The sequence below is a fragment of the Tyto alba genome, unplaced genomic scaffold (genome assembly GCF_018691265.1).
Source record: "Tyto alba isolate M040663 unplaced genomic scaffold, T.alba_DEE_v4.0 Super-Scaffold_2, whole genome shotgun sequence".
Classification (NCBI taxonomy): Eukaryota; Metazoa; Chordata; class Aves; order Strigiformes; family Tytonidae; genus Tyto; species Tyto alba.
The window spans coordinates 85,651,603-85,795,781 of NW_024881282.1; positions in this window are offsets into that span (position 1 = coordinate 85,651,603).

The following is a 144,179-nucleotide window of genomic DNA, read 5'->3' on the forward strand; positions in this document are numbered from 1 at the left end:
ACAGATGCAGCAAAGCTGGAATAGCCTCTTCTCCCTCCCTTCCCACTGATGGATTAGAGGACATTACTTGCTTCTGTAACAACCGGAGGACTCTCTCCTTATCTACACAAGGAAGAACCAGGGAAGGCTTTATTTGAGTGCCTAGGGAGATTAAGATTAAGCAGATCTACAGGACAAGATCCCATGAACCTACAGAGATCTAGGAGAAGCATGGGCAGCCCAGGCTTAAACAAGACCAGCCCCAACGTAGGATGTGAAGCAGCAGATGTTGTTAACCCATCAGCAAAGGGTGGCAGGTCCCCTTCTTGCTTCCTCCGGAAGTTTTGTATAAACATAAAATCATTTGTGGTCACTGAGTTTGAAACGATTATTCCCACAAGCAGACCAATAGAAAGCAGAAATAGACTGAGTGCGTATTTTTCAGTTTGTGGTCTCCCCTGGGTTTAAATACAAAGAGAGAGTTAACAAAATGAATGACAACATTACACCTGAAGACGATTAGGAAACAAGATAAGCCACCCCTGCATTTATCTTTGACAGCCATTACAACATAACATAGCCAATATATAGTTCAATCCGTTCTGATGACACTTTCTTTCTCTTTTTTTTTGATAAGAACCGTTAAGTTTAAATCCTGCTAAGTAAAACCAGCCTAGATATTTGTGGCAGTGATAAGAGTAGCTCTGCCTGTGGGCTAATAACTGTTGATACACCTATTGGTCATAAAGCATTTTGCAAATGTTAATGAATTTTATTATCATTTTCTTCTAATTTACAAAAAGATTTATTGAGGTATTCAGGCAACTAAATGTGCCACTAGGCACAAATGGATTTTTAAAAAGTCCTTTGGGCATTTAACTGCCACTGAAAGTCAAGAGAGCACTTGAACCCATATACAGATCCTGATAGGCAGCTACCACCTAAACACTGAGTGATTCATTTCTCACACACTACTGCAGCATCCAGATGAAGGTAGCAATATGCCTCCCACTATCCTAAAGCAGAAGGAGCTTTTAATCTGAGTACAAACAGGAGGTAAATGGGGAAGCTCGCAGGACGAATGAGCCAGCTTTGGTCAGCAAGAAACACGGTGCCTGCACAGAGCAGTTGTCAAGCTCTCTGCTGTCAATCCTGGTGCAATTAGTTCTATGTCACTTAGTGTGGAATTAATTTCATGTTGATTAGGCAGCTAAAACTGCTGCTCCTACATCAGGGGTTAAAGCCAAATTAACAAGTTCTTTCATCAGTGACTCATTTCCACTTTTGTCCCAACTTTTCAATTCACTCCAGAGCTGGGGAGAAAAACGGGAGTATTCCTTAATGAAGAGTGAATGAGATTTTAAAAGCAACAAATTACACTGCTGTCCTTAAGCCTGCATGATTTCAGGCTCCCCCATTCATCAGCTGCAGAAGGGCAGGCGAAAGGCTGGAACTGGGGGAGACAGGCTGTCTTTTGAGGTGCCCATTTCTTTTTGCAAGCTTTCCATGGTTGTGGTCAAGGATCTTAGACTAGATGCCCAACTTCCAGAGAGGTAAGAATAACCTTTATTCCTAGAGAACAAATCAGAGAAAATCTAACACAGCAGCTCACTCCTTCCACCAAATCAAATGCAGAAGGACTGATGGGGAAACTGTAATTTGGCTTGTGTAGTTATATTTACACCTCAGATAATCAGATAACCATAACCCTGTTCTAGTCCCTTAATGCATAATTTCAGGTTGCCAGGATGTTTGCTGGCTAGCTAAGACTAGGAAGGGGTATTATTTTTCCAAAGAACATCGAAAGAAGCTTATCTGTTCAGTTACTTTGAATTTGGAGGTAATTTGCTGTTCTCATTGCTATATATCAAGAGAAGAGGCAAATGCAGAAACTGTCATTTTTACCACCAGTGGAATTAAAAATTAATGTAGTCCAGAGCAGTAGTCAATGCCTTGTTCATAGTGATGGATTATGACTTAGCAAAACAATGTAAATTTTAATTGTCTGCAAATGTAATTTCCAAAAGTCTTCCATATACTATACAGTTAACATCTCTCTCTGAGCCCTCCTTAGGCAGATGTAGCTTTTAATCCAAAATCACAATTCCATGCCAATTTGACACCAGCAAGAAAGTGCTGCGCTGGCATACCTGGACACTCAGCAGCACTGCTCCTTCAGATCTTGTTTACAAGGAACGTGGCCATGGTCTTATGTATCCGGAGGAAGTGGAAACTGAGCTATTTGACAGCAGCAGAGGAAGGGAGGAACGCCCCCCGCGCTTCAAATGCATACAGCTTTGTGAACCTGTGCACAAAGAGCTTTGTGTAAGCACATAGACAGGCACTTGAATCCCACGGAGATGATAAGACAGATGTCAACAGCATATCCTTTCGTAGGACGCTTTTTAGTTGGCAAATCTCATCCAGTAAGGCCACACTCACCTACATTGAGGCAGCTCTAACTGACTCTCATGGTATGGAAATCCAGCACCAACCAAGACATTTCAGGTGGGTTTTCCCCTCAAACTAAATAAATGTACAAATATTTAGCCCTTTTATCTTATGAGATGAGCAGTGGATTTTTGCTTGAATCCATGGAAAAATAGCCCAAGAGCTTTTGCCAGATCATAAACCTGGTGGCAGTATTCCAGTTTTGTCCCAGATAAACTGAGAAGACTAATGATCCTAACTAGATAATATCATCTCCTTAGCAGACTTATCATGCTCAGGCACCAGTGCAGAGCAGGTCCATGGTTGGACTCAGTTATCTTAAAGGTCTTTTCCAACCTAAATGATTCTATGATTCTGTGATTCTATAGCTTCAAGAAATATGATTTAGCTTTACTTGCACTACTGAACAGAGGCAGGAAGATAAAAACTGTGGCTTACTGGCTGATTGACATTTCCAAAGGTACGGGCTCTGAACAAGGCTTCCAGCATGGTTTGGACATTAGTTACACATCTATCACAACATGTAAATTCCCTGGTATCTTATAATATTGAACTCATACTTATAGGGACAGTCTTGTGGGATCTTTCTCCCCTACCTGGTTGTTTATCTTCATGAGGCTGGTATAGGTATGCTAGTTCTGAAACACTTGGACAAACTTGGTTAAAGAAAGGCCGGTGCTGAGGAGAGAAGGAAAAAGGGGTACAGATGGGCACATAGGCAAAGTGAATGCCTTAACCTTTTTTTGTGCAAGAAAAAAATGGTAGTAAAGAGTAAAAAAGAGATTCTGAGAAAATTTGGGAGCACCTACAAGTCACAGGTCTTCAATTATATTTTTTTTATTGTATTTGAAGACAGGGTGGCAGACTAGCCTTTAAAAAAGAATTTGCAGACCTACTGTGAAAGCTGTATGAGATGTGGTAAAATGAGTTTACCAAGATGAGGTGCTGCTCATTCCACCTCTCTCTGAGCAGCCAACAACAAACGGATGATATCTGCACCCCAGTATTGGCTTCAGGTAGGTGTTAATCTCAGTACTCAGTAAATGCTATTTATGTATCAAAGTGTCACCGAGAAGGAACTTAGCTTTCCTTCTTTTGTGTGCCTTTAGTTCATTCTCTACCTCCATTTATGGATGGATATTTGCAATCCCAGAAAGTCTCCAAAATAAGGCACTCAGGTCACCTGCCTCATAGGCGACGGAATCTGACTTTTTTCTTTATATTCATGTGATCCTCATTCTTAAAGATGGAATGCCCCAGATGCTTCTGCCAGCAAAAATTGATATCCTCTTCCCTTCTGGGCTTAGACAGTGAAGAACAACACTGGAGTCTTGGAAACTGGTCATTCCCTCTGTGTTAGTACAGTTGGTCAAAGAAATAAAGTTCTTCTGATGTTTTCTTTCTTTTAGTATTTATATGGATCAACAACTAGACACCTTAAAATATTCTGTACTGGCCACATGCATGAGCAGACAAAGCCCTGAAAAAAAGAAAAACATTTTAAAAAGTAAAACATATAGAAGAGAGGAAAAAGAAAAATTTTTGTTCCATGTGGTAGAGTTGGTGAAGGCAACACAAAACCCCAGATTTATAAAATTAGCAAAGCCTCCAGTTGTTTAGTTCTGTAGGTACCACTGCATGGCTCCAGAAACCAGTTCAGGTACCAAGAACTGAACTCAGACCTTTCAGACATCTGTCCAGTGCTTTTCCCCCAAACCAGTATACCTCCTCAATATTACTCCTGAAGTACCTACCACAGAGCACATGATACATTCAGCAAATTAAAAGAAAAAATTTGGTCGTGAAAACCAGGTGATCACATTCTTAGGAACTGCAGCTATTTCTTCCTTCTGTCATTCACAGCACTGTGTGAGGAGCACAAAGATTTAAGCAAGCAGAAAGACTTTTGGAAGATACAGGATGATGAAAAAGACATCATTTCAAAAATTAAGGTAAGAAATAGCTGCTGTTAGATCAAGATTTCTACTCCCACTCTTGGAAGACTAAGATCCAGTCAATATCAATAGGTACAGTTAGGAGATCCCTTAACTACATATACTCCCCTCTCAGTTTCAAGATTTTATCCCAGGAGGCTTTATGGCACCATTCCTACATTAGATAAATGCAAGTCAGAGATAATTCAAGCCAAATGTTTCAATTGGGATTATCAACTTTATTATTCCAGAAAATAGTGATTTCATCTCATCAATATTTTCAAAAAAAAATTAATTGCAATAAAGTCTAAATATATTGTTAACGATGAAAATTTATTGTGTCAGGTATTGTTGCCATATTTAAAACAATTCTACTTTAGTCCAGGATTAGATTATAAATCAAAACAGACAAGTCAAATCAGTTATGTCAAAATTAAATTGTCAATTCCACTTATCCTATACATCATTTCATAATTTTGGCTGTGCAGGTGTTTTTTCATTTTCTTACCAATGAGATACAGAAAAAAAAAATCATGATTTGGAATCCCCCATGGTACAATAAACCTGACTTCCCATTCCTATTGCTCTACTCTTGCACAATTTTCAGCTCAGATTTCCATCCAGCTGAACTCTTGTCCTTACAGATAAGGAGAGTGACTTTCCTAACTTTACATCTATTTGAGATAGTTCTAGAAAACTAATTAGTCAAAATACTTTCAAATCCCTAATGCTACTTTCAGGCTTTTTACCAACCTTCAAGTTCCATCTCTGAATTCACATCTATCTCATTGTCTAGAGAAAACCTCCTTTGATAATGGATAGGAAGACAGTGAGGCAAGGTTGCTGATACAGCACAGTAAAGAATTGGTGCCCACAGCTAATCTGTGTTTATGAATTTTTTATCAGGTCCTTTACCCGTTCTGAGCAAAGAACATAAGTATGCATTAAAATGGAAGCAGATTAGCAGATTCACTGGACTCTGGGAGACTACACTTCTACTTAAGGTTGAATATGAGTCTAAAATTAAAGTTAATCGAATCCAGACAGATTTATAAAAGTTTTTAAATATCTAAAGATGCAAACAGTGTAACCTCTCAGCCCTTATTTTAAGTGCATCTTTTCTTCCACTAATTTCTACCATGAATGCAAAGAAGACTGACTCAGTCAAATCTCTGCATAGTTGCACATAGTACGCAGGTAGATCATAGAATCATAGGATGGTTTGGGTTAGAAGGGACCTTAAATATCATCTAGTTCCAACCCCCCTGATGTGGGCACGGACATTTCTCACTAGACCATATTGCTCAAAACCTTGTCTAAACACAGATAACACAACTGAATTAATTTCAGTGCCATAGTGGGGAGGTCTCACTCTGCCCTCCGTTCCTGCTCCTTCACTTCTACCCACATCCTTCCACCGTTGCCATCAGCTTCTGTGCCACCTCAGGTCCCTTTCTGAGCCAGATCAGCTCTCTCAACTCACAGAAAACTAACATGGCAATAAGACTGAGTTGTTTTCTGGCAGGTTACAGAACAACAGCACCTCAGCAGAGGATCGAGTGCATTTCAGCAAGTGAAGGGGCTGGATTATCTGATGGTGTCCAGGGATGGGAGGAGGGAAGCAAAAGGAGAGAAGAAAATAGGGAATACAACTACTGCTACCACTAGCACTGGGCTGTTAGATTAGCAAGCAGTATCACTACGCCACACAAAAAGCAATGTAATTGTTACTCACACCCTGGTTTCAGAGTAAAATTCAACCTAAGAAGCTTTGTCTTTTGACAAAAATAACCACAAAGTTCAAAAGGGTATCTTTTAATGTTTTTAGAAGATGTTGCTGAATAATAGATGTGGCTTCATGTTTGAATCTTTGCCTGTTTAAACATGATATGACCACAATCTTGTTTTTGCACTTGTAATTCAGTTAGAGAAAGCAACACCGAGAAAAATAAATCTAGAAATGTTCATTAATGGCTATGTAAACAACAAATGCTTGCTTCATGCAGCCATTTGTATGTCTCTTTTGCAAATATTCAGTATGACATGTAATACCAAGTGAGCTCTTACTGGAAGGCTCGGATATTTCTAGATGGTTATTTTATCAGCGCTCTCTGGGAATTTGCAACCAGGCTCAGCAAGCTATACTGCAACAATATGTCAACATTTGCATGTGATGCTTCATTCATTTTGGCAAACTCAATAATCTCTATAAACGGATGGAAAAATGAATATTTTCTTCCAACTAATTACTCAGCTATTATACTACTTAATACAGCACAGTATGCTACAGGTAAGTCATAATTTGATTTTGAAAGCTGTATAACAAAAGTTTTCTAACACTTTTCCTCATCCTCCAAAACGGTTTCAGAATTGCATAAAAGATCTTATTTTGTCGGTCCTCAGTGCATGCTGATGCAAGTTTTCACAAGATGAGAACCAAGAAACTTGTGAAATATTTTTCAGGCTTTCAAGGTTACTTTTTGCATTTACTTTTTATGTTTGCCACTTTTTACAGTTTTAAGGATGACTACCCAAGCCTGTTGAACTGTGCATCTTAATAGTTAGTAGACAGTGCAGCTTGTTGCAGCTCCTAGAGGCCTTGACAAGGTCATGATGGTAGTCATGAGACCAGGAACATCCCACCCCACTGCAACTGCAACTAGTCTTCTTTGGGTTTACATCAGTAGCTTTAAAAATCATTCAAAGGGACTTTAAAGAAAAATATGCAAGATCCTGAGCTGGTGTAACCCAGCAGTGCTTCAGTTAGTCTTGCAGCTTTCTTTATAACTCTAATGAATATGCCCTTTAAAAAATAAAATAAAATCCTACTCTATAGGCAGAAAAATTCCTTCTTTAGGATACAACAAAGATGGCCTTCATTTGTGTCTGACCTGAGCAGGGATTTTGATCTGCTTTCAGAAACCAAGTTTCACATGTAAAGTTTCCAGATGAAGCTGTGCCAAAGGGAAAGAGGAGCGGTTACGTTCTTCAGGCAGGGAAATTTACTTCTTAATGTTCAATCCATGTATAGTCCTTGAACAATGAGTTGACTTTTTTCCCCCCTCTGGCAATTGAATCATGTTGTACTGTAAATAATGTACTGCAGTGCAGCCCTCCCCCTTCCTAAGGAAAAAAGAAAAAGGAAAAATATAAACCTCTCCCATAGCTGGCTATGCTGATATTATTACTCATTGACTGCATCAGCACAGGTCTACATTAGACACTTGTCAAAATCCCTGCCAAGAGAAAGTTTTCATTTTCATCAATTTATTTTTAGTAGAGCAGCTGGGAAATCCAATGACTGACTGAGTGGAGTCCTGGAGTTTGGAATGGAAAACCACTTTTTCAAAATGCACTTCAGGTTCCCTCTGTCTACAAGTGAAACCTCTCCCTGGGATCTTATCTTGACTGGGATGGAGAAGAACAGCCTTTTTCTTCCCAGGATGCTGGGACTCTGTCCAGTTCTACACAAAAAAAGCCTGATTAACGCTGGTGGTTAATTTAGCTGTCACAGATACCATGGTGGCATAGATGAAGGAGGTAGACAGTTCAGGTCAGCTCCCACCAGGGTTTTTCGCAGTGTCATCGGGAGACCTAGGCATTGGTCTTGAATTAACCACTGTGTGGTTCCTCTCACTTGATACTTTCTAGGATAAGCTAGCAACACAGGATCCCTCTGTACTCGGTGGAAAACGTGGAACCTCTGAAAGGTTATTAAGCCTACCTCTCAGCCAGTTCATTTCGGATGGGATAGTCATCCTGGGGAGTACCCGTTCCTCCCCATCAATAATAGAGAGGATCTGGACATCTAGTATGATGTAAACTTCTACCTGGGCAGAGGGGTTCACTCTGAAGTATGACTTGATGTTGTTGTCCTTGTGATGGTGTCAAGCAATTGTGGCAAAACCATCATTTTGCTCTGCCTTAGTGAACGAAAACAAGTGCTTAAAAGTGATGCAAAAAGCACTGCTCTTCATGTGTTCTGGGCTAAGAATATTTCACTTTCTAGGCCAGTGAAATGTAAAAAACTTTAGCCTGGGTTCCTACTAATGTGAGTTCTCCAGTGTCTTAATATCATTGCTGAGTTTCAACCAATGCCTTTCTCTTTGGAGCAATGTCTCAGTGAGAGCACTGATTTGTCAAACTCTTTTCTCAGATTTTGTAGAAATATAGTATCTTTGAGCTAGTATTCCTCTTCCCTCCTCCTTTTCCCTAGTTTAATTTAAATTAGCAGTTAATAAATGACTGACTCACTGACAGTGAAATTGAATAATTTGTGTTTTTTTATGAAACTAGACTTTTTTTTTTTTTTAATTAAAAAAAAAAATACCAGTAACAGGGACAAATTAAAACATGAGAGAAACCCAGTTTGCTAAGTGAAATCCTTCAGACATGCTAACTTGATTTACACACTCCCAGGGTGCTTTGCAGTTCTCTGTCCTCTCTTCTCCCCTTCCCAGGACCCAAAACCCCAAATGCAGTTGCCCAGCTAGCAGCTAGCTGTGTATACTATTTAAGTCTCATGGCAGTCTTGTGCTGTCTGTGATAGGGAAAGAGATCCCATAGCAGGAACAATGACCCAAATCAATGACTCTCATATGCAGAAGGATGTCTTGACCTGTCAACATTTTCATCAATATTGATGGAAACTGTCAATAAGTATCATAGGACCTCCTAGGAGCATCCAGAGATCCAGCAGAAGAGTCCCATACCTCATCTATACATAGGTCTTTTCTACACAGAATAGCTGAAATTAGTTACATTTGATCAACTAAAATATATGGACTTCATAGCAGCCATGTAGCCCTTGCCAAGATATCCTAAATTGACCTGAGAACTAGTGTAGTTATATTTTCTGTGCCAGGTTGAGGAAAAAAATTTAAAACTTCTGTTTTCTAAGATGCTGAGCACTATTTGTGAAGTGCTTTAAATCTTCTGATCTTGTCGGGTTTTTCAGAAACACTCTCCATTTCATTCAGAAAAGTGGTCCATCAGAAAGTATATTTCAAAATACTTTTTTCTCCCAAACAAATCTGATCAATACAAGCTTCATCTAAAGTCCTAAGTGTTTATGTAGGACCTGACAACACTTGGTTTTATATGTGCTTAATTAGACTATTAAAAGTCTTGTGGGTAGACAACTTTAGTTTTTCAGAATCTTTGCAACAATGAATTATATCTTCAGTGCAAATGACTCCATGTGATGAAGTAATTTACAAAAAAAAAAAAAAAAAGAAAAAAAAAACTTATGATGAAATTACTGGGACAAGTATTTTTAATGCAAGTATTCATTCAGCACTGTAATAATAAAAGATTCAAATAAATCCCAGTGAAACATTAAGCAGAACTTCATGTATATGTAGGAGGGATGCCCCTGGGGAATGCACTGTGGTTATGCAGCTTTCAAATAGACAGGACGTTAAACACACACATACAAAAACACAAAGTTAAGATACTGTGAAGACCTTGCCATAAACCTGCCAGAAATCAGAGAAATTCAGAGTAATGATAATTCACTAGAGGTTTGATTCTACTCTCACTCATGCTGGCTACGCATCAGTATCATGCATTTGACATCCCTAGCTTTATTATCAATTCACACCAGTTTAGGAAGAACCAGGTTCTGCACTATTAACTGTTGATGTCCTGCTACTTAACTGTGACTTCAGGACCATAATTACCACTGAACGGGCATTTTCATTTCAAGACTTTGTTTTGATTAGATCAAGATTTGCAGAGAAAAAAGACCCCCTGTGTGCAATATTTCATGCTGTCCTCCAGTCCTTCAATTATTTTTATTATTAAAAATTGCCATGCAGTTTAAAACATTTTCCATGAGGACTCTGGGGATCTGCAAAGACCACATGGTTGGACACCAGGCCAAGTAAGAATATTTGATAAGATCACATGGCTGGGCTTCAATTTCTATGGTACTGAAGCCTTCAAACATGCACAGGGATTTTGAAACAACCATTCCACATCCTACCTTGAAATGCACGAACAAAGAATGTAGGTGAACACATTTCATATGGAAGGCCACATATCATTCTTCAGATCTATGCTTCAAGAGTGTGAAGCTCATTGAAATCTCCAGGGGCTTTGTACTGGATTATCATTCAGTGGAGACAAGGAAATAAACTTTGAGTGGTTGGATTTTGTGTGGTACAAATGGCATCATTATATGTGACGTGATGCAGAGCAGAGGCAGGCTGCCTTGATGACTGGTTAGTCTCCTACAGCCTGCTGCTATGAGCCATTTGGAGAGTAAATGGAAATAGAAAATAACTATAAAGCAAAATCTGCTGGATAAGGATCCCTAGAATGATGTTTTCTTCTAAGCACTAGCTGTATATTTTTAAGGAGGGAACAGCATAAGCACTTTTGACCATGGGCCTGATCCAACATTTAATATGTCAGCATAAATTCCTGATGGATTTGAGGCTAATTTTAATATGTTTCTTTCTCCTTGGAGGCCCCCTGAAGGCACCTGGACAGAGGTGCACAGGACAAGGAATCCCTGAGGGGAAGTTCTATAGCTACATGAAAATGATGTGTTGCCCAACCTAATATGTCTTGCTTCTTAGCATCAACCTTCAACAGATCTTATTAACTTGGGCAAAGCTCCATCCTAACATGATTTCTGGCTTCCAGTTCAGAGCTGGCCTATATCCAGCTAGCTTGAAGTGTAGGCAAAATGAGCTTCTTCCATTTGTGCCCATCTATGTCAGTGTGCCCTAAGTGAGAAGCTTTGAGCTCAGACATCCTAACTGTCAAAGATCTTTGGAAACAGCGAGGATTTTTTTCTCCCTGAGAAAAATCAAAATTCCTTCCATGTGTAAGAGTGACTTGTGGTTTGTGATGAAGAGGCTCTGTCAAAGTAATGGTCAAGCAGTGATTAAAAGCCACTTCCCGTTTACTGTACCAAGAGCTTTTTTATTTTGTTACAAATTTAAGAAGCTTTTTTCCTACTATTATGAAATGCTAAATTCTGGAAAAAAAAAAAAAAAAAAAAAGACCTCTATGGTTTATGTATTCCCAAAAGTAAAAAGTATTACTTGTAGGCATGAGACATTTATTATTAATTCTGGAGGGGCCCTTTGTGAACAAGTGCCTCTCATTCAGGAGCTCGAGTTCTACACCTGTTGTCAAGCGAGACTTTTGGAGAAATAAATGCTGAGAAGAAGAGATAAAAAGGGCGAGCTCCTTACTAAACATGCTGAGTGCTCCTAGAATCTGTTGTGCTCTTGCTGTTCTTAAGGTGGAATTTTTCAAAATAATTTTTGGTAGAACTCATCTTCCCTCAGTTTGGTCATCCAGAAGATAGAAAGGGGATTCATGTCCAGATGCAGACACCCAAATTTATGTGCCTGTGTGTAGATGTTTATATGTGAATGATGCGCTTAATTTAGTTGCTCACACATAGATGTCCACTATAATTTTAGAAGTTGTAGGCTACCCAAACATCCATACATCTGGTAAAAATGACAAAACCTATGAGAAGCCCATGCCTTTTCTGGAGTGGTGTTCAAAAACAAACAAAAATCCGACCATAGGGCACTGCAAAGAGTATTAGGCACCGATTTGGAGCAACTGAATTGAAGCACATGTAAATTCACTATAGTAAATGGAGATCAGGAATGTCATTCAATTGCCTAAACATAGACATCTGGTGTCATTTGAAATGATCTAATATATCCAGGATTTCCATATGGCAGGTATGACACAGTACCTGCACCCAGGGTATCTGTTGGAGGTGAGGCCAGATCCACTAGGACATCTGAGAGAGCAATAAACACCAACTAAAGTGCAAACATAGAGGTATGCAGCTGACTAAATTTGCCTACTGCAGAATAAAATGAAACATAGGCTCCGCAGACTGTCTTTACTATGTCTTCATTTCCTCTTAAGAGGCATAAAGCAGCTACCTCACATGTAGACTTCCAAAATTTCAGTCTCTAACTGAATCCTGTCCTAGACATCCCAAATAAATTATTTACTCTGTCTTCTATTAAAGTCATGAAGTTAGACAGTGGGTGATTGACCCCACATATCTTGGACTTCTGCCTTAGGAGGGGATGAATCAGTCTCCAGAGGTGCCTATATCTGCCCATGGAACAAAGAGTAAGCCTACCCAACCAGACTAAATGCAGTGCCTGTCTTTTAGATGACTGAAGAGCCCACCTTGTCCACTGAATTCTCTTGACTTTCACTGATATCAGCTTTTACTAACAGTGGAAAGACAGCCCAAGTCTGAGCATTTCTGGGAAGCTCACCTCTAATATCTTGGAGTTCACTAATGTAGTCTTCTTTTGCTCATCCAAGCAACTTGTGACTCAGAGAGTTCTTGAGCCAGAAATGTATTTTTGTAATCCACAGCCCCATATGATCTTTTCTTTCACAAATCTGTGCAATTCCTTATCTAATCTGTGTAAACTTCTTAGTATCCAGGTAATTCACAGCAGCAAGGAATTCCACTGCTCAGTTACACAGCAAAGAGGAATCTTTTCCTTTTGTATGCTTTGAGTTTGTCATCTACCGACTTCATAAGGATATCTATTAAAGACAGTTTGAAAACATAGCCCAGCTGTGTGCTAATTTAATACAAAATTGGTCTACTAACTTTAGCCAAAGTCTACTGGGTAACTTTGACAAAGTAGACGTTGTTCATATTGAAACTGAGCATTCAGGGCAGAGGGAGAACCAATTTCTCATTGTTTCTACTTTGGACCATCCTTGAGAAAATTATTCTCTTCACATACAAAGAAATCAAATGAAATATACCAGTGACTCATACCTGATGCACCAAAGTTGTAATGATTTACATTCTGAGATCAAGCTCTATGGCTTTACTCCATCTCAGAATCATATGATTTTTCTTTCATTCCACAAAATGTGGTCAGAAACCTCATATAAGCAAGTGCTGTTACGGTGCCTGAAAAGGGAGAAGCTGGTGAAGGAGAAACAAGAGAAAGAAAAACAAGGTTGTTTTATACAAAAAAAAAAAAATAAATCTCTCCAAGACTTACTGAATTTATATGATTTCTAATGAAACTTTCACCTTAGTATGCCTATGCTCCTTATAAGGCACTCTGCATATGTGCATGTGTACATAAAATCACTTCTCTCAGCTCTATCTTTATGCAGTGACAGGAAGGATGGTTTTGTGGTTGAGAGAGTGATGCGGGACTCAAGAGATGAGGGTATTATTCCTACACACTTCCTCTGTGATTTTGGGCAAGTCACGTAGGTCCCGATCCTGAAAACACCAATGCATCTACTTAACTCTGCTGTAATAAATGGTGTCAGTGAACAGGCCAGATTAGACATGTGGAAAAGCATAGGCAGCAGAGAAGCTTTGATCTTTCCATACTTTAGTTATCTTTCTGTGAAATGGGGTTGCAAATTAATCATCCTCTTGCTATCCTATTGATTCAACTTCTAAGCTTTTTCTAAAGCCCTGCCCCTTTACTGTGCATTTGCATCTCACCTGGGCCTTGTAGGACCATGTAGGATGGCCACCAGAGGCCCATGATATTTCTATTGCTCCTCTACCTTGTGTGTTCTGGTTCTCATGCATAATTTTATGTCCTCTATCTCATCCAACTTTTCTACTTTTTAGTGTTTCTCTCTACCAGGAGCAGGTATGACTCAGGATGTGCATAGTGCAAGGCAAATATTTCCTAGACATCCAACATGGAATTCTTCATACATTTTCTTTCAGTATTCAGAACTAAGTAGACAAAGTTATGTGTCTATTTGTTTTGGTTTTCTTTTTAATCATTATTTAAATGGTTTACATTTAGTTTAGAAAGTATATTACATCAGTGGTTGTTTTTCCAGTCTTGTGTTCTTCTAAATGTCCTTTTTGCCCTTTCCTTGTCTGCTCTTTTATAAGCAAGCTTGGAAAGAGGAAACGTTTGAGTTACATTACAAGCTGTTCAGTCTGGCTGGGAAGCAGAGCTATTGTCACTCAGCATGGTTTACTCACTTAGACTTCCTCTACAAACCAACAAAGATTTGGCAGTGACTCCAGAGCTGGGTTAATTGTTAATAATTCGTGGCCTCCCTATATATGTCATCTGAGTAATTATTGCAGTCTGCCAAGATGAAAAAACGGGCAACAGCTAACAGGCTAAGTCCAGAAAATAAAGTTCTTTTCAAAGGGAGGCCATATTTCAGCTACTGTGGTTTGTAATACTGGATACATACAATCAGGAAGCTCAGAAGCTCACCAATGGTCCCGTGAGGAGAGACCCTAGGGTGGCCATAGACACTGTGGAAGCAATTCCCACCATTCCCATAGACAAGGATGAAGGCAGGGCCAGCGGTCCCCAGTTGCTGTCAGCAACTAGTTCATCTCACACTCTACAGCTCTTCTACATGATGGGTGTGTGTAACTGCCCTTGGATCAGGCAGCACAAAACTCACTTCTCTCTCTGCTCCATCTTGTTGATATTTCAACTGCTCTGTCACCCTGCTTGGCTCCTCCACTGAGAGATTCCCAAACACAGGAATCCACAGTGCTGGATTTTAAAATGTGGCCACGTCTGGTGGCAACAAGACTGAGGGTGAAAGCCTACACCCAGTAACATCAAAGGCAAAATTCTCGTTAACTTCACTGGGAGGGGTATACCACCCACTTTCCCCAAAACTGCATTTTCTGTCTTACACAAACCAGTCAAGTCCATTCATAAGAGACAAGGCAACAGAATAAGAAGTCTCTAATAATTTCAGTGGAGCTGTTTTTAGCATAACCAAACAGATGATCTGTCCACATACTGATATTCAAGTCCATATACACTCCTTCTGTAAATAATATTTGCATAGCAATGTGGTATCAGTAGCAGATATGGTTACTGGCACTATCATTTGGTAGATTACTCAGTAAACATGAAATAATTGCAAACTGATTTCAGGTTTCATTGAGAGACACTCCCCTTGTGCCTTCTCCTCATTTGCTGTCCTATCACTCTTCCTGACAGACTCACAACAATCTCCCACAATGCTGACAAAATGTTTCCAGTGAATACACAATACAGCCACAAATTCTAATGTTAAGTCTAACTTTCTGGCTCTCTGGTTACATATTTTGCAGTAATATCAACAAAATACACTCACCTCTGAAGAAAAGAACATTAGTTTTTTTAAGAACACCAAACAACACTGCACAGCTCTGTTACTCACCCTGCTATATTCATTGCTGCATTTCCCACCATCTGGCATTTCTCAGTAAAGGAGATCAGGACATTAACTCTGATTGAAACATCAGGGAAAAAATACACAGGCAAAATGCTTGTATCTGAACTGGGATATAAACTAAGCCCCGAGAATAATAGACTCTCCAACTAATTGCAAGGTTTCTTGTACTTTTATAATGCAAGTTACACACAAAAAAAACCCCACTATTAAGTAAAAATAAGATACTTTGCAGCTCCCTAGCCTCCAGTAACCAAGGATCTCAAATCTCTTTATAAACATTATAAGCATGAATTAATTTAGACAACTAACAGCCCTGAAATGCAGGTACTATTAATCCTTCTTAATGTATAGGTAAAGTGAGGCATCAAGTGATGAAATGAGTTAGTCACTAAGTGAATCAGTAGCTGATCCAAAAATAAATATTTCTAAGTAGCTTTGCACTTGAAAATAAACAAGCTGGAAAATAGAAGGTATGGAATGGGAGGGAGTGGAAATCAGAGGACAAGGGAGAGTAAGAAATTATAGTAAATTATATTGTATGAATGTAGCACTTCTTAAAGCACTTAAATAACTAATACATCATTATTAAAAATTTCTTCCCCCAAGTTTAAGGGGTTTTTGGAGGTGGGGAAGATAGTTGAAACTGCATCTGCTATATCTGTTCTTATGTGAACATGTTTCTTCTAAGCTTTCAGTAGAGAGAATTTCAACAAGAAATGCAGAAGAAAATGAAAACTCTCCTTGAATATTTTAGAGGGAGAACCAAGGCAAAATGCATGAGAGAAGCTGAATGTGCTATCACCTCTTGTAGGCTGCCTTCATGTGAAGTCATCTAAGGAGAAGCTGTGTGAACTTTCGTGTCAGTTTAGCTAACCTCAAGGACTGCTCAAGTACGAGCTTTGGGGGAATTCAGTCAGGCTTCACCTCTTGCTGATACATGAAGTGTCCATCCTCCTCTTCTGCCTGTGGTGGGACAGAAGTAGTGTGCCTGACTTCCCAGCTATGCAACCACATCCACCGCTCATTGGAAATGTTCTGCCTCTATTTCAAAAACTAATTTTACCCTCTCCAGAAGGAAAAGTGAGGAGGGGACTAGTTCCAGCAGCTCAGTGACAGATTCATACATGCAGCCTGATTGGAGAAGGGGGCAGTAACTCTGGAACTGATTAAGAGACATCTATAGGTTTTGGAGGAAATCGCATCCATTTCAACAAGACCACACAAACGATGACCAGGAGAGGGGCATCTGACTCATGTTTAACTGGGTTTAGTAAAGGATCCCTTTACGAAGAGGTTTAGCCCCATCAGAACTACTGTTCATACCCATCTTTCAGGCCTCCCAAAAGATACTGTATTAGCAGACTTGATTCATTGTACTCCCTCCTCACCTTGGAATAAACAGCACAAACAGCATGGGTTTCAACCTCCCTGTTTGACCCATCCCAGCCATGCCACCCTGCAAACTGTCTTCTTCTTGAGCTGAGACAACAACGAGGTCTCCACATTGGTTTCATTCTCAGGTTAGCTGTTGCAATGAAGAACAAGAGGCATTTTCACACAGGCAGGTGCAGAGAAACCCGAGTTTCTCAGCCTAGGCTCAGAGTTGGCTCCAGTTCAGGCTATATATTTTGTTAGCTCATCCACAATATGGTGCTGACTGCATGACATAGACTCAGGCTTGGTGCTTGCCCCTCATCTTGGAGCAGGACAAGGTGAGCTTACATCTATCAGTGCCCAGTGGGGATCTGGGCTCCCTGATACTTATCCCACCAGAGGAGCAGGGAACGGTTCAGCCTGCAGATGCCACACTGCTCTCACTCCTCACAAAACAGCTTCTAGAGAAGAGGGAAGGTCTGAAACCACCTTTGGTCGTGCTTATCCAGCTCAGGGATAAACAGGAGACATCATACAAACTGGTGAGCAGAAAGGCTGAAGAAAAGAAAGGAAAGTTTTGAGCAACACATACTTGATGAACACTGCCTGTGCCCACTTCAGCAGAGGAATAAAGATGACATGGACCCTCCCGCCTTGACCGACTGGCTCCTGTGTACAGGATGTTTTGTTCTTTTCCTTTCCTGTTTTCTCTTCTCTGTGGGCCAGTGTTTTTGTTTTGTTTCTTTTCTCCTTTTGTCTTCCAAACCACAGCTCAGGCCAACATTTTTTTTTTTTTTTTTTAAACTCTGTTTCTAGGGCAAGTTACAGAGCATACTCTCTAGGAAAGAGAAAGATTTTTTGCTCTTCATTTCTTTGTCTTCTCCAATTATCATCTGAGTGGTGCTGAGTATGGTGCTGAATGTGATCCCACAGCAGAGATACAACATGGAAGATATTTTGGGCCAGACAAAGTATTTTGCAATCTGCACAGCTGATATAAAGCTACTTCTGTGTTGGGATGGAAGAGTAGGCTTGGTGATACCATCTCCATCACTACACTCTCCTTGGTCACATCACTGGCTGCAGATTTGGCACAAAGGCCCTGGCTATCCAGAAAGGCCCCAGATTGAAGCTGATGGTGACATCCTCCTCTACGTACACATCTTTCATCCCAACTGCCTTGGGCCCATATTAGGACATAAATCAGACTCAAAGCATCACTTTCACAGAGCCTTGAGTGGCCTGTTAGGGCCAGACCCATCCCACTCAACTTTTTTCACTTGTCTGAACACTTACCTCTGTCCTTCAAGCAAATCCTTCTTTTATGTACTTATGGTTAGACAGGTTGGCATTAGGTTTATAGTCCAGATGATGAGCAAGCAGTGACCATGATCTGAGAATGGGTTTTGACACAGCTCCACTAACCCATTTGACATATGTTGACGGTTTCCTCCATTCAAGACCAAGGCACTGCTGAAAAGCTGTGAAACACATAAAAACAGCATGCAGGTTATCAGTAAGACCTGGTTAGTTTGTCTAGGGTCCACAGGTCAGTACAAAGCAGGCAACTGGGACAACTGGTATCTTGCATGTTCATGTATTTTCTGACCTTCAGTAGAGTAAGGACCACAGAAATTACATCTGTGCCTCCACCAGGCACAGGTGGTTCCTTATGGCCACTCCAGGCACTAAGAAACATGTGAAACAGCCTCTCAATCTATACCCAAAACCAAGACAGCTAAAAAGACAGGCACCACCAGCCACCTAGAAGGGTAGAGAGCACAGTTTAAGCACAGAGACAGGAGCTTGTCCCTCCCTCCATATGTGCCAGCCACAGTTTCCTAATGAACTGTGGCATTTTAAGGTACCAGCTACGTTTCCCCTGAGAAACTAGTAGAAGTCCTCCCTTTATCTCTGCTTGCACTGGTTCAAATCCGAAACACAGCCACTCCCACCTGCCCTCCCAAAGGTGGCCAGAGAAGAAAAGAGACATCTTACCTCACCCCTTCCATCTCCTCACTCCCTATCTCGCGTGGCAATACTATACATCCTGTTCTCATCATCACAGTTCATATTAATGAATGAAATAATCTCCTAGAACAATGGGCCTCCATGATATCTTGACCACCTGGTGTTTTTTATTAGCTTCACAGCCAGTACCTTTTTTCCACCCCATAAAAGAATTAGTCAATCCAGGAGTGTGTATGTCTGGCTTTTCACCCTGCGATGGAAAGAGGGGGGGAAGGCAATTATTCACCAGCGAGTGTTTACAACCTGCTTTGCCCCAGATGCCGTCACAAATGCTGCCAGATGAACCCAATCCTACGCATCCCTTTCACCTTCAAAGCCTACCTCTGTGTTTCAGTGCACGGGTGACAAACGAGGCTTCTGCAAGGCACACATCGCACATAGGGATAAACTATATGCACGGCTCCAGATCATCAACACAAAAGTCGTTCTAAATGCTTCAAGCGTAACTGTGAGCACAAAAGCCCAGTCAAAGTGCAAAGATCAGCACTATTTTTCAGGCCTGTTTTGAAGGTGCTTTTGAGTCTTCCCATCACTACTCAGATGCTTCTGCCTATCCCCATGACCACAATATATTAGCTCCAGTAGCTTTTCAGCGACTCAGCTTTGCCACAGCTTCCTGCTTTTGAGCATACCCTCTGCACTCGGCTGGAGCTCTGCCAGCCCCAGCTTTTGCTCAGGCTTGGTTCAATCTAGTACAAGCTGGGGGGTGGAGGGAGGTGGCTTTTTGTATTGGAAAAAAAAAAAAAAAAAAAGTCCAAATGCTGCACCTGAAGACTATAGAAGAACTGCTGTTTCCGATGAAACCTCCTTGCTCCTGTTTTAGAGACATTTCACAGACCTCCATGCACAGTTAGCTCTAGAAAATGTGCTCCTAATTACTGACAGTTTGTTTCAGGAACTGCTACCTTCCCCTCTCCCATTGAGAGGCTAAAACCTCGCTCATTTACAGAAAGGATGTACTTAGTTTGAAAAGAGAAAAGATGGGTAGGCTCTGAAGGAATACCCACAATTATTTTTGTAATGCATTTAAATAATTGGCAGTGCTGATCTACCAAACACCCCAAGTGAAGGTGAGCACTTGAGCTCAGTCTACAGTTAGGGCTTGCCTTCTCTGATGAAAAAAGCTGGGTTTGTTTTTTTTTTTTTTCTTAACCTCAGAATGACTGAGGTGACTGGTTTATCCTGAGGTAAAACTATAATAAAGAGCAAGCATTTTATTTTGCCTAGGGTGAATTTGCAGAGGTCAGTCCTTCATCCCTGAACCCCACATCAACATGAGTTTGCCTTGAGGCAAAACTAAAGGATCTCTCTTCCCTGTAGTTTTGCCCTGATTAGTGAGCTGACGCAGCTTAGCTGTGCTTTAACATGTTTTACCTAACGCAAGTTTAAAATCCTGAGGACACCATGAAGTGCTTTACCTTAGGCTGAGAACCAACAGTTACGCAGTGCCTGATCTAAAACTTCATAACTATGCTAAAATAACAAATAGAAAAATGTGCCTAAAAACCTCAGGACTAGACATGTCTTCACCACGTCTCCCTCAGCAGCAGCATGAGCGTTTTTTCCAGCACTGGCCTGTTTTATGATCCTGGGCAATAGGTTCCCTATTATTTCCCCCTCTTACTGTCTTTGTCCATACAGCTAAATGCTCTCTGGGACAAGGACAATGTCTCATCGCAGGTAGGACCTTGAGCAAGACTTCTCATGCCACTGCAGAGGAGCAAATTACCCAAGAAGACAGTTGGGTAACTGAAGTACAGTGCAAATCAGTGCCCTCACATGTCACACCCACACCCACAGCGGTGGTTTGACATGCATTAGGGACTTAACTTGTTTGCCCCTGCTGACCTGTAGGTGAGTGCTAAGCCAAGTTTTTCACACTGACTTGGTCTTGGTACGTGAGCAAAGTGGGAGTGAGGAACATGTTCCACCTTCTTTACTCTGCAAAGGTCTTGCTGGTTTCCTCTGTAACAGAGGGTATTTTGACTGATGGGTTTTATGTAGGACCTACGTTTTTAAAGTAAGTTCTGGTTTGTTTGTTTTTTTTCCTAGAGGGGTATTTGCTCAAATTTTGTCACAAGGAAAGCAACACAATAAGGACAGAATTAAAAATGGCCAAGATTAAACAAAAATTTGCAAAGAAATGGTGCTTTTTCAGTTACTGCTTGAAAGGAAAGCATCTCAGAAGCATCTGTCATTACACATGATCTCTTCCCATCAACATCTATGAAAGTAGTTTATTGACAGAGAAAAAAGTATGCAAATTCAAGTGAATACTAAAGAATATTCACCAAAGAAAATACAATAATTTCTTAGTAGTGAAAGTATTAGTGGTAATGCTTGCACCAGGAGGCCAGGTCCTAATATGAGAAAAGAGTGTGCTAAATCAGTGCTCCCACTGAGACATTACCCCAAAGAGAAAGGCATTGGTCTAAACTCAGCAAGGAGTCACATAACATACATGTTTCTAAAAATAAAAGTAGAATGATATCAAAAGCATTTAGGTTGATCATCCCCAAGGAATATGCACTATTCCAGTCAAGGAACAGACAGTGCACTATGTGACCAATTTGTTCCATCAAAATGGGTTTACTATTGAACAAATGAAACAAAGAAATGTTAAATTGAAACAGAAGTTCAAATTAATTGCTTTGCCAGCAATTCCAGATGAAATAGAAGTAGGCAAAACTCACCGTTTAATATTATCACAGGTCTGTGCAAACAACTAATTTGTTGGTTCATTGAATTTTAAAAATGCAGAGTTTGGTAAAAGTTCAGTCCAGATCAACTTAGAATGAAAATGTTTTGAATTTTTGGGAAGTCAAGAGAGTTCAAAGATTAATTCCAAAAATATTGATTTCATTCAAAATTAATCCAGGTGTATCTTTTTTCTCGACCTTTTCATTGTTATCTTTTAAAACTGCACCAACATAAACTAAAAATCAAAACTGCCTTTTGAAGACAAATGTCAATATACTTCCCTTTAAAATGGGAAAATGGAGTTTTGCTGCTATTTAATAATTCACGTTTTTTTAATTCTGAGAAAGTTGTGTCCAAAACCAATACCAGCTCACAAAGTATTTCTGTCCACTTTCATTCTTTACATTTTATAAAATTAAAAAAAAAAAAAAATGGGGGAACAAAAAAGCCCTTAGCCTAAGTTAGTTTTTCCACCATTATTAGGCCAGTCTGGACCTAATACAGGATCTTGATATTCTGCTCCCAGCCCTATCATTTTTGAAGTGCCAAACCCACCTGTTCCACCCAAACAAAAAGAAAATTGATGTCTCCCAACTACTCATGTAGCAATTCACGGTTTGCACACAAGCGATCTGAAGGTGTCATGAAGTGAGGAACTGAGGAAAAAACAATGTCCTACACCAGCATAAGAGTCAGAAGAATGTCCAGCACTGGGACTGCAAAGGGCAGCTTTTGTGGAAGAAAGAGGTGGGTGGTGAGATGTTTACTCACTGAATATCTCAGCTTCAAACAGGAAAATATTTGAATAAATACCCTCAGGAAAGCAATGAGTAAAAGCTGAAAAAACAGATACTATGCAGCAACAGGATCACATCAGTACGAATATATCTAGTCGATCCTATTTTAGAAGAATCCATCAAAGAAAAAAGCAAGAGCAAAACTGCATTCATTCTATTATAGGCATAAGAAATCATCAGTGGGTTTGAATCATAACCTCAGATCTCAACTTTTTCACATTCTGACAGGTGTAACTACAAAGAAACAGAAATGTCCACACACCCCGAGGTGCCTGGATCATGAGTTCTTCACCTGGGGCTGGGAATCCAGGTTGGGAGACAGAGTCTGGACGTTGTGCTCAGAACAAGTGCTATTTCTATTTTTTGACCCGTGTCTGTAGGGGAAGAAGCGCGTCTCCAGGCACCGAGGCAGCGTCAGCTTGTTCCACTCCTCTCGTGCAGCGGTTGACTTCTTCACCTGCTTAAGAGGGTCTCAAAGGAAACAGCTAACTCATCACTTTTTGTTGTCAGTTAAAACTACAAAGAGACCCTAAGAGGTTTTATCTGCTCTTGTCAAACTTCAGTTGGGAGCAGCAGATAGAAGCTACAGTTCGTTTTTTCTATTTCACCACGAGGGTGCTATAAATAGAAGCCTGTGTGTGGCTTTCTGGCTCTCTGAATATATGCCTCACACCTTCTCCATTTTTTTTTTTAACACCCACATAAACATTTGCATGTCACCAGACCCACAGAGACACACATTTTCCACAACATGCCTATCAAGAAGAAAAAAAAAAAAAAAAATACAAGAGTTCTTTGTATGTGTTAGCCTGTGCATGTCTTCATGTGTGTGTTTGCATGCAGTAAGGTTTATGATCATGTAAATAGAACTTCAGCAGGCCTTGCGTTTTGGCCTCTGGGATGCTTATAAATTCACTTTTCTGTCCTGAATTTCACATCTTGCCTGATGTGGCGCTGCCATGTTTTTCTGTCACTATGACTTGGCATTATTAGTATCGCTGCTGTGCCTGGCAAGGATGTTCCTGTGCTCTTTCTGCTGTGCAATTTTTAAAGTCCCCAAAATGTATTAGAAGGGAGACTGGCCTAATGCTGAGCTGCTTTGCTGGCTGAGCTGGAAATCCACTCTAGGAGATGAGGAGGTTTAGCAGAAGCCATGACCATCTCTCTGGGCCAGCACTGGGGAGGCTGAGGCAGGAAAATCTGGAGCTGCGGAGGCTGCAGCAGAACGGACCCTCTGTAAGGTGGGTACTGGAGAAGGTGCGGGTGCCTCCTGCAAAGTGCTGAGTGCTGAAAACACTGAGAGCCTTCCAGCACTTCAAGAACTGGTTCCCTGCCTCACGTCAGGGCTGCTTCCTGTTAGAAGTTTCAAAAAGGTAAAACACAGTGCAGCTGCTCTGCTTTCCGCTTACTGTACCGAGGCATAGCTCTGATTGCTCTGCCCTACATCAGACTGCAGAACATCAATTTCTTGGCATTATTTCAGGCTTCAAATTATTTTCTTCCCTTTATTTTTTTCCTTCTTTTTTTCTTTTTTTAAATTTCTCTTTTTAATTTTTACATAGCCACTGCATCATATAGTGCTGGCACAGGACAAAAATCAGCCATTGAGAAACTTTTTAAATCACCCTGGAATTTTATTTTTATGCCAAAAGGTGTACTTTCCATAAACCATCTGCCAGTCTGGATTGCATAAGAAACACTTATGATACTCAAGCTGCCTGAAGACCTGTGTAAGGATATAGACAGTTGCAAAAAAGGAGAGAAAAAAATTGTGAGGTTCCCCTCACTCCCTCCCTCCATTTCTTATTTTTGCACAGGTGTTCAAATTGCAAAGATCCAAACAAACCTTCGACTTTGGTTTGAAAATGTGAGATTATAAAAATAAGAGGGAAGGATTCTACTTTAATTCTTTACTGGAAGTTGAAAACTTGGTGACATTTTTATAGACATTCTGAAGTTCAAGTACTGATACAGTTCATTTAGACCTGGTTTACCACTTTCCTCACTGATCCAACATTACATACCAGTATTTTATATCAGTTCGTGTTTTCAGATGGCAGCATCTTGTCATGCAACTCTGCTGTCATAGTCTGTTTTTAAGAAGCTATATAGATGCATGCAAGCTTACAAGAATTGCTTCCTTTATTGACTCATGTCCATGCTCTGTGGTTTAAGCATATATCATCTTAAAGGAAATGTGTACATTCATGAACAAGGCTATCACTGAAAAATTTGCAAAACATTGTCACTGGTAACCATGTTAACTTCCTTTAAAAGTTAGTTAAGTCTCTATAAAAGAAGGAAAAGAAAGTACTTGACAGAGCTGGGTTGTCATAAAGCCATTATAAGTCAGAAAAAAAAAAAAAAAAAAAAGTGTTGCATGTACCTTTTCAGAATGAAAAAATGATGAACATCATCTGCACGTCAGCCAAGTGGCCTGCCAAACCTAAGGCTGGGATGAGCCTTGCTTGGCAGAAAGTTTTTCATGATACATGGCTAACAAAGTTAGTCGAAGTGGTTCTCAGTCATAGCGAAATTGCTAACAGGGCGCTCGAAGGCGCATTGGCAGAAGAATCTGTAGCACCTGGAGATTCCGCAAGCGATGGGATGACGTTAGCAGTAGCGGCAGAAGCCTCGATAGAAACTACATGAAAAGGTTCTGTGTTCATCATGAAAAATGGGTTTTGGAAGTGAATTTCCCATGACACTAAATTGATTGCAAGGGAAGGATACAGAATCGCACCAGCCAATGCTCTGGTCTATCATTCAGTTAAGGAACTGAATGTATGAAATGTCTTGCTTTGTTGTTTTAACTAGGTTGGAGATGTGTTTAAAACATAAAATAAAAGGAAGCTGTTGTCTGGTTGCTTTAAAATGTCCATATTTTTGACCTTTGCAGGTGCCTTATGGGCTCTCAATAGCAACTGCTGCTATGTTGAAATAACCCTGGAATGAAAAATTAACTTAAATATAGAAATAAAAATAAATGCAAGTGAATTCTCTCAGCTTCAGCAAACATTACTCAGTCTTTTCTAATATGACCAACTTTCTACAGTGATAGTTGCCTCCAAATTCCTCCTGACAGCTGGACAGAAGATGTAGGAAGGTTGGTATTTCCAGCACCTGCCTGTAAATTCTGTTCTTGGTGTGTCCTGTCGAGAAGGTCCTTCACTGCTGACAAGTATAACCACATAGTGTGAAAATTTGTTCACCTGGACTTTTAAAACATTATTTGGAAGTGGGTATGGTTTTTTTTTTTTTAAATTCAGTCTCCTTATTATTCTCCTGAAGACAGTCAGGTCATCATGGCTGCGGAAGGGAAGGTGGCAGCTGGGACCACAACACAGATGTCCTTATACTCAGCCTCTGATCTCAGTGTGAACAGCACCAATGGTATTAAAAGGAGGATCCTGTCCATGCAGCACAGTGCAGGGCCAAGCTAAAGCTTCAACAGGGAATGTGAAATAAAAATTAAAAGATATTATCACTGTAGATGGTACTAGCAAGAGCTTTAACAGTGTGGATAAGTTTGAACTACCCCAGAAGAAGAAATAAGCCAAAGAAAGGCTCATAGTGGTCAGAGGAACAAGTGAAAAAGCTTTTTGAAAAGGTATTTTAGTGAAAGCTAAATCATCCAGAGATGTGATGGAAACCAGACAGGATAACTGCCTACAGGTCAAATTGGGAGATGGTTTTAAACAAGCAGTGGATACAATAGCTTAGATTTTGTCCCTCTAACTTAAGGTACATAAAATTAAAAATAAGATTATAGATTCAACTATTCAGGTTTTAGGCATCCAGTCTAAGATAATTGTCTGCTTTCCCTCTATCATCATAGCAAAGGGGCAGGGACATCTAGAAAGCAATGAGGGACAAGTATTTTAGGATAAACTAATATTCCTTTGAAATCACTCTGTGTTCACAAAACTGAGGAGTACATTCATGTTGGACTAATTCCCTAGTTTTCAGATGTCCTGAGTCTGGGGATATGCAGTGGGAAGGCTCCTTAGGTGTACATCCCAGCATAAATCCTCATTTCCAATAACAGCAATAAAACTTTCTGGATGATGTTAATATGTACAAGGGAATACTGTCATGAAGAAAAATATTTCTGAATAATGGTTAAATATTAATATCAAATAAAATAATTTGTTATTGTTTTCCCAGATCAGGATGTAAACATTTTAATTTTTTCTCTAGCAACTTTTCTTTTTGTATCTGGTCAATCTGAAGAAGCACCCAAAAACTAAGAAAAAAGAGATCCCTTCAGTTTTTTTATGGCATAATGGTAGTTTCCTATTATTATCAGCAGCAGTTTTCAGCTAAAATATGTCTGTGTAGTAAAAGTCCAAACGCTCCTTTGGAGCTGGAAGGTATTCAGCAGGCCTGACACTTTGCTCTGGATCCATGAAGCATTTTTCTTCACAAGGCAAATGACCTGTGACTATTCTCCTTTCCTCATTAACAAAGTATGAATTAAAATTAAATCTGTTTATATGGATTAGATATCAGCCTATAGCAAATAAAAGAAGGCTCTAACTATAAAACTTTATTACTTATTTTTCTCAGATTTAACCTATGAAAAGTGTGTACACTGAACTGCTTGCTAAAGAGATGACAAAGGCAAAAATTAATCATTTCTTACTTGCAACTTTCTGATTGTGTCTTGTACTCTTGAATTGTCAATGGACAATTCTGATGCAAGATTCAGAAAAGCTTTTGATTATTATTTTTCTGTACATTGTTCACTTCCAGAAGTTACAACATTCCTTCTTCCACACTGCCTTGATCCGTGACCTTCACTAGGGACAGATATTGAAACCCTCAGTTTGAAGTTTCTAACCACTAAAGACAGATGGTATTAGTGTTTTGTTTTCCGCTTCAAGCAATCCAGTTTCTGCCCACAGTCATGTGTGTGAATGACTTTTGTAGCATACTAGTTATACTTAAATAGGTTATAGGATATATTCCAGATTTATTACAGTGGTTTTGGACTGTATGAGTGTGTGGTTTTGCAGCTTCCAAATTTTTTACTAACATTTATCAATTAGTAAGTAAAAGCATCAGTGGAAGCAGCTAATAAAGCATGTTTATGAACCTGCAATAACACAAGTTTGGACTGACACTGTCTATTTTTTGATCCCGGTATACTTTGAATTTCCAAGCAACTAAGTGCAGGGTAGATAAGTGTGGGATGTCTCTTATCTTGACCCATCTGAGTTATGCATCTCATCTATGCTAGCCATCCAAACATCATCTGGGAGATAGGTACCTTCAGACAATGACTCATTTTAACTTTCTTAACAAGCCAGCTTTGTCAGAATTGTCCAGTCTGAGCAATGAGGTGCCTGGCTTCTGCCTAAAACGTGTAGAAACCTGAAAATGAACAGAACGAAGAGACAATCCCCTGAAGATGCTGATCCCCTAAATGTGTGAATCATGTTAGCAGTAGAGGATTCCTTATAAAATGCAGTCACATTGTTTTCTTTCTCAAAGTCAGCACCATCCATCCCTTAAAGAGAATTCTAAACTATAAATAGTGAACCAAAATCCTCTTTGGAGCCTATAAACATCTCCTCAGCCACCATCATCACTCAGCAGGTGTTTGCAATGCTTGTGTTATTAGCCCATCCCAGGACGAGACCTCTGGGAGCCTGGATTTGGAGATGGTCCAAGGCAAGCCAACAGAATACTTCTGTCATATATTTGGTTGGGATGTGATGTGTGGTCAGGCAGTCATCCCATGATCTTCTGGACTTGGCTGATTCTGAACAAAAGCTCAGTATGTGCAAGGCTTGTCTCCAAATCTTTCAAATGCAGGGCACTGAGGAGTCCTGAGAGAGCTACACATGGTTTTGTGGGATATGTGTTTAAAGACTCTGGATGCTATAGACAGGTAGTTTTCCAGATTTGGAGTCACCCAGAAAAGCACATTAAGAGATCCTGGAGGATGTTTTGAAGGCCAAGAGGCCCTAGATTCCCTCCATGACATGCAAGCAAAACTATATCCCATGGTGTCCCCAGGGTATACCAAGCCCAGACCAATGCAGAGTCAGAGTATTTGGCCTTGTGGGGCACATGGGAACACCATAAAAGGAAAGCGTGGATAAACCTTTCTAGAATAAAAATCTCATTAATATCTCTTTAATATCAATACTCCCCAAACTTCACTGGCCAAAGTCCACCACACTCAACAAGAATGTGCTGAGGGAAATGTTAAACGCTGTTCTTCCTCTCAACCTGAACTGAAGCAGCGATGGCTTTCTGAGGTGTACACTATGGGCCCCCCATCAAGCCATGAAGCACAGGTTGGCTCTTCTGTTTTCCTGAGTTCTCCAAGTCAGTATTTGAAATATGGTCAGATCAGATTCTCTCATAATTTAACATAAAACAACTTGCTTTTGTTACATTTTTCATGGCATAAAGTTCTGAGAGTTCATACTTCACCACTCCTCTGTTACACACTATCCAGTGGTAGGGTAGGAAGGAGGGTGGAAAGAGAAGGAAAGTTTGCATCACTTCAGAATTGAGTTTAATGAGGGACAGCATAACACCTAACACAAAACCAAAGCATCCATTGGATATATTACCTTTCCACCATACCAGTGCAATACATTTCATTCCCATTTCCAAATACCATTTAACATAAAACATTTATTTTTTCAACTTTTCCCACAAGCGTTCTAATGCAGCATTTGGACACCCTTCAGAAGAGTTTGTGATGTAATGCATTTGAGAGACATAACAATATATTTGGAGTTTGGAAAATCTTTTGCAACATGAATAAAAATAACTGCTCCTTTCGAAAGGCAAAATCTGACTTGCTGTCAAGGTTTGTGAAGAAGATGGGGAGAATGGGAATTGCCTTCATAATTAGTATTTCTAAGTTATCGTATACAACCAGATTTTCACAAAAGCACCAGGTATTTCTACAGAGCACAATACTAGTTTGGCTACTGAAAGGACCAGAACTACATGCACTTGCCTTCTTATTCAGTAAGAGAATACTGTTTCCAGGACCCAAGCAACTATCTATATTTTCATATATTTAAACACTGGGCTGTGTACATGTCTATCCAAAAATATGAATGATTTCAACAAATGAGACTCATCTGATCTAAATGGACATCTGACTCAGGGTGATTCATGTTGAGTGAGACATCTTTAGACATCTAAAATTGTAGCCCAGGGACACTGGGCTCAGCAGCCCCTGTCACCTTTCATCCTTCACATCTGAAGGTTCAGGTTACTCGGCAGACCATATACCATTCCACTCCAGCTACAAGTTGCTGCCATCAAGTACTATAGCCCTTCATGAGGGGACATTTCAGCTATTCATGAGTTCCATGCTGAACCAGAGCCTTTAGCTGTCTGCACTTGCCCTAAGAGAAAGGCCTTCCTCTGGCTACAGTCCTGCTCTGAGTTTCAGGACAATTAAATTAGAGTCCTAGCCTTTGTAGTCAGAGGTGAAGTACCCCACCAGTAAAATTCCCTGTTTCTCATTTCAGGTGTATCTGTACATCCCAGATAGTCAGTGTGGGGCAGATGAACCTCATATATAATAGTATCAGAATATTTCTGTTGGGTTTTAGTGCGTGTGAGTTCATGGGAATTTGCATAAAAACAGCCCACAGCCCCACCTGTCCTGTATTGCCAAAATCTACAAATAGGTTTGATCTTTTAATCTTCTTTTCTTAACTCAAGACTGTCCCGATTTCATCTTTCTCAACTAGTCACAAATATTCACCAATCATTTTTCCTCCTTCTGGGTTTGTTTAAAAGCAGAGTACACAGGCCATGCACTGATCAATATATTCAGCCTATGTGGTCTCTGTATCACAGGGTACATAACTGTGACTGGATGACCAAATCTTTTACACTTCATAGCTAATGGTAAATCCATGGACATATATTTTTAAATAAAATACAGTTATAAGTAAATACAATAAAATTTTGGCACTCAAGAGTTTCATCACATTTCAGCTCTCTGAAAATTTGTTATCAATTAGAATGAGATACAGTTTACTATGCTTACATGTGTTAGTAATATTTAAATCTACAAGGACATCCCATTGAAGACAACAATATTTAGCTGGAGTCAGAGAACTGAGATGTAACTGAGTGTGATAACATGAACAACAAAAGAGGAAGGTTATCACAATTTTTCATTATAATTTTTAGTGGCCAATTTAGTTCTATGTACTCACTTTTAAGAGTTCCAAATCACAAGAATTAGACCTGAAGTATGTTAATTTGTCATTAAATTTTTTAATCAAATAAGATCTTAAATACATAAAAATTCTCATGAAATAATTATAATGTCTTTCTGAGAAAAAAAAAATAATGGAAACTATAAGGAAAGGAAAAAAAAAAAAAAATAAAATAAATAAATAAAAAAAAAAGACTTGAAAAAGGCTACATATGACCAAAGGAAGACAAACATCTGGCTAGAGAAAGATGCACTTTCAAAAATATTTTTTTCCCTATATCCGGGTTCATCTTTGTTAGCTCAATAAAAATTATAATAATGGGGTGTGCCTGTGAGACAGATAACTATCTGTGAAACACTGAAGTAATGCTCACAGTGTGCTGCCAAAGCCCTAGACATTAATTTTTAACAGGATGCCTGATATTCTTCCCACCCCCAAAATCTATTCAAGCACCATCTACAACTTCCTTGCTTACACTTTCTTAGCATGTGCAAAACTTATGAGACTGTATCAGAACGATGTCATTAACTAAACAAAAAAGCTGATCTCAGTATCTCAAATAAAAGCATCTTACCCAGGACCAGCTAATGGTAGATCAGTGAAACAAACGCAGCATATTTTTCAGGCTGTCACTGTTGCCTTTATTCTGCCACTACTGCCTGGGATTAGGCTGGCTGATTGCAACTCATACCAGTCTTTGTTGGGGAACTGCAGTTTTCTTCAACCAGTGTTTCTCCTGAAGGAGAATCCCTATGGTTACTTACTGGATACACTCCCATTTGTTTAGTACAGGGGTAGATAGGGAGCAATGATACTGTGGTGAGATGGGGAAGTTTGTTTTCCCCATGAACAAATAATCCTATGCTTAGCATACAAGTAGTCTAAAAAGAGCAGCTGGGTCCTTGCCTGGATGAATTTTGAGGTGAGATGGTGACAGTTACCAACACGCCTAAAGAATAAAAGACATGTGGGCTCTCTCTAATCCCTGTGTTAATGTAGGGGTAATATGATAGGAAGGGGAGTAGATGACCACGAAAAATAACCACAAAAACTTACTTGGGAGTGTCCTTTTCTTTCAACCTGCACAAGAAAATACCATATTATTACTGTATTGCCCTTTATAATCAAAGGTGGTGCCACTGACAACATAATTCCTTTTGTATACATGTGTGTGAGTTAAGAAGTCCCTCTTGTGAATGGTGGTTTGGTTACACAAGCAGATAGAGGAAACTCAAGCTGCTGCTTACCTCTTCCTGGTTATCCTATACAGCTATGGCAATGAATCCCGAAGGAAAAGGATCTCTCCCTTGGAAATGTAATTATGTGAAAGAACAATCAGCAACATCACCTAAAGGAAGTCTTGGTGTCAGAAAAATTACGTAGACCTGGTGATGTGTTGTCTCTGTTCCATTTTTCACCAGCATGTCTCTGATGGAAGAGATGGGGTTTTTTACCACAAGATGCTGGAGTGACATTCCTACCCATTGACACCCAAGGTGCTCATCCAGCATGAGCTTTTTCTAGTCCCTGTTGTCCATGGTGCAGTACACTTTTCCAATGATACCTGGGAGAGATCCGCCTTTGCCATATATGGAAAGAAAGGAATTAATTGATCAAGTAACAGATTTTTTATGAAATTACAAGTTACGATTTTGCCCATATCCCAGAGCTGGCTTTAGGTCCAACAGGCGCAAAGTCATCTTCAACTTGTGTGATTTATCTAACTCCCCAACTTAACCAATTGCCCTTCATTTAACTGACCCTCCGGCAATCAGCTCAGATCTGCAATGCATATGTCCATGTGTGGGCCAGTAGGTAAAAACCATCTCCCAGAGCCTGTGGTCTTCACAGACATGCCCACACTCACCTAACTGCACAGCCCTAGAACCCCAAAGCAGCCTCCCTGCACCAGCAAAACACCATGCTAAACAGAAAGGGGTAGACACCTGCATGGGTGACTGGTTTCTTCTGGTATACAAACACGCAAACACTTGAAGGGATGTGCTTTAGTGCAAAGACATCAGCTGCCTACAGCATGTTTTCTACATGCAAAGAAGAACTTGGTAGATGAGTTTCCTGCAGGGCACCTCTGAAAACTTGTCATTTCTCCCAAACGAGGGAGGAAGGAAGAGCTTGTGGTTAATGTAGCAAATGGAGGCTCAGGAAATCTATGTTCATATCCTGGCTCTACCACAGGCTTCCTGTGTGACCTTGGGCAAGTCCCTTAATCTCTCTCTCCACCTCTCTTCCCCCATGTGTAAAATGTGGATAAGATAGTTCCCACTCCTAATGGAACTCAAATCTTAAATTGGTTTATGAATGCTACTGTACAGAAGGGAACAGTTGTGTGTGGGAGCCAATTCTTACTTACCTTTGTGTGATCAGCTAACAGGACTCACAGCTTGTATGTTCATAAATATTCTCCATTGTCTAGGTTACCACAAATTTCACACTGTCAATGATGTATTATAATGGGTATTAACTGGTTATTCTGAAGTTTTAAATTACAAAAGCCTGTTGATCAAAACAAGTCTGATATTTGCTCTGTGTGCATCACTGATTTACTGAGGTAGAATCTGAGAGACTGTGAACTGTGATTTGTTTATTGTGTAATTCTCTGTAACAAAAACCAAGACCTAGACAAAACTAGGCCTTAATTTATGCTTAAAACAGTACATTATTGTTTATAAAGGGACATCCTTGTTAGTCTGTGAGCAGTCCAGTGAGTTCCCTATAATCCACTCCTGTAGCTGGCCAAAACCGTGAAGTCCCATGCCCTTGTTTCAGGACAATCCTGGGTTGTTTCATCTTCTCACTCCAGCCAGTCCCATGCCACCTACCCACCACTGTGAAGGTGTGTTAGTTTTCAGTATGTCAGATGTATGGACGTTCAAAAATAGAGGCTGTTTGAGTCAAATTGGCCTTAACCATACTGTCTAGCGATGTTTAAAGCAACTCAGGAAGAAGCAAAAAATCAAAAATGGGTTTTCAACCAGAGATCTTCCATTTTGAGGTGAGAATTTGACAAACCTAGGCCATAAAAACATAGACAACAGGTTGTCAAGTACATCAAAACCATATGTGCTCGCTCTTAAGGTGAAGAAAAGGGCTCTGAGATTTTATTGAAACATACATTCTGTTCTTACATCCCTTTGAAAAGATTATGTGGGATAATTCAAAGTCTCCTTCTTACACAAACATTAGAAGTACTTCCTGTTGGTAACTATAAAAGGACAGTCTAGTTAAGTAAACAGTCTTTTTCATAGCTGTGTCTAAGCAGGAAAGCCCTGTATTCTTCACCAATAGCTCCATTGATGACTACAATTGTTCTGGCTATTGTTTGTATTTGTAATAACACTGATAATAACAGAAGATCAAAACAGGAACTTCCTTAAACTTACTAACTGCTCGCAATGGGGGCCTGAATGTTGCTGGTGCAAGGATGGTTGTGTGTTGACACACTAGAAATGGGAGACCCAGGTCATCAACTTGTGTAAAACACTGTCTTCACCAAAGTAGAGCTAAGCAGTTGAGGACCTGTGTTCATAATAGCATCTCGTACTACCCAAGAGGTCAAAATGCCCTGCTGTTACCCACTAGATTTTCCCAGCCACCAGTTTCTTGTACCATGAAATAAAGGAAAATTGAAGTTTGAGAAAATTAAATAATGGGACTGAAAACACAAAAGGAGTTCATGGCAGAGTTTAGGATAGAACCCAGACCTTCTCCCTCTTGTGAGTCTCTCATAGGAGTGTCCCTGAGGCATTCAGTGATCCTCAACCAACTTATACAGTCTCCTTTTCTGTGTTCTTTTTCATTTGCCAATTACTATTTTCTATCATTATTATCTTATTATTCTACCTGCTAAAGAGCCTACAGATTTCTTTCAGATTTACCACAGGGGAAACCCTTAATCAGCCACTGAGGTATAACAAACCATCTGCCACTGCCACTGCTAAACACACCATTCACAGTATTTCCAGCTTTTACTGCACTACTAATGGCCAACCTCTTCAACATCACATGAAGAAACATACCCGTGTTGGGTCAGATACTGCAGCTACAGCTTTGAAGTGGATGACATATACTAACACCTTTCTCTCTCCAGCAGAGCCCTACAGGGTTTTTTGGCTCCTCAATCCTATGTCTTAAGTGTGTGAGTCCTCAGCTCTTAGGCAGAGAAGCAGTAGATATATCACTGATAATATCATACCATCCCAAATCCTGGTTGGCTTGTTATTTTTTCTCTCTCCCTATAAGACCAAGATTAAACCACAGGTCTGACTTAGAATAGAGAACTTCCACTCGTCCAAACAGCAAACTTCCCATCTTTATCAGACTGGGTGTCCTCAAGAGAAAAAAAATCCTACTAAGGTAATATATGATGTTTAGAAATGGCTCAAAGCTCCAAAAACATGACTTGGATTAAGGACAACAGTAAGATATTTCAGCAGTTTAAAAACATACTCACTACTTTTTTGACTGATGGCATTAAGTAACAGCATGGGGAGGCACTGCTGGTAGAGAGAAGGATCTCCTATCATAGTCACAGAAAGCACCACCTCATAAAATGAGCAGAACAACATGTAAGGAAATGCTGTAAGAACCAGTGAATTCTGCTTCAAATAGCAAACTTGAATTAATTTGGAAAGGAGATGTGCCAACAAGGACACAGGGGGACATGGTCATTTTTCCAGTTTGCTGATGTAGGCAATGATCTACTTTACCTGAGCTTGAGAAAAGAACCTCAGGTTGCTGGGTGCAAGCTGATACCTGTGAATACAACAGCTCACTACTGGCTTGCCCAGAGATCTCCATACCATATAAAGTGTGCAGATGGGCTGGTCAGGCTTTCTAAATCTCCTTCCTAAAGATCCTTTCTACATCTCTGTAGGCAGTCAGTCAGGATCCACTTTGCAAGAAGGATGTCCAAGAAGACAGTACAAAGGCCAGGGACTCAACCTTCCTGCAAGTCCCTTGCACTGACCGGATGGGCATCAGTCTTTACATTTTCCTTGCCTGTGTCTTCAGAGAGTATCATCGTGTTTTCTGAAAACCTTGACATACTCAGCCCCAGCATTGCCTCTAGCTGGAGAGGGGACAGACACCCTTTTGTTCAGCTTTTGTTCCGCTTGCAAAATGATTTGTGCTCCCTGCGTGTAAATAAAGTTTCACATGAAATCAGGTGGACCATCTCCCAGTTAACACAGGGGACTTGCTACAGAAAGCTGTGTTCCTCACCCAGCTGAGGCATTTAAATTTTGTTTCCCTGTGTGGGCCCAAGAAAATCCTTTGTTGTTTCCCTTAGACCATCTGTAAAAAGGCAATCACAACTCACTTCTTTTCTATGTGGGTTGCAAATGCTCAGGATCAGGAGCAATCCCTTACACATATGTACAGAACCTGGCACTGTGGCATTCCAGGGTGCAACCCAGACATCGACAGGACCCCCTGTGAGGAGAAAACAGTACAATCACACCCTTATGGAAAGAACCTCCCAAGCCAACTTCATGTAACATACAGAAAATTTGGGGGATTTAAAGCCCAGCATGTGAACTTTGAAATTCTCAGCCCCCAGTCTCACAGCAGATCTGCAGGACTCAGCTGCCCAACTTGAACTCTAAGTGCTCACTGCCGCCGTCGATGTCTCTGTTATCCTCCTTCATAAACAACCCATAGTAAAACCAGGGCAGTCAATGGCACAGCCAAGAAACACTAATGCTTCTCCATCTTTTAACCGGGATTTGCTTCCACTACAAGCCATCTCAGCCAGTTAAGTGGCTTGCCGTTACTGTTTTGTCCCAAATGACATCACCACTTGGCTTTCTGAGCATACCTCTTTGGCTCTAACCATCCCCCTTGGCTCTTTTCCCTGTAAACAGGGCCTGATTAATGTTGCAGAAGAAGGGCTGTGAATCACGTATTCCATTCTCTTATGGGAAGTCAGAATGTCAATTTTTCCTAGTTTTAAGTGCAGAGAATTGGGATATTTAATGCAGAATCCCTAGCAACGACACAGAAACTGCAGTCTGAGCCCACAGCTGCAAGCTTCCCAACATACTTTCTGTAACAGCAGCTGATGAATCACCCACTAGAAGACATGCACTTAAAAAAAAAAAAAATTAAACAGCATTCACCGATGCTGCCTACTATTACCCAGCCCCAAACACTCTACAAGGATATTCTTTGATAAGGGAAAGGCCCTCACATGCACATCCACAAATCTCTACTAGTCTGTTTAAAGGCTGAATTGAAATAGTCCGACAGTCACAGATGTCCCCTTTTCAATCCTGGGTGGCAGCATTTTACTGCCCACTGTACTCATCACTACTAATGTTTCCAGCTGGTGGCCAAAAGCTGACACTCACTCTCAGCTTTTGCTTTGCAAATGCAAGGCAATTAAACCAAAGACTTTATAGAACAGCTCAGGGACCCTGCTGCAGTCTCTTTCCCTTCCCTTTTTCATGACTATCTTTTCCATCTTTTCAAAATAAAATGACAAATGAAAAAATTAAACATGATTTGACCCAGTCTTTTAAACAGAATGTGTACATACTGAGCTTGAACAGTACAGTAGAGCTCCAGAAGAAGGATACTGTATAGGAAAGGCTCAGGAAAAATTACTGAAGAGCTGTACTGTTCTTAAAAAGCACCTACTTGACAAGTGGTACAAATAACTCTCTGGCACGTTTTATTTCCTGATAGTATTATGACTAACAATGTGACAAATGAACCAGAAAAAAAAAGTCAATAATTAAATGAAATAGAGAGGCACTGCTTTGCAGGAAGATCATTTCATTCATATACAGAATTTCAATCATATACAGAATTTACCTGATGTAGATGATCCGCTACAAAGATTGACAAGAGCATCCAGAATGATTTAGCAGCATGCAGTACCCACTGATGTGGGCTAAAAAATAAGCTCCTAAACGCCTTAAACCCAAAGGGAAATCTACCCAAGAACAAGCCTTCCCCCTGACAGAAACTAACTGAAGTCAAATATTAAATAAATACATGTGATGAGACATTCACAGATAACATGGTCAAGAGCTGAAAAATAATCTATGTTAACCTTGATACCATCACTGAGGACTGCTTAGAGTGTATTATCAGTGTTTGTTCAGGATATGAGCCCTATTGTGCTAGATGCTGTAGAAACACACCAGGTATGTCTGACCCAAAGGTACTTCATAAATCAATGTAAATGCAAGATATTCAGATGCTTATTTCCTACCTGTGGAATAAAGATTTTGACAGGAATGTAACTTCAGGAAGGTCCTTTCACTTTTCTATAGACCCCATTTCTCATACCAAAAAATAGGAAGAAAAGGTCTTCCCTTCCCTGTTCAGCCTGCAAACACCTGAGAGCTGGGGCAGCCTCTGATGGTTTTATTAAGCCCTTGTGCAAATCTACTCAAGAACCAATTGACATCAGCTGTGTTGCACCTCATGTGATGGGAAGAGGCAGACCAGCTTTTCACCCTCTCAGTGTGGTGGTTGTAGCTAGTCCTATACGGCCTGTCAGGGGAACAAGAATGATGGAGAAAACTTCTGAAATTTGCTTGACAGTAAAGCAGGAGACAAGAAGGCAAATCCTAACTGACTCCTTCAGCTGCACAGTAGTCGGGGGTAGACTTGGAATAGATAAGGTATGCTTTGTCCCCAGAGGCCAGGCATAGGAAGGGATGTAGGAGGGGAGGTAGAAGAGAGCAGGGATATAGGTACAAAATCAGAACTGCTGCTAAGTATCCTCATCACTCAGAAGAAGGTCTCTTATTTTTACAGCCCCGTGTAAAATGAGCTGGCCATATTAGGACACCTGAGGTCATAATCTCCAGTATCTGTGGCTCAGGACTTGAGAAAATGCCTAGTTAACTCTCTGTCTCTTCAAATATGCAGCCTTGCATGGTTTTCAGGTCCCATTTGTATGACAGCTTCTCTACTATCAAAGCCAACAAGGACTTGAAACCTTGAAGGAAATAGATAGAGATGTCCGAGAGAGAAAAGAGACCAGCTCACGTTTCAAACCTGGATTACATAACATCTGCACAGCCTAAAGCCATTCTCTCCTTCATCACATCGCTTCTTGTTCATGATCAGGTGAGCCAAATGGACTCATCTATCAGGAAAGGGCTAGTAAATGATCTAACCTGGGAGGTCTTCCTTCAGCACCTTTGAGTTGGCCAACGGGATGTCTGTAGTGCCTGTGGGACCAATATGGGAGACCCACACTGCTGGGCTAACTTGACCACTGTTCATCTCGGGATGGTTAGATCCTGCTAATGCAGCAGTTGCTGTGTCCTTATCACCAGCCCAAGTCATTTGAGCCAGTTCTCCCTGGTGGAGTTGGAAACCAGTTTTTCCTTTAACATTGCCTGCCAGGAAACCCTCTTTTGATACCTCTGTTCCTACCAGGAAAGCTTCTTCTTCCTCTTCCCCTAGTCAGTGACCATTCCAGACTGGGTATGCAAGAACTGCATAAAACTTCTTCACACTAGGGCAAGTAACTCTCTGTTTTAAGAACAAATAAGCCACATGGGTGTGAAGAGCAGCACTGCTGTTCCATGCTAGGAATGTAACTCTGCTGCTCTCCATTTGCATGACACCCAGACTAACAGAGGCAGCATGAAATACAGCCTCTCTTGAGTAGGCGGAGGCAAGTAACCAGTTGACTCAGAGCATCCTTCTTCACTAGGGTGAAAATTGAAGGGCAGCTGGAGGGACAAGAGAGGAACTTGCCTGACTAAAGAGTTTGTTATGTTGATGTTGTTGTGTGGAGGAAAAAATAGCTGTAGGGTTTTCTTTAGAAGCTCTGTGTTCGTAGAGGCCTATGGTGGTGGAAAGACGGTGAAATAATTATTAAATCGTGATTGTTATCTTCAGTATTTCCACAAGATAAGCCACACAAGAGTCTCAATAGTGGAGTCACCTGAGCATTTATTTGTTGTTATCGATTTGTATGAAGTGATTTAGAACCATATGGTCTGGAAAGTGCTAGGGAATAGAAAGATAAAACTTTTTTTCTCAGAAAAAGGAAAAGACAGTTGAGAGAAACAGAAGGGATGAGTCTCATTTCACCTGTTTTCTAGATTTTTAAAGTCTAGGGCAGAGACACTCTGGAAATAAAGAGGCAACACCAAAGATGACTACTCTGACCCATGCCATATCCAAAGTCCCTCAGTGCATGTACAGCAATCCTCGTGTTGTACCAGAGCTAACTGGAAGAAAGCCACAAAGAAGAGTCCATCAAACCACTATGGCACAGGTTTTCTCTTACATGGAGTATGCCAGAGACCACACCATCCCTTTCTCCCCACTACCCACTTCACCATATCTAATTTGGCTGTAAAAGTGAATGCAGAAGTGAGTGACCAGGAGGAAGGTGGGAAAGGTGCAGAACATACCATGGCAGTTTTGCTGCTTGTCCTGGGTTGAGTGAGTGGTGGAGTTTTTTGGTGGCAGGGGAGGGGGCTATCGGGGCGGCCCCCTGTGAGAAGCTTCTCGAAGCTCCCCCAGCTCCAAGTCAGCTCCACTTCTGTTTGGGAAATTGAGCCAATCGGCTGCGCCTCTGCGATAACGTATTTAAGAAGGGACGTGGTGACAAGCAGTCGGACTTGTGAGGAGGAGTTGCTGCAGCTGCATGAACACCAAGGTCAGTGGAGGAATGGAGGAAGAAAGGAGGGGGGAGGTGTGCCAGAGCAGAGACCCCCCTGTATCCTGTGGTGAGATGGCAGGGCAGCCCCCCCCGCCACCCATGAAGATCTACGGTGGAGCAGACATTGATTTACAGCCTGTTGTTCCTGCTCGGATGATCAAGGTTCTGTGCCCAAAGAAGGCTGGGGTCTCATGGGAAAAAGTAGCCCCGCTGCTGTAATTCAGCGCTGGGAGGATTGCAGCATGCGGGGGAGTCCCACACCAGAGCAGCTCGGGAAGGGCTGCAGCCGTGGGAGAGAATCCAGTCGGAGGAAGTTAGTGACCCATGACGGAGCAGTGTGGGGAACGCTGCGGCCCATGGGAGGAATTCAAGTCGGAGAAAGTTTGTGGAGGACTGTCTCCTGTGAGAGGGGGACCACGATGGAGCAGGAGGAACAAGTTTTGGACACTCCCCTCACCGAAGATGAAGGAAGTGGCAGCACTGACTGCACCCCCCATTCCCTGCCCCTGCACCACTGGGGGAGGAGGTAGAGATATCGGGAGCAGAGCTGAGCCCGGGAAGAAGGGAGGGGTGGGGGGAAGGTGTTCTCAAGATGTGGCAATGCTTCTCACTGTCCTACTCTGTTATGTGTTGTTAGTGTCTGTAATAAATGTATGTTCTTTTTTTTCTTCCCCTAACGAGTCTGCCTTTTGCTCGTGATCATAAAAGGGGGATTTTCCCCCATCCCAGTCCTATCTTGAACCCCAAGCCTGGCTCTCTGTCCCTTCTCATTGCCGGAGGGGAAGGGAGAGAGAGGTGCTGCATTGTGGTTGGCTGCCAACCAGGCCTAAACCACGACAGTTTTTTCTCTACCTCCTCCCCACAGCAGCACAGGGGCAGGGAATGGGGGGTGCAGTCAGTGCTGCCGCTTCCTTCATCTTCGGTGAGGGGAGTGTCCAAAACTTGTTCCCCCCTGCTCCATCATGGTCCCCCTCTCACAGGAGACAGTCCTCCAAACTCCGTTAGTGGAATGATCTTTGTAATGTCCGTAGTTGTAATTGTGGGGAAGTTTTTTTTCAGGTGTGGTGAAGGGACTATGGATGGATGTTCTGTGTTGTGTCTCAGTATTCTGTCAGTATATGTTTTATTTGGGTATGGGGAAGTTCCTTTCAGTCTGGTTTTGCCTACTCTTTGTTCTGATGTTGATGTGTATACTGTTTTCTGTATTGAATGTTGGATCTCTTAATTCTTAAATACATGATTCGCAGAGGCGAGGGGTGGAAAAAACTACCCACAAGCACGGATTGTCCCCTCTCCTGGATCACAAAGAGCTGTCCCCAGTCTGTACAGCACGTTTTCACTCCAAAAATGACCAGGTAGCCTGTTGAGAGCACCCAGAGGTATGGCGAGAGCAACAGCTCTGTCAAAGTGCTATTGTCGCTGGAGGAACCTTTCAACCTGATATGCTACATGGTGGCTGTGTCCCTGCCATGCCTTTTTCCAGTTGTAAGATCCTGTGGGCAGGCAATGCCTTGTATCACAAGTGCATCCACCACCTGAAACAACAGGGCCTCAGTTTTGGGAGCAGTCTCTGAGAACCAATCTTAATGACAGTAATTTTAATAACCAAGAGTATCTTTTAAAGGACTTGGAACAAGGGTCTGTTTTGCATCCTTCTGGATTGTTTTTGACTATTGGCCACTAGTAATAAACTATTAGGGATCAAAAAAGCAAATGGAAAACAATAGAAGTAATTATATAGCTGGATGAATGTTTCACTTCAAATGTTATTGTCTCTGTGAAGATATACAGCATGGATGTGTTATTGTAAAAAGAAATATGCATTGATCTCTTTACCAGGAAACAGGTATGACTATATTATGTAAATATTACTTCATTTACTGTCAACAACTGTAAGCTTATTTTCACTTTGCAAACAGATGACAAACGTGCTTGGAGTCATACAGCATCAATCTTAAAGCTGACAAGGATGCCTCATTTTGCAGCCAATTTTTGAAAGTCAAAAGGCCAAATTCAGACTTGGGCTAATGCCATTCGTTCCAGCAGGAGTGAGATGCCAGATTCTCCACATTAGTGTAAATCAGATGTGCTCTATGAACTTCAACAGCCAAAGAAATGATTCTAAAGCTGTTGACTTCAAAGTTAAGTTTGGCCCACAAAGCTGAAGCACTGGGTGAGTGAGAGTTCTGAATTCCCCCCTGATGGGAGTAAATGCAACCCATCAGATTTCTATAGAAGTTAAAGATCAGTCATGATACTCCTTGATACGTCATTTAAAAACTCAACTAACTCTGATGTGGTTGCTAACACCAATGAAAAACAGAGCTAAAATAAGAGGACATAACAAACTGTATCTTTTCAGGACTACAGCTTGGAGACCACCGTGGAAATGGTTGCAGCTCCCTCACCCAGTCCACTGTCACCCACTGGCTTGGGTTAGACTTCCTGAAAGAGGATGACTCTACCTTGGCCTTGAACTCATTAATCCCCAAAGGATTACTTTGACAGTCATGTAATTCCAGAGGGAATCATCCTTTAGATCCACTTCCTGATCTCCTCCCTGTGTCTTTTGCCAGGAAAGATAATTTACCCTTCAGGTTCTCGTCTGTGAGAAGGGGATACCCAGCCAGAAGTATGCATCCAGCTCCAGATCTAGACCCAGGGGAATTTGAGAAGCAGAAACTTTTCTCTGATGAGTAATCACCCTGTGATATCACAGGCTAACTGAGATCTTCCTTCTCTCTTTTACAAGCATTACTCTTGTAAAACAGAGCAGTCCTTAGGCTTAGTCTTAAACTGTTCAGTGAGACTTAACTGGTCAAAGGGTAACAATGCTCAGACCTGGATGTGTCCTTTGTAGGTCAGATTGTAAAACAAAATAATTCTCATGTGATTTTCTTATTTGGTTTTGAAATGCTCTTGAATGATGCTAACTCATTATATGGGTTTTCTAAAAGGCCTAATCTAACTTTCAGGTTGTCTAATTCCCAAAATATACTATTTGAAAGAAAGTGAGATGTTAAGACATAGCAGAGTGTGCACAATGCCGCAGTGAAATGCTGGGAGGAAGCATGGTTAAAAGCAGGAGAGTGACAGGCAGCTCAGTTACGGAGAAAAAAGAGAGAGCTATAACATGGACCTATCAGCTTTTATTCTACCTTCCAGAATGTGGAACGTTTGGCAAAGGACACAAGGACTATGTGTCTCTCTCTCTGATTGAAAATTCTGTTTGAATATAGGTTTTACTGGATATTTTGAGCCATAAACTGCAAGAGATGCCAGAAAAAAAATATCTGGCACAGACTAATAAGACCTATGTGACAGTTCATTCAAATGGGACATGTGTGGACAACAGGGCAGCCATTTCCTGGGGCAAGACAGTGGTTTTAGTCTGGTCTGTGGGGAACTGGTAACTAAGTAACATATCCCCTGGTAGACATCTGTCATAGCCCTCTGGGAGTCTGAAGTCATCAAAACGTGAGAAAATAGAAGGCAGGTTGGAATAGGGACTGCAAAGAAACAATGCTGTTTGCGGGAGGACAGACCGTGAACTCCTTATTGGGCTTAGGCACAACCCCTGGAGCATTCAAGAGGGATAAGAATGGGCAATAAGGAGGGGATTGTTTATCTCATCCAGATCTTCTAGTAGTTTGAATACACAGATGGTTTTCAGAGCCTTTGAAACCTTCTCTATTTCTTTGCTTACACCATCACTCATCCCAAAGAAAGATGAGCAAACACCAAGGATTCCCATGCTCCTGAGAGGGCTCCAACCTATGTCCAGAGGCTGTTTAAGAGCACAGCAGAAGTACTGTACCCACAGGAACATTGTTTTTCTAACATCAGTGGTTTGTTCATTGGGAACTTCAGCAATGGGATTCATCTGACCAGAGGAAGGTGTCTACAGGTTATCATCTTGGCTGCTTAGATCTTCTTTAGACTCCATGGAGACAAATGTCCAAATTAAGAAGAAATTAAATCTGCCATGGAAGCTTTGAGGACCAGATCTCAAAGCTCCTTATTTGCTTCTGTTACTTCCTGTCCCCTTGTAACCCAGAATGACCAGGAGTTTGGAGCTCTGGAGACATACATAGGGAGAGGAGAGAGGTTCCTCAGTGAGCATTCAGCTGAAGAGTAGTAAGAGACAAAAGGAACAGGAATATGTGTGATAACCCTGCTGGAGGCTAAGGTGGGACCTGTTTGAAGAGGTATCTGTGTAAAAAATGCCAGTCTCCAACCCTCAAGGGTTGTAACATATAAAGAATGTTTAATTCTTTGCCCTGCCCTTTAAATATCCTCAGCCACTCCTGAGCCAATGCCTTTCCTGAGGACATCACTCCCCAATGAAACAATTAATTATTTTTCCTCCTCCTTTCACATTCCCTTCTCTCTAGTATTGAAGGAATCATGATACTCCACAGTCCTTTTATTGAGACCATGGATTTTTCTCCCAGCCACTTAAGTCAACCAGGGTGTAGTTTGGAAGAAAATTGGTCTCTCCTCTTACTGGACAGGGAGACCTAGCAAGGAAATAATTTCTGGTCTGGAAGTGACACATATGCACATCTGGTGTTTGCAAAAGGGAATGAGTGCTTCAAGACAAGAGAAAGACATTGATCTGAGGAGGCCTCATGTACTGTTTGACCTCTCCCAAGATAGTGCCCAGCAGAACAAGACTTTTGTATTTTTGATTTTCTACATGGAGTCATCCATGTCAGACTATTGCAGTTTCCAGAGTTCAACACTGTCAGGATGTGACATTACAATTTAATGGTGTAAAGACCACATATTCTCAATGCCAAAGCATCATGACCGCAAGAAAACTCAAGCCTTCTTATCAGTGAGGCTGATTCCTACAACTACCCTTCTTTATCCTCCTCTGTTATCTGCTCTTTTCCTTCTTTTCTTCTATCTGTCCACATTCTCACTTTCTTCTCTACCATCACCAGGCTTGGGAAAAACAATACTAATTTTGTGAAATGCAGTGGGTACCACCACACTGTTCAGCAATGGTTCAGAATAGGCCTTGGGAAAATAAAATGGACCCATCTCTCAGGAAAGAGTCAGGCGAGATTTAATAAGGGATCACCTAGCATTTGAAGCAAAGATGGCTCATGGTAACAAAAATTTAAAAAAAAAAAACATCTCCTTCACTTGAGCACACTGTGAGTTATGCATACAAACAATAAGATTTGCACAGACAGATGTGTACACCTGAATGCTGAGCACAACTACATTTGCAAAGAGGCCAGGTTGGAAAGTAGAATCCTTGCCCAATAAAGACAGTGAGGATTTCAGTAGGAAGCTTCTTTTTCCAGGGCATTTCAACAATGAAATAAATCGTGTTAGTGTAGGAAATTACCTGCTATTCCTATATTGTCACAGCAAGAAAACCTGTGTGAGTACACCTATTCTAGAGCAGAGCTTCAGCATTTCAGTTTATTTTAACCTGGCAACGAGGCTGGTAGAAAGCAGAGTTATCTGTAGAGCATCTGCACAGAAAGTGAAGACCACAGCTATTTAGTTTAATCTCTCTGCAGATAGATAGTGTCTTATTGGACAAAAGGTCATTGATATCTAGCAACCAGCCCCTTTTCTTGAAACACACTGGCTCTGCTTCCTCAGTGTCCTCCCACCCAGATAACACCCAGCCTTGCTCCTCACCGCTTCAGGATGTGAAGAAAATTTCACCTTAAAACTGCACAGCCATATGATGCCAAGCCACCAGCTCAGCTGGCATCAGTCTCCAGGGCACTGCTAGAAAATGTCGACATGTCCCAGATGCTGCAGGTACTTGCCCCTGCCTGGGTTATAGCCCTCCTTTATGAGACAAGCTAAACTGTGATTATGAGATGAGGAAAACTGAGAGGCCTAAAGTACCCTGTGACCTTTGTCTTTTGGTCTGAAGCACTAACACTTAGCCCAAGTGTGTTTCAATACTGTGCTTAGGAAGAGCTGACCTCAAGGTGGGAGCTGGTGGACGGTAGCACAGCCTGGTCTGTGTGTCCACTGATTGTGTGCTTGAGCTTTTCCTCACCATCCTCACCTCACCCTTCCCCTATTCAGAGACCTCTGAACTTCAAGACAGTTGGGCCTGAGTTTGCTGAGACAGCGTGGATGGGTCAGGCCCCGTCAGCAGGCTCAGGGTGATGCCCAATTTACTGCACAGATGAACACCGCAACCACCAAAGTGGCACTTCACATCCATTCATCAAATTTAACAATTTTCCCTGGCTTCTCTCTGCCAACGGGGCTCCTTATTCCTGCCTCAGCCATGAGCCCCATTGCCTCCCCCTCCCTTCCCAAAACACCCCCCAGCCTCCCTCCTCACCAAGGTTCAATCTGTGCTGCAGGTCCCCCTAGGTAAACCCCACCACAGATAACCACCACCACTCTCCAGCTGCTTGTGCTGGATTAAATACTTCAAGGCTGCTCTGAAAACCTTCCTCCACATATCCCTTTCCCTCAACTGGGTAGCAATAATCCCTCCCCAGCTTCCAGATCCCCCTACGCTTTAGCTGGGGAGTTGAAGGCTGGAAACTTGCTACCAGCACAGTAATCTTTTCCCAACCATGACTAGAGAAGGGAATTATAATTCCCCTGGTACAGCAAGGTCTCAATATTATCATCTTCTGTTTGTCCTAAACCAAAGACATGCTAGTATGGCTGAACTATTTTGTTTGTGCATGTGTGCATATAGTGTAGAGTAGTATAATCACATAAATTTTAATTTTAACTACACAGATATATGTGTTGCGGTATTTTTGTGCTTGCCTGTATGCATACACACAGCCATATACACACAGCCCTATAGTTAGCATGATATATCTATATGTTATTTTTCAGCTACGCTAATAAGAAAAAATTCTGATTCCTTTCAAGACCTGAACAAGTCCCCACTGCTATTACATTTTTGCACTCTTTGCATCCAGGCGGTGTCAGGAGACCTATTGAAAGTAGCAGTTTCCCCCACCCCCAAGGGCACTTCTGGCACTAGCACCTGTGTTTTTTCAAGGAAAGGTCAATATAGACACAGAGCCATGAGGACCAGACAGTCGTTGTGTCCAGAGAGAGCATTATATCCACATTGACTCCAGGGGGTCAGAGTAGAGACACTAGAGAACATGATCCATCTCCCTTAACTTTAGCCACACAAAGGTGAGACTCTAAATGTAAGTAGTTTTTGAGGTTTCCTCTGTGATTAGTGTAAGGGAACAAACACTTGGAGAGGGCAACCCATCATCAGCCAGTGCTGGTGTCAAACAAGGCTGGAAACACCCTGAGGAGGTACCTGTTGCTGCAGGTAGCATGTCCACTTGAGGTGATACACCAGCCTCCCAGGTGGTTATGACTTCAGATCAATCCCAACTTGGCTGGTGAAGCATGGGAACTGCAGATCTTAGGTGCCCTGAAAGCTGCTGCATTACTTCAGCTTTTAGATCAAATCTTTTCCACCATGAAGAACATTTAAGATGAAGGTCCCCATTCTGTGGGATGTAGGGTATCCTCAGCACCAAGATTGGGTGCTAAAGTGATCTAATTTCTTATGAGGAGCAAAAACTGGGTTGCCAGCCATCGCAATGTACCTTGCAATAACAGTATTTTTCTGTAAAGTTTCAGCTCTCCTTCCCACAGGATTGTCTCACACTTTAGTAAAAAAAAAATGCATGTTTTAACCTTCTATTGCTGCAGAGAAATCCTGAAATGAGCAGGATGCAAACATAAGTCTCTGAAGACAGAAAGCAAAGAGAAAGATCCCTGAAATGTAATTTTTACAGCACTTTCATGGCTTTTAACCCAATCTTGTAATTTTGAAGAGCTTGGCTTGTGATTCCTGGACGCCTGGGGTGATTAGTACTGAAAGTAAGAGGTGCATTCAAGTTCCTCTGGATGTCACAGCTCTGACACATGCCCTGAGGAAAGAGGGGAGGGGACTAGTAGGGTACAAACCAAATGAGTGAAAAATGTGTCTTCCTTGTCCTCTCTCTCCCCACTCAGCTCCACTCCTGGCATGGACTAGCCTCTCTTTTGAGAGTCGATACTTTTGTTCAATCTGACCTTCAAACAGATGTCCCTGCAAAAAGGTAACTCTGGGAAGAAATGCCACAAAAAACAGAGCCCCACTATTGAAAAGCAGGTCTCTGAAAAGCTGAACAGATGGCCCTGGAGTCTCCCAACTCCATGGTGAGGACGCTTGGCAGCAGAACGAACGCTGAGAAAAAAAGGAGCTGATTTCATCGGCTGCTCTATCTGGTCAAGCCATGCAACTTTGTCGTGGGTTTCTGTTTTACCATCAGAAAGTGCAATAGCTCTTTAAACAAACTCCCAACAACAACAAAACCCTTTCATAAGCTAATGCTCATTAATCAGGTAGCTTATTTCTTATATTTCTTTTTTTCTACAGACCTATTTTTTACCTTGCCAGGGTGATCAGCTACAAGACACTATCCTGGATCAGTGCACGTGTTTTCTTTTAGAAATTATCCTGCACAGGCACTACGCAGGGATCACTGAGTCTGAGAGTGCATATGCATATGTGTCAGTGCATGTGGAGGCTGATAAAAACACCCCTCCCTTTTCCAAACAGTTAAACATTTACAGGAGACTGAGTGTGATTTTTCCCCTCTACTCCAGTTTGGTTTTGTTTTTTTTTTTTTTTTGAGCCACGTGGAAGGTTACAAGGAAGCCTTAGGGAGATGAATAGTGAGTATACAGGGCATGCTGGTAGAATGCATGTACCTGTGGTTTGCAGAGTACTCTTCAGTGATCACCTCTCTGTAGTTGGCTTGTTCTTTCTGACACTGATTTTCTCTGTGTCCTTGGGCAAGTCTCTTAACATTTACATTTCATAAGATGCCACCTAATTATTTTTGTGCATTGGAGATTTGCTGTCTTTCTCTCTCTATTGTAAGCATAGAGAGGGCTGAAAAACACCCCTACTTTTTTGGTGTCATGGGAGGGTAAATATACTTCTAAAAGAGTGGAAAGCACCCTTCAGGGAGTGGAGGGAGAGAGGGAATAAACCCCTTTTTCGTCCATCCCTGTTAGCAGAGGTGAGCACTGCAGACCACCTGCAGAGTCTGGTAGATGAACAAGGAGCCTGGGACTCAGCAGTTTTGGGGATGCTGCTTGCTCAGGTGGTGGCCTATAGAGTGACCTCACCCTCTTCTTCTTCCCACTGCAGGATGGGTTTTCCCAGCCCCTGGCCACAGAGGTCAATGATGCCTCCAGTGCATCAAACTTCCTCCCAGAGAACTCCTGCTTCAGTGCAGAAACCTCTCGGAGGAGAGGTTTAATCCCTGTCACCAAAATAAAACTCTTGTGTTTGTTTCTTCACCCTGCATAACTGTCAGGATTAATGCTGTTTAAATGATGTCAAACAGCCACTGGTAGGTTAGCAATATATTTATTCCATATGACTTTTCAATGAGGCCTTAATATTTTACCACAGGAAGCAGAAAAAGAAAAAAAAAAAAAAAAAAGCCTTAAAAATGAAGACAAGAGTAATAAATCCCAAAGCTACTATCCCTAAACTGTTTTTTTTTAAGCACAAAAGCACAAAGAGCCCAGATATTCTGATAATGAACATAAAATATGGTTGCCATTAAAAAAATTCTCTGTCCCATCAATTTCAATTTACTCTACTATAAAACAATGAGTTACTTAATCAAATATTCTCCCACTTTAATTGCTTTATCTTGCTTTTATGCTAAATTTCAGTGAGTTACTGAGGCACTAGTCTTTCCATTATAGGAAAAAAATGACAGTGGATTTGCCCTAATAAGTATAAAATGCAAACATTGGTTTAGAGCATTAGCCATATTGAAGTAAGTTCCTACAATTTAACTAGTTCAGTGAGACCAATCCAAGCAAAAGAAAGAAGCAGGGAAAAAGAAGCCCTAAGTTAGATTAGTAGTTAGCCACTCATCTGTTGTCAAATTCTGGAATGAGTTCCCTTCATCTCCAAAATAAGAATAATTTTTAACAAGTCTTTCAAAAACTGTCACTTGGTGTTATTCCATGAACCATTAAAACTCAGTTGGGGTGTCCTTTTGACATTCCTCAACTTTGCCTCAGTCCACTTAGAAATCACAGATGCTTGTCTGGACTAGTCCAGCATTTCCCATGAGAAAATATACCAACACAATGTCTATAAAAATCTGGGCTGAAACTCCAGTGTTTGCCATGAAGGGCATTACCCTTATATTGTGAAAAGACAAGAAACTGTCCCTTGTGAGTCATTTTCTTCTGTAAATAGGAGGGGAAGTGTTCTTTTGTGGTTTGTTTTGTTTAATTCTCTGTTATCTATAGATACCTTCTTGACAAGACCACAAGGGATACTTTATTAGTTAGCATTACTGATTAAGCATTTGTAATTGTGATTTAAGGATGATCTTTCATGATATAGATGTATGCAACATGGAAAAATATAGACAGAGATATGAAAATGCAGTCCTCTTTGCTCTGAAGGTTGATCTGACATTTGCCCTGGTTCAATAGCTAATAGAGGGTAAAGTGGTTTTTACCACGGACATGTTCATGTGTCTGAACTCCTCATATGTTAAAATAGCCATGGATAAGTCACCTTTGCAGATCTGGTAGTCTACACAAGTTTTTAATAAATACCCTTCCTGGAGAAGGTGTCAAGGTATCATCCAGATACAGACTGAATCAGGTTTCAGATGTCTTATCTCCCAAAGCAAGGGATGCCCATCAGATCACAGGAGCAACCACGATAGCCTGCACCCGAGTAAATCTGCTTTCCAATGCATGCAGGGGTGGATGAGGTGGTCTGTCCCCTTTCTGCATCAAATGGAGACGGTCAGCAGATCAACCACTGCCTGTGTAACACACAACATCATGGCACTGGAAAAAGACCAGTGTGCAAACATGTGCCACAGCTGCCTGCTTCCAAACACATGGACAAAGACAAGCCAGTTTTCTCTAACAAGCTTGTGCACCATGGAAAATTTCAGGCTCATGAGTCTGATGGAGATGGTGGGGACCCTCATTTCAGCTATGGCCAAATTTTAGAGCCAACCAGTAGTGATGTGTTGAAGTGCTTGGTTCCAGGTTCTGTCTTTTTAAGCCACCCAAGTACAATCATCTGCATCAGGGGAAGGAAAAAAATCCCTCCACAACATTTACATGGAAGCTTTTGAATTTCAAAGATCTTTTTTAATAAGGCAAGAATGAGGAAGTCTAAAGATGTGCATATCTGCTTTACAGTTGTTAGCCTAATAAATGCAAATATTTCCAGCAGCCAAAGGTTTTACCCTGCAGTTTTACCTGCTAACATTTCCTTGTTTTGAATTATGTAGATCAGAAATGGAGGAAAAACATAACACTGGTTCTAAGGGTATAGAGCTGTCATCTAATTTTAGCTAAATGTTCTCCAAAGCAGAAAGATGCATAACTGTGGGGTAAATTGCTAGTGAGGTTTTTATTTTTTTAAGGATCTGTTTACAGCTTTGCTAGCCAAACTCAGGGGAGAAAAAAAAAAAAAAAAGAAAAAAAACAGAGGCAACACTGAATATTCAAAAGAATCATCAATAAAAAATACTAGGTCTCAACTACTGAAGTTATTTGTTTTTTCAAATATAGGTCAAATTCTCACTTGAAAAAAACAATAAAGTGTGCAATATACAAGACACTAACTGGATGTTCTAGGTGTGTTAAGTGACCCTTGACCAAGATTTTTGAAAGTAGTCAGAGATTTGGGGTGTCTGCTTGTATGTTGCCAACTTTTATCGGAGCCTGGATTTCAGAAAGGGGGCACTCAACACTCAGAAATCAAATTCATTAAGACATCTAAGTTCAAGTTGTTCAAAAGCAGAGACTGAGAATTAGTAGTTGTGCTTGGAAATTTGGACCTTTGTATTCCAACATTCAAAGTCTAGCTTCCAAGATGTAACTCACATCATTTTATTAATGCAGAAACAGGTCACAACCTGGAAGTAAATCCCTGCAGACATCAATCTTCTTGGTAACACATGATCTCCAGATCAAAGTCATATTTATATTGCTATCATTTGAAAATAGCTTCACAGAAGTGAATGAAGTCTGCACTAAAGTCAATGAGACTAAAATTAGTTTGATAAGTGAAAGTTGTTTAAGATGATGAGTAGTGGAAATGCTTATATTTGCTGGATCCTTGCATCAGATCTATGGCTGTTGTTGCTGTTATCATGGTTATTGCAGTTGTCATCATCTCTAGCGGTTCCAGTCAGGATCTACCAACACTAACTTCTGCTCTATACTTCTGTTCTACAAGATCTGTACTGAAGGCTGAATGGTCTAATGATTCCGCAGGCAAAGAAATGGGTGGTATTTATCTCACCTAACTTTAAACATTTGTATATGATCTAGTAGTTGAGGTTCCCTTTACAGCTACTAGAGAGAAACAGGAACTTCTAGACCATGATTCCTCTGCCCAAAGCGAGGTGTTAACCTTAGGAGAAAACAGTCTGGATTCCTGAAGTGTATCTTCCTCCTTAGTGACTACAGAGGGAATCTAAGATATTTCCCTCTACATTGTAAACATCTAAACATAAGTAAAATGAATCCTGTGCAGAAATTAGTCCTGGGCCTGGGTTCAAGCAAGATGTATGAGATTAAAAGGGTGAGGTCTTGCTTCTAGTCCATTGTTTCATTTACATATAAAGAGATCAACAGGCATAGAAGTGCCTTAAAAACTAAACATTCATGATTTATCAGCCTTTATGGAGCAGTCATAAGGCTATGTGTAGAGCAAACTACTCACCTTCTTGAGTAATGCATACCAGAGAACGAAGGCTAGTAGCAAGAAGTGGAAAGAGTCTCTTAAGACATGTAAATCTCATCTGCATCACTGGAAAATATACCTTCAAGTGCACTCAAAAATTCAAACTCTGTCCAGAGTCTCTACTTGACAATTTTGCATGACAAGGATCATCCAAAACTATCCTTGTTAGCAAGGCTGAGGGTCAACAGCTGGGTGCTCACCCTTATAAATGCAGAGTGGACATCACCAAAGGCAATTTAGAACTATATAATCTGTCTCGTTGGACTGTAATCACTTACAATTTGTGGCTGTAGAAAGCTCTACAGTAAATGCATTTCTTCAGCCTAGCTAGATGGTCTGGCAGCAACAATGAAGAAGATGGCCTAACCTTCAATGAGACCTTCCCACTCATCACCTCTGCTGAAGTCTTCATTGCCACAACTCAGCCACTGTTTTTCACCAACTACTCTAGGTCACAATTTATCACCTCCCTGCCTGGGGCAAATCTGTCTTTTCTCTGTAGAATTCCTGAAAGCTATAGCTCAAAATCCCACCCCATGAGAATAAGCACACTCTACTACTAATCTGTGCCTGTTCTTTGTAAAAAGTGCCTGAAATTTATCCATTTTTCAGACCTCAGCATTTCTGGCCAGGACAAGGCATATAACTGGGGGAAGCAAACAGGTTCTGCACTGCTGTTTGTAAAGATGTTGAAACAGTTTGGGAAACTTGAAGATAAAAGCTCTAGAAATGCAAGATAGGATGATACAAATTATTCTCCTTAACACATCAGACAGGAGCAGTAAAGGCCATAAATGGTCATAATTACCACATACGTGCATATCTAGCAAAAGGAGGCTGAGATCATATTATAAAAATTAACCTGGGGGACATTACAAATGTTGTTTCTAATGGAATTTTATGATCAACAGCCATATATTATAATATTTGAATAACTTTCAGAAAGATTTGTTCTTCTGGCAATGCTTAGCTTTTTCCTCCTCTAACCAAAACTAGTCTTTCAAAGAAAGTGCAAGCCAAGAGAAAAACTGACCTTTCAAGATATAGGAGTTGGAAACTTCACACTGATGCTGTTAAAGCTGATTTAAGAAATGCAAAACAATTATTTCACAAATGCATATGTTAAAACTGTAAATTGATATATCAAAACCACAACCTGAATATAGCAATTTGTCTCTTTTTTTCTTTCTTCCTTCCACTCCCTGTTGTAGTATATTCCGCAGCTGCCTGTCAGATAATATACTGATTGCAACTTTCTTAATTTACAGAGCCTTTAAGTCTAATCTCATGAGCCAGCCTAAAGGGCTTCTTCATCCATTGAAATGCCAGAATAATTGAAATTGTCTTCAGCTGACAGTCAGGCAATTATGAATATTTTACTTTGCTGATTGCATGTCAAGGTTACATATAGCACTGCTAACAGACCTAATCCTGTGGATCTCAAGCCAGGCTCCCCAATACAGCATGTGCTTCAATTTTTTTTTGTTTCCCCTCTCCATGGATCAGTGTGAGCAGACTAAAACCAAATGTGCTGGTGAGTGGTATAGGGTGACCCAGTTGCTGTTTGAACAATGCCACTGCGGGTTTTCAACAGCGCTCTAGAGGCAAATGACAGTCTGGGAAAGGTTTTATTTAAAGGTTTCCCTGAAGGGAAAAAGGAGAGGGAGGAGGAAATGCACAAGTAGTCAGTCAAAAAAGGGGTTGGGAGGAAATCTGTGGTATGGCATGCAAGAGGCTTCTGTGTGAACCCAACCTGAATAAACTCCTCAGACTTTCATTACAATCACACATGGGCATTTTCTGATCCAAAGTCAGTGCCTGGTTGATAAAGTATTAATGATATTGAGATCTATGGGGGCCACAGAATGGATGATCGTTACTCTATTAAAGGAAATATGGCATGTTTGCCAATTGTGCACAAAATTAAAGCAATATGGACACAGGGGTGATTCTGACATTCTGGGTCTGTACCCACACTTCACCCGTACATATCAACATATGCATATCAGAGATGCACCAGCCACACCCAATACAGGAATTTCCATAGGAAAGAAGCTCAAGCTCATGTTCCAGAAACAATCATGCCATTCATGGGCAACTGGGAAGCCAAGATCCGAGAATATAAGGCTGCTTATCCTACCAGGCAAATCAAGATTAAGACCAAAAGAACATTACAATATTTTTCCTGCCTTGTGTCCCATCTTACAACCCCTTACAATTAGTAAAGTATAAGAAAAAGGAAACACTGACATTTTCCCACAAAACACAGCAATTTGTGGTTTGTGAATTTCTTGAGCCATGAGTGATTTATTTGTTGTGAAGGACCTTCACGGGTTTGCCTCCATGAATTTATCCTAACAGACTCTGAATCCAAGGAAACTTTCAGTGTCCATAAAATCCTGCTCCAAGGAATTCTCCAGTTTAAGTGTCTTTCCCCCACGTTTTAGGAAAAATCAATGGCTGAATCAGTAGTTGTTCTATGATACCTGACCCTGAGCCCACATAACCATCTTCCCCATACCTTGAAAAGACAAATGTCAGTCACCAAGCCACATGTACCCTGGATATTTCACTCCAGCAGAAAACATCTATTTTGATATTATTTTCTTTCAACTATATACAAAGAGAGTAAGAGAGAGAGAGATGAAGGCTTGTTCGGAAGAACGAGGAACCATAGAGCCCAAGGTATCAAAGGCCAGTACAGGACAGCAGCAATCCCTGGATAATGCCTGCAAACATCCAACAACCCATATGCAGCCCTAAGCAAGTTACTCTGATCTCATAGCTAACCCTGTGGTGAGCAGGATGTCAGATAAAGACCTCCTGAGGACCCTTCCAAACCAAATCATACTATGAAAGGTCCCATGATCCAGGGAGGACCAAGGGCACTTGGCTGCCAGGCAACCTGCCAGTCCAACATCCTTGGAGGCAAGAAGCTCTGGCAGGAAGCCACTGGGGGAAAACAGGCATCAGCTCTGGAAAAGCCATCACTGTAGAGGTACAAGGTCTCTGCAGAGAGGTCAGGCTTTCACTGAGATGTCCCACAGCCTTACCATCAGGGAACAATAAACCTCTCAGGAATTCTCACAGAGAATTCCCTCTTTCTTCAGCACTTCTGTGGGACCAGCAGTTGGATCCGTCACTTCTACTCAGCCTTAACACCGTGCTTAATCATACGCCTTCTTCCAGCCAACCTCCCAGCCCTGAACAGCTTCACACAACTCTGGAGGAATATGTTATTCACCCATATCTCACCAGTTTGCCAGCTCAGATGCCACTGAACTGCCAGTGCCCAGCCCACTTCAGCTTGAACAAGCCCAGTCACTTTTAACTTTTTCCACAAAAGGCTTTTTAGGTCTGCTTATCTTGAGATCTACAAGTTAGGGAATGATGACAGGAGCTCATCCCACTGATCCCACTGTTCTCACCAAGGCAATAGCTTCCAGTGGTATCAATGACAGCCAGTTAAGAGCCTCTTCCACTAGCAAAGCAACAATGGAATGAACATACATAGGCAAGCCCCTTAGTCCGTGGATTAACTTTTCTGAGCTGGAAATTGGGTAAGAATTGTCTCTGGAACTGTTCCAAGTGGTAGAGGATGTGAGCAAAAGGCAACCTGCCATGTCCTTACCAGCATCACCACCCTTCTGCATTCTCCACAAGTCCATTCACATGCTGAACACTGAGCTGAGCCCATCCTTGCAACAACCTCCTGTGAATGTTTGCATCAAAGACAAAGAATGCAAGTTCATCCCTGCCTCTGTTGACAACACTTTCTTCAACTGCACTCTTCCAAGAGTGAGCCTGGACCCCAGGAGTTTTAATGCTTCCTTCTCAGTTGCAGTCCCACTCTGAAAAGAGTGAGAGAACAAAACAGGCTCTGTGAGATGTGTGGGGAAGAGAGACACTGCTTTTGGGTAGCAACAACTGAGGCTACTGAGTGGTAGGATCTTTCTGGTTCTGGCACATCCTGGAGGACACTCAATCAGTAGCTTAGGCGGTGACTTGAAAAGGAATGTATGAAGGAGAGAGGTCTGTTCTCCAGGTAGCTACCTTGGTTCCTTATTGGAAAAAGGGGTACAGAATATTAGGGAAACCAAGATAATTAAACAGTTGGGTATGAATAAAAATTTTTTAAGAACTTCTTGCTTACAGAGCCCATGGAGTGGAATTAAGCCTATAGCAAATTGTTTACTAATATGATCTGCCTTTGACCAGGCCAGTAAGAAGGTGTCAAGTTTTTTGTTGTTGTAACTGCACCGACTTTACACCAGTGCTTAAATTTAGCAAGCTGCCTTGATAATTAAGTCATCTAGGAGAAAGCTGAGGATGCAATTAGGTCTCGATTATTATTAAATAATGGCAATAGCAAAATCTGTGGATGTTAAGCACTCATGATACAGGTTGCTGTGCCTACACAAGATGTGCTGTAGGCTGATGATGACTCCTGCCAGTGCCCTTCCTGTTGGCCAGAACAGTTTAGGCTTAAGCTCCAAAATTAGCTTTATTTTCCAATAAGAATAAGGGACTGGGGCAACTCCACTCAAAGGAAAACAATTCTGCCCTCTTGCGAATTAGACAGCTGGACCCCTCAGGGAAACAGTTCCTTCACATGCCAAGTAGCTCCTGTCTGAGCCCTTCTTCACCTTCCTGAGCTAGAAACCTTTTAAATCTGTGATCTGGGAACAAGTCCATCTCTCTCCTCCTCCCTCAACCCCTACCTTCCCACAGGGCTCATTCCCATTACCTTTACCTGCTTATCCTAGCAAATAAGTTGACTGTCTTCATGGGTCCTGAAAGAGCCCCTACCCTCTGCTGCAGTGAGATTATAATTAACTTCACAAAAGATAGTCGGGGAAACAAAGACAAGAAAGGAATTATACCAGGTCCCCAGCACAGTCAGGAATGCAGCCCCTGGTCACAGCCCTGTGTACCCTTCACCTTGCTTCTGGTTTGTTCTCCCTCTCCTCTTTTACTCTGATCTTGGGCTGCACTCCTGAGCATGTCATGTTTCACATCTCTATCATTTTAAACTTACAGTAAAAAGATGGCAACATAACCCAAGAAGTCTATGGTCAAGTCATTCTGGCTCTTTGGTTGTGCTCTCCAGTACTCTGCCATGTAACAACATTGGAGCATTCAGAAAGATGTTGCTCCACACAGTTCTAAAAGCTGTCAAAACGTCTCTATAGCCTGACTATAAAAATAAAGGATTGCATCCAACAGCCTTGCCTATCTTGTTCTTAGTGGATTCAGTTCAACCCAACCAGTGTTTAGGGAATTTTTGGTTTTTCTGGAATGAGACCATGGTTGCTAATCAAGGCTGTAGCCCATGACTCTGAACAATTGGAAGGTTAAAACTGAGCAAGATCTCAATAAACATGTTAGGAATCCCTAAACTCAAAACACAGTCGAGCACATGCTCACCTTCTTAATGGATTTGCTTTTCCCTCAGATTTTGATTTGTAAAACTCCATCCAAAAAGATTCATAAAGTGCTGGAGGTGCTTGACATACACTTAAAAGCTCCAGGCCAGATCTTGCAGCTGATATAAATCACTGTCAGCCCCAGCAGCTTCAGTGGCTCAGGCCCTGACTCAGAATACAGCGAGAGTTAGTAAGAATAAATCAGTGAATTTATCAGTATGTCCCTTTTTCCTTAAACCCAAACACACTTGAACTGATGGATTGGTCCTTTCATATCCCTGCATTATTGTGTCTCAGTTGCATACATTTGTGCTCTCTCCACTGTATAATAGCTACAAATAATGAACAGCTGTAGGAATGCAAATATAGGTGGAACACTTGTGTGTATCCATCTATGCACACACACACATATGCTATCTGCAGCCAGCAGCTCTACTCTGTGGGTCTGTTGACCCTGCACTCCAGTCGTGGATTTGATTTATTCCCAGGGGGGGGGAAATCCTTCTTTCATTTATTTTCATATTAATAATGATGAAAAAGGTTCCAGCGCACCATTTCTAATACAATTAAGTATATTCAAGATCAGAAAATAATATTACAATAACCAGACAATATATACATAAAGAACTCACTTTAATCTAACAAGTACGGAGCTAAGGATGGCATTAATACATTATCTGTGCCCATTGTGGCTAAATATTAAAAGCTATAACCTGCCAGATGAGGAGAGAGCAACAACTGAGCATCTGTCTTACGATGTACCTCCCCGGGTCCTTCAGGATCGTGCCAACAGCATGATGTTCAGACTCTTTGTGGTGATTCTTCATTTAAGGAAGGCAGCTTCCATCTTTACATCACTGGGTCCAGCTCTTCCTCTCCAAGATTTTTTAAGCCTGATTCATGGCTGCAGGAGTCTCGCTTCTCCGTACTTCTCATTTCTCACTCGGGCTCTGGTTCTCATCTGCATGTATTTGTACCTCTACTTCTACTGCCATGTAACATCTGGTGATGGTGACTTTGCTCGTGGGGACAGTGATGGTAGAGAGAGATGAGCCTTACTTACCTCTGCCATTTACAAGCTCAATTTTCTTTCTGCTAATGAATGGGGATACAACTGAAAATCACCAAAAAGGGAAATAACTGAGATCAGTATTAATGCTGGGTCATAAAAACACCCACCCTATAAGCATGTTGATGTGACCTTACCTTGAGTTCTGTGCACCTCATGCTATAGGCAGAGTGGACCTTCCCCAAGGGAGCAAGGAAAGGTGGTGGAAGAACCACAGAGTACATCTGAGGTGCAGGTCACTAGGTCTGCCCTAATCACCCAGATTGAAAAAGATACAATCATAAAAGAGGCCAAAACCCATCTGGGACACATTCACGCACATTTACTTTGCTGGAGTCCAGCACCAGGACAGGCAATTGTTGTGGTTTAACCTGGCAGGCAGCTAAGCACCACACAGCTGATCACTCTCTTCCCTCCACCGGTGGGATGGGGAGAGAATTGGGGAAAAAAAGAAAAATTCATGGGTTGAGATAAAAACAATTTAATTTAATAAGATAGAAAAGGAAGGAGATGGTGATGATGATGATGATAATAAATTAATACATTAATAATAAAATTAGAATATACAAAACAAATTATGCACAGTGCAATTACTCACCAGCAGCTAACCAATGCCCAGCCAGTTCCTGAGCAGCAGCCCCTGGCCATCTTACCAGCTTACCCCCCAGTTTATATACTGAGCATGACTCCATATAGTCTGGGATATCCCTTTTGTCAGTTGGCATCAGCTGTCCCAGCTCTGTCCCCTCCCTGTTTCTTGTGCCCCCCCAGCCGACTCATTGGTAGGGTAGTGTGAAAAGGCCTTGATTTAGTGTAAGCACTGATCAGCAACAACTAAAACATCAGTGTGTTATCAACACTATTCTCATCCTAAAATCCAAAACACACCACTATATCAGATACTAGGAAATAAATTAACTCTATCCCAGCCAAAACCAGGGCAGCATTTCAACAAGACCTATAGTGCATGGGTAGACATTTGGCCATGAGAAACGTGAGCAGAAAAGAGGGAATGGCTGCCATAGGAAAAGGACCTGGTTTAATTACAGGACTAAATGAGAAAGAAGGAATCTAGCTGCAGAGGAAAGGCAGAGTCCGTGGTCTGGAGGAAAGGAGCCCTGAATGCCTGGGAAAACTCTGACCAGCTATGTATGAAAATATGTTTTCTTTGTGCTGTCTAAACTAATGAGTGTTTTGGTCCCCAGGGCCCTCCGAAAAGCCTTCTCATCCATTTGCTTCCAGAGACATGTGTTTCTGGGTTCACTGTAGGCCAAGGTGTCTCTGATGATAAAACACAGAAGATGGTCCCAGTTTTGCGAAGGGTTAAAAGTTGATGAGCTTGCATGTGCATCAAGAATTCCAAAAAAAGACACTCTTTTTACCTCCATGGGCGAACAAAGGCATATCTAGGCCCCAAAGCCTGGTATTGGGAAGATGTTTTCTAGAGGTGTAGCAGAGCCTGACTGGGATAATTTACACATGAGCTGGCTCAGCTCTGCTTCAAGATAAAGGTTGGACAGCAGCTTGCCTTTGGCCTCTCTCTCCCACATAGATCCCCCCAAAAAAGGTGCTCCTCAGTTCCCAAGGATTTATTTTTAAAGTTGCAAAATCACCAGAAAATCACTTAGTGCCATATTGCACCCCTTGCAAAACTCATGGAGCAGACTGGTTCTTCAGTTTGACTTCATGTTGCTGATTCCAGTGATGACCCTCCATATTCATCTATTCATAACTGAAAGCAGAATTGGGCCCCAGACTTAAAACTGGAACATGCAGCAATCAGTGGGAGGCACAGCAATTGCAAATACAGCCGAGCAAATTTTTAAAATGCAAATCAGCATTCCCGTAAGTCACCGCCAAGGTCTTTGGGGTAGATACGCATTTAGGTGATTTAAAAAACGATCATTATTTAACCAGTAAGCTGTGGCAACTCCTTCAGCAGCTGCCATGCTCGACTGACTTAATACATATTTAGAGTACACAGAGTAAGAGTGGGCAATGCAAAGCAGAGCTGAAACATCTCAGTATTAGATACCTCGGGGGGGTGTTTCTCCATATGCCAAATTAGACAATATTGTGGATTAGTCACTTGCCAAATTCCTTTTATTTTTTTCCTCCTTCTTCTCCTTTTTTTTTTTTTCTAATTTTTTAATCCAAGCTGTTTGAAGTAAATAAGAGCCCAGAAATATAAGCATCTTCATCCAGGAAAGAGACATCTTTGCAGCAACAATTACATCTATTTTTTCTAAAGGAATGCATTGCTCCATCATTGTGTTGGAGGGAGCAAGAGGAAATGCAGCCCCACACCGAACACTTCAGTTTGTCAAATTTTAGGACAAAGCAAGTCTTTGCTCTCAAACTCTGGCCCTTCCAGGGGCAAAAGCCCCTTCCAGTCACCACATTAAGCTTCAACAGAAGTGCTGGCAGTGACAGCCACTGCAATATCATGCCTGGTGCTTAGCAAGAAGGCTTCGAACCTTGCTTCCTTTTGATTGCTCCTTATGTAGGACGAATCCAGATTAAAGGTTAATTTCTTTGCGAGTTTGCTGGGTTTGGAGCCTGTCTCTTACTCTGGCTTTGTTGTGCAGTGAGGTAGAGTGTAATTTTCTGACTCTTCCCAACTCCTTAGTTTGAGACAATAATCCACTCTGTCTCCTCTTAATTAAAGTAAATAACCCAGGCTCACAATAGCAGTTCAGAAGAGGGCCTTAAGTCTCGTCATTCCCTCAGTGCAAGGAGCTAATTGATTTTCAAATGATAATGGTGTTTACATTAGAAAGCCCACATGCCTCCCTCCCCCTTCCTTTTTTCTTCTTAAACCTTCTTCATCTCATGAATATCAAATGGCCAGGATCCCTCCATTGTGGCTGCCAGCTCCTAATGTACCTGGTGTCACTCCAAAACGCTTAACAAGCTAATGGAGTGATTTCTGATTTACATGCCCGCCTCTTGTGCCCTGTTTGTTATCCACACACAGAGGACCTGCAGGAATGTCCCTTTTTTTGCCTTCTTCACCCCATTGTCTGGGGATACAGAGGCCGTGGTTACAGGCCTGGAGGCAGGACTAGTTTTCAGTTGGGTGGAATTTTAAGGGTGAATGGGAAAGGTCACTTAAACCAGAAGATGGAAATACATGAAAACGGGAAAGAGCTGCCAATGTAGCAGAAAGAGAGAAACTAAATCAAACCTGCAACTGCACCAGCTGAAGTGCAAATGAGGATGCCCCAAAAGACTGAAAAGGATGTGAAAAGTGCTAGTTTCACAGTAATTTAGAAAAACAGCCAGCTACAACTTCATAAATCCAGAATGTAAATACATGCTGCCTATCTAATGTGTCTGTGTAAAGAGCTAAAAAAAAAAAAAAAAAAAAAAAAAGTACATCAAACAACTCTAATTTAGATCTCCAAGTCAAGCTTCCAACACTTTGGAAGTTCCAGGATTAAAGCTGCTATTCTGTACACATCCACTCTGCAAAAGAAATGCAAATACATGCTCACTTATTTCTCTTTCTATAAAGCCTTAATCTGTGCAGAGGCTGGACAGAGTCCGCACAGTCAAAAGCTCTTCTGGATTTCACTTTCTTCCCCATGTGATGGATGACCCTCAAGACAATTTTTTTTTTTTATGTTAGCACGGTTTTGCCCCAAGACAGAATGATTCATTTCCACATGGGTTTTCCTCAATGCCCATCACTTTAATACCTGAAGGCTCTGCAAATATTTATGCCTTTCTCTCTGTAACACCTCTACGTGTTGATAGGGTTTTCTGGGCCTCATTTTTTCAGACATTGAAGTACAGAAGGTTAAGGTGACAAGTGGTTGCTAATTTGGGTTGTCCAATCTGTGATGAGAAAGCAACTTCCCAGCATACTTTCTAAGGACAAAACTGAGGTGTTTGGTGGAAGAAGCTCAGCATCTCAAGGTTCCCTTCAAGCTGAGACAATTGCAACATCTGGTCACTTATACCAAGCTGATACAAAATGATTTGTCTGGAAACCTTTGTCAGAAGCAGAACCAGAATCCACTGCTTCAGTACAAGGGTCTCTGATACCCACAAAGGCTGCAGATGAAACCTTCCTCCCCAAAACTGGAACAGGGACCCCACTGCCTGACCCCGCTCATCACTGCGACAGGTCCCTCCCACGCGATAACCAACACAGTCTGTGGGGAGGAAAGGGCTGGGACTCTACCAGAAAGTATTTACCACAAGGAGCTGAACCACAGGGGCAGAGGGAACTTTATTTTCCAGCTAGGGGAATTGTCCTTTTCATCATAATTTTTTTAGCACTCTGACCTTCTTTCTACCTGGAATACCAACTCTCATTTTTTTTTCATCCCACAGATTAATTTCAAAAATTTGCTAACTTTGAAATATTTTAAATTTGGTATCAACCCCAAATCTTCCCAAAATGGTATGTAAAAAATACATTTCACTTTGAAAAAAAAAAAAAAAAAGTGAAATTAAATCTATTTTATTCTCCAAATGATAGAATGGGACATTCTACCATTGCTTAAGTGCTTGTCTTTGAGCACAACTTTTCAAAACATCAATTTCAATTAAACATTTTTTTTAGTTAAAAATGTTAACAACAACTTCTATATCATCTATATTTCCAGGCTGCGATGGTAGGCCCACTCGATACTTAGCCATATTATTTTAAGACAGGGCAGGGTGTGTGTGTCAGTATGTTATTATATATACATATAGATGTAGGTTAAACAAGTAAAACACTTTATGTGTATATATTTGTAAATATACACACATATACATACATGTTCTCCTTACAGCGACTTAATGGTAAATGTTGTTATTTGGGCATTAGATTACAGGCTCAGAGTTTTCTAAGACTAATTGGCTCTTTAGGTGGCTTGGGATGAAATAAGACATCCCCCAGAGCACCTCAGTTAGGACCAGTTGTTATTAGTCATTCAACAGCCTGGCTGTGAGAGACAAAATCACACACATCCCTCTCCCTCCCTCTTTCCTTCCCAAGCTCTTTCTTCTGTTTATTACTTTCTCTGTTGTATTAAAGACTCATCATAGTTATAAGCTCCATCTCATAGTTGTCCTTGATCAGGACATAAGAACACAGGTTCATCTCCTGACTTTGACACTTCTCGTGTGACCTTGGGCAACTCACTTAATACCTCCAGGTCCCAGTGATCTACCTGTGAATTAGGGATAATAAATTCCTTTCTCCCATTCTTAATCCCACCCATTAAAAATGCAAAATCTTCAAAACCAAAACTGTGTGTTTTCCACAACCTAGCATGGTCCGGATCTCAACTAGGCCCTGCAGTCGGCTACCCTACAGTATTAATAATAACACTTATTACTTGATGTGAATGATTATTTCTTTTTAATAGGCACTGGTGGTTTTTACAAAGTGGGAGCTACAATGACAGGATCAGCCTGGGCCAGTGTTTCTTGCTGTTGCAGAGAAATTGAACCCAGGGTAAGAAATTTCCAACACTGAGTTGTCTGACCTCTGGAAAATAAAAAGAAAATAATTTTCCAGAACATAGGAAGTGTGGAAAAGAGTCAAATATGAGTGTGTGAGTACTGTTTTATCTGATGAGAAAAAAGAGGGGCAGAGGAGCTTGCCCCCACCAACACTTCTTAGCAATGTGATGAACACTGAAGTGATAAGTCACCCCTGCCCTTTTCTTGGGCCTTGTTTCTTTCTGGTATTGCCTGTTCTGTTGAGAATCCAACTTGAACTGAAGCCTCTTCCTTTCTCATTCCATCTGTGACACTGATTTAGTCTCTGGCCTCAGGCAAATCACTTAACCTTCCCCTGCCTTGTAACAGAGATGATCATATGTACTTCATCGGTCCTGCACTGATTAATGCAATAAAGCATGAGATACCTTCTACCACATAACATGGTGTTACCGTCTATATACAGACTTTATAAATATTTATATATACATGTGTATATATGTCATATTTTTCTAAATCTGGTTCCCTTCTCTCTTCCAAAACACCCGCAAAATCTAAGGGGATTTATGATCGGACTGTGACATCAAGTTTGCAGTTGTCCCTTGCAGGAACGTTGATCCTATCTCTAGCAGACAGCCATGTCTCCCAGCCACTAGCTCTTCCACTCCCACCACTGCAGTTCCAGCTGCCAGAGGACAAGATTTCTTCAAAGGGAATCTAAAGGATCTGGGGTTCATTTATATAAAGGATTTGCTTATAACAGATACACTATGGGATACAGGAGTCATTTATAGCTTTTCCTTGTAGTTCATTCCTATGCACTTTTAAGTGTTGAGAGATGAGAGCATTGCTCAAAATTTTCCTACACCAAAGCTGCTATTTTTAATGTCAGAGAATAAGGTAAAGCAAGGGGTCACTTCCTCAGATAGGGCACATTTGACTAGCTCTTTTGAAGTCCCAGCAAAGTCGTAGAAGATCATCCTGTCTAAAGCCAGCATAACTCCACCAAATAGCCCCCAGGTGCAGAGCAGGCACTTTCTAGGACACTGGGAAGGCAAGGAGCCACCCATAGCTTCATCAGCTGGGTCTAAACTAGGAAAGCAGGACTTTGCTGCCGGGTATACCCAAGGTGTAAACTTTTTATTTTTTAAAAAAAGGGGAGAGGGGGAAGTTTCAACAGATAGACACACCGGGGGCTGTTAAGACTGGTTGTATAAATGTAGTTTTCTGACTATGTCTACATCAGTGATTACTGGAGGCACAGACACTTTTCCTTTCTTTCTTTTAGTTTATTCTTTTCTTTAACCATTTATTCTTGACTACTGTTGGAAACAGGATGCTGGACCAGCAGGACCCTCTGGCTTGACCTCATATGGCCACTGTTACACAGTTCATGTTTAAAACCATATTAACTAAAATTATGTTCTTATCATAAAACTAAAACTCTAATGTGAAAATATTGTAAGTCATTTTAGAATACTTTAGCTGGGATCTAACATTGTTGAACCCCTCTAAGTCATTTACTCCAGAAAGGATTCATCTTACCTTTATTTAGACCTCTAAGATGTAGATATTCACATAGCTGAAAGAGCCATCATCAGCTCCATCAACAGCCCTGAAGATAAATGGGAATTTTTAAGAGGCAATTCTTGTCCAGATGTGTCTGCAGTATGTCACTACTAACCTTTGCAAAAGCTACACCCAGGATTAGGCTGCCAGAGGCCTGTGTTGGACCGCCTTCCTCTCCACATGCCCTCCTTCCACCCATGCCCAGAACAAGGGCACATCTGTAGACCAAGATGTTGAACCTGCTTAGATTTTCCTCCTTCAGAAAGCCTTGGTGCTCACGTACAGCATGGATCTGAGTGCCTACCTGCACACAAATAATTTTGTCTGAAGGCAAATCTGGACACGGTTTGGGGCTTGCACCAGTCCTTCACCCATCAGTGGAAAGCTGGGATGATTTTTCTTCTTGAATCTCATTACAAGCAGTGTGTATCTGCGCTAAGGATCACCTGAGCATTTCAACATCTGCTTTAGGATGTAGATGCCACAGTGGATTGCTAGAGGTGTTGGACTATGCTCTGCTGACCCAGAGCTAGCTGGGTAGAGAGGAAAGCAGACAGAAAAGCCAGCTGACCCTCTGCCCAAGCAGGGAGCCAAGAGAAAGAGCGTGAGAGATGTAATTACTTATGTACTTACTGATGTAGTGGAGAGTGGCGCTGCTGGAAGCTGGACCTCACCCATTACAAACAGACCCACCAAACAAAACCCTTCTCCCAGCCACCCTAGAAATGGTGAGGGGAGGCTGGATGAAGAGAGCACAGCAAATGGGGAGGGAGAGGGAAAAACAGAGAGCCTGACAAGGAAGGACGAAGAGGACAAGAAAACCAGAGAAACTTTGGGGGAAGGGGGGAGAGAGGGATAACAGCAAGAAGAAAACATTGGCCTCGGCGATTTTAAGAGACAGAAGAACTCAAAAGTAATTTTCATAAACTTTTAAATATAGCTTTAAATATTAGTAAAGCTTAAGCCAGTGCACACAAAGGCAAGTTCCCTTTGAAAGAGTTCCAGAAAACCATGAAATGCTGTTGATAAGACTGTGCCAATTTGTAAAGCCTGCCACAATCTCTGGCTCACGTTTTCTCTCTCTCTCTCCAGTCCTCTCTCTTTCTCTCCCCCCCTCTATTTTTCTCATTCTTTCTCTCCTTCCAAAAGCTCACTGTGCTTTGTGAGTCAGAGAAGCTGCAATGACAACAACGACAACAACAATCTTTATTTCTGAAGCCAGAGCATCTTCTCAGCAAGGAGGAGAATGTGTGTAGTACCCACATTAGATTGATTCAATAAAAATAATGTCAAAGTGGCATTTGCAGAGGCAGATAAAAGATTCTGATGGAAAGTGGCCAGTGGGGATAATGTAAGTAAACTCAACCCAGAGTTTCTTAGCTTTTATTAGCAAATTGTGTTCAGCCTTAATTATAGGTTTGCCAGGGCCTGACACTTGTCAGTGTATTTACATGGAAAGATTGAAACGTTGATAAGGGTCTTTTTGAACTGAAGGAAAAATAAGTTCAGCATGGAGGGGGATGGGAGAAGTCCCTCAGAAGGGGTTTTTGACAGGTTCTCTGCATCATTACGCTTAAGTTTTCAAGATTTTTCTTTTTGTGTGTGTGTGGCATTACTTAGACGACGTAGTTGGAAAGAAGATTTCAGTGTTTTTGGTACTGTATATAAAAAAAAAGTTATTTACGAAAGGAGAATATAACTGAATAGGCAATTAAATAGGCTAGAGGAACACAGGTTGGAGGGACTCAAGCTCACACAACAGGACCATGTCACATCAGCTGCCCCAGCTACAGTTTTGAGTTTTGCTGCCAGACCAGTCCTCATCTTACATCCCTCCTCGACAACCTCCTGGGAAATTTTGTTTCTGCTTTTACACCTCCCCTGCTGCCTTTCCGTCCCAGCATCAGGTTGGTTCCTGTTCACTCAGATCACCCAGGTGATAAAACATGAAGAATGAAAAACAGATTAAAAATGTATTAAAATCCAATATAAGAAAGGCATTAACAAGAGGTGATTAAATTGAAGCTTGATCTCTCTGTGATATGAGTTCCCATAATCTCTCTCCCCTGGGTGGGGTGGTGGGGTGTGTCATAGACTGGGAATTCTTTCGTAAAACTGATTTTGTCAGCTCCTGGAAGCCAACCCTGCTCATGGCCCAAGGTCCATTTGAGCGAGTTGGTGGGCTTCAAGCATTGCTAGAAAAACCTCTCAATGTGATCAAAGCATTTTACTTCAGCCTGTTCAAAGACTAGGTTTTTGCTTTTGCTGTTGGACCTGACTCTTTGGTGAAAAAAAAAAAAAAAAAAAAAAAAACAGACTCAGAAAAATAAAAATATTTGTTCAAACAAGGAAGCTGGACACAAAGGCAACATTTTTGATTATGTGAATCAAAAACACAACAAAACCTGATTTGCTTTGTAGAAATTTTGTGTGAATTTGATTTCATCCATTTTTGAGAGGTGACTGTACCATTAGTTCAACAACTGCAACATTTCTATAAGATGAACAGCCTCTCTGCAGCCAGCTCAAGAATTAATCCTGGAATTAATTTTGGCTGCATGCAGCTACAGCCTGAACAAGTCAGTTCATCTGCAACACCTCAGCACCCAGACCACACATGGTGCACTGGACCAGGCTAAGGGGGATTACAGAGTATCCATCCCTTTGCCCAAGAGAAAATCCTCTCCTATTATACCACAGTGACAACAGCTAAGCACAGTCTGTTCATACAGAGGTAAAAAATTTCCTATTTTATCCCATCTTTGTTTTTCCAAAGACATCCTGAGCCAATATGGAGACAGTGTCTCTGCAGGTTACACCAGCTCCTACTGGTACTTATTATGGAGGCAAAGCTGGAAGGTGCAAAAAGGTTTGAAGCTGGCCCATCTCTGGGGAACTAAGGGGCAAGATGCAGCTGAGACCTTGTCAGAGGATGAGCAATGGAGGAATGGTGGAAACAGCTCTTCTTTGGGCAAGCAGTGACAGGCAGCTGGGTTAGCCTTTACCACATGCAACCCATGGGCTCCACATTCAGAAGAGACATCAGGATGCTGCCTGACCACCCCAGAGCATGGCCCACCCTCCTGAACCCTTTGAGAAAGCCACAGCTCCTGGCACCCAGTGATGTCCCAGCCCCTTCCTCACTGGCCCAACATGTCCTGCAGCCACAGCATCCAGCCTTAACCCATGCCCAGGCAGGCTGGCCCAGCCCCATTTGTCACGTAATGACTATCATTGCACGACAAAGACGTCTAGAGGCAGCCACCTCCCCACCCTGCATCACATGAAACTTCACACAATAGGTCAGGAGAAAGCACAGGAGCCTACCCTTTGCCTAAGGCTTCCAACTGTAATGTATAAGGTAATTATCAGGCTCCTTTCACACAATGTAGAAATCTGCTGTGCATCCGTACCCCTCCTCTCCTCTGGGGCAAATGCAGCTGCCTTTTAGCAGCCAGCAGCAAGACTCCTAGAAGATCACAGGCCCCTCCAGAGAGGAACATTTTGTACCTGATGAAAAGCAATGGTGAGGGCTGTGCACCGCATAGTGTAATAGCACAAGGGACCACCTGTGCTCAGAACTGCAAAAGATGTCAAAGATCCTTTTTAATCCCCAGAAATCATGTGCCAGACACATTAGGCCCGGGTTTTGATGTCTCCTAAACAACTACACAGACTTGTCCCAAAGGGAGGCGCAGCCCCATCTTCATAATAAGTCACCACTCCCTTCCATAACCTCCTCCTCATAATAAAGACCTTTTATATCTCCTGTAACAGCCAACATTGGCAAGGAGCCAGCTCCTCACGTGGTCTTAAATGTATGCAGCTCTAACCACGGGTGGTGTTATGCTGATTTACACCAGTAAAACTGCAACACAGTCTTTGACCACTATAGTGTCCCTATCACCTCTAGATTCCTGTAACTTGCAGGATATTAAAGGTCAAAAAGTCTAGACACATTAGACGTGTGCAGACATTTTCAGAACATAGTAGGTGTAATACCTCCATCAAAGCAGTTGAGCTTGGTATGAAATGATGAATGGCTCAGCCTCCTCACAGTTAACTTCAGGCATTTAAATGACCAAGGTTATCCCCATCCAGCTGCCCATCTGTCCCTATCTATCTTCTCTGTTTCTTAAGCAAGAAAATGAGGGCCTTGGTCTTGGCTGTGCTCATAGCATTATGCAATGGACATTTATCTTGCAGATGGGCCAAAGTAATGTTACTTCTGTGGCTACTTCTGAAATGCTACTTCTGCAGATATGTTGCCTTTCATCCCCACCTCCTCCCCACAAGAGACACACAACATCCACAGAAAGTTAGAAAAGTTATTATTGCATAGAAAAGATGACCTAATTACTTACTTTAATATGTGGGGTCAAAATATTTATTGTTTGCTGCTCTGTTTCCTCCCTCCCTCCCTCCCTCCCTTCCTCCCTTCCTCCCTTCCTCCCTTCCTCCCTTCCTCCCTTCCTCCCTTCCTCCCTTCCTCCCTTCCTCCCTCCCTCCCTCCCTCCCTCCCTCCCTCCCTCCCTCCCTCCCTCCCTCCCTCCCTCCCTCCCTCCCTCCCTCCCTCCCTCCCTCCCTCCCTCCCTCCCTCCCTCCCTCCCTCCCTCCCTCCCTCCCTCCCTCCCTCCCTCCCTCCCTCCCTCCCTCCCTCCCTCCCTCCCTCCCTCCCTCCCTCCCTCCCTCCCTCCCTCCCTCCCTCCCTCCCTTCCTTCCTTCCTTCCTTCCTTCCTTCCTTCCTTCCTTCCTTCCTTCCTTCCTTCCTTCCTTCCTTCCTTCCTTCCTTCCTTCCTTCCTTCCTTCCTTCCTTCCTTCCTTCCTTCCTTCCTTCCTTCCTTCCTTCCTTCCTTCCTTCCTTCCTTCCTTCCTTCCTTCCTTCCTTCCTTCCTTCCTTCCTTCCTTCCTTCCTTCCTTCCTTCCTTCCTTCCTTCCTTCCTTCCTTCCTTCCTTCCTTCCTTCCTTCCTTCCTTCCTTCCTTCCTCCCTTCCTCCCTTCCTCCCTTCCTCCCTTCCTCCCTTCCTCCCTTCCTTCATCCCTCCCTCCCTTCCTCCCTTCCTCCCTTCCTCCCTTCCTTCCTTCCTTGTCTATGGAAAACCTCCTTAATGATGCTGTACACTATTCAAAGTCCATTTGAATATTAATATAAATGCCTGAATCCGAAGTCAAACACTTTCCACTATGAATATCTTGAGTCTGAGCCTATGTTAAACCCAGACTTTCTTCATGGTCTAAGTTTAATTAACAGCACACGTCTGAAGTACAGACACAATGAGCACAAACCGTTCCACTTCTCCCATGGCCAAAGTCACACAACAGAGGGTATGTAAATAAAATGTTCTGAGGTCTTTTCCAGCAGGGACCCAAGACCACATGCAGATGGATCTGTAGGCATCCTGAACAGCTTGGCACGCTACATTGCATAAAGGCGTCTTGAGCCCAAAAAGCTAGGTAGTCGAGGGTTGGCAACTTCAGTGTGCTTTCTGACTTATTTCCTGAGATACAAAATAGACATAAGCCAAAAAGCAGTAACAAAGGCCCGGCAGCTATCCAAAAATCCAGAATTGACCCTGATGTTTAGTCACAAGCAATAGGCAAGAAATAGATGATGACTTTCTCCCAACCACCAGCTTTCCCGTTTCTCTTTCTGTTTCAAAGCATCTGCAAAGCAGATAAAAGATTCACGTTGCCTCATTCCAAGCATTTCTTTTCTGCAGTGTCAAAAAGTAAGATATGCCTGAACCACTGGTGCTTCCACTAGCAGAACATGTTTCCATGAAATACAGGTTCTGAGCCTGAAATTCCTTTCTGCAAAGCAAAACATGCCGGTCTCATGTTAAGGTATGCGGCAAACTAAAATGCAAAGGAGTATGCCAGGATTAGCACAGAGTTTAAGGTGCAGAGGTCATCAACAATAACTTTCTCACAACAGTCAGCAAGGAAAAGTGGGCCGTGAAATAGAAATAGGAACAAGTCATAAAAACTCAGAATTATTTATATTTCTCTAGTGTCTAGCAACAGAAGGAAAATCTCAGATGGGAGTGCTCCTACAAATAATATTCTATTGTTTTATTGATCATGTTTACTGTATTGGTACAGCTTTATAGGTGCTTATCTGCTGAAAAATAAAAGTGTCTGCCTGGAGGCATGTGATGTATGATTAAGTCTCTCTTTAGATTTGTAACAAAGGCCACCCACACCCTTCTCAGACCCAGGTAGGTATTTGGTGAGTTGGCTCATGCAGTCAAAAATGGCTGGATGTGATTGTAGGTTCCTCAACCCACTGTGTGGTCACTGGCTACAAAATTTGGTCCCCAGAGATCATGTTGGCTGCATGTGCCATTTAAAGCCTTAGTGATAATTCGAATTACCTGAAACAATTCAGATATGCACAGATATCACCATTATACAATTAGTCATTAATCTTCATTAGTCTATAATCACACATGATTTCTGAGAATGCACCCATTATTTGGAAGTAAATTTGGCTCAGTAGTTTATGTTAACAGATTTCAACCTAACGGTAATAATTACCTGTTCAACTGGATTGATTATTTGCCAATTATGTTTGATTTGGCATCTGAGCCAAGTGGTATTTTCTGTGTTGTCTCAGTATATGATGATGTGAAAATTTAATTTATAAAGTAATGAGGAAGTCATGAATGACAGAATGTTTTTACTTATTTCAGGTGCTTTTTTCCTGGCTCATTTGATGAACAGTCAGAGGCATAGCACCCACTCTTTTTTTTTTTTCTTTTTTCTTTCTATGCTAACAAAACCCATTGAGATATCCCATATAATCAAACCCAGGACCAGTTTCTCCCACCTAAGACACTAACATGATTACTTAATTTAGGCAGGTAGTTGCTCTTGAGGTAAGATAGTGATAACCACAGAACAATTCAGATATAAGATAATGTGAATCACCCTCAGCAGGTGACTATTGAGCTCTGTTGGTTATAGAGGAAACATAAGATGACCATGCACCATGCTGCTATTTTAAACACCTCTAGTAAGAATTTGAAGTTTGAAGAAGTTAACTTGGGTCTAGAAGGATAATTCAAAGAGACAATTTTTACAAGGGCTGTTTTGCTGCATGCAGCCAGCTCCAGCAAGGGACTCTGCAGCCTGATATCATTTTATATAATATATACACTGTACCTGTCCTTTGGAGACGATCAGACTGGCATCCCACTAGAAGAACATTCACCCTGTATGTGATGCACAAGTGGGCTGAAGTGGAGAAGATGGGATAATAAATATATAAACTCATGATCAGTTCTTAGATGATCGGGAATAATAACTGTCTTGCAATTCACCAGCAATTGCACGACCAGTTTTGCTTACCTGAAAGAGTTATTAGTGGCTTGCTAGTAACCTGGGAAATGAGCTTGGGCCAAAGGGAAATAAACCACATGCAAGTTCACATCCTAAATTGTAAAGATTGTTAGTTCCATCATGAAGGACAGATTTCAACATGCGCTCGAGCACTCCTCTGAGCTGCCTTTTTAATTCTGAAATCTTTGCTCTGACAACCCCCCTTTTCAAATCAGCAAACAGTTTTGCCTGGTTACTGACTTCAGTCTTTGACCATCTATTCTACAGGTTCAAAACACCAAAGAGAGGGGATTCCCTTATCCCTTCAATGGACAACAGAAATGAATGTCAGACTTTAATCTTTCTGCCATCCTTGGTCTTCAGACTGAAGAGGTGGTAAAATTTGGAGACAGAAATATATCTGTATTCCAGTGGCTTACTGCTTCTGCCAGATGACTGTTCTGCATCTGGCTACAGAGCTTACACACACACACATATTGGGAAGCAGAAGATGTGAAGAGAACCAAGAAAGCTGAGAAATAGAAAGATCAGTCATTAATCCCCAGAAAGCACTGTTTGTGGGCAGCATGGCTAAGTTTAGAAATCAAAACCTATTTCTCATAAAATAATCGTCACTAGAACAAAAAAGCCTGCAGCATAAATTATCTCCTTTGGACCTTATAATGCAGAAATGCTATTTTTTAACTAATGTATCACTTGTGTTTTCAAACTGTGTCAAAGTCCTTCATATCAACACAGTATTAGATAGAGGTTATTCCTCTCACTGTGGAGCTAGCTGCAGATACAGTATCTACATCGACATCATGGTTTCTACCTAGCAAATTAATTCAGAGCATGTCGGCAGTGCGTAATTTTTTCCTCCTTTCTTCTCTCATTTTTTCTTTGTGTTTATTTCTGATTCAGTTATCACTAAAATACACATTTTAATTGTATTGTACAAGATTCAAACTTCCCCAGCTTTGAACATTCACATAAACACTTTCACTCAACTTACCTTCACACCGCCTGGAATCCTTGCCGAATGTTTGACTGCCTGGCTGCATTATACAACACAGCGGATTTTTCCAAATATACACACAGCTTTCTAATGCACATACACTGAACAGACATGTTACACATACATTTATAATATACATACAGATATCTACAGGTAAAATTTATATTTTATATATATAATGTAGGGTTACATAGATATATTGTATAGGCATACATATATACTGAATAACCACATAGATCTAAAGAGTAATAAAGAAATCCAGCTGCAATAGCAGGGGCTCTTTGCTTGTGAGACCTCTAAATGGTATCTATGCATATCACACAGTAAAAAAAATCTGCTACGCATATACTTATTCTTTTATTTTGATTTTTAAAATGTGCCTTAGACAGAAACTTTAGAAAGAGCCAGGATCAAAACCTGTCAAAGTCCCATTTACTTCACTGGGCACTGAGTTAAACATAGAGGTTCTGATATTGGGGGGGAGAAAAAAGACTTTTGTATGTATTTAATATTAAAGTAATTGCCCCCAAATCGACAAGATGGTTTATGGGCTTAGGAGACCCTTTATGACAAGGTGGAAGACTGATAGGTTGATAGGTAGATAGATAGACAGACACACAGTGCTTCTTCCAGCTACTCTATCATCTGGTTTGTTGTTTATTGATTTTCACTCAGGCAGTATTACACCAGTGTTCAGTACAGTATAGAAGCACAAAGTATCAATTCATCTATCTAGCTACATATTCTTTAATCTACTTATTATTTTATGTGTGTGCATATAAATATGTTACACTGAGACACGATATTACCTGCATGTAAAATCAATAGCTATATGACAAGCAGATGATAGATTAGTTAAGGACAGGAGGATTTAAACTTTAAAAGCTAAGAACAGAAGAGCTGGCTTAACCTGGCTTTAGCTGGCCCTGCTCCACCTTTCTCTTCTGACTCCTGAGCTACCTCTCGCTTCCTGGGGCCAGACTTCCCACAGCGTCCCTAGGCTGATTCCTTAAAAGCACCTTTCAAATAAATCTGGTGTCAGTCATCCCTGTTTCTTCCCCGCAGCATTATGCGGCAACGCTTCCCTCAGAGGGAAGGAGAGGGTGCGTGTAGGACAGGGAGGGGAGGAGGAAAGGGGTGTACAACTTCAAAAGTAAACCCAATTCAGAGCACTCAGCCTAAAGCAAAGAAATTAAGGGCTGCGCTTCTCCCAGCTGATTGGTAGAGGAGATTAAGTCCATATGGTGGTCTCAGCACACTTCCTAGCGGCCAGGTGCCTGTATGGGAAATAACGCAGAGAGTAGCCCATCTAGTCTGTCCCAAACCCACCAGGACCTGAATGTGGCTCCCATGCATGGAGTAGCCCTGAAGGAGACACCTACAACACAGACATCGTCCAGACTGAGAAAGCAGAACGACTGCATTTTCCCGCTGTTCTTGGTTGAACAGCAAGGGCCAAAGCCTAGCCATGGAGAAACCATTTGGTTTGTCAGTGTTTCTAAGAGGAGATCGGCTTGCATATGAAGGACATGGATCTGGTACTCCTTACCACACCACAAATTTTTAAATTTAACCCTTTCATGGTACTCCTTGATAATCATTCCCCACTTGTGTGTGAGGCATTAGAGTTTTTCTAGAAAGTCCTAGAAAAAATACATCGTATTCAAAACCAGAAGTCAACAGGGCAAGGGAAAAGAAACCAGACACATTTCATATCAGTTCAGCTTAAATCTCATGCTACATTTCCAGTCAACAACCTGGTACCCTATGATGGCTGGAAGGGTTTAGGGTCAGGGATGGAATGCTACATGGACACAGGCATGAGCTGCAGAGCTTACACCTTACAACCTATTACTCAGGAACAGCCAAGGAGTGACCATCACTCCCTGAAGAGGAGAAAAGGGACCTTCCCTGTTCAAAGCATCACTTGTTCAAGGCTGACTCTGGGCTCTTACCCCACGGAAGAGGCTCTGCAGCATGCTCTTACCACCACATCACATCCACATCTCACCTTTTGGTTTCACTCTAAACCTCCAGAGAAAAAGCTACCCAACCTGAGGAATGCCACGACTCCACAGCTCCTTCAGCTTTGAGGGATCTGTCGTGGTCAATATGATCTGATGACCTACCTCCAAGGTATCCTCACCATCTTCAAATGCTATCAAAGACATTAATATTCCACATTATTAAAGATGCTCCTTAAAATCCACTCCTATGAAGATGTCTCTAGACAGTCATCCCTGAAGGAGGCAAGGCTTCGCATTGACAGAAGCAACCTTGGAAGTAGGCTTACAATCAATCTCACTGGGCTAGAAATCGAGCCCTCTGTTACTCTTTTTCTTGATTTTTATCTGCAAAGGCAACACACAGCTTCTCCCTAGGAATGCTGAGGAGAAAGACTTCCTCATGGTAGGAGAGGGGCTAGAAGGAGATCTCAAGGGTTAGCCTTGCAGCTCCCACAGCTGCAGGGGCTGTCTTTCTCAAGGGTTGTAACATCCATGCATTCTTGCCCTTCCTTTGCCAGCCTGCTTTTGCACAGGCAAAGTAGCTTGTGAACCCATGGCCATTTTGCCCATCATGGCAACTTGCTATCCTAAGCAACCCCTGACATTTTTATGTTAGAGCTGACCTTAACTTCCTATTGCATACAGGTAAAATACATGGCACTGTGACTGGCTGATGCTCTCACTGCCACACGCTTTGTGCGTTGTTTCTGCAACCACAGATAAATAAGATATCCTAATAGTAAGATTAACATTTGTGATACAGCTCCCTCACTGCCCTTTCTGGTGATGTGTTGCCAGCTGACTACATACTGCTGCTCCAGTCACTGAAAGGTAATGTTAGCTCAATGAGTCAGATTCACAGGAAGTTTCACAGCCTGTCATATACATTTTTTTTCATTGCTTTGGAGCTGAACGGTGTTTAATAGCACTACCTTTCTCCCACCCACACAAGTGAAAAAGGCTAACTCATTCTTCCTCTCTCCTACCCGTTCTACCAGCTTTACACATCCTTTCTGCTTTGGCTCAGGTCCACAGTGTCTGACATCCTCTATTTCTGCTACAACCCTTCCTGCTTGAAAAGTGGGGACAAAAAGAAAAGGTGGTTTGTTGGACTGAATACCACCTATCAGTTCAGTTTCTAACACCAGGAAAACGTCAGTGGAAGTTAAACTCTTCTGGCATGTGCTCCCTTTTAATTTCAGTGTTGAGAAGCCCTGAAATTGTATTTGGAGCAATTCAAAGTCACATGCAACAGCTGCCAGATTAATGCTGAACCTTTATTCTGGGACTAGCTTTGCTAGTCCTGATAACACCACATGGAAACACACTGCAAAAACATAACATAGTTCCTCTGCCACCTAGCAAGTTCAGATGATCAAACTCTAATTTATTACCTGTATCAATCCACTGCAATGCATAGGGTGGGGAGGAAGCTGTATTAGCTGGAGAGAAACACCTGGATCATGAGAGATTCCACCCTCCAAAATGCCTCTCAGACCTTCTTGGCTTGTGCTCTTGTCCTGCAGGAGTAGGGCTAGTGACCAGCTGATCTTTGCCAAGATCTCATCCAAACTGCCCTGGTGCCACTGTCCCCACAGACAAATGCATCCACTGCACCTTTACATTTTCCCTAGTCATGGGTTAATCTACCTCCAGGTACAGAACAAAAGAACAAGGACGCTGCTCCACCTTGCACCAGCTGAAAAAAAAAAAAATGCTGAGAAGAAGGAATAATACATCGTTTTCTTTCTTCAGAAGAGCTTCTCTTGCCCCTACAGATCTCCTTACTATTCACCACTGGGCCAAAGCTGTTCCCAGCAGCAAAGACATGTTATCCAACAGCCCCCACAGCCAGCTGTGCATTTCCCTCATAATAAGCTAGGTAATAACTGAAGGTCTGGCCTTGCACGACGAAGGATGCTGACCTCAGAAAATTCTTTGCAAACCGACCTGCACAATGGCAGTGATGTATTGCTGGAAGTGCAGTTTTGTGTTCAAGAGGAAGTCGCGTCTAGTAAAAGCTCTGACACCTGATTTGCCTGCAAACAATGCAGCTCCTTCTGCAAGAAATATCTCCATGCCTGGGAGAGGAGAAAGACAGTGAGAGAGCTGCGACACGGTGAGTGAGCTGAGGAAACCAGCAAGGAAACCGAGAGCTGGAGCGTGAAAGAGTTTGAACAAAGAACAAGGGCTGGGCAAAATGCCTTCAGATTCATCAAAACCAGGCAGCCCCATAGGACTTCTCACAGGCTCAGATTTAATTTGGGAAATCATGATTTCTATGTATTTTCATTTTTTTGTTCTAGTTGTTGTTCCTTTAATTTTCAGATGGGGTTTTCCTTTCAAACTGGATTCAGATACTAATTTGTGATTGTTATTAAATTTAGTATTCAGTTATTTAGTAAAAATACACTGAAAAGTTTTCTCGTGCTCAGACTGCATGTTTGTAGGTTGAAAAACCATGCACCTTTGTTTTTCACTTCCTTTTATCTCATTGATAAAAAGCACTGAAAGTTTTTCTTTCAGAACAATTGAAGGCAATTCTTAAAGTAATTTGGCTTATTCACCCCTCCTACCCCAAAATCCTTTATTCATACATTTTTGGTAAGAATTTCTGGAGGCCTCAGAAGCCATAACCTTTGCTCTGAGTATCTGTAACATCTACTTCTAGGAAAGCTGCCTGTAAACTACTACTAGTCAAGATCACAATCAGATGTTTCCTTCTCTGGTGTTTCTTCTTTACATTTCTTACAGTACCAGTAATGCTGCTTCCTTTTAGGTCTCCATACTGAAGAAGCAACACAGCTATGAGAACCTGTGATTTCAGAAAAGGAAACAAAAACTGTTTCTAATCTATAACCTGGAACTGAGCAGGGTAATAAAAAGAGGACACAATAGACTATAAAGAAATAGTCAATAATACTCTAAATAGATTTGTGATGTTAATAAGAATAGTTTGTGGTGTTAATAGGATAGATGCAAATAATTGTGAATTGTGCAGAAATCTTTCTTCCTTGTTCATTAAGTAAAAATTTGCTTATGCTGTCAACTTGTGTAATCTTTCTCAATTTATTTCCTGTCTACCTAACTGAATGTCCACCTCATGTCAGACAATAATGTGAAGTGCTTTATAAGAAGTTATCGTCCCTTATCTGATAATTACTGTTTTTCCACTGGGAAACATTAACTAAGATCTGGTGGCTTCAGATAGTCCCATTTTTTTCCCCTTTAAATCATCTAAGAGTGTTCACTGGCCTGTCACTGTTTGCACCACAACTGAGGTCTTTTAATTTCTGACATTAGTTGGTAAGGTTTGCAGTATTTAAACACAATCTGGTTAAAGACTGTTTCATTAAATAATTATTCCTTGATAACATTTAGTTTTCTCTGTAATTCTTCTAGGATCTTGGTCTTTGTGAGACATATGGCTCTTGCTCTCCAGGAGGAATAGGGTTGAGCTAAGAAGTCCAACATCTATCCCATCACATTGATAGCATGTGACAATACACTGTAGAGAATACATTTTTTTATAATCTATTTTAAACTTTCTGCCTTTTATTTTTTTTTTCTGAAAGTCCCCTTATTTTACTGTTGTGATAGAGGATGGTAGTCCAGATGATCTTTTTGTACTCCAACACTCATCAGGCATGTTTGCATTTCATCTTTGACAGATGAGGATGCATAAGTGGATAATGTCCAGGACTATGCAACCAGACACCTCATAGCATAAAGAAGGAGAGACAGACAGAAGAAAGTGGCTTCCCATGTCAGACCACACATGAAGAGGAGGTGACCATTCAAACCCATGACCAAAGACAGCTAGATGCATCTGGCTGGTGAAACAAGCCTTTGGGTCAAAGATGAAGGGAGATCACAGCTACGTGCCAGAACACTGAGCTCTGGTTTTGACTGGGGGAAGATATGTAGCTGGACTTTTATGTGGTTATGAGCCTCACAGGACTTCCTTTGTGAAATTTCATCTGAGAACACAAATTCTCATCTGAGAATGCAAGAGAGTGTGTGGACACTGCAGAAGGGCAAGCATAGGACTTATTCTAATAAAAAGACAAGCCAGTGATTATGAGCCAGTCCCAGTTTCACTTGAAGCCTAGAAACATACTGGAACATATTCTTCACTGAACCATTTGTAATCAATCCAGAGAATAATAAGATGAAACATGAATTTGTGAAGAGGAAATAATGTCAAATCAATCTAATTCCCCTTAATGCCAGGATAGTTGGTATAATGGATAGAGGGAGCAGGAAATCTGATATAACAAAACTATTCTAAGGTTTGTAGCACATTCCCGTAAGTCATTCTTATCAGCAAACAGAGCTTATGAGGTCTGGGTATGATCACTGAAAAACAAGTGCAGAACCACTTGTAAAAAGTACTCAAAGAATCACTATCAACAGCCAGAAGATGTAGGAGGGGGATTTTCTGTGTGTGGTATGGAAGAGATGTCCCCAGAGTTGAAAATCATTCAATTACAGGCTGGGCAGTACCGATATAGAATCAACATATGATGTCTAGCAAGAGTGACTTTTCAGAAACTCCAGAAAATACCAGGATTCTCGTTTTCTTGGTAAACTGGAAAAATGGTCAGAAATACAAGGAAATGATGTTTAGCCCAGACAAGTATAGAAATATATACTTAGGAACTCAAAGACATAAATGCCTAACAGGTGAGAGTTCTCTAACAGCAGGGACATAGATGTATTGGAGATATGCTAGTAGAAAACATGATCTGCAAGGAAAGGTTTCAGAAATTTGACTTATTTAGTCTAGAAAGGTGGGGGCTCAGTGAGGACAATCAAGTTTTCCTCCCATGCATAAAGGGTTGTTTTAGAGATGATAGCAAACATTATTCCTAAGTAGCACTGAGGATAAGACAGGGGAGAAAAAATGATTCAATCTGCAGCAGGAAGGATTTAGGTTAACTATTCAAGGGGCATGCTGAATAACAAGGCCCATAATTACAGAGTCTGGATATTAATGGAGGTTGTGGAATCTTGTCCCACAGCCTTTAAGACCATGGTAGATGGATATCGGTAGCCACTGCCTAGGTATGCCTAGATCGTACTTTACAGCAGAGTGGGACAAATGTCATCTTGTCTGCCTGGACAAAAACATAAAATATCTACCTGGATGGAAGACAACACACCCTATATTTAAGCTGTGTAATATTTTCCAGGCTGAAGATGAGGCTCTGCTTCAGATTTCTGCAATATTATAACAGCTTCCATATTCATTTCCTTCATATTTATCTCATAAGTTGTGCTTGTCTTTTGGATATTCACTTAGAAGCGGTGGAAAAAGTAGAAGTGGGGCTCTTATAGAATAGATTCACATATGAACACTTTTGAGTGATAGAAGGGACTTTCCATTGTTCCTATCTCATTTCCTATATAGACCTGGGATAAATCAACCTCAACACTGAGCCCGAATTGGTTAAGTGAATCATGGATTTCAGAAAGGTATCTAATCCTATTATGGGGAGGAAATAAATGCTTTAATAATTTAGCAATTTGTCCTGAAGTTGATGTCACTGACTAAAACGTGAGCAAAGTTCGTGAGGATTCTTTTTGCAAACGTGGCTTTTTCTTATGCCTTTCTCCTCAGATGCCTTTAGAACTAGAAGATTTTTTTTCATTACAGTAAAATTCACCTGGAGATCTACTAGGAATAATAAGTCCTACAGACTCTGATGATCTGGGATAAGGGCTACTGTAACTGGAGCAGTATAGTTACAGTAATTTTTCATTCTTGGACAAGGTTTGAACCAAGTTATAGTGGCTAGAGGCAAGTTTAATTCCCTCCATGTGTTCAATGAAAAGAATCCATTGGAAGACTGTCACTCCCTTGGCATATGACTTCTTTTTCAGCCTGTGGTACCATGAGGTCTTTTGTTCCATTTCACTTTACAGTCTCCCCATTGAGGAGTTGTGATTTATTGACACAGGCAAACACAATATGAATAAAGCCTTTATGCTTTCTCATCTGAGATGTAACTGAAATGTTTGATATGGTGCTTAGAAATTCTACATTTTCACTCTAGATCACCCAACACAATGTTCCCATAAACTGCTAGAATGTTATATAAGGTAATTCGGTACAAAAAGAAAGCCAAATCTCCCAGGCAAGGGGGAAATGCAAAAGGGGGGAGAGGAAGGGGAAAGGGGAAAGGGGAAAGGGGAAAGGGGAAAGGGGAAAGGGGGAAGGGGAAAGGGGGAAGGGAAGGGAAGGGAAGGGAAGGGAAGGGAAGGGAAGGGAAGGGAAGGGAAGGGAAGGGAAGGGAAGGGAAGGGAAGGGAAGGGAAGGGAAGGGAAGGGAAGGGAAGGGAAGGGAAGGGAAGGGAAGGGAAGGGAAGGGAAGGGAAGGGAAGGGAAGGGAAGGGAAGGGAAGGGAAGGGAAGGGAAGGGAAGGGAAGGGAAGGGAAGGGAAGGGAAGGGAAGGGAAGGGAAGGGAAGGGAAGGGAAGGGAAGGGAAGGGAAGGGAAGGGAAGGGAAGGGAAGGGAAGGGAAGGGAAGGGAAGGGAAGGGAAGGGAAGGGAAGGGAAGGGAAGGGAAGGGAAGGGAAGGGAAGGGAAGGGAAGGGAAGGGAAGGGAAGGGAAGGGAAGGGAAGGGAAGGGAAGGGAAGGGAAGGGAAGGGAAGGGAAGGGAAGGGAAGGGAAGGGAAGGGAAGGGAAGGGAAGGGAAGGGAAGGGAAGGGAAGGGAAGGGAAGGGAAGGGAAGGGAAGGGAAGGGAAGGGAAGGGAAGGGAAGGGAAGGGAAGGGAAGGGAAGGGAAGGGAAGGGAAGGGAAGGGAAGGGAAGGGAAGGGAAGGGAAGGGAAGGGAAGGGAAGGGAAGGGAAGGGAAGGGAAGGGAAGGGAAGGGAAGGGAAGGGAAGGGAAGGGAAGGGAAGGGAAGGGAAGGGAAGGGAAGGGAAGGGAAGGGAAGGGAAGGGAAGGGAAGGGAAGGGAAGGGAAGGGAAGGATGTCTGAAGATCCAGGAAAAAGCACACCTCTGTCCATTTCAGATTAAAAATTTACTGAAGACACTGATTAGAAAAACAAAAGCGTTATACACAGATCTGCCAATGCAAACATTGGGAACAATATCTGAAGAGCAATAATACAGGTCAATTTTGGAAGAAGAGAAGGAAGACAAATGGCAGCACCAGCAAAGAATAATCTTGAGAACATCCAGTGAAGATCTAGAAAGCAAGTTCATATCCTTACTTTAGGCTGCTCTTTCTTATCAGCAGTCTGAGAGCTATAGATGAGAACTAGAAATGACACCAGTTGTCTAAAAGTGAGATGGAAACTCACAATAGACCATATTGACCTTCCAAAAGATGTAGATTTGCTCTTTGAGCTGTACCCATTAGCAGAACCAAAGGAGGACTGCATTCAGAGCCAGATCCTGACCTGTGACACCTGCATTTGCTAAGGTCACTCCTGGACCTGTGTTTCATATTGCCTCTGCACAGAGCTTTTGTAATTCACAAGCCACACACATCCCTGGGAACACAACTTGTGCCAAGACAAAGTGAACCAAAACAGGCTTGCTTCCATCAGGCACTGGCCTCATCAAGAAGAAGGCCCTAAACTGTGTAAATCCATGTGTCTTTGGAAGAAACCATAAAACAACCCACTGAAACCAAATATCTGACTTGGGATCATACAAACAACCTATCACAGCCACACCCAGCATGCCCACATGAAGACAAATTTACTTGAAAAGAATAATAGAGGATCGTTCCCAACTTCTTCATCAGAAAGTCAGGAAGGTCTATTTTGGTTTATATTATTTTATTTCTCCCTAAATGAACTGAGTTACAATAACTCTGTCAGGTAGCCTAGAAAGAGCTTAGCAAAACACAGAAGGACTTCTGATACAAGCCAGTCCTCAGATCAGTTATTACTTTACAGTATTTTCCTGACAATCTGATAATTCAGCTGAAAAGCATAGAGGCATTAATGGTTGTAAAGACACAGACCCTGGGGTCTTTTGGCACAACTACCTGCTACACAGATTTCACCACCTTCCTCAGAAGCACTGGATACAGGGCAACAGAAATTACTGAATACCAAATATTTAATATTTTCTATATTCTGCTGTATTGACCCAAACTGATTTAGTTCTGTGCAAACAGAATAGGACTACAGGAGATGGTGAGATTTTGCAGTCAATATACAGATCTATTTTCTATCCTTATTTGTGGCATAATGTTTAGCAAGTCACTACCTTTGTTCTGTGCAGTAGTTTTCCCATTTCCATGACAGGGATCTGACTCTATTGAGATAATTTCACACTCACTGCTAATCAAAATAAGCATTACTAATATTCTTCCCTGACATCTCTTTTTTGTCCGCATAAAGAACAGACCCAACCTCTGAGGACTTTCCGAACTATATTCACAACCTTTGAGGAATTTCTGAACTATATTCACAACCTTTGAGGACTTTCCTTGGCAAAATTGTTATTGAGAATGATAAACAGTTTTCCATGGAGAAAAATAAAATTTAGCTTTCCAGTTTGAATACAAGAGAGGAAAGTGGCTGTGATTATAGCAGCAAGCAAAGTTCATTCAGGAGCATCAAAGGTGGCCAAAAGGGATTGAAGAAGTAGAAATATCTTTAAAAAAATCAGAATGGATACAGAAAGGGCACAGAAGGAGCTGAGAGGTGGAAGCAAAGACAGTATTGAAGGAAGGAAGGAAGGAAGAAGGAAAGAAAGGAAAAAAATGCTGTATGAACACTTTCATTTAAGTTTCATTTTCCCAATTACCTCATTCATGGAGTTACTGAAAGACTATCAGACGAATAACAAATATGTTGTTTCCATAAGTAAATGTCCAGCACATCTGCTAACCAATATTGGGCTGGACAACAACAGCAGGGAAAAAACAAACAAACAAACAAACAAAAACAACAGTTGTCTAGGAAATAGAAAAGACTTTTGAGATGTCAAAGACCTCTGTTAGGAACACACTTTGTGTAAGATATTGTACAAAATCCTCTTATGTTAAGTAAAATGATCACTGTGCAAAACGTTAATTTGTGCATTGAGCTACAGAATTTGCATTGCCTATTAAAAAGGTGACCTTTTGTGTTCTCTATGGATATTATAGATAGACAATTATATATATATATAATACATGAAATGGCTACTATATATAAAATCTGGATGCCTGTAACATACAGCTCACACCTGTGATGTGTAATCAATGTGTAAGTTGAATTTACCTTCAGAACTTCTTATCAGTCTGAAACACAGCATCAATGTCTCTAGAACCTGGTGGATCCCAGCATGTTTTGATAGAGTCATTTCATTATACTTTGATATCTTAAGGACAAAAGACTGGGCTGGGATCAGGGAGAAGAATGGGCCCACCGAGGATTCTCAAAAATGTGATATATTATCTGTGATAGAAGCATACTGCTTCCTTGAACTTAAAAGCTTTAAGAAAAAAAAAAAATCAATTCATCCTGGAAGAACTAATAATAAGGAGCAAATCTGTTCTTTCTGGTACTGTTTCTGCGGTACATGTGTCCCAGTTATATTTCTGTGTCATTCCTGGAGTGTGAAATTGAGAGCATGAAGCTATTAGTTTGGTGGTCTGTGTATCAGGAAAGGGATGAAAGCTGTCTGATAACTGCCCAGAAAATTGGCCTCTTTCACTATGTGTTTGTTTGGAGAAAGGAATTTTAAAAAGCAAACAAAATCCCAGACTACCAATGAAATAAAAGCTTAAAATCAAGATGTATTCACGGCTAATGAGAGTGAAACACACTCATTTCATTCTCCCACAGTTGTAGTGTTTAGAAATGTGAGTGAGACCTGAGTATCTCTGGAAACAAAGGAGTGATAAAAATAAGCAAGGAAAAGGAGGGAAGTGATAGCTGGGGAAAGGAAAAATCCTGCAAGAGTTAAACTCAGGTTGGCCAACAAAGCAAGATTATCCACTGATGTGGTCCTACAAGGTTCACTGCAGGATGCAGTAAGTTTCCACCAAGACATGGAAGACAATGGTCCCAGCTCTGCTCTCTGCTACACTACCCAGTGATTTAATACAAGAGACAAGAAATGACCTATTGATCTGCAAGGGGGCTCATTTTCAAAAGGAAGTATTTCAGGTGCTGACTTGTATTTCTGGTCAAAACAGAAGTGTTGAATTATGAGTAACTCAGATCTGGCTGGATCATTAAATGCCTCTGTCAGAGATATGGAGGGGTCCAGAAATCAGAGATATTATGACCCCTGGCTGGACCAGCTCCCTCAGAGAATAAAAGGCATGTCTATACTCTACACAACAGGGGCCATACCTAGAGTCCTGCACTTCAAACCAATTCTTAAATGCCACTTTGCAGTGCAAAAAGCTCGGTATCCCCAGGACACCCCAAGAGAGCTGGGTCCTGGAGCCAGCTCTATGTGTACTTCACAGAAGGAGAAGCAGACTCAGACTCTGAGCAATTTAAAATACATAAACAACCCCAGGAGACTGGCTAGCCTTGGCTTCTGGGCCTACTTCAGAGCCAGGGACCTTAATGCTTGCTCTAAATCCTCTGGTGCTCCGGTCTTTAATCTCCATAGGTCTCATTTTCCCATCCATTAGAAGAGGATACCTTTGCTCTTGAGTTTATCTATTTAAAATTTAGCCTAATGTAGCTCTATTGCCTGCCCTGGAATTAGTTTAATTTTCTGCCAGAGTTAGAAGAAGGTAATTAAACTCTACCTGTCTTTGTCTAGCTGTTTATGTATATCAGATACATATCCCTCAAGGAAAACTTGACAGCTTCTGTTCTCCTGACTCTCTACTAATCAAACTAAGGAACAAAAATGCTTTCCATATCTCTGTCTTTTTTCTGTCTTTTAATTCTGAGTAGCAAACAAAGAAAAGAGGAAATGATGGAATTCATATCTTCAGAAAAGGAATTCCAGGACAAATAAGCATTTCCTGCCTCAGAAATTCACCTTCACAAGTTCTGTTTAAGCACCCATATAACAGCTATGAGTTGTCTACATAAAACAGAAGAGTTAGAAGAAACAAATGTTTCCGTGGCCTTTAGCAGTGAGGTATTAATACATGAGAAAAAATATAACTGGTCATTTATATTGACACCTACAAAAACTTCAATTTCCCTGTTACCAAAAGACAGAAAAAAAAGCTATACTGAAATACAGTAAGTAGCAGATAAGTGACCTTACTCAATGCTTCTTAGTTGTTTTTGAGTCATAAATACATACCAATAAAGTTTTTAAAAAAAGAGTCACCCTTAATTCAGTTATAAGAAACTAAACCAGATAACTTTTGATTTTTGATTTTCTATGAAAATGACTAAGAAAGAAGAAATATTTGGGTCTTAAAGACTGGGTTTGGTACAAAGTAATGTTAACAAAATCACCTGGAATTATTCCCTAATGAGTCTTGGCTGTATAGTAAGTATACATCTGACCTCAATTTCTTAAAACAGCCTGCCAAAAGCAGAGACAATGACAACTGTAAGGTAACACTGATATGTAACTACCATTAGTGTCAAGGGAAGCTATACAAATGAGGGGAGAATGAAGCTCATATTATCTTGGCTCTCATCTCCTGTCTGATAAAAAGAAACATAACTACCAGCAAGGCAAGCTACCAGCAAAAGATCTTTCCCTAGTCTTATATCCATAGTGCCTTGATTAACCAGTGATGGTGGAAACAATACCAGCAGCAGAGCTGGTGAGGTATGATCCCTTTGTACTCAGCAGAGCCCTAATGAAAAGCTTGAATGACACCTCTGATCATAACATCTTTATCACTTCTGCAGCAGAAATTTGCCTCCTTCCCTGAAGACATACGCATTTCCCATTGTTTATCCCCTCCAGCACTTTATAAGCTGGATGAGAACATGGACATTACATGGTAAATTTACAGTCTTTGGTTGATTTATAATTTAGTTATCTAGTCAAAATCAATTGTGTGGGATCTGTCTATAGTTAAAGGAAGAAAAGGTCATTCATCCTATCAGTAGGTGTTTTCCCCAGGAGAAAGAATTTCCCTACTGAAGTGTCTGAGTACAGAAGCTTAATCTCTCTGCTGACGATCTTGACTGTGGGAGAAAAATACCTTTGGACAGTTTTGTGTAGCAAGAGACTAGGAAGACACTGTATGGTTCAAAACTAACGCCCAAATCCTTTGATTTAAACCCATATTTCACGGGTCCTCTAACTTGAATCAGTTAATCAGAGGTGGCTATGAGTAGGGAAAACACAATGTTGACACTGCACAGTTTTTCTCACCAGCACAAAGGTGGTGAATTGACAGGAATTATTACTGCAGACCAAGCAATGTATGAAACACACCATCCTACAGCAATATACAGTACCAACATCTCAAACATAAGTAACAATATTTTTCATATGTGTTGATCGGGATTTCATGGAGTTCATAATAAAATGCAGTATGTTTCATGCTAAGACATCCTAACTTCTTTTCAACCATTATCATTAGTTCTGCACAAGTATTCTAGAATCATTACCCATTTAGACTTTCAGGACTGGGGTTCCCTTGAGGTTGGACTTATCTCCCTATCTTGAAGCATCTATAACACAGATGCCTACATCTAAGCTAGTCATCTCAGTTCCCTTTACAGTCAGTAGAGAGGAAGAGGCATCTGGAGAAGGTGATTCATCTCATCCTATTATAGCTATCAAACAAGTATCAGATTAATTGCTCTATGGAGATATCTGTTTATCTCTATTGACAATAAAAGGAGCCTAGAGTGACTAACTCGGACTTAGCTGTCTATATTTTTGTTACCTACAGTTATCTGAGATAAATCCCAGCCAGAGCTTCCTTTGATCAAGAAATTCAACCACTATCATGAAATTAAAAGGATAAGAAGAGCAAGAGTGGATGAACAAGAAGGATGGAATAATTGTGTGTTACCTGATCAGAAATAAACACACCAGTGGAGGTATTCATAATCTTTTGCTAGCCCAAAGATATCTTGTTTTCCATTTGTCCAGACTGGACCTGAGGGAAAGACTGTATCTGTCCTCGGGAAGATGCTTATATCTCTTCATGGTAGCCTGTGTTGACAGAACAGAGCTGGGGATACCATGCGCTGACTGGACTCATCAAATCCTATCTCAGCAAGTGTGAACACCATGAATTACACCCACCTGAAGATCTAGCCCCTGACCCTCTGTTTCATGACTTGATTGATTTATGTTTGGGGCTTATATTTTCATTTATGATCCAACCTCATTGGGCTGCTACTCAAATGGAGACAAAAAGGAAGTTTTCAGAAACATGGAGGTGGAATTGGGGTTTCCCTTTTTTATCTTGTTGTTGCACCAGTATTTATCCCTGCCACAACTTGAAGATGATGCTGCACTGAGAGAGGGTGGAGCTAATACTCAACTTTCTATGCGGTACCTAAGGGACAAACTCACAGGTCATTCTGTCCAGTCTTGGACCAGAACAGATCCAAGATCCGTGACTATCTCTACCTCAAGTGCTTTTTAGCTCTTGGGAAAAATCTGCTGTTTACCCATCTTTTCTAGACTTTGATTATTTTCTTTAATTTCTTCTCATCCTACCAGAAACAAGCCTGTGTTGACTGTTTGAAAGAGGGGAGAAGGAATAAGTCTGGCTTCAAAAAGTTTTCACAGTTGGCATGGTAATGAGCCCATTCCGACCAAAATTACCTCATTGCTGCTCATTTTTCCTGGCTACCAATCGATTTATGAACCTCTTTTAACATCTAGAGAAGTGTTAATGAATCAAGTGTTTAAAAATAACATATACCAGGAGGTTGTAAATTACAGCCCCAGCATCCTTTGAATAAATTCACGTCCCACACTTCCAACACCCACCTGGTATCCGTCTGCTGCGACATGGGTGTTCATTCAGAGTCTGAATTTATTATCCACAAATATGTGTTTGGGGTTTCACCAAGTCTTGACTTGTCAGCATCCAGCTCAACTGTCAGTTCTGACACAGCGGAAGAAGAGGGAAAGAAGAGAGTGATCAAGGAGAGATGTCAGTGCTTGAAGGAGAAGAAGTAAATGGAGAACCAAGAAGTCAGTGATGTCAAAGGAGCAGCACACAGAGGTCTGTGCTGAATCAGTGCACCTCATGCTTTTCAATCTCTGTCTTGAGCAACCAATTGGGTCAAGTATCACTTAGTGTGGTCAGCTAAAGCACTACTACTGACAATGTGCTTGGTATGGACTGTTTGAGGGACCCAAAATTTGTAGAGTGAGGTCTTCGGCTAGACTTGAGTTTGCCCAGCTGTCAGTTATGCAAACCTAAAAAGCAGAGGTCAGCTCACAGACCCGATATTGTAGCAGAAAAGAATAATGTTTATCTGGACATCAGCATGCATGTTGTGTGTAACTTAAAGAATCAAGCTATGCAACCATACTTGGGACGCTAGACTTGGGCTTATGAATTGTTTAAAAATAATGCTGTCAAACTGGAATGAGTCAAGAAGAGAACAAGAAAGTTTTGAAGTTAAGAGAATGTCACCCATAATCAAAGGCTAATGGAGCTGGGTTTCTAAGGCTGAGAGTGGTCCTCCCACATAGTCCCCCCCTGTAGTTGTGACATGGAGCAGTAAGTTTATGTTTGGTCTGGGTTTAAACAAAGTAGCTCCGATAGTCTGGGCACAGCAACATGGAACATATCTACTTCACCAGTCTTCTCAGAGGACTTTTCAGGAAGCAGACTTTGTAAACAACAGCCAGTGTCATACTTGAATGTTGACCCAGGTATCCCTACGCTTCTGCACCATCAAAACAGACAAAACTTATGGATTCAGCCCAGCCAAATGTAAGGATAAATCAGGACTGGAAAACTATTCTGCAGGAGTCCTGGGAACGATCAAGTCAATCCTTCTCCTAATGATGTCAATGGCCAAGCTCGCACTGACCGAGGTGGCAAGGAACCAGGCTTTAAATCTCTTTAATTAGAATATAGGAGTAATTTTTGTTAACACTTTGCTGAGTGGTGTGTATATATATATATATATATATGAAAATATCTACTTCTTACTGAAGTGGCTGGATTCTCATTTGAAACCAATGCACTGGCAGTCAGGAAATCAGGCTACACTAGAAACCTGATCAAGTGGGAAAGGAAAAAATAAAAATGGAAACAACTGCATTTTGTGATTCTGTGATAACAATTACACTCTTTATCCTTAGCCCAACAACATAACACTTTCACTCTCACCAGGCACTATGTCCATTCCTTCCAGTCATCTTTTTGTTCCGTCATAAAATCTAACGGTAATCAGTGAGTTGAAGCAAAAGGTCATCTCACACTCACCTTAATGTCTTTTCTGCCTCTGTTGGCCACAGAAAAAAGCTTATGCTATTGAAATATCAAGAGGATCTAGGATTACAAATGAATGAGTGAGGATCACATTGCCATTAGGGTAACACCACCATCTAAAAACATGAGAACCATCAATTCATACCTGAAAAGCTCCTAGTTTCTGACTGTGAGAAAAATTCTTCTATTTCATCAAAAAAGAGAGAACTATTCCTAAAACAAAAAAAAAGACAGCAGTCCTAAGAAAACCATGAAAGACTACATTTCATGCAAAGTCTTACAACAGATTTTGTTTCTGCCCAAATGTAACCTTCTGCTTTCACACATGGAGATGCAAATGCTGAAATATTCTCTCAATTTTCTTTACTTTACCCCGGATTTACAGTGGTGTAATCAAGGACTGGATTTAACTCATTGTGTTATTATTTTTTAATCCAAACCACCTCTCAGTAAAATAAATGCATTTAAAGTCTCACTGTGGGACCAACAGCACCTGTCAACCGAAGGGGTTTTCTGAAAAATAAAAAAAGGGACTTACATTTTTAACTAAAGTCGACAAAATTTAAGTCTTTGGTTAAAATGCCAAAATTTCTTCGATAACACATTTACACACCTATAAAAACAAAAGTTCACTCAAAAATTCCAATAAATGGTCCTTAGGTTGTATAAGAGCCATACAGCTGCAAAAACATCAAATATGTCTGATAGATTTTAAAGCAACAGTCAAAGAAAAATCTTGTATACAACTTTAAACTCAGTTTTATTTTATTCTTTTAAATTTGAACTTTTAATTGAATCAAAAGCAAATGTTTGGACTTGTAAGGAGAGACATCACTCTGTCTTCAGTCTGAAGTTTCCATGTAGATCCCAAGATGTGCCCAACAGAGTTTCTTCTTTAGCTAGACATATGTGGGACAGAAAGACAGAAGAATTAAAAGAGGAAAAATAATTGTGGGTGAAAATAGCCCAAAATCACATCCTCATCTGATGTAAAACTGCCTAGTGCTAATGAAGTGTGCAGGGTTACATCAGCTGAGGGATTAATCCAGGTCTCACACTGAACGCAAAATGAAAGCTGAGAAATGCCAAATGCCATCATGATATGAACACACTGAGAAAATAAAAAGGTAAACTGGAATAATGAGGGAAATCAGCCCTCTACATTAAACAAGGCCCCATCATACACTCAGTAGAATCCAAGTCAAATAATGGATTCCAAAACAGCTTGTTAGGAGTACAACAATTTTCCAAACGTTTACATTCATATTTTACTGGACAATGTATAGCCTGAATTTCTATTAAGCCATTATTACATTTTGCAGACGTCATTTTGACACATTTTTGAACAGGCTGGAAGCCCTTGTTTATTCAGCTTTCCCCTTGGGCACTTCAAGAAGTTATTCTCCTGTAATTCTAGTTCTGCTTTGCCTAGGTATACCTTTAACAGTCCTTGTTTTGTTATTAACTCAATGACTGACTGACAGAGGCGACTGGATTTTGAAACCTTGCCATCAAAGCCACTCTGTCAACACAGTGGTGACATAAGAGTCCATATAAGGGAAGTTTAAAGGGAACAAAAGACTTTTCAAATAGGGGGAAAAAAAAAATTGTCTGGACCTTCAAAACTAACATTTTGCCAAAACAACAAAAAAAAGCTGTAAGCAGGCTACCAAAAAACTCAGAAACCGTCTGTGTTTCCACATCAGCCATACATTTTCTGTCCTTGGTGTTTCTTTGTGTATAATAACAATGGACGGACCATCAAAGAGCACCTGTCTTTCATAGACCTCAGTCAGATTAGACTTCATGGTGTTTAAAGCATTGATAATCATCCAGAGGATTTACTGTCATCAGTAATAGCTCAGATAGACTTACCATACGAGCAGGCTGTCCAGAATAGATGAAGACAATATAAGGTGTCATTTAAGGTTATAAAAGTTCAACTAATTTCAGCATGTGTGCACAAGAAAAATGTCTTGTTGAAGGCAAAGCCAAGAACATAACATAAGGATGGCAGTATCATGTGAAACCAAAGATCTATCTGGCGTTAACCTTGTCTTCAGCAAAGTTCATCAGTAAGTGTCAAGCGTAAGTTTTGAGCATAGGAACAGGAAATGTAGAGACCTACATTCTTAGAAGACTGTTTCCTATGCTTCTAACAAACTGTGGTTCAAGGACCTCCCTAGCTAGAAGTGTGGTCTTTGCCTTAAATAATCTCAGGATTTCTCTTTGATCAGTTTGTGCAGCTTCCATCTGCAAGATCCTGTGGAGGAGACTCCCATAGTTTTGTCATGTTGTAAGAGTAATCTCTTTTTGTTTGTCTTGCCTTTGTGACTAACTATTTTAATTTGACACACTCTACTTCTTTTACTGGAAAAAAGAGAGAAAATACATTCTCTATTTGCCTTCTCCATGAATGGGTAAGGAACCTCTATCACTTAATTTCCTTTGAAGGATGAACAGTTTTAGTCTATTAGTCATTACTTGTACAGAAACTGTTCCCTCATCTTCTATGTACTTCTTCCAGTTCTATCATATCTTCTTTGAAACAAGGAAAAACAGCACTGCACACAATATTCAAAGTGTGGAAGCACTATGGATTTATTCAGAGATATAGTGATGTTTTCTAGCTTGTTATCTATTCCTTTCTTAGTAGGTACCAAAACGTAATTTACTTTTTGACCTCTATCAAGCACTGATCTGATGTTTCCATCAAAATACAACTCAAAGATTTATGTTCCTGAGTAATAAAATACAGTTTCAAGGTGGAACCTGAATATAAATTCTCATCATATCCCAAGATCCAAATCTAAATACATCTCTGAATTTCACAGAGAAACTGTCTCTGCCTCAAGACGTAGAAACCCAAAATCCCGAATACAAAGATCAACAAATTGACAACCAAATGCAAGATCTGCAGAGCTCCAGATCTTGGTTTGAAGGCTCTTGTCAATATTTAGAGTATTACTGTTTGCCTGTTTATCTAAGCTAAGACACAGTATTAATATTCACCTAATGCCTGCCAAAATTTGTATTTCCCCTCAACAATCTATAAGCAGAAAGTGTCTAAAGTTTCAGAGTGTGCAGTTAACCTTTTAGCTATATTTGTAATCCTCTCTGAGCAAAGTCATAGACAGAAGCTTCTGACTGACCTTTTTCCACAGGAGGATTCCAGCATCTAGGAAGAATCATTAGAGCATATTGCCACCTATGCTACAATCTCTGGGCTCAGTTACCATTCACACTAAGTCCTGTTTGGTGTATGTCTGTAAGAAGGACTTGGAATGGGTGTAAACCTGATGGAATATTTTCCTTTCAGACTGAAGACTGTAAGGCAGAACTTAGGAGCAGCTAAATCAGGGCATTCAATGTCTTGGGTTTTTTTCTGGAATACATTGCAATATTTATCCTTTAGAAAAAGATCCTGTATAAATAAACCACTTTGATTTTATGTGCCATCAAGCATATTCAAAAGTAGGTGTAAAATCTCCCTTACTATTGCTTAAAGAGATTAGGAAGAAACTAGCTCCTTACATTATGATACATTTTACTCTAAAATTGGTCAAGTTTTTCTGACTGAAGTGGCATAAGCTTATAAGTGGAACTATCCCGGATAGTACATATTCATTTTAATATCAAACTAGAAAGATAAAGATGGAAAAATACCCTGAAACATGAATTAAAAGGGCTAAGAACAGAAGTAGGCTTCATGTGGCCAAAAGAAAATGTCTACAGCATAGATATCTACGGTTGATCTAGAGTGTCTAGACTCCCTAGTAAATCAATGAAGTGAATGAGGCACTTCCAGGCTGCAGTTCATTTCATCATGCTAAATGAGGAATCTAAAATTAATGATATGAATCATGCTCTAAAAATTACTATTTTTTCTCCAGTCTATATAAAGATTATAAAGGATGAGCTCAGATGAGGACCTCTACACAGTAAATATTTTAAGTTAGCTGGCATGATTCCAGTTCCTCTTTCTTTGCTCACTTAAAATATTCTAGAACAGCAGTATCCTGATTAAAGGAGTTCCGCAATTAAAATATTCATGAAAGACAGTGTGGTAACATCTAGCTAAGTCAATGGAATTGCTGTCACTGACTTTAAAGGGATAAGTTTTACCTAGAATGGAGCCTCTCCCTCCTTCATGTAGCTGTCTAAAATTTCAATATTAAGCGAAACTAGTTGTCAAAATCCCTATGAAGTCGATGGAGAGATGCAGACTTGATTTTAGTCAGTCTGTACTGAAAAGCTGTCCAAGGTAAGTGGGATGAATATGCAACTACTAGTGTGCCCATATTTCCCCACCAACCACACCAGGAATCCAGAGACTAATTTAGACCAGACTCCTACTTTTTAGAAAGCTAAAGTTAGTTGTGATGAATCCATACCTAGTCTCTGGTTTTCACTGCATTTTGTCTTTATTCTAGTTTTAGAGAAAATACAGTAATAACAGTTGTAATATTTGAAAAAGAATCAGAAAGTATTTCTCTTTTTCCATTGAGTTAAGGTGTGAAACTAACCAAAAAATCTCTATAGCTGCTAATTTATGCCACGTTTCCCACTGGGCTAGAATGTCACCCATCAAAAATACTCTCTCCTTTCAAATGACCTCTCAAACTCTCCATCATAAATAACATCCTACCTGGTGCATTGCCTGGCTCAGAAAGCTTGATTAGACATGTACATTTCTACAAATCACTTCCCCTTCTTCCCTAAGTCATAAACACATTTAGAAAGCTCTGCTTCGGAAAGAAGTATGACCAAGCTACAAGATAGGTCTTCTTTTTTTTTTTCCTTTTTTTTTTTTTTTTTTTCCTGCTTTATTAGTGTAAGTTTGGAGCAAAATCTGGAGAATAACATACACCCCATGTAATATTTAGTAATTTTCTCTTCTCCCCTCACAGGTAATATATTCAACAAGGCATTTCTTCCCCATTTTCAGCCTATCTTTCTCTGTCTCTTAAAGATCAATATTGTCACCAACTCCTAAAGTACTTTCTTACCCTAAATTGAGTAGCAAAACTAAAGTTCCCTCAGGACTTCTTGGGAAAATATGAATTTTTAAATTATTTTTATTTTATGAATATACTTCATTTAGTATACTGATGTATTTCAAGATAAATGTCAAGGTTTAGTACAGAGAGGGAAAAGTGCATTATAAGACTAAGTGCACTATAAGAGTACAGTTTTTACCGAGAAAATACATATTTTCCTTTTTTATTTTTTCAGTCGGAGGGCTTGTCAACCCTTCCTAAAGACTGTTGCTCTAAATTCATAGAAAATATTTTTAAGGACCTTAATTTCCTTTCTTTAAGCTCCTCAAGATAGAATGAAAGCCAACCAAAAAAAAAAAAAAAAAAAAAAAAAAAAAGAGTTCAATAAGAAGCAATATATAAATGATGAGTGAATTTAGCTCCACAGTACCCTCCATGAGAACACTGTGGCATTGACCCAGAATGCTGTGGATGGAGGATCCAGTTTCAGCCTCACCACAGACATTTTTGTGTCCATTTATCTTGCCTGTTCTTTTGTAAAATGAGAGTAAGTACTCTTTGGTGCCTCTCAGAACATGAAGTTAGCAGTTTGCTCAAGTATTCTAGTGATGAAGAGCACATGACAGTCTTAGATTTGAGCTATTCAAGGATTTTCCATTGAAATTATCTTCCAATGGAAGATGCATGTTTTGCCAATGTTGAAACATCACAGTTTCCTTGGGAACTAAAATTCCAAATTTCTTCCAACTGTATTTTAGGCAGATGTCAACCTACGTTTTAGTCCCTACCTCCCCTTTCAGTGGTTTCTAATAGATCAGTTAATCAGTTGCATTCAATGTATGAGGAGCTTGAATAACTCCTATTCAACAAGTTTAAACACAGCAGACTTTTGTTTTTACAGTTCACTACCTAAGACAGCTGTTTTCTCTACCATTCTTGGTTAAGTGGACATTTTTTAGCTAAAATAATCCAGACCATACCCTCTTACAGATGGGATGACCAGCAATATCAAAAATCCTTTCAATAAATACAGAACTAAAGTAACATTACACATTCCCAGGTCTGTAAGTATAAGCGACTGGAACATTATAGCTAAGTAGGCATTGATGAAAATGATGGAAACATTTCCTTTGAGCAGATCCCATGATGTCTCCAATACAATGAAAGCAGCTATTTCTCCCTGAATCTTTCCATGCTCGAAATAAAGACTGAACCATCCCAGCAAAGCAGTTCCACATTAAAATCATAAGACCACCTCTACAGTCCCTACAGACTGGAAACACGCCGGGTCAAATGTTCTCTTTGGCCTCATTTTATTACAGTCAGTGGAGAAATGCCAAAAAGAGAATTTGGCCTAGGAACCTAAGCATATGGCATTGTTCTATTACACTTGCACAAATCACTGGATATTATTACTGAGAACATACTGGGCCTATATTTGAGTGCTGGAGGAGAAAGGGTTTGAGCACAGGGCTAAGAGCCAAGAATTCCTGAGTTCAACGCTGGGGTCTATCAAATAAGCCACGCTATTGCTATTTCCTTGTGTGTGAAATACAGGGATAGGAGGACAAGAGTGTCCACATTATTCACAACATTAATTTTGGCCTAGCAAAACCATCTCCCTAGACTTTTTCCACGTTATTTGGAGAAAGACAGCCTCCACCATAGCAGGCCTCAGAGAATTACCAGGTGTTGATATAACCACAGTGATCAAAAGAAAGGATCCTGCAAAGGAATATATTTCTCCTATCTGGCTAACTTTGAAAACTGATAGCATTCATGTTCAAAGAGTCAGAATGGCAGGATTTATATACCAGCACACTTCCACCATAGCTTAAAGCTAGAATTGCTGTGATAATGTGTAGGTGATCTTGCTAGTAGAGACAGTATGAAAGTTCACTTGAAATTTGTACAGCTCTTGAAAGACTGGAAACATTACTTAATGTCAGAATTACTGTAGACACACATAGGATATTCATAGAGGTTACGTAGGATAGTGAATGATATATTCAAGAAGATTCCAAGTGCTTAAGGCCAAATAGAACCACTAGAAGGGCTTGTGGAGTCTCATTTCTTGCATCTCTCTCAGTTTTTCACAGTTGCCCGTAATTAAGGCAGACAGATTCCAGCCTAGAGGGCCAAACGATGCTGCAGGTTACATTGTGTACAACCAACCAATGAATGTCATGGTTGACTCACAGGTCGGATTCCCCATTACTCCCAGTGTCTGATGAGGTGAAGCTGATAGATGGCAAAGGAGGTAGTTGAAATTTCCAGCCTCAAACACCTGCAGCTTCTCCAGCCCTGGTGCAATGTGCAGCAGCTCTGACGTGGTGTGGGTGGAATAGTAAATAGCAGGAGAGAAGGGGGTGAGGCAGAATCTGCTGGATTTAAGAGTATTGCATTTGAGCAGGCCTGGACACCTACCCTAGCAGTCTCACAGGAACAAGGTAAAGAACTATGAACTATCAGTGCTATTTTTTAGGAAGTCTGGGAAAAGTCCAAAGGCTCAGATATCTGGTAATGAAGCTCTAACATCCTTTAGATGATCTGATATTTTTCTGCATAAAGCTTTCAGAAAGTTTCTGGCAGAGGCTCAAAGGCCCATTTATGCAGGTGTCAAGGGGGATAGTCATACTCTGTGAAGTTCCACAAAAAATCCTCTTCCTTCATGGGTAGTGCAAAATTCTCTGCTTTGTCCTAAACTTGTTATCAGCTTTTAAAGGTGATCACAGGGTAAAGAATCAAAGGTTAATTTACGTGGTTTCAGTTAGCTACCCTAAATAGTCATGGAGGATCCAAGTCCCCACCCCTTCACTCCTTCACCTAGGACAGATCAGAGAAGTTGCCCTCTGAACATATCTATCTTTCTCCATAAGACTAGAAGGTCTAATCCAGATGTAGACAGCTCACCCACAGACCACTCAAGTTAGGTGCCAGGACAGCCACCATTGTGCCCTCCTGGCATGTCCTCAGGTTTTCTCTCCCAGTCTTCACTGCACAGTGGCTGCCACACATTTCCCAACTAGTGAGGATGAATACATTGAAAACACCACTGCATGCAAAGGCTAAGAAGAAACGTGTTGACACAGCCAAAAAATCATTTGGGTACATTTCAGCAAACACTTTTGCATTCACCAGCCTGGGCGTTGCTGATGTGGGCCAAACATGTTCAACAGTCACCAGAGATTATGGGTCTCAAGTGTTGAGACCCCATTTCATTTCTCCATACAGTGTGTAAGGACAGTGTTAGGGAAAGTAAAAAGAAGCACAAGGTTTGTAACCATCCAGGGAGCCTATCTTATCTGTCTCACCTCTGTCTTTTCCCCTTGATGGTCTGGTCCTGTTTCAAATGAGGTATGGGCTGCTGGGCCAGCCGTGAGGACAGCCAAGACATGGGACAGGTCAGGAGCAGAAGCAACCTGAAACACCAACCGGTTTCATTAGAAAATACAAGCTCCCTTTCATCCTGGGAAAAGATTCAATTCACCCTAACTCAAACCACGCACACCTGGCAAGCTCCCAGCTTGGTCTTCACCAGGGTACCCCCAACTCCCACGCTATGCCTTACTAGGCAGTTTCACTGCTTCAAACTATCTGATAAGCCTTCCTGATCTTCCCACATGCTCCCGCACAGCTCCTGGTCCAACAGGCAGCTGCTGATGTGCTCCATCTGCCCTCCGCAGCTCTCTGCCTGCCCAAGGGAGGCATCTGCAAGCGGCAAGCAGAGCCTGGAGCATCTGGGAATGGGGAGGTCTCCAGACGGCATTTCTTCTGTTATTCCTAGACCATCACATCCTCCCCTCGGTTACCCTGCATGCTGCTCTCCAGCTCGGCCTCCTCAATCTCCTGCAGCTCTTTTCCAGTTGTGTTTTATCTGTGCACTTGAGAGGCTCAGGAAATTCAAACCTTTGAGTCTTGTTTTTTCTCAGAGGTGGATGGATGAGTTGCAGCATCCCCACCCAGGAGCATGGCAGCACAGTGACCTTCCCATTGCTACCTGCATGTACCTGAGAAAACATCTCCCCCACTGCCCACACCATTCCCCTCTCTTCACCCCACACTCACTCCGAGCCCAGGTGAAATTCCCACTGAAGCTAACAGGAACATTGTCTGAGCAAGGGATATAGGGCTTGATTAATAGTTTAATTACTGTGGAAGACATTGGGGTGACAGATAACTATCCATAAGTGGGATGAAGGTTGCATTTTTTTCCCTCACAGCTTTGTGAGATAGCTCAGATGCCCCAAATTTCAGCCTAGCCTCCAACAATGGGATTTGTGAGATCCCTTTGTTGTCTAAATTCCCTTAAGTGGAAATATGTTTTCTAACAGCACAGAAACTCTCCCCAAGGCTTCTGTTGTACCAGGTTAATCAACCATACATGACAGCAGAATTAGAGGTGCTAGTATTTTATGTTCTGCATCTAAAGTATGTTTCTTCGTGTGTACTTAACAGGCTTTAATTTTATAAAACATTGCGCAACAAGGCACCTTGGGGAAGAGCAATTAACTCAGATTATGTTTTCGTTTCAGTGAATACCAAATGAGAAACTGAAATACTGATTTATGTAGCCACAAAGTCAAATCATGCTCCTTAATACTGCCTGATTTTTCAATGTGGTCGTCTTTGGTCACAGCCAACACTTTTAGTCCTGACATGCAATTATGAAGTTGCTCAAACTGAACTCTCCCTTAAAAATATATCAAGATATTTTATAATCTCGATACACAGACAACCAGTCCTGTTTGAAGTTAATTGTGAGACACCTATCATCTTCAGTGAGAGCAGGAATAAACCTACTGAGGACATTTTGGTATAATTTTCCTGTTGATGACTATCACAGCCAGTTTATGTTAATTATGGATGGGGATAGGCACTGCAAAACAATCTGAAGGATGAAGGTACTAATTTAGGATCCAATCTAGCTCTCATTAAAGTCAATGGAAAGATTCCTATTGACTCCAATGGAAGCCAGTTCAAGCCCATAAAGACCGAATGAGCTCATGTGAACCTTCTCATCCAATTTCTCACTACAGAAAAGAAATGATGCATCAGCACCTGAACCACTATTCATGCAGAGGGCTTAATTTGGTCACCTTGAGTCATGCACAGCATCTCCTTACTGTACTGGCCGTTCCCTTGGGATCAAGAGGACTGCAGACAACTTGTAGAAATTTGGACACAGGAGGGGAGTCATGGACCCTCTTACTCCCCCCATCTCCTCTCCAAGGCAGTCCAGCCTCCTCTGGTCCTGCAACAATGGATTCCTCTGCTCCCTCACTGGCAACTGCCTGCCTGGCAGCCTGAATCAGGGAGAGCAAACAAAGGTTGAGGCCAGGCAAAGCAGAAAAACAGAGAATTCATCCTCTCTGCCTGCAAGGCTCCTCTCAAGAGTCAGGCAGCCAGTGAGCCAGAACCTTCCATCCAATTCTCCCAAAAGGGATATGTTAGAAAATCCCTTCCGATACAAAAAATGACTTAGTTTATTTTCTTTTCTTCTATATTATAAATCTGCTATGGATCCTATGCAGTAGGTTTTATTTCTACTCTTCACATGATCCACAATACACCACCACCAAGAAAAATTTATCGATGAGGTATGTTTTTCCCTACACTTCGAAAATAATTAATTCTTTCTGGCCCAATCAGTAGAAAAATGTCATTCAATGTAAATAAGGTTGTCATTACTGTCTATTAAAAGATATGATTTCTTTAGACACAAATATATTTATATATTTGTGAAAAGTTCATGAAAATTGAAATTTGATTCCATCAAACAGAAATAGAGATATTTTTTCACAGCATTTTCCAGGATACCTAATTCTTATGCATGCCTTACTGTGACAGATAGCTCTTTAATAACGGCACCCTATTACCTGTGTTCATTGCTCTAGGTTTTTTTTTTCCTTTTACCTACCCCACTCATTAATAAATATTTTACTACTTTTAGTTAACATGCCAGTGTCAGGGCAGCCAGGGAAAAGATGTTGTATTGCCATCTGTCTGCTGTACTTACAAAGGAATCATTAACTTATTTCCAGTTGCAAATTTCTACCCACTAATAATGTTCAAGCCACAAGGAAATGGGATTGAATTTCAGATTCCAGCCTGAATCTCTGAGACTAATAGTGGTGAAATAAATAACATCTTTGGTACCAAAGAGTTTTGATGTAGACTTTGAAAGATAAAAGAATGGGTCTGATCTGTGTTCCTTCAGGACAGACATGGTGTTTAAGCACAAAATGGACAATTTCTTGGGTCTTCCCACTCTGGTCTTCCAGGTGCAAAAAAAAAAAAAAAAAAAAAAACAAACAAACAAACCTGCTATATCATGAATACTTACTTCTTCGTGACAGGATATGAACTGTCAGCCAACCAGCCCATCAGATAGCTTGACTTGCCGTCTCTGGGCCAGGAATTAAGATTCCTATGGCCCTTAGTCAGCATTGCTACCAGGGAAGGCAGAGAGAGCCCTCCTCTCTTGCCAATACAGTAGCAGTGCTGGTGAGCTCGTCTCTGACAGAAGTCACTCTTTGCATATCTTCCACCCATCAGTCTGGGAATTAAGAGATAAGGAGCATTTCCGTACATAAATAACCTCTGAGCTGTCTTTGAAAATAGAGCTCGGCGTTTTTCAGCTTACCACTGGCGGTGGCATTCCTGCTTATGCAAGGCTAGTTCATCATAGCCCTGACTCAACGTTGCAAGAAACATCATGAAGGCCACCCCCAACACCTCTGCTGCCAGGGTAACTGGATCCCCGGGCAGAAACCTGCCCTGCTCCTCCCTCTCACAGGAAAATGGAGAAGATTCTGTATTTTCTGCCTTTCCCAAGGGGCTGGGGCTGCTCCCTGAAGATGGGTAATTCTGGCAGTGGGATCAGCTTAAATCTGCCCATGCTGGCTGAAAAAAGATGTCCATGCCCATCTGGCTTGTCAAGGTCCCCCTGCCCTATGGGTGTTTCCTTCTTTGATCGGCTGACTGAAAACACACTCACCCACTCCAGCCTGGATAACACCTGCTATTTAAGCTGCCTACACCAACCTCACTTAGGAAGCACCCCACACAGATGGGCCAGCATGTCGTATGGGCCTGTCACCAAAATGAGCAGGAGAAAGAAATGGCAACCAGGTGTCCCCACGCAGCTTCTTCCAGGTGCCTGCACCCATGATGATCCCCCCCAGGACACTGGGTGAGCCCTGAGGTGCTCCATGTAGGCAGGAGGGGATGGCTGGGGGGAGAAACACAAGACACTGTCTAACTGCAAACTTGAGCATGCAGTGATCACACTGGGGAAGGAAAATGCAGACCCATGCTGGAACTCTAGGGAGGCTTTTTGGCATAGAGGGTGCCAAATCCCTTTCCATAACCCTCCCGTAGACCATCTCTCTTTCCCATGGTGCAAATCCCCAGATCACAAGAGTCACAAGCAGAGGAAGGATTCAGGCATATTTGCTTTTTGTTAGCATATCCTGATGCATGTGAAAAAATGCCATGTATTTAGAGAACCATTCTGGCCTCCTCCTTATCACAGCCCTGTGGCACTTGCACAGAGAGACCAGAAAGACAGACCAGAAAAAAGGACCTAATCTGCAATCCTGCAAACTGGCTGAAGAGACCGGCCAGAAAAACTCAGCTATCTTTTCCCTCTCCAATTTCCCTCTGGCTCTTTCCAGTATGTCATTCATAGAGTAAGTGTTACTCCCAAAGTTGCTGAAGGTTTTATTCTGATCTCTGTTATTTCTCATTTACACCGAGCTTTGCTGCCTGTAAGGTAGCCTGGTCTTGCATCGTGATGAGACAAGAGCAGCATACCAAACCCCACTCAAATCCCCAGCCAGGACACAGTGTCCTTTCTTATTTTTACCCCAGCTTTTCAGTACCTCATTCCCACAATCCCCTTCACACGAAACAGTACTTTGAAATCCCTTGTCAGATGCAATAACTTCTCTTATTTTTTTCCCAGAAGGGTTCCTGCTCTGCACTTTGGGCAAGTGTGGGTTTCTGCAGCCAGCCACTTCTTCAGCTGCATCGCACCCTCTTGGCATCCCACAAGTTCACACTGGTCAAGGTTTTATTTCTCATCTCTGTGGCCTTCATTCTCTGAAACATACAGATCTTGCCATGCCATCACAGGCCTTACCTTGAATAAAGCAGTTGTGGAAAAATAAAATGCTTTCTCTGTTGTTTCTCTATGCCCTCTCAAGACTCACTCATCTACTCCAATGCATTGGTTTTCAGTCCTCTCCCTTTCCCAGTACATTCCAAAAGGTTATCTCTGTCTAGAAAGGCTAACATATATAAATTTCTTGAAGTATGCATGACCATTTCTACTGCCTTCTGCAGGAGTAAAGCCAGATCCTTGAGGGTCCATTAACAGTTTTCACTGAAGCTTCCTTCAATGATGATTAGAAAACTGTTCAAAACACCCACATTCATCAAAAACTAGAGTCAATCTCAACGTAGCATATTGGACCAAAGACAGATAATTGGCCTTAAGAACTTTAGAAATCTCATAAAATATGATCATGTTCAAAGAAATCCCAAAGAAAATTCTTGCCTTGGGACATCTCATCACTCCCGTGTTCCTCTGCTATTCCCAGGAAGAAATAGCTTATTCTGTCCTAAAGAAGATATTATTTTCTCCCTGCCTCACCCTCACTCAGCCATGTTTTCCCATACCCTCTGTTCTTCTTCTTTTTGGAAGAAGCATCTTGGTAGAGAAGCATTCTAACCTAGGTGCATTGTATTCAATTTCCACATCCTAAGAGAGATACCTCAGTTCAGAACAAGAGAGGAAGTTCTCACTGGAGGATGGTTTAGAAATTAGTTTTACTTATTTCAGTGACACTTTCAATCCATTGACAATGGAGGGATTGGAAGATAACTACCACCTCAGTGGGTACTTGGTTTACATGGCTGAAGACACTCTGAGACCATGATGAATGCCAGTGAATTTCTATTCCAGATTTTGACTTTGGTGAGCAAGGCTAATTTCCAGTTCTATTCCAAACTGAAAATTACATAAATTGCTGTTTTCTATAGAACAGGCAAAATGGAAACTCAGGGCACAAAATAAAGAGGGATTTATAATCTAAATTTAGACTTCACCTCTATCACCTGAATGTAGAATCAATACTTCTCTGTGTCTCCCACCTAACTCTCTGAAATACCATTGACTTCAATAGGTATTTCTAGCTTCAACTGAGGCATATTTTGGGGCAGTATTATTTGCCCTAGCAAAAAAAGATTATTTCTCTCAAAGTACTCCAGTAAGGTATTCCCTTTCTTTCATGCAACACTCCTTGTCATAGATTTTGTTCTCCACAATTTCCATTCCACAGTACCAGGCAATCCCAACATAGCTGAGAAACTGGACTTGGCCATGCAGGTGAAGCTATAACTATAACATGTTCCCAGCTAAGAACAGAAACCAACATTTAGGCTTTAAAGCAATCTTGTCTGAGAGGCAGATCAAATAATGATGGCTAACACAGCAATATCTCTGCCCACAAGAGACACAACACACAGTGAGTGTTTGCGAAAAGATCTCCCACTGACTCCCATAGATATGCATCATCACAGCCAGAGCATGGGTGGGGTGAGAAGGACAAGCCACATGAGGGCAAATATGTCCAAACGTGCTATCTCCTACCACCAATACCATCTGGGATAAAAGAACTGGGATCATGAAGTGAGGTGGAGGCTGAAAGGAGCCTTGTGAGAAGGATAGAGAATAAGGGAAACAATATGATTGATAAATGCTTTTCACTGTTGTTCTGGACATCCTTGGCTGCAGGTCTCCAACCTGCATTGGGGCTCTCTGTTGTTTCACAATTTATAATTCCTAAGGAATTTTGATAGGAGAGCTTTCCCTGAATTTTCTGTCTTTCAGATCACACCAAGGGCAAAGGTGAACATACATCTCCTGTCCATCACACCCCAGTGTGGAAAGAAAAAATATTTCAAAACTGTAGGCAGAGTGGGAAAGATACCACAGGTCTATCAGCCAGGAGGGCAGGTCGCATGGATAGATTAGCTTACAAGTGGCGTGACACAGTGCACTGGGAAATACAGACTTTTCATAATTTCCCCAGCAGAATTTCATCACCTCCAACAATAGAAGATTCATGGCAATAGTATTTGTTTTCCTATGAAGATGCACTGTTCCAGTTTTCTTGGGTCATTTCTCTCTAAAGCCACCAATAAAAATGCTCAGAAGGAGATCTCCTTTATCAGATAGACACCTGAGGACAGAATCTCACTGTACTTCTTCAAAGGTTCTGATTTCTGGCCTAGTTCTGCTCCTAATGAATCATTAGGAATCACTGCCAGTAAATGTGATAGTGAAGTTCAGCCAATATTGAGCACTTTGGAAAATCCCAGCCCAAAACACTCTCGGCTATAAGGGATGGGCTGAGAGCAGATCAGATGACTCTTCCTGAAGAGTTAACTTCAACTATGACATTGGAAGATATCACTGAGTTCTCTGCTTTAGAAAATCAGGTCTGTCATCATAGTTTTTCACATACCTGTGCACACCAACTGTACCCACATGGCATGAGCATATTTGCTGAGTGGTAATAACAAGCGTATAAACAAAAATCTGTTGTTTCTGCTGTAGACTATGATTGGAAATTTTCTGGCACTTTTTATGCTGACAAATATGATATTCCACATCCAAAATCTTAGAAGTTCTCATGGTCAAGAAATCTCCATGGAGAACAGCACTAAGGACTTTTTGTTATTTTTATCCATTTCTAAATATGGATTCAGGATCCTAAATTTAGGTCCCCACTTGAAAACAAAATTCCTGATTCAAATGGTTTCAAAAACACATTCACATAAGAAGCCCGGGGGGGGGGGGAAATGCAGACCCACATTGGAAGCAGGGGATGGTCATTCCACACTTTTGAGTTTTGTAATCTTTAATTGTGGCTAGAAGCAAAGCCAATTAAAGTAAACAGGAATCTGGAATCTGTTGTTGACACGAAGGTCTTGGAACAAGGATTTCAGCTAAAACTTTACACTGAGTCAACGTCTCAAGGTCTATTTTCAGTGGGAATAAAATAATAAGAGGATGCTAACTTTCATGGCCAACCAGTTTCAATAAAGTAAACATGGAAAAGTGGTGTCTCTAGACACTCCCAGAAACAAATTCTGGACACAAAGCAGCTCCATCTCTACCTAGACTCTCTGTAAGGGAGTGATTGTCACAAGACCTTCCCATAATCGAACTCTTGGTGAAGGCTTCCAATATGAGTTGCAATTCTCAATTTGAATCTACTTTTACTTCTGAACTCATCAAAGATAAGGGCATTTGCAGATCAACTCTAGTAATTTGTGTTCAGCATCCAAGTCCTCTGTGCTTTAATCTGTTCCTTCTAACTTTAATCTAGTTAAAAACAAAGTTGCTATGCCTATATGGCATTTTTTGTCTGAATTAACTAACTCAAGTAAGTCAATACGAGAGCAAGAAGCATTTCATGTAATCCTACCTCTGCTTTATCAAAGTGTTTACATATGCTCCTCTCTTTAAGCTCAACTATAAGTATATTTATGTGTTTTTGGGAACTGAGACATACAGTTTTAATGACATGAAATCAGAGACTTCATCCTATCTGAAAAGCACCTCTACTTTCCCCTGAGCATTAGAGTTTAAACAGTAAACGACTTTGATCTCAGCTACCCTTCATTTTGGTTGTGGAGTTGCAAAATGAAAACCCACATGACAGGGCTATGCCAAACAAATTAACACACCGCTTTGCCCGTCTCTGCCGAACCCCCAGCCTATGAATATTAGACAGAGATATAGAACAGCCTAAGCTCTACTGAAAGTTAAAATACATTAAATCAAATAGAATAATGTGCACCCAGCTCTAGTGGGACCATTTTTTGGTGTTTTGGTACAATCCTCCTTTATAGGGCCATGAAGGTGGAAGAGGATATAGGATATATTTGGGAGTCATTTCCAGAAGGAGAATTGGAGAAGATCTGAAATTCTTTCTACATTCAGTGCTACCCAAAGTAGACTTATTTTCAGTAGAGACAGAAAAGTCAACATGAAGGTAAAAACTGTAGAAATAATGCACAATTATGTGTTGAGTAGATCTCCCTCTGACTTTGTTCCTTACCAAGTTACATTTGCCATATCAAACTGGAGAATGACATGCTCCACTCCGAGGCAATCAGCCCTGATGCACAGCAGGGGTTGGGGCATTTCAAGTATAAATTTTGCTAAGTATGTCAGGCATCTAGCAGATGTTTGATATCCTGTATATAAGCTGGAAAGTGGGTTGGAGGTTGGTCCTCAGCACAGTGTGCTCCATGACACTAGCATTTTTCTGTTGACTGTGCAATGAATGGCCCTCACCTCAATCACATCTGTGACCTCCTCTCATTCCCATCATCTCCCTTTGGCTGACACTGGATCTTATGTTGAAGCATTGCTGAAAAAAACCCAAAATTTATTTTTTATTTAGGGTTCTTTGTTTATTTGTTTTCTTTTTTTTTGGTCAAGAGAGTTCATGGTCAAATCAATTCCCTGATCTGAATCACCATGCAGAGCCGTGAACATTAGTGTAAGCACAAAGGGAATGAGTGGCTGTAGGGAAAAGGGGACTCAAAGGACCCTTCCAGTAACTCTTTACAGCAGACTTTTCAAGAGCTATGCCAGATTAAAGCAATGACTTAACCACAGCATTAAACAGTCAGCCTTTACTCAAGCAAATTTTCCATTATCAAAGGACCATTTATGTTAGTGGGAAAAATCCCTGTTTTCAAAGGACTCTGGAAATGCAGTGACAAGAGCAGTGCTAGTGTTTAAAAAAGTTATCCTAGAATCTGATCTTTACCAAAAAACATGATCAACTACATTTTGATTTTGATTTAATGGGCCCAGAGCTGTCACTTGTGTACCTGTTTTATACACTATTCTTATAGCAATAAATTAATTTTTCCCAGAAGGTTTTCCCAGGACTGCTATGCATGATGGCCCTGTGGAAAAGAGAATCAGACCCAGAAAAATCTGTCACATGCTGTTAACCATCTGCAGTTCATTCTCAGAGAGTCTCCCAGCTCATCAAATGAAAGGCCAAGATAAATGGGAAAGTAGCTTTTCCTTACACCCCCAGTGTTTTGTGCCATCTCTGACAAGCTGCATGTAATCTCGGGGCAAGCGTGTGTCATGGGACAAGAGGCTGTTTATGCCCCAGGACCATACGCGCTGAGCTCAACCAAGGGGAAACTTCCCCACAACAGAGGCAGCTTTTTTGTGGAAACAACAAAACAAAAGGGAGTGCTGGGACAGGCTGCCCCCTCGATTGGAGGAGTGAAGAGTGTTGTTTATAGCAATCCACCTGCGTGTTCATATCTGTCTCATTTGCATGTGTTTGTTTAAGCTTTTTAATTAACAGAGGGCCAGATCCTGATTACATACACACGCGGGTACAACTCAATTGATCCCGACGCTGGCCCATCTTGCTGACCTTACAAACCATCTACCAACACCTTTCATTCAGCTGAGAGACAGAAGACACGTATCAGGCACATCAGAGAGCGAAGGGAGGGAGAGCAGCAGGAGTGGTTCACCGAGGAGATAACAACAGTTTTCCTCTGTCTCTCTGCACTGCTGTGGGACGGGATGGGGCTGGGCATGACCTGGCAGGTCCTGCTGATTTGCTTCATCCCACAGATTACCCAGCATCCCTACATCGGTGTAGTCCCACTGCCGATCACATGATATCACCCCAGCATAAATGCACTTAAATTGCTCAAGAGCCATATGCAGCCCAAGAGCCCCCATGGGTATAAAGTATCTTGCTTTCCCATGCAGCGAGATCAGAATCAGGTGCAGTATTGGGTTAGGGAGCGGCAATAGTTGTTCCATAATTAACTGTGAAACTGGGTTCTCATTAGACCTTGCTTTTCATAAACACCCATCCCTCCACGCATGTCTAATTTCCTACTACTCATCAGGGAGGTTAATAGGGACTGAAGTCAGTAGTAAAGATCCCATGGGTTCACTAAGGCAGATTCACTCCCACATAAGAAAGGGTAGTGAACTGAGTGCATCTCTTTAACTATCTTCTTTTTTCCTAGATATATGCACAGCACTTTGCAGTGTGAAGATCAAGCCAGGCTGCTGCTGACAATGAATGTTAAATACACGTCACAGTGACACTCTGAAAGGGCAGGATATTATATCACCCTCCACATTGTGTGAAGTGTTTGCTCAGTGTCAGCTCTATTCAAAACTACTGTCACATCTCTTTCAGATTTTTTTTATTGTCGTTCACTGCTGTTGTTCCTTGGGAATATGCATGTGTCCTCATTCATTCACAGCTCCCTGTAACTGAAATGCAATAAATGTGGGCAGTTGTCTAGTCCAACATAGAGCAGACCCTTTCTGACATGTCAGGATAAGACCCATCTTATCTCGCTCCAGAATGAGAGTTTTGCCAAAAAGAGACAGGGAAGGACAGATGCAGTGAAGGTGCAGGTAGGAAAGTGGGAGAAATGAGGGAGGGAAGCAGAGTCAAGCTTCTCTCCAAGGAGATAACTCCATATCCACTTCACCTTTTAGGTGTGGGATTCATGACACCATTGAAGAGCAAGATGGGTGCTTCATTTGTCACCCCAAGGATCTCTATTGGATGGATCTTAACTCCCTGTTACAATAAGATTCTTTTCTCTCAGAGGTGCCTGCCCCTCCTCTCTGCCTGGAGAAAGTGTTATGACCCATCTAGGTTATCCCAGATGTCTAATATCAGCCTGCTCAGCATTAAGCAAGGTGTATCCCACCCTTGCCCCAACAACAAGGTTCTACCCATAGGTAAGGAGGAGGCAGGAGGCAATGAAAACAGAGTTATGTTCCTAATGCCTCTTCCCCCTCCATCCAGCTCTTCAAATCCACACTCTGTTGCATCTACTCATCAAGGTGGGGGGAATTATATTTTTGAGCCTCTTTAAATTAATTAACCCTCCACAACCTGAGCAAATTTTATCTGAGGAGAGGCTTCTTCGCTGATTTCCAGCCTAAGGTAACCAGTGAAGGGGATCAACATGAAGTCTGAGAGCTTGGCACAAAGCAGGGATGTCCTGACGAAGGGAGAGGGATATCAAAGACCACATTTCCAAGTCCTCTGGTCACTCAGATCAGGAGCCCAGAAAAGGAAAATGTCTTGCTTCACTGCAGTTGTCTGTGGTATGTCTCCTCTCACTAGGTTCCCCCAGCCCAGGGTTGAGACTTCCAGACAATCCCATCTTTCATCGCCCCCATCTTCTGAGGAGCCTTTCTCCCGCTCCACCTCTGCTCTTCTCCACCTTAGCCCCCCTCCTCCCCAGCTGCCTCCCCTCCCATCGGCCTGAAAGCCAACCGCAAAAATGTGAGGAAAGTTTCTGTGCCTAGGTGGTGATGAACAACACAGCCAAGCGATTGTCTGGCTGTGGAGGGTAGAAATTTAATTGGAGAGAGGCTTAGCAATCCCTCTTGCCAAAAGAGTGAAAGGCAAATTTCAACAGAGCGAGCTCAGAGCAATGAGCTCCGGCCGGTTTGAGCAGATGCCAGCTTCTGGGGAAAACATGGTCCCAACTGGGGATGTGACAGGGGTGAAAGAGCCCTTTCAGCTAGCAGTAGTGCCTGCCCAATGTGTAGACGGAGAGTGATCTCCCTACCAACACAAGATTCTCAACAAGGGCAGAGAGGAAGGAGAAACAGAGGTGAAATGACATGCCCTAGGCCATATGACAAGCAAGAGGCAGAGCCCAACAAAGCACTGGGAGCTGTTGTACATATACTGCTAGCCTCCTCAACACCCTCTAGGTAGTCAGTTGGGAAATCCCCAGGAGTGCATCTCCTACAGACCTCAGGGGCTTCTCAACACAAAGCCCCCAGGCACAGTATCTCACCCTGGGTTGCTGCAGCAGCCACAAGCAGGTGTATTTCTGTTGGGCATGATGAAGCTCCCATCTCCCAGGGCATCCCCAATTTGTGCAGTCAAGCAGAGATGACAGAACTCTTCACACATATAAGGAAAGGATTGTGATGTTTAACTTTTGATGGGAACAGTTGCTTGGCAAGAAGATATAAACTCTATTCCCCTTTTATTTTTGGACCAGACAGCTAAGGTGGTTCATTAGCTGTGCTCCACAGGTCAGCCCAGAACCTCCTTTTTAGAGAAGTGGTGGACCTAAGAACTCGTCCCAGCATGTATGTGAGGATTCCTTTGGACCAGGAATCTCCAGCCGGGGGGGTAGCCCCACAGCCAGCTGTCTGCCACCCCCTGCCAGCTCCCTCCTGTCTTAGCAGGAAAGTCTGCTATGAAATGCCAATTTCCAGCCAGCATAGTACCCAAAGGGCCATCACAACTAGTCTGGACAAGTCAGAGCAATGATACTGCTGTTTGATGACACCTTTGCTGAGTCCCATGTGGCCTCCACAGTGCAGAGAGCCAAGAAGATAGAGAGGTGGCTTGAAGCATCCCTGGAGTGGGCTAACTCTGGACTATAGCACTATGGTGTGTGTGCACACATATGCGTGTGCATGCGTGTATCAATGTAAAGCATGGTTAATATATGTGAATGAGTTCAGAGCCAACATTACAGCTTCAGGGGAGCCAATCCAACATTGTTACTCATCTAATTCCAAAGAGCAGTTATTCCTTTTAGTCAAAGTTTTATTTTTATTTCAAATGTGATGTGGTTACAAACTCATTCCCTTGTATAATTTTGCTTTCCAAGTTAATTACAAGATGTTCTAATTAATTATATTTAATGATTAACGTACAAACTCACAAGGAATGAACATAGCTTAGAGAATATTTGCTCTCAAAAGATATGTCTAGACTAGTTTGGTTTATCAGGAAAAGGTTGAAAAAATTAAAATGAGAGAGAGCCAGGGAGAGAGAGCAAAAATACACTGTGTAAGAAAAAATAACAATAAAAAAAGAAACCAAATTATGTCCAAACAAGAGCATATTTTTCTTTGGAGTTCAAACACCACCTTTAACCATCTCCCCACCCAGGATCTGATTACTTTTAATGGGACTCTGCTTGTGATTTAAGTTGTTGTTCATTTGTACAGTAATTAAGTTGAGTTGAGTTGGTGTCTATTACATCATGGTTTATATTATGAATTCACACTGCAATTATGTGCGTGTGTGCAAGGGTAAGTGAGCAGAAAAAGGACCTTCTAGTTAAGATCACAACCGATAACTCCAGCAGGCTGGGTTTAGCTGAGCTCTGCCACACACTTCTTCTCCGACCTCAGCCCTGTCACCTCCAGATACCCAGGTGACACATACAGGAGTGGGGACATGGCCTCCAGACATCCTAATAACACATATACCAGAGTGAAATGCCCACAAGGAAGCAGGATCCTGAGGAGAGACTGTGAGCTGTGAGGCTAATCCTTTACCCCTCGGGCTAGATGGCTGCTGATACCTGGGCACTAGTCACTGAGCAACAAAACATCCATCTATCCCGGTAGGACCATGATTTTAAATAGGGTCTCCATTGCCACAAGAATCATGGATTATAACATGAAGCATCCATCCAGGGATAAAGAATACACATACATATCTATTACACACACCTCTGCTTGTAATAGACACACATCATACATGCATGTATAACAGACACCTAATTTCTAATGCAAGAAATTTAGATTTTATACAGGTAGAAATCAGAGTACATTAAGCCAAAATATGTTCCAAAGTCAAAATTTAAAAGCTGCTACTTTTTTTTCCCTTTTAAAGCTATATTGTCCAACTCAGCAAGTTATCAATGGGCTGAGAAACTCCCCTAAATGTTAATGCCAAGATGACTGCAACAAAGATTTTCAGGCAGCAAGTTCAGAGCCCCCTGGTTTGAAGCATGTGGATGCTCCGCTGGGTTTAGTGCTTGAGGTGTCATGTTGCTTGGTGAGCTGGCTGGGGACAAGGACACCCCTCCAAGAAGTCCTGCACAAACACAGGCTCTATTGTTCATCCAGACGGCTGAGTGCTCATGGCAAGGGATACAGATATGCCAGCTTTCAATTTGTGCTGTGAGAACAGGCCAGCATCATCTCTCCAGATTTATTCTCAACAGCAGAAATGCTGAAGTCTCATTACCACCTTCCACACCTTCCACCAAATATTGCCCTGGCACAGAATGGAGGGAGAGAAAATTCTCATTTCACCAAGTTATGACAGAGATGGCAGACACTTCTGACAAGAACCTAAAGAAAAACACCAGAACACCTTGTTCCCACTAAAAATGTCACTTCCATTCTGGTATTAAATAACCCTGAGTTGCTGCCCCAGTTGTCCGTATTCAAGACTTTTATACTTTTGTGAGACTTAAGAAGTGGCCACAAGTGGATTATGAGGGTTCAAGAAAATAATGGCAGCAGAAAAGAGCAATTTTTTTTTTTTTCCAGAAGACCCTTTTTGGGTCTTCTGGAAAGGAAACTGTCCAAAGCAGATCTGAAGGAAGGAACAAGTTACTATTTGGATAAACGAAATTCCACTTTTATCCCCCTTCCTTTTTCAGTACTAGTATCCCAGATATGCTCCCAAGTCCCTGTTTAGCATCTCAGGCTACATTCTTGAAAGCATTTAACTTCATCTATTCTAGTAAATAAAACATGCATGGGGCTGTTCTTTGGCTCAAGGGCCAATTGGCACAGACCAACTTACGTCCGTGCTGATAAGCGTCTTCCCTTCCAAAACCGGGGGGCTGCATCTGAACTGCCTGTGGTGATGCTCCTTGGCCCAGGATGTCCCTGGACCGTGCCCAGGCATTGTCTGGGAGAATGCTAGTTGAAACAGGACAAAACCATCGCCAGGGACGATGCTAAGGGTTGTATAGTTTGGGAGATCATGTGCCAGTACCTGGGCTTGAGCCCCGGCCTTGTTTAGTTTATCAACACAGCCATAGCTTTAGGTGCTTAGGTGTGATTATTTAGGGACCTAATTCCCATGGATCTCCCTGTAGAATGCACCTAAACCCAAGTTCCATAGCAGCCTGCACACGGCTCAGGAACCTGCCTAAACTAACCAACAGAGAACACCAAGGGACAAGAGAAAAGAATGAAATGTTTTAAATCCTGCCTCCCTCTAGGATGTAGGTACCATATTCTGGTCGGCAAGAGGACATCTTCCTTCCCAGAGGATTCATGGCCCTGACCCCTCTCCTGGAGTTAAGCAAAGATTTTTCTCTCAGAAACCCAAGGAAGGGGCATGCACTCTCCTCTTCCCCACCTCTTTTATCCCTCTTCTGAAGGACGTCACAGCAAATGTGTAAGTACTGGGTGAGCTCATTCCTTCATCTGAAAGATTTTGAATCATCTTTCCAAGACAGTGCATGAAAAAGGGTGGAAGGAGGAAGGTCTGGGAAGTTGAAGGAAGAGGAGGACAAATAAAAAGTGTTGAGAGACTCTAGCCAGGAGGAGTCGTTATTTACATGTAAGTCACTATTATTAAGCAATTGGGAGCAGAAGGGAGAAAAATAAAAAGAAATAAAGATTGGAAGACAATCTAAAATACTACAGTAAAACAAAACTTTGCTTTACTGCTAATCCCACTGAAGTCTCTAGCTTGGTGTTGTCTCAGCAGAACATATTCTGTGAGCAACTTGGGAAGTAATTTGAGCGTCTCTGAAGTGCTTTGTCTTTCATTGGCTCATCCAGTATTAAATCATCTGGCAATGAAGAAAAGTGTTTAAAGTTAACTTCCATACTGAACAAATTCCTCTGGAAAACTCTTGTCATTCAGCCCAGTTTACCCAAAGTCTGGTAGCATTGATTAGACTGGGGTTGGGTTTGAATTTTTTAATGTGTTTTCATTTTTTCTAATTAAAAAAAAAAAAAAAAAATTCAAAAAGAGTGCTGTTAACTTCTTTGCACTTAGCCACTTGCTAGAAAACTTAGAAGACAGATGTCTGAGTTGGGGAAAAGAAAGCTGATGCTAGTCTTCTGACATGCTTGTGTGTCATCTCTGAAGAGTGAACTGGTAGTTGCAGCTCCCCCAGGACACTGGGGATTAAAAGCCTTGTGTAGGAGACACTGAAGAAGAGTCAGGGAAGCAAGGTGCATCCCTTCTCACTACCACCTGCAAACCAAGGGCTTTGCAATTAGGCACGGTGCTAAAAGCAGCCCGATATCCCCACTCGGGTGGTCTAACAGGTCCCCCTCTACCTCTGATTCCACACACAGGTCTTTTGCATCCACACTAGTCTTTTCTTCCCTACTTTCCAAATGCCAGGGAGGCAGTGAAGCCTTTGATGTTCCCAGGATCCCTGCTTCAGTGATCTTCTCTGCACACATCCACCAGTGCTCAGCCAAACCTGGGAGCTCCTCATCTGCAGGCAGCTTGACATGTCCTCCCAAAGGCCAGCACCATGCCTCCAGTAATCCACCTGGTCCTAGCTGGTCTCGTAGATTGCTTGACACCTGCCACTTGCTCCCAGCTGACTCCATCCCTTTCAGCCCAGGTCACCTCAGCTTTTTCCCCTTGTTTCCAACCCGATTCCCCATTCTCACCATCTACGCTGACGGTCCTGTTCATCTCTTCCTACCCGCAGGCTTGGGAAGCTGAAACACCCCCATCAAGTAACACACCTACTTAACTGTGTAATGCTGTACCTATGGGGAATTCCATCCCAGCACCTGCAGGGATCCTGATTACACCCTAAAACATGATATTTCAATTTCATTATCTGATCGGGCATTAGCAACGAGCACCACTAATGAGTATATTAGTCAGTTCCTTTATTAAACTAGCGGCAGCATTTGATGCAATGACCTCCTGATGTAGCTCTTTGATGCCATGTGATTTGATTTTTATTTCTTCTTTTTTTTTTTTTTTTTTTTTTTAATTGAGAAAGATACAGCAAGGAAAATGGAAAAATAGTGAGGAGCAGAATTAGCACATTGACAATGCAGGCAAATACATGTTCAGCAAGGAGAATGAGTTTTATAGGAGCTGCTGAAAAGGCAAGTGGCGAGCTCTAGCTAGCTAACTAATATTTGAATATACCCATTCATTATTCCTGCCATTATTATTATGAATTTGTTGTTGTTGTTATTCTATTACACAGCTAGTCCTGCGGACTGGTTTTGCTGTCTATAACCTGGCAATCTCTCACCCTTAGCAATTGTTGTTTGGCCATATTACCACAGGGCTCGTTGTGCAAGAGGCTGTGCAAGCCCAGAACAAAAAGGGGATGCCAGCCTCAGGGTATCTCCAGTGTAAGTGTCAGATGAGTGACAACAGGCAGATACAGACGGACAGAGGAGTATGAGGAAATGGGGACACACGTGTGGCTGATTCAGGAGTGAAGGTTTGGAGCACAGCTTCAGGTATAGCCAGCTACTGACTCCATCAGGGAAGCATTGAATTCAGTCACATGAATTCCTGTGTCCTGGCAAAACTCCAGGCTGGGATAATATAGAACATTCTACTGAAACTCCCATTATAGATTTCATTAGAGAAATCATTGCATTTTTCCTTCCAAGATACTCTCGTAGTGCGGTCACAGCCCAGGATGACTCCTGTAGCCCTTTCCAACCATGACTGCATTTTCACAGATTTCATCTCAGGTCCAATTCCAACCTAATAGTTAATCATGACAGTGTTCAGGGCTCCTTCAGATAATTACTGGAGGTATTAGGCTAGCCCAAACTGAAGCATTAGGTGCTTTGCACCCATGCAAATGGCTTGCACAGGCTTACATAAGAAGCATTTGCACTGGCCATAGATCATTTGTGGCACTGCCCTGGCATGCTGACACGTGAAACACTACCATATGGTCCACCTGGTTTTGGGACTTTAAGGTCGATTCACTCAGGCTGCTGGAAGTAAGGTGCTAAATACACAGAGGATCTTAACAGAATTATTTCTACAGTCAGTTTTCTCCGGAGGCCAAGAAGCAGCAAAACAAGCTGGAAACACAAGGGGAATAAATAACTCTGTTGGTATAGCAGACATCGGAAGACCCAACCTGCTTACTTGCTACATGACCTTGTATCCGACAGGTTAAAATACTATTTCCACTGTGAAAAGTATGTAGTCTAAACCTAATAGGCACGAGCTACTGAGCTGTCGTCTCCTCCCCCATCACAATTAAAGCCCTCTGCTCCCACTGCCATGGAGCATGGTGCCTGCACTGGCCCGAAAGATAGTCACCCAAGCAGTAGTTTGTCCTGGGTCCAGAGGACTGGGTCAGATTTCTTTTCAGGGGAAAGAGGGTCTTACATTGAGGTTCAGGGGCAAAATACTGCCCAGAAATACTGCCCAACCCACAGATAACTGTGTGAAGGGGCCTGTGACATCCCTTGACCAGGACTGGCAAATGAGCACTTCAACACCCACCTTCGTGTTAGCCAGGGAATGGGCATTTCTGTGTGATACCTACAGAAGACCAGAAGGGAACTGGGGGCCCCTTCTCCCCATACGCTGGGTCCCTTTTATGTTTTTTAGGAGACTCTCTGCTGCAAACCACCTAGCCAAAACATATATCCACACATCCTCATCAGTCCTCCAAAAGCGAAGCTGAGCCCCAGCACACCCAAGTCTGTAATGGCCTTGCTTCCATCTGACTGCCCAGTTAACATCCTTCTTCTGCCTCCTTAATTATAATCCTTTTATTTTATCTAGCCCCAATTGTAACAGTTGGTGAGTCACCAGGCTCCATAACAAGACGATCAGGACACATTTCATATTACACTGCAGTTTTCATTCCAGGGCGTGGGCTGAAGGCGTTGTTTATTTATTTTAATTTGGTTAGGTTTGGGGTTTTCTCACATGTGATGGAGTACAGAGATTTAAACATGGGGTAGAAGGGTGGAAGGGGTAAAAAACAAAAACAACCTCAATCCATCTGGATCAATTAAATCTTGTTGAAAAGTTTTCAACCCCAGGGTTGCCTGAGGTAGGTCTAATAGTCACACTCTTTGGCATTTAATGAAAATGCTAATGATTTCTCCTTTGGAATATATTTCCACTTCTAGTTTGAACAAGATGCATCTCTCCTCCAATCAATTCCACAAGCTCTTTTTTTTTCCTCCCCATTTTTGCGCGTGCCCCTTCAGGGCAAATTAAGAAATTATTGCCTCTATCCAAAAAGTAGCTGAAATGTGCAGCCTTATGTTTCACGTCATAGGGGTGGGGAGGAAAAATCTTTGCATGGGAGCAACGATTCTGTTTGTGTCTGACTTACATAGGAAAAAATGGCGTCAAACTCTTCAAACTGTTTTCACCAGGGAAAGCTGCAGGCTCAGGCCTCAGCTGGTGAAAATCACCATCAAGCTAACAGAGCTGGCTTTAGATTTACAGGTGCTGAAGACCTCACCTGCAGTTTTCAATTTTCTGGTTTGTAGTTCATTGTAGCAAGAATAAGAGTAAGAAAGAGAAAGAGGAATGTTTAAATATAGGATGAGATTCATCTCCCCCAACTTCTAAGGGATCTGAATGTAGATCAGTGCTTCAGGTCGTCCATACACTGTGAAGAGAGACAGATTCGGCCTATCTCAAATTAGGCAGTGAACTTTTTGACAGCTGAAGTACAATGGCTGAAACAGACACACCAAGCACAAGAATTGCAACAAGTCAAACCCAGTTAGAATTTGCAAAGGAAATTCAAACAAATCACAGAAGTTTCCAATAAAGGGTGTGAATACTGAATGTGGGATTAGAGGCATAAAGGCTAATGAGAAAGAGGGGATGGGAGTAGGAAGCACCTCCTTGAAATTGCCATCAGTTCAAGGGGAAAATAAGCCATCTCCCTACAGAGGTCTGAGAGAAAAAACACAAAGAATCATTAGTTTTTGCCCATACTAGTATATTAAATGAAGCCAGCGGATGTGATTGCCCTACTCTTAGCTGAGTCCCTCGCAAGTTTTGTCCTGTGTCACCTGGCATGCTGAGGCATGGTTCAGAAGACCTCATGTGCCAGGCATCATTCCTAGTACACAGTATCCATAGGAGTACTCTTTTTTAGTGGGGAGGTGGATTCTAGAGTTTAGGTGTACCATCTCCAGACATGCCCTGCCATTTGTCTTTCGGATCAGTGAATGAACCCTGGATAATTTTATTTACTTGTCTAAACATAGGCACAAAGTCTGACTGTGAATATTTTTAAGAGGTCTATCAAGTCCTAGGTTGAAGGAGTTGATCTAAAAAATGTGGGCTGGCATCAGCAAAGTCAGACTTTGGAACACCTTCAGCAGTAAAGAATAATGAAAGACATGGATGTAAATTAAAATTGCAATAAAATACAACATGTTTTCCAACAAAGATAAATAATTCTGAACTGACCTGATAGTTTGCTTTTATAAGATCACTGATTTTCTAATGAAAGGAAATACAGTGATCTAATCTCTTTGGACATCAGAAAAGCATTTGTTATGGTACTTCATGGGAAATTATTAAGCGGTAGAGTATGGAGATTAGGAGAAGAATTTTAGGATGGAAAGAGAGTCACTACAGATGAAATGACAACAGATGGTGTTAAGAGAGCAAGTACTGAGCTGGAAGAAAGTTATGACTGCAATTCTTCAGAAATCAGTTTAGGGACTGATTTTATTTAATATTTTGCCAAATGTTCTTGTCACAAGAAGTGGGGCAGTGTTATTAAAATTTGCTGCTAACACAGACTCAGAAGGCACTGCTGTCAGTGCCTAAGAGCATAATGTTATCATATAAGATGAACTGCATGTCCTTGAGAACTGGAAGTTCATTATTGACATGGTCATGTGTCTCACCTAACTTTAGATACATTGATCAGGTAGTCCAAGGTAGATGGCTAAATTCCTGCTATACTCAAGTAAATATATAAGTAGATAAATCAGCTGCTGGAGGTGTCTTTTTTAGACACTTATAGTAGCATATGTTACCTATTTTCTCTCCTGTTTCTGTAGATGCATCATAGGCAATTAGCCTAGGCTAGATAACAACCCTACAGGCATTCAAGATGGATGCTGAATGGATGAATTAATAGGTTAGGTACTAATGAAATTCTTTTAAGTTATTACATTAAAAAAGGTGTGAAAAGTGGGATGCATGGATCAATTATCAGAAGACAACATGTGACATGGCTGTGAAAAATGTGTCTTACAAAATATTTCCAGTAAGGATAGGGAAACTTCTGCCTTGATGTGCACAAGACACAAGGACAACAACCTCCAAAGCACCAGAACAATTCCAGGGTAGAGAGCAATCCTAGTTACCTATATTTAGGAGACATGAACTCGGAGTACAAAGATGAAGTACTGGGATGCGTCAGGAAATGGTGAACACATGTCATAGGAAGACAATATACATCTTGGTTTGTTTAGCTGAACAAATTGAAGACCGAGACAACAGTGCTGATTTATATAAATACATCAGGAAAGTAAATAGGATGAAAAAATGATCTGGTTAAACTAAAAGACAACACGGGCATAACAAATGGCATAAGTTTAAACTAAAAAAACACAGACTAGTGGAAGAAAGACTAAGGTGAAGGACCTGAACAGCTTCTAGTTAGCATAATGGGAGGAAAAACACACAGACAAGAAACTTCCTTCCCTAAGAATCTTTTTGAGCTCACGGAAGGGATTAAAGGAGAGAAGAGATAACACTTAGAGTCTCAAGAGTTGCCATCCAGTTTTACAGGTCTATACGAGAGAAAGAACAAGTAAAGTTTCTGAAGAAGGAAAAACTTCTCTGGGATGCTATACCAAAAACGATATGGTTGTCCTCTTAGCACCTGGTACTTCTTTTTTTCTCACTAGGCTGCTGGTGTTTCACTTGTAACAATACACTAATTGAATAGCACATTGACAGATTTGCATGCCACAGTCCTCCAGATTCTGATTTCTTTGTTGCATTTGTGTATATCTAAGCCTGAAGAAAAAAAAAAAAAAAAAAAAAAAAAAAAAAAGAGAGAAAACACCAACTAGCAGGAAAAAAAAACCAAACACACATGCACACATGCACACAGCACTTCCAAACTGGTCTTGAGAGCAAACAATAGTAGGAAGGAATAACTACCACTCTCAGGGCTCTCAGATGATCAGTTCAGTGAAGCAGACACGGGAAAGGGGATTTCGAGAAACAAATAATACCTGTGCCTGAAATGGGAGCTTTGCTGTAAAGAGAAAAGGAACATATGCTCTTCAGCTGGAGTGGATTTCTTATGTTGCTCAGAAGTGACTGGCTCATCCTCAGTGTAAAGGACCTGTGTTGTATTAACTGTTCTGTATCAATTTTCCTTCCTGCCTGAGCCACCAGGTTATTTCATATCTGACAGTGAGCACAAGCAGGAGACAAGGGTAAATCAAGTCTCTGATGCTGCTGTGCAGACATCCATTTGGGGACACACACACACACACATATATATATATATATACATCCTGTCAGGGCTGGATGTGGCTGAACAGCGTTGGTCAGGAGCTGGGACAGGTGTTAACAGTGGACTGACAAATACAAGCCCCTATTTTTCACAGTGTACCACATTAGCGTGAGGTTCTTGCTAGGATCCCTGATGTCCCGATCCTTCTTTTCTGCAAGCTGACCTTGGCCAAAAGGGAGCCATGCAGTCACAGCATCCTTCTCACTTTGCTCACTGAGAGTAGTAAGTCCTCTGGGAACGCGTGGACCCAAGGAAGCTCTGGGAGAGCTCTGATTATCAAAGCACAAGCAAAATGTGTGCTCTGCAAGTAGTTTAACAAATTTTGGGTCCATCATCATTCTCCCTGTTCTCATGTGGTCTTGTTTATGCTTAAGCCAGCATTCTGAAACAGGCACTGCCAGGTTCTGCATCATGACAGCTACAGAGTTGGCTCTTTCATTATGTATCCATTCCTAACTGAAAAAAAGGCATTTTCCCCTGGGGGAAGAAAGAGGTGAGCTACCGTCTGAGCTCTTTTCTGTACCACCCTCTACCTCACAGGGCTTCAGAGCCAACATATACAAAGTTTCCTTTGCCTTCAACCGATGTACCTGAACGCAGTCCCACTCCCAACTATTCCCTCCCTGCAGTTGTTCGCCCACTTCTCAGAATTACAATTCAGCTGCATATGGCCTGGATCCAGTGGAGAAGAAAGATCTCCCAGAACCAATGCTGTTGTTTTCCACAGACCTGGATTCTCTTGGTACAAAATCATTCACATACTTGATAGACCAAGACTCACAGCTGAAAGTTAAATTTGCCCAGAACTAGAGCTAGGAATTATCGCCAAACCTTACATTTAAACAGAATAACGTCAGGAGAAGGTGGACCTCCTTTGATCTTTATAGCATCAGCCCCTCTCTCTCCAAGCTCAAAGCAAGGCAGATTGTGGCTTGCCATCTTGGCCCAAAAGAACATCAAGATTGATGCTGGAGACTTCTTTGTTCCCTGAATGTCAACTGTAAGTGTGACTCATTGTGGCTTCAGGAAGGAGGGAAGCTCTAAGACAAGGTCTTTCTGAGGGAGAGATGGGAAATTTTAGCTGATGCAGAAGATTCAGTTTTAAAGATATGAAGCTAGATTCTCAAGGGCACTTGATTCCCATTGATTCCTAAGTGCCTTATAAAATCCAGTCACAATGACTGAATCTGCAAAGAATTAATCTTGAGGGAACCTGAGTGCATTGTTTCACTTTGTTGCAGTGTTTAATAAAACAAAATATCCATATATTTCCCAGATAACAGCTTAAATCTCAGTTGTATTCTTTATCTCCTAATGAGTGGTCCCTTTCTTCACAACCAGACTCACTCTCTTGGGTTGCAAGGTGGGATTGTTCACCTCTCAGTACAGCTCCGTGTCTTTTTCTCATTAAGGGAATTCAATGGGATTTCTTACATGAGGGTGGAGTAACTTAACCATGAACAACTTGGCAAAATTGGGCTTTATGTAATTACTTGAGGATTTGGCCCAACATACTGGTACAACATGAGATGTATCTCATGATCTTTCACTTGCGTAACCCTCTTCCTCTTGTTTATTGTCATCCCTTGCTGGGTTAGTTCCTTGGGGCAGAGACCTTTTATTTAATTAGTCTGGAAAGGGCCTGGCACACCTACAGAGCCATATTAATAATGAGAAACAGTACTAACCTACCCACAAGAAGATATGAGCTTCCTTGTAAGGTATGTGACAGGGTACGACCACAGTGATCAGTCACGCTCCGACCCAATAGGGCTCACCATGGTTTGTCTTGGGTGGGAAACTTATCGCCAATATGTCCCCAGGCTCTTTCTCCTCTTATATTCGGAGAAATGTCATCATGATAGATCAACTGCTGATTAGATTTACCTCAAATAATAAGCTAATAAATGTTTCTTCCAGCCTCTGGAACTCCCTTTCCAAGACACTGGAAGAGGGAAAATATACCAAGTGGACAGCAGGTCTCATGAAGCTTATTTCCAAGTGGTTTTTATCTGATGGTTGATTCACTTATAATAGGGTAGCACTAAGTTTGCATCAGGAGGTCCCTTATTAGAGAAAAGAAAAGAAAAGAAAAGAAAAGAAAAGAAAAGAAAAGAAAAGAAAAGAAAAGAAAAGAAAAGAAAAGAAAAGAAAAGAAAAGAAAAGAAAAGAAAAGAAAAGAAAAGAAAAGAAAAGAAAAGAAAAGAAAAGAAAAGAAAAGAAAAGAAAAGAAAAGAAAAGAAAAGAAAAGAAAAGAAAAGAAAAGAAAAGAAAAGAAAAGAAAAGAAAAGAAAAGAAAAGAAAAGAAAAGAAAAGAAAAGAAAAGAAAAGAAAAGAAAAGAAAAGAAAAGAAAAGAAAAGAAAAGAAAAGAAAAGAAAAAAGAAAAAGCTTAAGCATGTGTTTGTGACTTATTAGATGTCACAGAGAAAACAGAAGCAGGAGATGATTTCTGTGGTGTTTGATAGAGCATAAAGTGGTTAAAGAAGTTTCTACAGGTAGAGCATTCAAAACATCTTTCCTGTGTGGATTCTCTAGTGTCTAACAAGGGCAGACCTCACATTGTTGCCTTTCTTTCAACAAAATCTCCAGCTCCAGTCAGTTGCCTCGTTTATGACAAGTTACAGGAGCTGCATATCTTTAGATATCTAGCCCTGATGTCAAATATGATTGAATTTGGCTAATGACTTCCAAAGTTACCAGGCAGACAGAGACACAGGCATACACACACATCCCGGCATGATCTCATGAGCCAAATTTCCATCAGAAAGGAAGCTTAACAAGAGCAACATGGACAACTTCTCCTTTCTCGCATCCCAGGTGTGAAACAGTGATCTGCACCCACACTGAAGATCAAACTTCGTAAAAAGCCCAGCAACAGGCAGCCCCAAAGCCTGCTTTTAGCCCATGCATCATGCCTTGTCGAAAGCAACACGATTTCCTTTCTCCCTGCTTGAGGAAGAGTCTAGCTTGAATCAAGAGGTGTCGTTGACCTTCCATTTTTGTCCCATACAATGAAGCCAGCATGTTAAAACAGAACTGGAAGAGCACACTACATGTGTGGGTTTTTGCTGTTTATATAACACATCCTGAATTTCAGAGGCCATGTTTTAGAGGCTTTCTCTACTCCCAGTTAAGAGAAATGTAGGCACCTCCAAAAGGCAATTCAGATGTTATAGAGACTGAACACAGGCTTCTCAGTCAGAGGCCAGAAAGAAGGAGGGTTAAATCCAATTCAGAATGAGGGTTTTTTTCTTTTTTTTTAAGCTTAAAAGGACCCCAAAGTCAGCAGACATTACCACCTTCCTCAGTTCACCTGATTCTTTTGATAGATCCCAAGCTGTGGATGCCAGCTTTTACCAGAGACAAAAGACAATCTGAATGGTAAAATGGCAACACAACTGCACTGGGAATAAAACTGGTCTATTTGCAAAAAAAAAAAAAAAAAAATCGGAAAGAGAAAAAAAAAAGCAACAACACACACACTAAAATATTCCATATGCTCTTATGGTGGGTTGCCCTGGGCACATAGAGAAAGATTGTAACTAGGCACAATCTGATAAGGCAGAATGCAACTGCTAGCTACTAGGCAACCACCAAAAAAAGGGGAAAAAAAGACAGAATCAGCGTACACACAAGAAAGAAAAAGGTAGAAGAGGGAGGTGAAGCTGAGTTTCTGTGCATAAAATATCGCTATTCATGGAGGAACAGATGTTAATAAAACTTTGCAAGGGTTTCCAAGTGAGGTTGTGAATGACGCTGCAGTTTGGAGGCTGCACAAGGATGCCTGTTGTAGTCTAGCTGGTTTTCTTTCCCTTTTTGTTGCATGGCGGAGAAGCACACGCTAACCGCATAATCACAAGACACACTCAGCACCTCCTTCTCCCTCTCTTTGTAGGTCTCATCCCAGTTGTCAAGCCTTGTCATTAATAAAGGCCTTGATCCTGCAATATGAAGCACGCACGGGATCGCCAGTTCTCACACGGGAAGCTGCTCTTCACATGGAGAGCAGTTTTGCACAGGGATGCCAAGGAAAGGTGTTGTACTGCAAAGATTCCAGCCAAGGTCTGCAAAGTCGGTCTTGTTCCCAACTTATAGCTTTCCAATAAAAGCTGTGGACATTAGCACGTAATTAAACTTTGGTGGATCTAGACCTGAGATCACAAAGGACAATTACTGTTTCCTAGCACAAGAGTTCTGATCGCTGATTAGGAATTGGATGCACTACTGCAATGAATATTAATGCTAATAATAATAATAATAATGCAGTAGGTTTAAGTTTGCAGCTCTGGTTCAAGCAGACTTCCTGTTGAAATTAGCCAGGCCTCCGTTCATCCTGAGAAAGTGCGTCTCCTTACAAAATGGAAATGCAGTCCTGCAGTCCTACCCCATGGTAGCAGTCAGGCCCAGGAACTGCGCCAAACAGCTCAGCAAGATGAGCCTGTACAAGGGCCATTTTACATAAAGGAGGGGTAATCATGGAAACACGGCTCTCTGGATTTGAACCAAGCCCCTGAGTCACAGAGCGGGACCCCCCTGTTGTAATTTCTGTGGAAACACAGAACAACGTGGGAACATGGCCTCGTTTGAAGAGACGAAGGGCAAAATCCCTTATTCTGGGTTTTTAAGACAAGCTCTTTCACATCAACCTGCTGTTTGGCTTTGAGCAAATCACTTTGCTTGCTTAAGTTTGTTGTTTTTTTTTTTTTAAATTAATACTGAAAATGGATTTCGACACATTTTTCCTCACGGGGGTGTTGGGAGGCTGAGTTAATAAATGCTTGCCAAGCGGTAGGAGATTCTCAGATGAATCTCACTTCCCCTGGATGTGTACCATGCTCATTGCGGCCGTGTCTGAACGCTTACGCATGTATAATTAAGAAGGACCATGATAACAGAAAGTGCAAAGCACTGCTCCTTTCTCACTGCATAATCATGTCTTGGAGGTGGGTGGCCCAAGAGGGAAGCATTGCATCAGGTGCAACAGGGTTTGCTGCTGAGGTACATTCTGAGAACAGTCAGTTTTTGTCTTTCACCGAATTGGGGCTAAGTATAACCTTTAGATTTTTCACTATATGTTAATTAAACCTTCCCTGGGCATTCAGCTATTCCCTCCAGCCCCTGCTTGCTTTCTGTGTGCAAACCCTCTACAAGCCTACACAAGCACCCATCAGCTCTCATTTTAATTTACCTGCAAAATCCACACACTTCTGCTTTCATGTAAAAAAAAAAAAAAAAAATTAAAAAACAAATTAAAAAATAAAAAATTAAAAAAAAAAAAAAAAAACAAAAAAACAGCCTAAGATATAAAAACCATCGTGAAAGCCAGTGAAATAATCTGTTGCCTACAAATCAGACCTGGGATGGTAGGAATGAGACCTCCCACATCACGTTAGCTTGGAGGGTTCTCCCTTCCCCTTAGCCTGCAGTGGAATTCCCATTCCTACCACCGTGGTAGAAGCCAGCCCTGGCCCGGTGTCTGCATACCACCCTTCCTGGAGCTGTAGCATGTTTACTTCAGGATTAAAAAATCAGGAGGTGGGGAAATGATTGTAAACTAACAGCCATCTCTTTGTTGTGTGTGGTATAGGCAGGGCAGGTGGAAGAATCCCGCCTTGGTTGGAGGCCAGGTTGCATGGCCTCCCCGATCTATTGTCACCAAGATCTGGGCGATCTCAGGTGAGGTAACACATTAGAAAGAGGGAAAAGTCAGGCTGGGTCAGGCAGGCCAACAAGGTGGGATTGGTACGTTCCCAGTCTTAAACACTCTATATGACATCGTCCCTGCTTTTCTATGATAACTGCTACACTGCTCGTAAGCTCTCACAGCAAAGAAAGTCCTTTCTGACAAGTAGGTTCAACCTGATCTCAGCTTTGCCCCATCACCAGTTCCTATAATACATAGCGATGGCACTGTATTATCTCACTGCTGTTGGTTCCGCACTTTGTATTGCCAAAGATAACCCTGCACACTTGTAGACAGCTCTAGATGGTTATCACGTCACATTTGCAAAGTGGAGATAGATCCTAGGCAAGTGATATGATTCAAGCCCACGATGTCCTCTCAGAGATGAGGGCCTCACATGGCCCAGTGGCCAACCCAATGCTGTGGGGAGCACTGGGTTGTTCTTGCCATATGGGTGCTGTTCCCCTTTCCCCACTCATGTCTCACCCTGCCAACCAAGATGGTCTCCATCATGGTGGTTCCTGTCAGCACTCCGTGCACTTGAGCACCAGCCTCCGTGATGAGGACAGGAAGGAGGAGGAGAAGGAGAAGGAGGAGGACCGCAAGCAGAGCCAGTGCTCCAGGTTCCACCGTCTGCAAAACTGAAGGCTTGAAAATACTGACTCAAGTCAGTGGATGCCAACTCACCGAAGCCTGTACCGCACCCTCTCTTTTTGGCATACCTGAAGTGAACGCTGGGGAGCCTTCAAAATGAGGGCTGTACAATCATTACGATCTACAGAATGGCTTACAGGACTCTGCCAAACTAGGTGCTGCAGCAAGAGCCTGGGGAAGGCTGGAGTCAGCAGGACATTTTTGGAGAAGGGATGCCGCAGGACCTCAGATATTTGGGCATTTCACCCACTGAGGTTTCTGAGAGAGTATGACAAGGACTAAGTAGTTGCACAAACAGTGGCCATGGCCACAAACACTCATTGCCTCCTGCACACTCATCCACCACAGATACAGCTTAGCAACAAAAACCTGAGGTGGGCATTCAGTGGTGAAGCCAGTTAATCCCCGCAAAACTCCTATTCCAAATGCTCCCCTATACAGCTTAGATATATTGCACAGTCAGAGTCAGCAGTAGGTTTCTTGCTGGGATCTGGCCCTGAGGAAAGGAAGACTGCAGAAATTGGAGCAGGAGCACCCAGAGAAGGATATACAGTTCGGCTTAAGAGGTTCAGTGGGGTACAGAAGAAAGGCAGTGCAGAAATAGTTCATTGGCTTCAGACTCTCCGAGCTAAGTAGGGACCCCTGCAATGAGGAACAGGCCATGCAGAGACACATGTTCCCACCCAGAGCCATCAAGGATTTTCATAGGAACTTGAAGGTGATTTTGGATAACATGATACAAAAGACATTATAACTCTACTGAGCCCTGTTCTGTTCATTAGTGCAGTAGTTAATTAGGGAATTATTTCAAATAATCAGAAAGGATTTCAAAAGGGATATCAATATAATATACTAAAATCAGTAGATTTAGGTTTTCCCACTTCACGCATTCACATTATGGTGAGGAGGATGATACATCACCACCACATTCAGGAGCAAAACAAGCAAGTGGGCAGGCCACCTCCCCGTGGGAGCTCCTAGACAGAGAGGATATACAGAACCTGAAGATGTAGAAAGTCACTTACAGAAATGGGAGACACTCGTGTCTCTTGGATGTGATGGGTCTGCAAGAGCAAAGATGTCTGTTAGCTTCTTTTGCATAGCTAAAGAATTTGGCAAACATGGTTATGAAGAGTCTAATGCAATGTGCATAGACCTGTCAACAAGGCAAAGTCTTATAGTTCTTCCCCTTGAAGATCCAAGTCCTCACTCAGCCTACAACCACTTTCAGAGCTCATATCGCACTGGCACTCAATGGATATCCCATATGGTAGGAGGCGAGAGGGCTGCCAATGCCCAGTGGAAAAAATAGCACCCCCAGCGATGTATCAGGGTTCGTGAACCCTTTTGATAGTTACATATTTTTCTGTTGTGGTTTACTGGCCAAGGAGATACCTTCTCAGCCATTCCCAGCTATAAAATGGTTGGCAGTTCTCTGACAAATTGAACGCCTAGCTCATGACCCTCCCCTTTCAGTTATCCAAAAGTCAGATCATTATTTTCCATAATGGGTAACGGCTGTTTGCCTGAGGGGCAACTTGTGATCTGCTGGGCTTGCCATATAACTAATAAGTAATTGGTGGTGTAGGAATACCATGAAGTCTTGTGTTTTTCCTTGGAGAAATCAGGAAAGACAAGAGAAATCATTTCTAATCATGAGTTAAAGGAAGAGGAGGTTTTAAGAAATGCTGACAAATATCAGCCCATAAGGAGTATAGCTGAACCTGTCTTCAGACACCTTGAGGTCAGAGCGAGGGATAGACTTCCCTCACCCCTGAAGTTCCTTCCCATGCCATTTACCACATTTGATACTTTTCCAGGAAAACATTATATTTACTTCCATTCTGCTCTCTACAGGTCCCAGTACCACCTCTCTCTGGAGGTGTTCAGACACTTTTCGGTAACACTGGAAGGATCATGACCAATATCTCCCCATTCAGTGGCAACATCCAAAAACAAGGCAAAGGCAGGCAGCAGAGGCAATGGCCTTCATAGATACCCTGCTCAGCAACCTGGGGGGCTCACATAACCCCCGGCTGGAAACATTGAAATGTTTCTGAGACACCCAGGACCTCATCTACAGGGACCAGTTTGCTGCGGTCTCTTGCCACCTAGCTGTACTGTTTAAAGACATAATCAAACAGATTTCTGAAAACAAGTCTTGACTGTAAAGTTTCACTACAAGCCCTAACACACCTGCTAATGCAGCTATAGCCTGGCTGTGCGCTATCAAAGGTGTAATAACACGGCCGTATCCTGCTAAAGCTCCAGGGGAAAGCTTAAACAGAAAAGCCTTCATAGTCTTAAGGCAAGGAAAATATTATTGCACTTCCACAAAGCAGCTTCCCTTCCTCCAGAACAACCACCTCAGGTCTTTCATCTCAGCAAGCCCTTGGCATTTATTATTTTAGAGCTTTTTCGCATTGAGAAACTATTTTTTTTCTTGCTCCAAGATCACTCCTTATTGTTAGTTAAATAAATCAAATTGGTGGAGAAAATAACAAATTCTTAGCAAAAGTATATTTCATCAAACTGTCTGATCCTGGGGATCCCAGGTATTTATTCAACATGGAAAACCTACTCAGCTGGATTTATATATATATATATATATATATATATATATATATATACACACACACACACACATATATATACACATACACAGATATGTATATCATAGGTGTGTGTACATTCATGTGATGGCTAATATCAAGTCTCTCTCTCTTCGCTGCTGGAGGTGATCATGTTTCTTGAGTACAGACCTAAAGACTGTCTCTTTTATATGTAACAAAGAGGGAAAGTCCCAGAGACTTCCATTGATTTCATTTCCCTTGGGAAATTTAAGTTTTGTCTGCAAGAGTGGTAAGCACTTCACTGGGAAAGGAGAGGAAATGAGATCGTGTTCCCATCTGCCTCACTCTGTCCTTCTCCAGCAAAACTTCTCTGCCAAACTCTGGGAAGGCTGATACAGATGGTGAGCCCTGAAAAAAAAATAATAATCCCAGGTTTCTGGCGGACTTGGAAAATCCTGCACACATCCCTGGCTATACCATCACTATGGAGTATCCCCTAGTGCCAGGTGGCTCCCTGCTGCCTTTCAAATGCAAGGGCTGTGGTTTCATGGAGCAGATGAATATTTGCTTTTTATTCATCCTTTGATCAAGACCAACTCCAGCAGCAGCCAGTGGGCTCTGCCGTCTTCCCTTTTGGATCTGACCCATTTTGGGTACTGGTTTCTGCAGTAACCATCCATGCATGCTTTAAGGCATGTTTTTGTTTCTCATCTATCTATTCATTTAACAAATTAGCACAGTCTAGTCTTATGCAAATCAGAGGTTCGATTTCCTTGTGTACATTGAAACTTTTCCTCTGCCTTTACCAGCCAATGTGCAGCTACTGTTATTTCCCTACTAGGATGGGTTTTCATTGTTCGCTGCAGGCTGTAGAAGTTAATACATGTGAATACAATCCAAGTAAGCTAAGCATGTGTTTTACTATATACACAGAGTAAGACATGGGGACAACAGAGAGAAAGGATGAGGGGGAGAAATGGTCAGATTCTTCTTCTTTCAGATGACAGAAATCAAAAAATAAATAGAAATAAAAAATAACCTTACAATTTTATAGTTTGAGAAGAGAAAGTATAACTAATTACCTGCACTAAGCTCAAATGCAAAATGGCAGGTCCTCCCTCAGATGCCTGTAAAGAGTGATGGAGAGTACCTCTCACATGTGAGGGCAAAGTATGGGGAAAACAAGATATGATTTCCTTTTAGTAACACCTTGAGAACATATAATCATAGAATCATTTAGGTTGGAAAAGACCTTTAAGATCATCGAGTCCAATTGTTAACCTAACACTGCCAAATCCCACTAAACCGTGTCCCTAAGCTTCACATCTACATGTGACACAAAGACCATGGGCCAGTTTTCTAGGCAGAAAATAGAAACCTGTTTATAAGATACACAAAAGTCCTGGAGAGTGTAGAAATGAGAAAAAGGAGGAAAACTTTAGGAAGCAGGAGAGTGATTGCAAGGAGGAGATCCCACAGCAAACACTGGACTAGATCTTATGGCCCCTAAACCCCAGGTCCAGACCCTGACAACTGGACAATAAAACCTGCCACCCAACTGCTGCTTTCACTTCAGTTCAGCCAGGCTGAACTGGGACCTGATTTCCATGCAACTGTAATTTTGTTAATGGAATTGTAATGCGTCTTTTGCCAGCACAGTTAAAACACCATAATAGATGCTATTCTGATGACAGCCATCAAAATAAGTAGATAGATTAACCAACAGATAGACAGAAAGAGTTTGAAATAAAGAAGATATATACAGAGAGAGAGTGAAAGATGGATAGATAGATGAGCAGGAAGAGCTGGGAATATAAAAGATTATATAGGTAGATAGACAGATCTTGGCATAAAGCACTCATGTCAAGGTGCAGTTGGCAGCCTCAGTTTAATGCATCATTTTTTCAAAGTGCTCATCTCCCTCCCTTTAAGTAAAACTAAATTGTTTGTTATGTGTTACGGAACAAATCTGTGTGTGGGCTCCCTCAGGGTCATAGGATTGCATGAGGTGAAGGGCCTGATCCTGCCAAATTCCCAGCACACTCGCCCCCCTCTGAAATGCAGGGCAAAGGGATGATGCCCAGCATAAACACCCGAAATGCCGAATGACCTGGCAGCCCTGGCCAGTGCTAGAAGGAGTGCCAGGACATGGGGAGGAAGGAAGGAGGGTGGATTATGACTTACCCACATCATCTCATAACCTGCCTCAAGATGTATTTAAATTATAAATAAGTAGTAAGATTCTTTCTGTCAACACATTTCAATTTAGGACTTCTGGTTTGGCAAACAGTTTCACAAGAAAGCTCCTTACAATACCCATGATGGTGTGAACACAGAGAACTCATGGCCACTCTTCTGCATCACAGAGCACCCTTTCCAATTTCACCCGAGAAATGCTTCTTGTAATTTAAACTTTAAAACTCTCAAGAGGCTGCCTACCCTTGATTTTCATTTAAAGGAACTATACCTTGTTTCTGTGATGCATTAAACCCCGGTATAAATGCCTTTTTGCCAATCCAATACCATAGCCCAACACGATAGTTTAACAAAGATGGCTTTATGCAAAGCTTGGAGCTGGGGAAAAGAAACAATGTAAATAGGAGATTGTCATTCTCCTATTAAATAATCTTTCTTTGTTCTCCATGAGTCTGCTGCTGGTCCCTATCTGCTGGCTCACCTCTGCTCTGTTTCAAGGTAGGGGTAAAATTCATCCTGATTTCAATGAAAGCAGAAATTTTTGCAGCCTCAGTAGGGTCTTGAGTAGCCTGTACTAGTTGACAGGGCCCAACTGTAAAATTAGTTTAGGAGTGAAGATTTTATTTTGCCTTCTTTACATCTGTAAGCCAGAATCATTCTGAGTCACCCACAATGAAGATTCCATTTTTACACTTAGGATGGCGAGTCTGGGTGAAGGTTTCAACTCATGGGAAAAGCCCCACCTCCAAACCAGCTCAAGAACAAGAGCCATCCTGAGCTCTGCAGAAGTGCGCTGGAAACCTACCCAGACCAAACGGCCCTTTGTGGTATTTCAGCACATCCTGCTTCTTGTCCTACCTTGGAGGAGTGAAAATGAAAATATGAATATACTTTCCAAAACCTCAACATAGTTTTGGTGCAAGGGTGGGGAAGGCAAAACTGTGGTTTTATTTGCATTGCACATCCACAGAAAGTTCAGTCATTTTTTTTTCTTTTTTTTTTTTTTTTTTTTTTTTTATCATCAGTGCCTGTTTACCCTTTGTGAAACATCCCATACGAGGCAACAGTGGGGCTTGGAACATGTCCTTTATCCATAGAAACAAACATCGTTTCATAGCCAAATTTACCTAGCTGTTGAAGTGGCTGTGTTCTTGACCACTTTGACAGATAACCCCAACAGTGATACAGAATTGCCTAATGGAGTTTGAGGAGGAAACACTTCAAGAATCTCAGGTTTTCTCCTTGCTTGGAAAAATAATGGTCCTGATATCTTCAGCCAGGTCACATAAAATCGTGCACTCATTTTATGGTAATATCTTTTGCCCTCGGCACTGTGTGGCAATGCTTAATTAACAAATACTCAGACCTGAGGAAAGACGTGAAAGATTGGAGATGTTTGAGGTGTATCACCAAAAGTATTTTCAAGGAGGTCACCAGTGGTGATTCACTTCAGTGAACTACTGCATTTTCCAGTGGCGTGGCCAAGCATAATAAGCACAGAGGAAAAAAATTACAAGAGTCAAAGCAAAGCAAAACGGGAAGTTTGAAGGTTTTCATTTGGTTTTGATGAAACAAACAAACAAAAAAATCATTTGAGTCAGCCCAAAACATTTTCATCATCTGAAAATGCAATGCTGAGTATCATTTGGAAGTCATTTAAAACTTTTCTTTCTTTCTTATCTTTTTTTTGGTAAATTAGGTCCATCCTTCAAAGAAAATGTCTTTGGAAATGAAAAATGCAAAAAGATTCAGTTTAAAAAAGTAAAATCAAATTGTTATTTCCATAAAGGAAACATTTAACCCTAAAAATACCTACATGACAAGATTTTTAAACACTTCCTTTATTTATTTTTGTCACAAATTTCTTCAGCAAATTTAACTGGCATTGTGGTCCCTAGTAAAAAGGTAATATTTATTAAAAATATATACATTCCCCTCCACATCATACAGTATAAATCTCTAATTGCTCATTACCAAAAGCTGAATTTAGTAAGTAAGCATGAGATAAGACAGTGTTCCAAATCATCACCAGAGCTCTGACAAAAATATTCAGCAAGTAACAGACTCTGTATCAAACCAGACCATAACTAGAGTGGGTTTTGTGACCATTATCGTAGGGAAGGGGCTCACAGACAGCATGATGCCAACAGGCAGAAATTCAGGATCACCACTGAGCTTGTACAGGTCTACAATAATGTTTGCACACTGAAAAACTAGTCAAAAAGGCGACAGCTCATGACCTTCACATTTTCCCTAGTGGCCCTTATAGCAGAAAGTTTGGAAAAGTAACAAAACATCACTCCTTCTGTAGCCACTTGGACATTTCTCCTAGTAGAAGCAGTTCCCAGCTTTGTATCTGGGTATCTGTCTATCTAAAATGGTGGTGATGAGCAGGGGAAATATTGGAGTGTTGGGTTTTTCTAACTTTTCCTTGAAATCTTGGAGTCAAATTATACCGGTCCAACTTATGAACATATGCCATTAAGAAAAGATTTTTTTTATGAAAAGTGCTATTACTCTAAACATGCTGCACAAGAGAAGGTTTATTCTTACTATAGGCTCTGGAGTCGTTTTGGCTGAATGGCGACGTGTGTGTCATGTTGGGTGCTGGATATTTTGCCCCTAGGGTAAGGGGTACAACCCACATATTTATGCATGTGCTGAAGTGCAGTTACCCTGACCACCCTATCAGCTTATCTCATTATCAGTGCCTCCATCTGCCTGTATATTTTATCTCATCATTCTCTATTTATTTATATTGCCATGATATCTGAGATCCTGCCTACACTCAGCTGCCAACATCTAGAGCTCATGTGCTGCACGGGAGGGGAAGGCATGAGGAGAGGGTGTAAGGCTCAGCCTGGCCAGACATAGTTGTATAACAAAGGCAAATTTGAAGCACCACCTTGCCTCTACAAAGTGCAAAATCTGTGTGGGTTTGCTTTTTTTTTTTTTTTTTCTGGCTGAGGGGTTGTTTTTCTGCATGGTGATTGTGTGGGGAGGTGCAAAAAGGTATTCAGCTCACTTCCAAACAAGTTCAAATTCCCCGAACTAGTGTCAGAGATATTTAAAAAAAAAAAAAAAAAGTTTTTAAATTTTTTTTTTTCTCTCTGACATTTGTTTTTCAAACATTCGTTCCCCAGCCGTGTACTTTGCTCATCTCTGGGTGTTAAATACAGGGAGGCAACATCTAATTGTGGTTTTCCTGAGGGTGCTGAAACATTTAAAATGCATACAGGCTCGAGGTCAGTGTCCTGGAAGCGTCAGCTTTCTCCCTCGGAGGAAGCCAGTGTGAGTGGTACCTCATGAATCACTCTCCTAAAGTCGTATACCTGAGATTCTCAAATTCTGCCTGAAGGAGGGGAGAAACGTGGCCCAAACACTGTTTATCACCCCTGTCTTTCAACAGCACTACCAGAGTCATCCAACATCTGCGGCATCGCCGAGAGACTCCCGTCCATGTTTGCAAGGAAGGTCACGCAGAGGTAACTAAGCACTGCTGCAGTTAACCATTTCTCTTGACCCAGTGGGTTGTTCCCCCCTTAAATCAAACTCTGGGCACAGTACAGGTATGCTCCCAGGGGATATTTCTTGTGCTAGTCTCTCTAGAAATGGGAGATAAAAGGCAACACGAGAAAATTTTTTTTGTGGGCTCTCTGCTGGGCTTCTTGTGGAAGGAACCCCCAGCTCCAGGCTGGCAGGGCCCTTGTTAGCAAAAATTAAAGTGAAATGGCAATGTCAGCACTGTTTTTATTACAGTGGGTTTGATTCATGCTGTATCTTACTTGTAAGACCCAGATGGCCTTACAAATGTCAGTGAGTTATGCCCCACATTAAGTAGGTGGAGCTATTATTAGTAGTAGATCAAACATAACTAAAATATTAGATTGGGATTTACACCCTTGTGTTCCTGGATTATAGGGGAGCAGCTGAATGGCTTGGGAAGATACACAACTTTGGCTCATCTAGGCCCACTTCTCTTTCCCTACCAGTACCCGATGCCTTGGAAGAATCCATGCCTTAGCAGCCTTCCAAAAATCTGTCCTAACAAACTAAAACAATGCCCAATCCATGAACCTAACAAGACATCTACCCTTCATGATCCTTGTGGAACCATTTTAGACTGATTCCCTGCATTGCACAGAGCCTAGTGCTGTCCCTGGAGTTTCTCTGTTGAGATAAACAACTCTCTTGGAAAGTCAGTGGTGAAATGGTGTTCCTTTGTTCATTTTGGGGGATGGCTCATGTAGGTCTGCTGTACCCCAAGACTAGAGGCCAAAATGGGGAGAGGAGAGGCGAGGAAGAGGGGGAGGCCTTTAGATTTATACGTCCAGCCAAGAAGTCCAGCTCTTCACTCTGTGTGCATGTGTGCACTGTTTTTACAAAGCATCATTATTACTGTTCGTTGTTCTGCCTGAACAGAAATGTGCAATCTTATTCATGGCTACTGGTCAATATGTCACTCATAGACAAAATAAAGCTTTCCTTACACTGAATATCTCTATAGGGTGTCTAAAGAGAGCAGTAAAATATCATGATCCTTGTTAATGATGGGATTTCTGAAGTCAGCCTCTGTTGGCCTAGCTTGACTATTGACCACAAACAGGGCAGAGTAAGCCTATGAATGATCCGGAAAAAAAGAATTACCCTTCACTAGAAAGAGAGGAGGGGAGGAGGGGTTCCATTCAGAAACTGAATAAAAAATTAAGGAGAATTAACATTCATTTTTAATTTTGTACTGATTTTTTTTTTTTTCAAAAATTAATTATAGGTCAAGGCAAAATATTTTGTTCAACTTGACCCTCTGATTTTTATGTTAATTGATCTTATTAGTTTCTTTTTCTTGTTTCTGTTTTTTCTTTTAAGGTAAGTCAAACTTTTATGAATAGTGCCTTTTCAAAATGAAAAATCAAAATATTTTGCTTTGGAAAAATGAAAGTAAATACATTTCCAAAAAAGAAACATTTTGAAAATGTTGAAATTATACATTAGGGGATTAATGTCCCCACAGTTTTTTCCATCAGCTTCAAATCCAGTTGTTGTAATGAGTTTCCATCCCCTTCACATGTTATTTTTTAATAAATCTAACTGTAAAAAAAAAAAAATCAACTGCAGAGAGACTACAAACTTGTTTGCTCCACCAGGAACTTGGTTCCTGTGAGACAAAACCAATTCAGTGCCGTACTCTAACACCACCTTTAGTAGCCAAAATTTTTTTTTACATTATTAATCTCTAACTTTTTAAGACTGGCAACTGAAATAACCCAGTGATTTTTGTACAGCCATGTTTTGTGGATTGGCACGCCTGCATATTTAGAAGATCTAATTTATCCTCAGAAAACAGTATTTGTCAGACAAAGCATCACCTTTTGCCATGGCAAAGTGCTGTAATATTAAGTAGATGTATTGTAAGAGGGGGTTTGGCATTTCTGAGGTCACTAATTGAAGTTGGACGGAGTCTGTACTGTTACGGCAGCTACTTTATTCTTCTCTTTTAGCTTTGAAGCTTTAACATCACACTCAGAAATTTATTGTTATTCTTGCATAATGAAGAAGATACAATACTTTGCATCTCAAATGTTTTCATAGTGTTTGATGACATGAGGCTAATTAGCCTCATTTTTCAGATGTACAAAAAGATGGGAATCTAACAATTTACAGAAATAAGCATTGGAGCTTAAACCCCTCTTCCACCATCCCAGATAAAGTCTTTTCCTTGGTCAAAGAAAAAAATGTATATAATTAATTAAAGGCTACTTCACAGATTTGTGTCTACATGACAATAATTTTGTGATTGGTTAAATGCACAAGTTAAAATAGGACTCAGGAGTCCTGACTTGATTTTAGTGCTTTAAAAGTGCTTTAACAGTAAAATAATACCCCCTTAAGATGTGTGAAGCATTAGTTCTATGTAGCTGAGAATCAGAGTATTTATGTGTTTGTTTATTTACCTATACAATGGCATTTCAAGCTCCTTTAACATCATTGCTGTGTCTGGGTGCCCTCCAAATGCATGCTTAGATGTTAGATAAGATAAATATTAAAATAATTTGTGTCTATAATTATTGTTGCTGCTGCCAGAAGCCTTTTTGATACCACGTCTAAGACCAAAAAGTAAACCTAATTCATGTAAATTAGTCGATCATAATAAAGCTAGGGAAGAATCACTGCAACACCAAGTGCAACACTGACATTAAAATAAAGATGCCCAGATCTGAAATGGTTTGGCCTCAGAGGCTTTGTTGGGACGTCATTTTAGGAAGAGGTTTTTAGGTGGGGAGCAATACAAGTCTCCTTCTTACTCTACCTACTGTATTCCTTGGAAAATTCCTTGCCATCAAGTAGTGCCAGGCCACTTTCAAACCACAGAAAATCTTCTGTGCAGAAGTCAAAGGTGAGAAAAGTCACCTTTGCCTTGCATGAAGACAATTTTTGCAAATTTTGCCTGGAGTGGGACTTATCTCCTACCTCCAGGTACTAGCAAAGCCCATTTGTTCAGTAGAACTACTCAGTGAAAAGAAATGGGTACTTCCCAGATATGATTCACATCCTAAAATGACTGTCTAAAATGTGTATAAGTTTTAAACCATAGAAGTGCCTTTTTCTCTCCACTTACCATTGAGAAATATGAGACAACTGTCTGTAAGTAAACCTCTTCTCCGTAGGGTCCAAAGTTGTCTGGGAAGAACCTCAAGCCTGATGACTCATGATTGTTGAGTATATATACCTGAAAAGGACACTTCTCCAGCTGTATATTTAGCCTAGTCTAAGGACCTAACTCCAAACATGAAGAGGTAGAGGAACATGCAAAATGAGCCAGGTAACACATCAAGCACAGTCAGAAACCTGTTGTAAGAGACCTCAGGGAGAAAATTCAGCTATTTCCTGCATCCACAGTGAGTCACGGGCCAGCTCCCATAGACACTGATGAAGGTTTCAGAGATCAGAGGACTCTAAATACATGTAATTTTTCAGAAACAGGAGCATTATTCCTGGGTATTCACTGCAAAGAGGGTTCAAATACAAATGTTGTTCCTATTTCACATGGTTCGACTAGTGAGTATAATTCAGGACATAACTTAATTCTTTGGATTAATTCCAGCCTTAGTTTCACAGCTTTACCACCACCAAAACCAATTGTATCAATGCACTTGATGGCAGAGATGGACTTTTCCAGACCACCTAAAAATGTAAAGGAACCAGCCCAAATGCTGGCACCAGTCCAGTAAAAATAAGGTGTAACCCGACCTTTCTTAGGTATAAAGGAGGTATAAATGTACCAAGATACTAGTATAAAAAAGTAGTGCCAGCGAAAGATTGGGTGACCTCTTTTCCATCTCTTTTTTCATTACTTGAGGACACACGAGCTGTGAACATTTCGAAGGACATCTACCACCATCATAACCATCCCTCACTGAATATCAGCTGAGTGCAGTCGGGATTACATCCCAGGCTTGAATGTCCTCCTGGGAGTTTCTTTTTGAAAAGTCTCACATGCCAGGGAAGGCAATGGCATTTATTGATCACCTCTGACAGGTTGTCTGTTCCTTTAAGGATCAAGAATGGCTGACATCACAGGAAATCCAACATCTGACCCTTGCTCAGGGCTCATCCAAAGCTGACAAATGAATAGGGAGGGTTTCCATTTGTGCCAGTGGCTCTGGAAATGGACCTCAAGGGAGAGGAGAGGGCCTTTTCAGAAGCAACATCTTCCAGAAAATCGGGATCTGAGCTGATTCATATTGCTGAATCAACTGAATCAATTCTGCTGCACTTACTTCTGCAAGCTGCCTCTTCTTTGTTGAACTCAAAGAGCAGAGTCAGCAAATCATTACTTGGGCGAAGGCTAGAGACCATGGGAAAGCCTTAAGGATGGAGGATATAAGACAGGGAATGGACTCAGAAATAAATGACCACACTTGAGTGCAGGGTCTTTTGAAGTGAGTTCATGTATTTTTATATACAGGAAAATTCTGGCTTTGGTTTAGCAAAAGAGATGAAAAATAAACTACATTTGTGGGTGCTCATTCACCTGATATACACTCTGAAATGCTGAGTTATGCTAGACCTCATGCAGACCTGTGAGTCTATCATACGTATCGCTGCTTCTGATCCATTATTGCAGCCAGTGTGGACACAAATGTCTCTACACCCAGTATCTGTGAAAGACCCACCTCCTCCATGTAATGGGTAATGTAGTCCACCCATGTTCCTAAGCCATAGTCAGTCACCAAGCTGAAAAATGTTCAAAGATTACATTTAAAATGTATTACAGAACTATCTAAAACCACCTAGAAATCTTTGTGATTATCCTGCAACAGCAGGAATATGTTTATCTGGATTGATCTTAGCCCAAGCATGTATCAAAATCAATAAACTTCTATAGATGTGACAGATGTTTTCTGTTTCATGTCACTGGATTCTCATTGACTACAGACTTCCCTAAGCCTTAAAGAAAAAATGGTTCATGATCCTAACCCAGCAGGAAATTTATGGTGGAGAAGAGACAAAATGTGGGTATCCAATGACCTGGAGGGAGAACTTAGTCAAAGAAACCCAGTAATTCTTGGGAATGAGCAGAGAATTAGACCTGGCAATTGATTTTAGCAACACTGAGATGAAGACCCAATCCTCAAAGTTTGAAGGCAGACTTGAGCTGAAGGGTTATTCACTCTACATACACAGTAAAGATGCATAATATAATGACAGAGATGTGGATCAAGTAGACCAGAGGGAATGAAAAAAAAATTCAGTGAAAACACAGGATTTCCTCATGTCTCCAAACATCATAAATCATGTCTGAGCTGCTGACACACTCTATGCTTATCTATCATACTCAAGTAAAACAAGCACTTATGTACTTGACCAGCCTGAGGTCTTCAAGAAGCCAGGAGGCATGGAGACATACCACCTGAAGGCTTGGAAAGTCTGTTGCCTCCTACCTGACTCCCAACTCAATGCTCCTGAAAAAAATTCTGCCAGAGACCAGCTACTTCCACTCAAACAGGTCAGGAACAGTTTGAGCAGATATATTCTGCACCATGGGCAAGGGAAATCTGACACACACTGCTAAAGCCAGAAGCCAAGCAAGACATGGATGTTGTCCACTCTGAGGGCAAGAGCAAAGACAAGGGATGCTTTGAAACTGTGACTCGGTGCAGAGATGATGAATTTGATGCTGAGGGTTTGTGAGGTAATACTTCAAGTCAATTTGCCAATGAGGTGATAAGGAAAGATGTCCTTACCAAAGCATGCACCCAGCTCTTACATTCCCTGATGCAAAAGGACAGTCCTGCAGAGCAAACATTACGGGCATTCCTGTGTTATACCCATGAAATATCTGTGCATATAAAACACAGACAGATGCATGTCATCAAATCCGTAGGCTTTCACCTTCCTCCCCCATGACCCTTT